Source organism: Drosophila simulans, chromosome 2R (genome assembly GCF_016746395.2).
Source record: "Drosophila simulans strain w501 chromosome 2R, Prin_Dsim_3.1, whole genome shotgun sequence".
Classification (NCBI taxonomy): domain Eukaryota; kingdom Metazoa; phylum Arthropoda; class Insecta; order Diptera; family Drosophilidae; genus Drosophila; species Drosophila simulans.
Window position 1 is genome coordinate 566,505 of NC_052521.2, and position 144,179 is coordinate 710,683.

Below are 144,179 nucleotides of genomic sequence, written 5' to 3' on the forward strand. Positions count from 1 at the left end.
CGTTCTTACTTATAAGCTAGCATTAAGAGATAAGAATGTATACCTAGCTCACTCACAAAAGCATACACACTTCAGAGAGCATAAGAAAAGAGGAATACGCGAGACGCGGCATTCGGTGGCGTGTGCTTAAAGGGAAAAGTCGAATAAAGGCATTGTGAAATTATTTAAAGGATTGAGTACATATATTAATTTTTCGGCGTCCACAACATCAGAAGTGGTCATTACCCACTATGCCTGACACTAAATGGAATCAATTCTCAGTGCTCCAACTAAAGAAGTGGTTGGAAGCTCTTGGACGTCAGACTTCCGGCACAAAAGCGGAACTAATAGTGCGTCTGCAGGCCATTTCCCCAGAAACGCGTGGCGATTCACCGCCAAATAACGGATCAGCAGCAGAAGAGGTGGAGGAATTGGATGGAGCTGCAGCCTGGCCAAAGCAGAGAGAGCCACAGGGTGGAGACACACGCACGATCCCGTTCGACGAGCAGTCATTGCAGTCAGAATCCCCGGAGAACCTCGATCTGGATCAGCTATCGTTGGTGGATGCAGATAGAGCCACTCTAAAAAAGCTTCGGGACGAGATAGAGGCAAACATGGCTGTGCTGCAGAGGATCCAAGCGGATGTCGACGACGCGAACAAGAGCAAGTCTGCTCATGCTCGCCAGATCAATGACGTCATCGAGAACAACAGCAACGGAAACCACGGCAATGTTAACATATGCGCTAACAGCACCGACGCCAATATTAACAGCACCGACGCCAATGTTAACAGCACCAAGGTGACAATTGCCGCCGATAACATCGATATGGGACATACCAGTGTTGGAAATGAAACCGCTGGTAGTGTTGTTCAGCACCAGAGTCGAAATGTAAACAAGCTTCTGGAATCTCCTGCAACATCGCTTGCCTTGGCAAAAGAGGTAACGATGGAGTTTGACGGCAGCTTATGTGCGCGCAATTGGGTCACGCAGTTTCAGAACATCGGAAAGATTTACAATTTGGACGACGGATGCATGCACATGCTGCTAATTGCCAAACTAAAAGGAAACGCACAGCGCTGGCTGCACGCAAGCGCCACACGCATCCTAGAATCGACCGACCAGCTGTGCGAACAGTTAATCTTGACATTCGAGGTCAAGATGTCAAAAGGGGAACTGAGGAACGCATTTCAAAAACGCGAATGGCATCCGGATGAGAAATTTGCTATTTACTTCGAGGACAAGGTGATGCTGGCCATCGACATCAACATCGATCTAGAGGAGCTCCTGGAAAACATCTTTGAAGGAATCCCAGCACCAGCGTTGCGCAACCAGGCGCGCATACAGTGTTTCTCCGAGCCGATGCAAATTCTGCGGGCTTTCTCGGAAGTCCGTCTGCCGAAGCACAAAACAGGGAGCAGTTCATCAAAGCGCCTTACTGGAGGAGGTGCAGCCAATAAGGACTTACGTTGTGCCAATTGCAACTCCAAAGGGCACTTCGCCAGGGAGTGTCTCAAGCCAAAGAGGGAGCCCGGATCCTGCTATGCCTGTGGGGCATTTGGACACTTCGTCGGACAATGCCCGGAGCGCAAGAGCGCCAATATCAACAATTATGTAAGACTTGTCAAGATTTTTTTTCACAATAGCTATAAAATCCCATTAATTACGGAATGCCTCATAGACACAGGGAGTCCAATATCATTTACAAAGTTAAGCAATGTATCCAAGGAAATTAATTTAGAATCCGCTTCAGAAACCTATTTCGGGCTGAATAAAAGCCAACTGACAATACATGGAAAAATCTTATGTTACATTATAAAAGAAAAAGTTAAATGTTATTTTTATTTGTACAAGGTCCCAGACGAGTCTATGAGTCATAATGTAGTTCTTGGACGAAATTTCATGGAAGCGTGCCAGTTGAAACTGGATCCAGACGCCTTGGGAAGGATAATGGTCAACCCAGTCGATAGTAAAAGATATAGAAAAGCAAATAGTAAAACAGTTAGTGAATTAGTTAGTGAAACAGTTAGTGAATTAGTTAGTGAAACAGTTAGTGAAACAGTTAGTGAAACAGTTAGTGAAACAGTTAGTGAAACAGTTAGTGAAACAGTTAGCGAAACAGTTAGTGAAACAGTTAGTGAGACAGTTAGCAAAAACAGTGAGACAGTTAACGAAGAGGTTGATGAAACAGTTAGTCAAATGGATAATGAAACAGTTAATAAGACAGTTAGTAAAACAGCCAACGAAGCGAGTAGTAAAGTTAGTCAAACTGTTAACGAAGCAGGTAGCAAAACGGTCATCGAAACAGTTATGCCTTTAGCCAACTTCACGACGGATTCCGGACTTTATGCTGCGGTTGTGCCCAGTTATAAAGAAGCTGTTCGAGAAATTTGTAGCATTGATCACTTAGAGGATGAGCAAATGAACTTCATATGCGGCGAAAACAATAACCAAGCCTTAAACAGTCAGTCAAAGGAGATTATTAAACGCAACTACTTAAGCGTTAATAAGCCTACCGAGCCTTTAGTCAAATGCGAAATAAAACTTTGCTTAGAAACGTCAAAACCATTTAGCTGCGCCCCAAGAAGACTTGCCTACTCAAAAAAAGAAAAATTACAAAAACTATTAGATGACTATTTAAAAGAGGGAATTATTCAACCTAGTGAATCAGAATATGCTTCACCAATTGTTTTAGTCAAAAAGAAAACAGGAGACATACGACTATGACTTTAGAAAACTGAACAAAGTTTTAATTAAAGACAATTATCCGATACCGCTTATCGATGACCTTTTAGACAAGCTGGTCAACAAAAAAGTTTTTTCGAAACTTGATTTAAAAAACGGTTATTTTCATGTATTCGTTAATAAGGAATCAGTTAAATACACCTCATTTGTTACACCGTTAGGGGAATTCGAATTTCTCAGAATGCCAATGGGCCTAAAAACTGCATCGGCGGTGTTCCAAAGGTTTGTAAACAAAATTTTCGAGGATCTTATAAGGGATAACAAAGTAATTGTATACATGGACGACATCATGATTGCTAGCAAGAACTCGGAGGAGCATTTAGAAACCTTAAATGAAGTGTTTATCAGATTAGCTCAAAATAAATTGGAATTACGAATGGATAAATGTGAGTTCCTTCAGACAAATATTAAATATTTAGGATTCATTATAAACGGTGAAGGCATTAGGGCTGATGACAAAGGAATAGATGCCATACAGCATTTTCCAGTTCCAGGCAAAATACAAGCCGTTCAAAGTTTTCCGGGCTTATGTTCATACTTCCGTAGATTTATAAAAGATTTTTCAACATTAGCGAAACCTTTATATGACCTTTTGAGAAAAGATGAAAAATTTAAATTTGGAGAAAAGGAAATGAGCTGTTTCTCAACTCTTAAGGAAAAGCTGGTGCAGGCACCGGTCTTAGCAATTTATAATTTCAAAGACGAAATAGAACTGCACTGTGATGCAAGCGCTCTTGGTTTCGGTGCGGTTCAGTGCGGGCACAGTCGCTGAGGCAAAATATCACAGTTTCGAATTGGAAACAATGGCAATTATTCACGCACTGCGAAGATTTAGAATATATTTATACGGAAAACGCTTTAAAATTATAACTGATTGTAATTCTCTTACTTTGACGCTTAACAAGATTGAACTTAATCCGCGAATAGCTAGATGGGCGTTAGAGCTCCAGAACTACGATTATGAGCTCATACATAGAGAGGGTAAAAGGATGCAGCATGTTGATGCTCTTAGTAGATGCACGAATATTTTGATAGTGGAATCAAATACGTTTGAAGACAATTTAGTAATCTGCCAAGGCAAGGATCAAAAAGTTCAAGAAATCAAGAAACTGCTGGAAAAAAAATGAACATAAGTTGTTCGAAATGAGAAACGGAATAATTTATAGAAAATGTAACGACGGCAGACTTTTATTTTATGTTCCCACAGACATGGAAGATCATATTCTATATAAATATCACAATGAGATCGGACACATAGTTAGAGACAAAATGTTAGATGTTATTTCTAAATCTTATTGGTTTCCCAATGCCAAAGACAAATGTTTGAGCCATATAGAAAATTGTTTAAAATGTGTTGCGTTCTCCCCTAAGACAGGCAAGGAAGGATTTCTGCACTGCATTCCGAAGGGCAGCAAACCGTTCGAACTAATACATATCGATCATTACGGCCCAGTCGACTCAGGCAGATCCAAAAAACACATTTTTGTTGTCATCGATGGTTTTACGAAGTTCGTACGTTTATACGCCACAAGGACCACTAATACAAAGGAAGTCATTACAGCCCTGAAGGACTATTTTAGCATACAGCAAGCCTAAATGCATCATTTCAGATAGGGTAAGTTGTTTTACATCCAAGGAATTTGATGACTTTATGTTAGAATTCGATGTTAAGCATATGAAGATTGCGACTGGTTCACCCCAAGCAAACGGACAGGTTGAAAGAGTCAATAGAAGCCTAGGTCCAATGATAGCGAAACTGGTACAACCAGAAAAAGGCATATATTGGGACACAGTAATAGATAAAGTTGAGCACGTCTTAAATAATACACAGCACCGCAGCATCAAACAAACTCCAAGCAGAGTTCTTTTTGGTTTAGAGCAAAGAGGAAAAATAGTAGACGAATTAAAAGAAAAACTAGAGGAATTAGAAAATACTGAAGAAGATAGGGATTTGGTAAAAATTAGAAATGAAGTTGAAAATAATCAAAAAAAGGCTCAAGCGTATAATAAAACACATTATGACAAGACCGCCAGACAGCCATCAGAATACAAAAAATGAGATTATGTGATGGTTAAAAATTTCGACAGTACAGCAGGTATCTTTAGAAAATTGATTCCAAAGTGTAAAGGCCCATGTGATATCTAAAGTATTAAGAAACGACAGATTCTTGTTAAAAGACGTAGAAGGTTTTCAGATATCTCGTAACCCATACCAAGGTGTCTGGAGCATCCAAAATATTAAGCATTGGATAGGCAACAAAAAAAAATAAACGAAGACACAATTAAACAATAATAATAATATAATAACAGATTAATATAGTATGTACATATGTATAAATAAGGTAAAAGAATTCATCATACAACTAAGCAATCAATGTAAACCATGATCAGGGGATCAGCTAGTCAGGACGTCCGAGTTGTGGTAGAGAGAGAGCATAAGAAAAGAGGAATACGCGAGACGCGGCATTCGGTGGCGTGTGCTTAAAGGGAAAAGTCGAATAAAGGCATTGTGAAATTATTTAAAGGATTGAGTACATATATTCATTTTTCGGCGTCCACAAAGTGTCCCAGTATTATTGGTTCGTTAAAATGAACAAGTATGTCCGGAAATTTGTTTCAAACTGTATAACTTGTCGGTCCGTGAAATCATCGTCTGGGAAGGTTGTTCATTATATATCAAACACAAGTATACCGTGACACACTATTCATATAGATATAACGGGAAAATTAAGTGGCAAGAGCGATATAAAGGAATATCTTATTGTTCAGATCGATGCCTAATGAGTTAAACGAGAATATAGAGAAATAGCTGAAATATAGAAATAGTTTAATGCAGAGAAAATCCCTCCAATGAGTTCTTTTGTGAACGAGAGATATTCGTCTAGATGACACGATGAATTGCGAGTTATCCGTCTAGGTGAGTCGATGAATTGTGAGTTATCCGTCGAGGTAAGACGATGAATAAGTAATAAAGAGTTATCCTTCTGTGTCACCTGTTGCTTGTAACAAGAGAGATCCGTCCAGGAGAGACGATGAGTTTGTATTAAATCAATAATCAAGTGTGTGTGATCTGGCGGAAGATCGAAACTAGCAATCGGTAAATGATAATGCTAAGATAAGTTGTAAGCTAATGTATTAATGATCGATGAAACTGAATTTGAAAATAGAATAAGGTATCTCAGCAACAATGAAATGTAAGTTGTTGTTTCTTCACTGAATTAACAATTAAAACTAAACCTAATAAAGTCAAATTAATGAAATAAAATAATATTGAGAAGTGATGAAAGAGAATAGACGTTTATAACTTTATTTCTTAAACTTCCCTAATAAGTTATCCCATTTTGCCTATATGAAAGCAAACATGTCTCCATAAAGTAGTTCAGTACTGAGTACGCTATCAATTGCGATTCGAAGTCCATTTTCCAACCTAGTGAAAATGCAAAGGCTTTAGTTCCTTCTTTATTGGAATTAATAAAAACGTTTAATAATACATAAAAAACTTAACTATGTTCTTTTTTTATTAAACTCTCGGTCTGAATTTACCGAATTCGGTACGATAATTAGGAAATATTGAGCGAGTTGTTTACAAATATCAATCTATTATCTAAATATCAATCCTTGTACGACCAAGGGTATCTTTTAAGATTGAACCACGCGAATTGGCGCTAAGGTGAACATAAAATCGTAATACAATTAACTCTTTTTATCCGCAAAAGAACTACGTATAATCGGTGGTTGACATGAAATAGTCAAACCTACTGCATACGTTCAATAAAAGTGTAAAAACAAATTGAAAAATAAAATCATCAACATGTTATCGGAATCTCATCTGAATCAAGCCTTAAGTCAAATTAGGCAAATACCAACATTCAGTGGTAATACCCAAGAACTCAGTGCCTTTATCAGAAGGATCGAGTTCATACTTCAACTCTACCCATCAACCGACACCAGGCAAAGACATGTATTCTTCAGCGCAATTGAGATGTAACTTACAGGAGATGCCCAACGAGTGTACCAGTTATCCGGAGCAGCAACCTATCCACTTCTAATGAATGCACTCATCAGCGAATATAAAACGAAAGCTCCATGTGAAGAACAGCTCCGTCGTCTTTACAACACACCCTTCAGCGGAAGTATCCGTAAGTTCGTCGAAGAGTTAGAAATGAAATCATTCACAATATCGAATAAACTTATGTTAGAAAATTATATCTATAATACCGTATAATACACAAATGCATTAAATAATACAATCAAAGATGTAATCATGAGAAAATTGCCCGATAGAATATTTGTGACTTTTGCTAGATTTGACAGTATCTAAACTCAAACAAATAGCACAACAAGAAGGTGTATGCGAAATAACTTTCAATGACAGAACAAGACCCCAAAATAATTCCAATCCTAACACAATCCAATCCCAAACCTCCAAGAATAAGGGAAACTAAATTCAGGTACAGTCCAGAACCCGTTAAATTTTCAACAAAGAAGTAATAGTCCCCCAAACCCAAAACTATTTAGCACCAACTAACACTCAAATTAATTATTCAACACAAACAGTCACTATGAATGGCTACACATTTGAAATGTGGTATGACCACATCCAAACAGATGAGTCCAAGGCTACCAATGAGTGCCCCCGGTCATCTAATTCAGAGGAAATCACTCTACATATGCAAAAAAAGGAGAAAAACATAATTAACCCTTAAAACAACCCCAGAAACCTTTAGTCCCAGAGACAAATATTTCATGGATTTTTACTTAGTAAACAATAAACAATTCCTATAATATATTGAAATTTATTCTAAATAGCCTCCCTGATAGAAGTAAACAGTAGAGATTGTCTTGAAACTAAAAGAGCTATTTTACGCATAGTCAACGATATGGGTAAACCCATAGAAATAAAAGCCGACAAAGACTCCGCCTTCATACAATCACAAAACAAAGCACAACACAACTGGTCGAACCCCAGCAGACATCTTCATTTCTGCAGGAACCCCTGCCTATGACCCTCAACAAAATAAAGTCACTGAAACTCACTGAAAACAGACACGACTTTAACATAGACACAAACTTCAAAGAATCCCCTCTAGTTAGATCAAAAACGACTAACCCATTCAAAAAGACAGGAAATTTAAGACAAATAGATGATAAACATTTCGAAGAAACAAATACAGGTAGAAAGATAATACACTATAAGTCCAAGTTTAAAAAGAAAAAGAAAATTAATAAAAGTAAATATAATAACGATAATTCCAGGCCTACTCCCGAGCATGATACATATGTTATGCCTCCTATCGACAATTAGCACACAATACCTAGAAGTAACCCCTATCCAGGCCGAAAACGGCTACCTAATCTTTCAAACCGGATCAATAGATTTACCGATAAGCCACGAATATCATTACTTATCTATTAACTTAACTAAAACAGAAAATACTTATGAAGAACTTATTAAACAAACTCAACATTTTAATAACTCACCACAAATACAGTATCTAGTAGAAAAAGTTAACAGAGAAATGAACGGTATACGAATTGTAAAACGTAGTAGACGCGATCCTGTTAACTTTATGGAAACAATTTACAAATACTGATTCAGTAGTTTAGATCAAGAAGATAAATAACTACAACAACAAATAGCCGACATCTCTAAAAATAATGTACAAATAGGCGAACTTAACCACGTAACAGGAGTCATTAACCAAGGAATCGAATTGACTTATCATTTAAAACATAACTTTAAAAGAGCACAAATGATAGATTTCATAATTTTCAACTTACAACAATTCACTGAATACATTGAAGACATAGAGCTTGGTTTGCTACTGACACACTTAGGTATCTTTAATCCAAAACTTTTAAAACACGATTGATTAATCCTCGTCAATTCTGCAAAACTTCTTAGTATCAAAACTTCAGCTTGGCTTATATCTGATAAGAACGAAATTTTAATAATATCCCACATTCCAAGAGAAAAAACCAAAACACCAGTTTTTAAAATAATACCCTACCCAGACGGAAAAAGTAACATACTAACCGAAACAATACATGACAAATATTTTTCACACAATATTCAAACTTACACGGCAAGTTCTCAAAGCTTGGTTGTAAATAAATGTATAACTGATATACTAAACCAGGTCTCAACACAATGTAGATACAGTAAAACACATTCTGATTTTGAAATAAGATATGTAGAGCCTAATATATTCATTATTATCTTTTATTATCATTACTATTATCTTTCAAATAATAACACTTACAACATTAATCATAATAGTTATTATTGTAGTAATGTACTTTATATATAAATATAAAACTATACCCCAAAAATGATTGAAAAATGAAAGTATTATAAGTCCTGAAACAGACAATATTGCATTGTGGTAAAATTCTGAAAAGTACTGCGGCAGTGGCACAGACAGCCTCTGCAGCTGAGTGAGGTCCTACCGGGTTGTCATAGAGAGAGATGACAATGTAGTGAACGATTGTGACATTAGAGAATATGAGGAAGAAGGAAAAAGTGAGAAAATCTCTTCACTTTGACTGGTTGAACTGATCGAAACTTGCTGTGCTGCTGCATCGCCTTTGCCACAAGAGCCCAGCTCTGATCAGTATATGACTGCGTTGGAAACACAAAACCGTAACCTCATGGAAATTATAAAAACCATGCACGCACCGAGAGCATCGGCGTTAGATGAAAAGTCTTTGCACGTCATACCGCCAAAATTCTGCGCTGACAGCGCTGGAGCAGATCCATCTGCATGGTGCATCACGATGGATTTAATCTTTGCAGATAATGCTCTTGTCGCAGATATGCTTCGCTGGCATCACATGGTCGGCTGCCATTCTCATGAACGTTTTGAACGGACGTCCAAAACGAGAGCTTTGCCCAGTATGGAAGTCGCATTGTCACCTTCTTGCTGTCTAAGTGGAAGGTCAAGGATTTGGAGGAGATTGCGGTATCGCTAGCGTACATCGAAGGTACATCTAACACAAAAGAAAATGTTTTAAATGCGACGAAATGGGACATGTGGCGACTGTGCCAAAGGCAACAACAAATACATCGAAAAGCGAGTTGACGTATGTAAATTAAGTTAACCAAGTGGATTATTCTTTCAATCGGGTGAGCTCTTTCCATTCTTTTTCGATTCGGGAGCCGAATGTTCCTTGGTAAAAGAAAAATTAAGTAATAAATTGGCTGGCAAGAGAATTAATAATCTAGTTATTTTAAGAGGAATTGGTAACAATAGTTAAGGGCAACTTGCAAATACTATCAACGGTCGAAATGTCACAATTAAAGCTTGGTTTTGGTGTATTGATTGAATCTGATAAATTTAGTATTTACAAATACAAAGTTATTAATGTTGTTCAAAATAATGCACCTGAGAACAGTTTGGAAATGCTTTTTGAAACCAATACAGAATTACGTGATGATGTTAAATGTAAATTAAGAAATGTAAAGGAAAAGTATCCGTTTCGTAATTAGGATACCAAATAAGCGTGTAACCACAAGTGCATTGGAAATTCGTTTAATTGATAAGAACTAAACTGTTCGACTCAGCGCAGATGAGAAGCTGTTAGTTAGAGAAAAGATAGAACAAATGCTTAAAGCTAATGTAATTCGTCCCAGCAGTTCTCCATTTGCAAGTAAAATGTTATCACGATTTTCGTGAGATAAACTTAAATACGATTTCTGATAAGTTTCAATTGCCACTGATTTCGGATGAAATAGATCGCAAATGTTTTTCCATTTTAGACATGGCCAGCGGATTTTATCAAATACCGATTCATCCAGATTCTATAGAAAGAACAGAATTTGTGTTTACGGGGGTCAGTGCGAATTTCTGCTATTGTTCAAGCTTTGGGTATCTTAGCCTATTCCTATGAAGTTGTTTACATAGACAATGTGCTGGTCGTTGCGAATACAAAGGAGGAAGAATATGAGAGGCTGTACAGGAATGGAGTACCTAGAATTCTCATCCTTAATGAAGAATGTAGAATGTAGAAATTAAACCAAATCCACGTAAGATAGAAGAAGTATTATCTCAGACAACCTCGGCAACGCAGTTTATAGGTCGTATTTCAGACAATTTGTTCCACGATTCTCAGAGAATATGAAGCCACTGTATCAGTTAACCTCTAAGCTGAATGCTTTTGTGTGGAAGGGGGAACACGAGAAGATACGGCAGAATATTATATATATATATATATTATATATATTATATATTTATTTATAACAAATTTGCAATATTACACAAGTGTGAGTGATTATGATACATGAGCATTAAGAGTAAGGGCCTTTTTCAACCTTTTCTACTTAGAAATATGTTTTATACAGAAGATAAATTGGGATTAATCATTGATTATAATGAGGGGAAAATTTTAGTACAAAAAACCCCCATAAAAAACATTAATATATAAACTTAAAACTAATAATTTCAAACTATCTTAAAAACTAGACTTATATCTTACAATAATATTAAATATTTTGAAGGTGTAAATAATTAGAATTAATGTTTCTATTTACAAAGTTGGTGTGTAATTTGGCCAATCTCTCTGAGGCCAGTTCAAACCCAGCTATGTTGTGCAACTCCACAGTAGAGTAATGCCACGGAAGATTAAATATCATTTTTAATATTTTGTTTTGTGCCACCTGGATTTTATAAATATGAACATTAGCAACATCGGCCCAAACCGGTGCCCCGTAAGATATTGTTGACTGAAAAATAGATCTAAATAAGAACATTTTATTTTTTATGCTTAGTCGAGAATTTCTATTTATAAAAGGGTACGAAATGCGAACTAATATATTTGTTTTCTTTATAATCGAATTGAATGTGATCTGAAAAATTAAGCTTTTTATCTAATATGACTCCTAAATATCGGGCATTGTTTTCCCAATTTATGTCCACTTGGTTGAGAAATATACTGTTCGTTGGGATATAAATATTTTTCCGTTTTCTTGTAAAAATTATAGCTTGAGTTTTGTCTGAATTTACAAGAATTTTCCATTTCTTGAAATATGACACAAGGGTATGAAGAGAATTTGTAATATTACTTGCAAGGGTTCCAGTGCAAAGAATTGCAGTATCATCTGCAAAAATTGATGCAGTACATCCATTTAAGACAGGGAAATCAGAGGTGAATATATTGTACAAAAGTGGGGAAAGACAAGATCCTTGCGGACAGCCTGCACTTAAGTTATATATTCGAGATTGATAATCACATATATATACAGCAAAAGAGCGGTTACTAAGGAAACTTCTTATTATTTTAATAGTTTTAGGCGGAAATGTAAAAGATTAAATTTGTAAACAAGACCTTCATGCCAAACAGAATCGAAGGCCGCTTTAATATCTAGTAAGACCATGCCTGTGGATTTGGATCTACTAAAGTTCGACTTAACAATTTTTTTAATTCTATAAAGAGGGTGTGCAGTATTGTGTTCAGGACGAAAACCAAACTGCTGGGAAGGAAGTATATCATTGTTTTCATTAAAGTCGAAAATCCTTTTTTTGATAACTTTCTCAAGAACTTGTTCGGCTTGTTCGTTTTTAAAATGGGGATAACCTTGGAGTGTTTACATTTCTGTGGAAAATAACCTAAGCGAAGGCAACCATTAATAATCAAGGTTAAATACTTTACCCCTTTTTTAGGGAGAGCTTTCAAACACATGTTGTCAATGTTGTCAAGACCAGGAGATTTTTTTAATTTAAGGTTATTAAGGACCGAAGAAATTTCTTGATAGTCCGACAAGTACAACTCCTCATTTACAGACGACGAGTCAAATGATGTCATAAAGTTAGTGACCTCAGATATGGTTATAGGATCACTTAGATTGTTTGAATGGCAATGATTTAAGGCGAATATTGATGGCAATAGTTCGGCTTTTCGTTCTGCTGTTGCAAAATTTTGTTGGTTTTGTCTTAAAATTGGAATGCTGGTATTTTTCTTCTTTATAACTTTTGATAGTTTCCAAAAGGAGGAAGAATTTTTTTCGAGCGAGGATAAAAGGTTATTCCAATGCTCATTTCTAAGTTTGGATAACTTGCAATTGATAAGTTGGCTGAGCCATCTAACTAGAACTAGATCAGCTCTGTTTCTGTACCTTAGCCAATTTCGACGGTGTCGATTTCTCCGCATAATTAGTGATAATATGTTGGGGGGAATACCTTTTCGGGCAAATCGAATTTCTTTTTTCGGAATGGAGCGTTCTTTTGCTGTAAGGATGACTGAGTTGAAATGTGTTATTAACCTGTCTATGTCAGCTTGTGTTTGAATGGAAATGGATTCGCATTCTGGAATTAATTGGTTGATAACTCTACCAAAAACAATCCAATTTGCGTTTGTAATATCAAAAAAATATTTTTTGATTCTGGTGAAGTTTGATTGAAGAGAAGTTTGGACTGGCAGGTGATCTGAGCCCATATCATTGACTATAGTATAGTATAGCATAGTTTAATGATTGGAAGCTATTTGTTATAAAAATATCAAGTGTAGAGGATTGGCTTCTACTACTCGCTGGCAAATAGGAGTGTTGGTCAGGAAAATCAACTGACAAGCCACGTGACATTAAAAACTCATTTAGTATTGAACCCCAAGCGTTGGCTCGGTTACAACCCCAAAGTCTATGCCTGCAATTAAAGTCGCCTCCTAACACAAAGTTTCCCGAATGTGTACACAATAGTGGAATATCATTTGAAAATATTTGCTTCTGCAAATAATCTGCTTTGCCTCCGGGGAAATAACAGCAATAGATTGGAGTACTTATTCCATTCTTATTAATAAAATTTATGCGAATTGATTCTATAGTTTAAGTGTTGGGAAGGCGTAGCAAGGTATGGCGGATAGATTTTTTAATGATTATAGCTACCCCTCCCCCTCTTCTACAAGATCTGTCATACCTGTAGCAATAGTAATTATTGTGTTTGATTGAAATTGAACTATTTAGCCAAGTTTCGGTTAATAAACAAATATCTGTGTTTTTTCTTTTAAGAAAATTAAAAAGCTCATCTTTTTTGTTCTTAACGCCTCGAGCGTTCCAAGTTAATATTGAAAGATTTTTTAACATTATGTTAGAAATTTGCAAGCCAGTGAGGTTATCACTTCAAATTGATCTGCCTTGGATTTGCAGTTTCTTAAACTTCTAATGAGATCAAATGTTAAGGACTTAATTTCCTCTAAAGAGAAAAGCTCTTCACCCGTATTTGACGTTACATTTGGTTTAACACAGGTGGCGTTTGGATTTAAAATAGATTGATTAAGAGTGTTTGGAAAACTTTTAGTATAGTCCAGCTGCGGAGGCTTAGAAATAAAGTTAGCTTTTGGTCTTACTCGATTTGACTGGAATTGGGATCTTACATTAACATAACTTAACCTGCTAGGGCAGCCGGGGTCGTTAGATTTGTGCGGGCCATTACAATTGGCACATTTGACAGCAGCTCCTTCCGGACATTCAGTAGTTTTGTGGTTTCCTGCACAGATTGAACAGTATGATTTGACTGCGCATTGGCTTGATCCATGTCCAAACATCTGACAATTGTAGCATTGGGTGATTTGGTTGCTATTTCTCCTTTGATATTCCCATTTTACTTTAACATAATTTATGACGGAGTATGATTTTCTGAGCTCATTAAGCGAAACTGATTTTTTTGTGAAATAGATCACATAAAAGATTACAACTGAGTTATTGGGTCGCGTTCGCTTTACGCGCTTAACATCGAGGCATTGTAGGCCTAAACCAATGATATCAGTTTTTAGAGAACTAGGGTTCATTTCATCAAGTCCAAAAAGTAGCACCTTGTAGGGTTTAACATTTTTATCAGCGTAGGAGAAGAATTTAAATTTCCCCTTTAATGAAGCACACGCGGATTCATAGTCTTTTATGTCCATACAGAAAAGTTTAATTAATTGGAGCAATTAATTGATTTGCAAAAGTTAGGCAGTTGCTCCACTGAGCATTTAAGCACAGCACACAGCACACTTTGTTTTTGGTGATGATTTGTTCACAGTCAATATCGTTCTTATCAGTGTTTTCATCTTCTTCTTTGCTCAACTAAGTTTAAAGCGGAGAATAATAGTTTGCATTGACATAGGACTGCTGCCCAGTGTCTTGTTTTTTCAACATCTTTCTGACTGCTTTAGGTGACATAACGGTGTCAACAGATAACGATCTCTTTATTCTTGTAATTTTGATTTTTGTTTTGTTTTGCTTTGTCCTTATTTTTCGTTGCTTAGAATTTGATGCGTACGTGGGTGCTTTCAGGCTGAGAGCTTACACAAGACTGGCAGAATATTATCAAAGTGCTTACATGGGACCCTGTACTGACCATATTCGAGCTTCCAATTGAATTGCATACTGATGCCAGTACAGATGACTACGGCGCTATGCTCATGCATAAAATAGAAGGGAAACATAGAGTAGTCAAATATTATAGCAAATGCACGTCAACATCAGTAGCGAAGTATCACTCGTATGAGTTAGAGACGCTAGCTGTCTATAATACAGTAAGACATTTTAGACATTATTTGCACGGTATAAAATTTGTTGTGTATATTGATTGCAATTCGTTTAAAGCTAGTCGTGCACAAGCTGAGTTGACCTCAAGAGTAAATTGCTGGTGGGCGTACTTACAGGCATTTGACTTTAGTGTAGAATATCGCAGGGGTACCCAAATGGCTCACGTGGATTTTCTATCACGAAATCCGATTCCCACAGATTCAAGTGCCATAAGCAAGTAGATGAACTTCATGTTGATCTTGCGACAAAAACAGGTAATTGGCTATTAGCCGAACAGCAAAGAGATGAGGGCATAAACAGAATATTGGCTCAATTGAATAACGAAGACACGGAGGCAAAGATCGATATGAGGTCCAAACTGGATAACTATATCGAAAAATACAGCGTAATGGCAAGACTCGTTGCCGACCAGTAATCCCTAAATCGTTTAGGTGGCCCGTTATAAATCATGTACACGAAACTGTAATGCATTTGGGCTGGCAGAAAACTTTAGACATGGTCTACGAGAAGGTTTTAATTTGCGCTTCAATCCCGTAGAGCGTCGCCTTCAGCGTAACCCAGAGCCACATCTACAATAGGCAAATTTTTTTAAGGAATATCTGAGATTCCGAGACATGCGCCAGCTAGGACTACAATGTATTCTACATGCCTTACCACCCAGTTTTGGGAGAGAACCTCTTTATATGCATAAGTTTGTGTTTTCAGCGGACATAGTAAAGATATTTCGTAAAATATGGGTGACGCCGGAGCATCGCAACTATCAACGAATTGTATAGAGAGATGACTCTACTGATCCTCTCCAACACTACCACCACTGTACAGTCACTTATGATCAAAGCTGTACACACTTTTTTTTGCAGTCAGAGTGTTGGAACAGCTTGCACTAAAACACCATGAAGTATTTCTGATCGCCTCCAAAATGCCGAATCAATCTCGACTATCAAGAATAGCATTCAATAAGCAAAGCGGTCAAGGTTTTAGGAATTCAATATCACCCAAATTCGACACATTTCCCAGCAAACTTTCGCTTTTTGCACAACCGGACAATACCAAACGTTTTACGAATATTTGATCCCTTGGGATCTTGAACTTGACTACAACAGGCCATAGTTCCTATTTCAAGAACTCTACTCTGGCTGGGACTCGAAACTGCCACCAAGGCTGGCTGAATGGTGGAAAACCTGCCGGTACGACATTAACAAAATCATCAACATCAAGATACCACGATACGTTACTAACGATTTCTGGAGAATCGAAGTACACGCGTTCTCAGATGCGTCTATAAAAGCTTATGTAGCTGTGGTGTACAGCCGTTTAAGCCATGCTGAAGGCACAGGTTCAGTGGCGCTTATCGCATCAAAAACACGAGTTGCACCTCTAAAGCACCTCTTCTTCTCAGCTGTAAAGTAGGGCTTACGTCACGAGGAAATAACTGTCCACGCTTGGTGCGACTCCACAATTGCCCTGACGTGGTGTCACACACCCCATCGAAGCTAAAAACATTCATCGCTAACCGTACGTCGGAGATTCTAGTTGTCATACCACGCTGCCCATGGCATCACATCGATTCGAAGGATAACCCAGCAGACGGTGCATCGAGGGGTATGCTAACCGCTAACCTTCAAGGGTTTGAGGTGTGGTGGAAGCGTACGAAACAATAACCTGTACGCGTCAAACCTACAGAGTATAAGCAATATCCACACCTTTTGGAACACACCCGTAACGGAAGGGCTCAAATCGTCTTCCCTAACCAGCAGCATTGAAACTAAGACTGAGCCATAACCGATTGAGAGCCACCGCACGCTCTCTGCCGTTCGTAAAGCCGGAACACTTGCATTTACGGAACACTGAATAAGCTAAAATTTAAGATAATAGGATAAAGTCTATTATAGACAGATATGCAACTCAAAGTTATATCTTAAGTTCTTTAAAATAAGGGTTTTTTTTTTAAATACTTGGAAAAAGATCAGCCGACTAACCAATTCGGGACTAGCATCTAGCATCATTCTACAGCTGGCTAGGGACGGTAAGTTTATTAACATAAGTGTACTAGAGTAAGGAGGTTTATAAAAGGTGTGTATCCCAATTTACACGCCTAAAGGCAAACAGTAAGAATTGTTTTTGAACAGATTCATTGCTTTAGTCGTGTAAGGATAATTAAATTCCTTTAAAATCCCTGGCTGAAGTAGAAGGGGCAGATAAATACAAACATTACGGCCGCTGGATTAGTGCCGTGGTCTGTTGCTCGCTGTGGCGGATGGATAATTGGCGGGTGGCTGCTGTTGCTGGTGCTATAAGTCCCGGAAAGAAGAAGACGTCGGGGTAGATTCACTTTACTTGAATTTTATTTAAACCTATTTAAAAGAGACATCGGACGAGGTGCAGCAGTGCAGTGTGAAGTAGGGTGTGGTGGTTCCACCAAACCTGCGTGCATACCTCTTGGCTGCGGCAGTCTCCTCCTGAGTGCTGATGGGCGAGGCAGTTTGAGTAGTACTTTTCAGCGCTTAGTTCGTGAAACCTCTTACACTTCCGAAGAGGATGGCTTCCCGGGCAGAATCGTCACCGGTAGGATTAAATACCTCGGGTTCGTCTCAGCTCTAAGGATTGGGTGGCACGAGGACGAGGAGCCATTCCAGGAAATTTTCCCTGTCAAGAAAAGAACCAAAACGGGGCTTAGTATGGGCAGACTACACCTTGGACCCCGGAATGGGGGAAGAGCACTAGTCCTTAGGAAAGGAGGACTCCTTGTTCTCCTCAGGTAGGTGGCCTTTTGGACAGGGCGCTCTTTTTTGATGCGAATGCTGCCATCGGCTCCAGGGAAGGCAGAAACGATTCTGCCGAGCCGTGATTCGTTCGATGTAAGATTGTCCTCCTTGGTAGTCGTTACTACATCGGCGACTTGGAGATTCCTAGTCGGAAATTACATTTATTGATTTTGTGGAGTTCTTTATATATACTCTTTTTTCTACCGTGCACTTAACTGTTGTTGAGCCTTATGATGTTGCCATCGATTTAATATCGACTTGGCTCCGCCTTTTATCTCGGGCTCAGCCGTGAAGCAACGGCCCTCCAATAAGGAAATGGCGGCCAGTCAAGATCTTTTGTCCTATCTCAACGCAGATGTAGATAGCCTCTCCATATGCATTCTGAGACGCGTCACAGAATCCGTGATTCTCTGTGGTAACTTCCGGCTGATACCAGACCAATCTCAGAACGCGAATCTTGTGAGGTCGGAATACCCATGTCAGAACGATTGCCACCTCTGATTCACTTCGGTGGGAAGTTTATCGTCCCAGCCTAAGTCCTGCAACCAAATATCCTGCATAAACATTTCTGAACGGATGATGAACGGAGCGAGCCACATTTGGATGAAATTCAAAGCGATTTGAGTGAGCGCTTGAATTCTTAGTTAATGGGGAGATTTCAAGGCGCGCCTCACAAATCCAAGCCCACTCAACTTTGGCTGAGGGTATTTCTTCGTGTGATTGGGGCCATCAGCAGCGTTCACAGGCTATGCTAACTGGCTGGACTTCTATTCTATGCTTACGACAATAATAGATAGCCATCCTGACTATGCTATAGCATTTGATTTGTTACAAAACATATTTGCTAATCGTCGTTTAGTGTTCCAGGCACACATAACAGAGATTCTAGGGCTAAGGGCAGTGGAGAGTGGTTCCGTTTCAATTCTTCGTCAGCTGTCGGATAAATTCAACGCTCATATTTGTGCGCTAAATGGAATGTGCTTGACGGAACAAATCGCTGGATTCATTATAGTCCAAGTACTTGTCCAAAAGTTGGATCCGCCGAGTCAGGCGAAATAAGAGGAGCATTTGGAGGACCCAGTGTTCAAAAATGCAATTCTGACATGGTAATCCATGGCATCGTTTTTGGAGCAGCAATGCAGGACGCTTGAGAACATGGAGTTTGCCATGGAAAGCTAAGCGCCATGCAGTCAGGTGGGATGTAATAGAACATCTGATTTGCGTAGGTCCGCCCTTCTTGCCACAAGCCTCAACCCTGCGAACTGTGTTTTCAGCAATGATTCTTGGCACTCAATTTATCACTGCCAAAGTTTTAAGAACCTGAACCGAGTCGATTGCGAGAAGAAACTGGCTCTTTGTTTAAATTGCCTCAAGACTGGGCATCAAATGAGTGCAACTCCAGCAATTGCCGTGTGTCTGGGTCTAAGCACCACGCCCTGCTTCATCTTGGAAACTTGTCCTCGCCTTCACAACATGAAACGCTTGCCTTTGACTCGCAACATGCCAAAGAACCCTCTGAATTGCCTGGAACGGCTTGTGCTCTTATTGCACAGGATCTTAGTAAGAATGTTGTGCCCCTAGCCACTGCCACCGTATTAGTGAGGAACCGTTCAGGAATCTTCGTGTCTGGCCGTGCCCTGCTCAACGATGGATCTCAACTGCTTCAACTTAAGAGGACAAGATCGGCAGGTTATGTCACCGGAATAGTCAATTCTAGTTTTGAGTCAGATGGTTCGTCAGCAAACATTTCAATGCGATCTCGAACGTTCCTGACAAATATAACTGCTGTTATTGCCTCCAATATAATTGAAATTGACATTCACATTTGCAGCTGGAACATACCCCAAAACCTTAAGCTCACGGACCCAGAGTTTTCTTGCTCTCAACGCTTTGATTTTCTGATTGGCGCCAGTCTCTTTTAGGAACTGCTGTGCATCGGTCAAATCAAGCTAATGCAAGAGACACGGTTGGGATACGTTGTTTCCGGGTGTTTCAGTCGCTCGGATTACACACACTCTATAACCTACAACATGAGCGGAGAAGACAGTGCTAGAATTTCGTCGAAGAGTCTCTTTTGAAAAATCTCCGCAATCTAAAGAATCAGGACAACCATCAACTGGAGAAGTCATCGTTGGATTCAGTGACCGAAACCCAATCAGCGTACCGAGGGATAATACGGCTGAAAATCGACGAAGCGATCAGTAAATGAGGTGTGTCTGCTGCCCCTTAGGAATTCTGTAGAAAGTCACGCTTCCAACGAGGGGAGTATGTTGGGCCTCGCAGCCGCCAGCAATTCCTAGTATTGTTATTTGGTTACATGCAAACTTTGAACATAAAGTTCAACTTTACTGTGCCTCAGCTTTGCAGCAATATCATCGTTCACTATGCTGATCGGCTGCGTGAGCATCTAAGCTCTCCCCTCTCTCGCTCTTTCTTTTGTACACTCGCACCTATACTTTTAGTTTCTACACCAATAAAATTGTTTGAAATGTCTATACAAAAACATCGTCTTTTAATTGTTCAAAAACAGCTAATAAAAAAGCTTATTCGCTCAACAGTCAATAATTGGAAATAATACTGAATCTTGCTATTAAAAACTGGCTATAAAAGCGGACAGCTCCAGAGGGAAATATTAAATAAATATCGGATTTTATCTTTAATAAGCGGACAAAAATTTAAGACCAAGTCTGAGAAAAAGCCGCCAGAACTGCCAGAAAATACTTAAGAATACCTTGAAAATTTCTTACAAATTTGGAGGTAATTATTAAATAATTATTTGGAAAGTTTTTAAAAATTTTTGTTCGGAATTGTTTTATTTATTTTATTTCGATTTTAGGGTATCGATCCCAGAAGGTATCGGTTACATGAAGTTGAAACACGTTATGCGAATTTTAATGACGGAGAGGGAGGTACACGCAGAAACTGAAATTATTACCAAGTCATTAAGACCTAAAAATACCCACTCCGCTTTTAAGTGAGTATAGCTTAACAGTTATTGAGAAAGATGCTGGACAAATTTTTTGTCAAGAAAAGAGGTAAAGTAAGCTTTGATCGTATAAAGATATCGACCGGCCACATTGAACAGAAAGGAGGAGGGAGTCTATTATTACAAAAATCAGTATTTGGCGACAAAAATAAGCTGAATATAAAACAAAAGATAATTCTATAGTCGAATTCCTCGACTGTGAGATACTCTTTACTCAGCTAATGGCATTGCGATAGATCTTGGGGAATAAAATGAGAAAAAAATTTAAAATGGTTTACAAAAGTGAGCGAGTCCGTTTTTAGCGTTTTTTAGGTGTAAGGAGGGGTATGTGTATACCAAAGTGTTTTTGGTAGACCGAAAGAAATTGGCAAGACATGCAATCAAACGAAGAAAAATCTAATAATTTTTTTAAATGTGTGGGCGTGTCAGTTTTTGGCAGTTTCTGACCGTCAGAGTGGGAGTGGCAAAAAGTTTTTTGGCAAGTCGATAGACCAATTATCAAAAGTGGGCGTGTTGTGGGCGTTAGAGTGGGCGTGGCAACATAAGTCAACAAGCTTGCGCTTCGTTTATGTCTATAAAAATATTTTACTCCACCACTGAGACTTTCTCATTCAGGATCTTGTCGAGTATACCAAAATAAAAATTCAAAGGCACGCTTCGTAAACAAGTACTATTTAAGTAATCTCGCGTTATTATATTCCAGATTTCGTACCATTCAAAACAATATGCAATCCGTTGCAGTAATTTTGTGAACAATCCATATATAGAGTGTCTCTTTACGCAGTTTTTAAATGTAAATGTAAATGTGTTAACGCAATTCCAGTGTCTTGCAAGTGAGCTACAAATTGTCCTGTCGTACAATCTCCCAGTATAGTTTCCATATCGAGTCACACGTGATTTTATATAATTATAATAATATAATTAACTTAAGAAGAAAGGCTAGCTGCCGAGAAAAACTTTTAACATTTTTATAGACATTTATTACTGCGCATGCGTTTGCGCATGTGAAAGGTGATACAAGAAAAAAACTAAAAAGTTCCCTGAACTAATGTAGTGTATGATGACTGAAAACTAAAATCATTAAAAATGAAAGTTTTTTTAACTTTTCGAATATTTCTTTGCATTTGTAAGTATACTTAAATGTCTAAAGGAACATACAAATAATAAGTTACTTAGTAATTTTAAGGGAAACGTGCCCACAAAATTTAAGAGGGAATGTTACTGTGACAGACCTGCATTTAATAAGTGAAAACATTGTTCCAATGAGAAGGGTTCTGGATAGAGGCCCTTACTTTGATACTTCAGCTACTAAAAACGTGACATCCTTAGTTGGGATAACAGGACACCTAAATTGTCGCATTAAAAATCTTGGAAACAAAACGGTGAGCTCATGTATTCTTCCTTTTTTCACGGATGTACTCTTATATATTTTAGATTATACCCTTCTAAAGGGTATGAAGGGTTTTCTATCGTAGGCGTTTTAAAGTAAAGAATAAGTCTTAAATTTATATATTCTACCATTTACTTTGTATGTTACGAATTGTCATTACTTTGATTCCACGTTAACCATTTCGGCCTCAGCGATGCTTCTGGGCAGTATGAACTGTTTAACGATTCACTGTGACCGTTGTATTTGTTTTTACCGGCTCATAATTAGTTATTACGGTACTTTTGTATGTATTCTTAAAATTGAATCAAGCAAATGCACTTCAACCGATCATTTAGCTTAGTTATTTCAAAGAGAATGGCTGTTCGTAGCGAATAGTTATAAAAGTTTTCATTAAAAAGTATGTAACAGGCAGAAGGAAGAGTTTCCGACTATATAAAGTATGTATATTCTTTATCAGGATCAATAGCCGAGTCGATCTATCCATGTCCGTCTGTCCGTATGAACGTCGAGATCTCAGGAAATATAAAAGCTAGAAGGTTTCGGCATACAGATTCTAGATACAAAGACGCAGCGGAAGTTTGTTGACCGATGTCCCCACGCCCACTCTGACAATTCTATTAGTCTTGTAAATTTCTATTTGCCAAAAAACTTTTTGCCACGCCCACACTAACGCCCTAAAGCCGCCCAAAACTACCACGCCCATACATTAGAAAAATGTTTAGATTTTTCTTTGTTTTACTGTTTGTCTTGTCAATTTATTTTGGCAATTCGATAGAAATTAACAATTAAAAAAATAAATAATAATAAATTAACTTATGAAAAAAATATCTAACAATTTTCCAAAAATGTGTTCGTGACAGTTTTGGGCGGCACCCTGACTTCAAAAATAACGAATTGGTTGCCATAGCAACTCTGTTTACTCGATAACTAACAATAATCCAGCGGATTTATTTTTCGACCGCTCGCGAGCGGTCAAGTCTTGACTTATTTCAGAACACAAGTCCTGGAGGACGTTAGAGGATTGATAGAATATAGGCAAGGCCTAGCAATTGCAGTTCATAACAAGAACAGAGCTTCTTACGAAGCTCTTACAGCCAGGGCGCCAAAGTGTTTGTCGCTAACAAGCTGTAACGAACTGTTTTTCTTAGTTCTGCTCGCTCGAGTTGCAGCGGCTAGCTCAGAGAGTTTGTGTGTTCGTCCCACCAACTTTATGATTTGTGTGATTGCCCGACCAAGGAAAATACAGTTTCAGATTAAGTTCGCTTTATTTACATCTATTTTAAATCTAACGTCTCGGGTGATCGCCGTCTGATGCGCGGCGTTGCTACTGCGACGCCTTCCCTATTTGTCTAGTGTGTCAACTGGGATTAGGTCGTTATGGGGCAGGGTGTATCGTCCACGGGTTAAGGAAACGCTCGGCCTGGGACCTCCTTTGCTCACCACTGACTCCACTGACTCTTTCAACCGCGCCAGGTCCTTGTTTCTCTACTCCAAAGATCAGCCTCCACTTGTACTGCTCGTCCTACTGTGTCCTGTGCGCCTCTCACTGCCCGACACTTCCACAGGTCGCTCTTCACTGATTTCTCCACGTTCTAACTCACTGTCTCCGCCTTCAGACTTCGTTCCGACTCTCCTCGAATATCCTTGCGTCTTGTTACTGACTGCCCCGAGCTGCACTTGCGCCGTTATTATAGGCCACGGGGATCCCGTTATTTCGCCTTTTGCGCCCGGCCCGCTCGCGTACAAGGTGCAACTAATTTCCCGTTAGTTTACGGTGTGCCCAAAGTCCGCACCGTTACCGTTCGACCTCCATGCCCTTGGCCGGTCTCTCCGCTTTGCCGGTGTCAAAGGTTCATTAATTACTGCTCGACCTGACCGCCCTTGACTCTTTTTGCATTCCAGCCGTCTTCGCTGTTGCTAGGCCGCTCCCCTGCACTAGGATTCGTGGGGAGATTTAAGAACTTTTCTTGTTAAGACTTTTGAAAACACCATAATACACTCACACTTTTTTCCGTTCCAAGAAAACACAGCACCAACATTACTTAATATTCGCACACACTTCCAATCTAGTATAAGTTCTTTCCTTTTAAAAAAATGTACTCATGAGGTTACATTCTTTAATCAATTTTGCATCTTTCTTGCCCATATGGTGGGACATCTTCAAGAATGAGGCTCCAGTTCTCCCTTTACAGAAAGGCATAGTCTGGCGTTTCAATGGCCATTTCAAACTGGCATACGTAATTGACATGTGAAAACTTGACACTACTTAGGAGCTTCACATCAGGAGGTGCAACGCGAGGCGGCGCTACTAACGGATCCCAGACTTGGGGCGCTTGTACCGCACTACCTAGAGGTTTCACAGGAGTTCGTCTCAAGATTTATGGGTAAGCCGCGCAGACGTCGTTCGTTTGATTGGATTGGGTCCTTAAGGAAGTGGATCGCGGGCTTCCCAGATGCTTCGGACTGGAACGCCATAATTCGTACGCCAGAGAAAGTTGTAAAATCGGCCGACCAACAAGTCAGGATAAACGCGGGATTATTGAAAGCCTCGCATGAATCCTTGAAGCAACTTAACGAGGTTACAGCGAGAGTCAATGCACAAGGATCTGATCATCAACAGTCAGGTCAGCAATTTGACCCAAGCTTGTTTGTTAGCTAAATCAGGGATCTCCCGTTTACTGGATCACGAGGAAGTACAGTCGATTTTAACCGAAGACAGGAACTTGCCGTGCGTGTTAGCAAATGGAACGGAGGTTCTATGTATATTTTTTTTTTTCAGCAACCCTTGATGGGAGCAAATCATAATGGGCGATTGTCTCTTCGTTGCTAACACGACTGTTTGCCCAAAGAAGAGAAACCTGAAGATGGACGAAAACAGTTGCATCCTAAGCTGTTAAAGGGCGGTCTGGAAAGATGTGCCTTCCTAAGGAACAACGAGACACGCATAGAGCTGGTCGAGGACGGAACAATGTTCTTGTCCAAATTTAACGGGACGTTGAAAGCTGGACTCATGACCCACAACTTGGCTGGAACTTATTTAGTCCAGTTTAGTAATGAGTCGGTCAGAGCAGACGCAGAACCTACACGAGTTATTTCCAAGCCACTGTAGAACACGGTTCCAATAGATGTGGCAAGGTCCCGCTCCAATCAATGTATATTTTGTAAGTGTTCTTAGGATCTACAGTATAAAGGGTTCTTAGCCTAAATCGAGGAGCAGCGCTGCCGGCATAGTCTGCAGCGGCGCTTATATATATTCGAATTGTCGCCGAGCGACGTCGCTGGAGTGGGGGAAGTGCTATACATATGGTATGCCGTCAGTGCTTTGGGCCAGAGTTTGCTGACTATGCAGTTATGTTTTGCTGTACTTCAAGTGGATGCTTGCATTACGCTTGCACATGGGCCGGACTGTTTATGTGCACATTGCAACAAAGTACCACAATGTGCTTGTAAGTTAAAAGGCTGTTGACATATGGGGAGAGTGGGTACCCGATATGTGTGCCTATCACATATCCCTCCTTTTTAAAAATAACGTATTTTTTTTGTTTCTTTTTTTATTTATTTTTAAATTATAAGGAAGAGATTCATTATAAACTTTTTTTTTGAGTATGTATGCATTTATACACATTTTTTTCTACGTATAATGAATAAAATATTTTTTGTTTTAACGTCATAGATTTGAAATTTTTTGATCTTCAAGCATATTCCTTGCTCTTTTATAGGCTACTTTTAATCTTAATTTACTTTCTTTAGCATAGTCATCAATATTATAAAATGGTTCTATGATATTGGTTGTAAGGAAATGTTTTGCTAAATTGTTAATTCTACCAAATACTAATTCGTATGGACAATAATTATGTGCCATTAAAGGCATCTTATATTCTGTAATGAACGTCTTCATTGAATCTTACTTAAAAATAAAATATTCAAATATCGCTTTGGCTACGGTTTTACGCCAAGGTTTTTGCAATGCGTCCTCCTTGTATTGGGTCATAATGTGGTGTGGACATTATAGCTTCTTTTTCTAATGTGGTCACCGGATTGAGTAGCGCTACTCTCAATTCGTTTAATTTCTTATTGCCCATATTTTTGAAAGTATCTTATGAAATATTTTCAAAGATATTTTCCCACGGTGCTTGGTAGATTTTGTGTAAAATGTCACCTATCTGAAGAAGATCATAGAGACACTATTTACCTGCCGGCAAGCAAAACAAATCCTGGTTTCTGGTTTTCTTACCATATTGATTGGAGAAGACCAAGAACGATTTGAATCCAAACAAAAAGACAACGGTCCATGAATTTCCTTATTAGGTGAAACAACCACGTCAATACCATAGATAATACTAAGTACGTGCCAATTGAGCAATTTCAACCTCCGAAGAAGCCTATTGCTTCCTTTAAATTATGGCCCTGAAACAACCAATCATATTGCTTCTTTTAAATTATGGCCCTGATGGAGCTTGCTCTGACCGACTTCCAGTAGTTCGTACAGGATATCGGCGCCAATCAATGCATTGCAATGGTGCAAACGGCAATTTTGAAGCTAGGCTGGCATTCTATAATGTCGGTCAAGTATTCAGACTCTCGAGATCTAATTGAAATTACTACTGACAAACCAGTCCGCAAACTAGAACCGCTTATTCCGGTAACAGAAGGACATGACTTCGACTTCTTAAGTTGAAGCTGATTTGCGTATCGGGATGTTATGGGATGCAGTTGAGAGCCCAAGTCGAGAAGAGCACGACAAGATTGAAAAAGTTCCTGATAATAAAATAATAATAATAAAAAAAGTGTGTCCAGGAGCAAGAATGTTTTTTATATACCGATAGAAATGGAAATGAAAATAATTTACTCAACGAGTAATGGGTATAAAAACGTGTAGAGTATTGGTTTATATTGAATATCATCAGGGACATCAAGCGCAATTGCTTTTATGCAAACTAGTCTTTCCATTAGGAATTATTAGTTTTAGTCCTTATATAAAACTTAAATTTAATTTCTTTTATGTCTTCTAAAGTTTCTATTAAATATTTCTTGAACTGCTTAGGGTATATCTAATATTGTATTAATAATTATATATTTTAAATTTGTACTTCTATTTGCCTCTATATTATTATATTGATTATATATTATATAATTGAGCAGCAGTTGTTTATAAAGCTACCTTTTATAGTAGTCAAGATTAACAACTTCAATTTTATAAAGAAAGTTTCACGAACTCCCTCTAGCCACCGCAATAGCGACCTGTCATTAAGATAGAGCAATCGTTTGATTAAAGTTATGGGACTTAATTTATAAGGTTAACTACCTTAATATAATAAATAAAATTTATTATATTAAATATTATAATTACAATAATTATTAAAATCTTAATGCTGCTGATGTAGTCTTTGTCGGGTAGTAGTTGTTGTATCTTGATGTCCTTGTGGTATGCAATTGTACTCTTCTTGTGTAAATTTATTTTTGCGGTTTTTTTTGATCGTTACCGTTTTTTAGAATTCCCTAATCAGATGGCATTAGATGGAAGAGAACAGCTTTATTCTCGTTTCATGCTTTTTGGAGCACCGTCGCTACAAAACAAAAATTAAGCTGTGCCTTCTGACACATGCACTTTTAAATTGATGCCCTTCCGCGCAACGCTTTCTTTGTTAAGAAAGCTCTCTTTCTCTCTGTTTAATTTGTCTTCATTTTATCTTTCGCCACCTTCGTCTAACAAACATTGCATCGTTGGACCGGCACCACCTTTGGCGCAGTCCTCTGCTGTCTACATCAAAAGCTCGTCAATCTCTTCGGTGTTGGCACTACTCATTGAATTCCCATATAAACCTCACTCACTCATCGGCATCTACATATGTCATAAACACAACCCAATCCAGCCAACAGGAGCACTAAAATTAATAGCTTTAAATTATATTTTCAAAGCATAGCTGGCAATCGTATAGCCAGACTGAATTTATTCGGGCTCGACCGAACATTTATGAACATTTACACATGTAAAACCTCAACTTGGAAAGAAAATCAAACACACATGCAAGTGGATTCCAACATATACGTTAATGGGAGGATCGAAAACTCACAAATTAGCCAATTGCGATAATGCTACTCCCAGTTGAATAGCAAGGATCCACGTGTATACATATCCTCGATCGTTCGCATCACTAGATACACTGCGATCATAATCTTCGCATACACTCTCGCAGCGTTAACCTCTGCAATCGTCTTTAATCGGCTAACGCCAACAAAAATATGGCAACATGGTTGGTTGCATGGTTGCATATATTTTGATTTTTGAATTGATGTAAATGTATGCAAAACGTGATGCAAAAAAAAAAAAAAAAAAAAAAAAAAACCGAACCTTTCACGCCCACACGTATAAACAATTTTTTAAAAGCCAGATAATATATGAAGTTTCGAGTTGCCATTAGCTCAGTAACAGGTATCGGGGAAATCGACTATTTCATTCTCTCTCGTTTTGGTTTGAGTTGTAAAATTTTCATTTACGTATTCAGGATCACTTATGATTTATGTTAGGTTAAACCTTTATTAATTCGCTGTTGCTACTGAATGCGTTGTTAAACAACAAATTGTGTTTGCAATATTCATATTTAGGGACTTCAATATTCAGGAAGTGAACAGCAAAACACACATAAAAGTTATATTTCTGCGCATTCATAGCCAATTAACAAAGTTAGCGCTAATTCTTCTTTGCGCTTAGCAACTATGCTGTCGCTTTGGAATTGTTATGCTAATGGGCGTTTAGTTTTTCAGGCGCATGTCACTGAGATTCGGGACTAAGGGCAGTCAGTCCTGAGTGGTTCTGTTTCAATGCTTCGTGAGCTGTCGAATAAATTCAACTGTAATGTTCGCGCTCTAAACGGATTGTCACAACGGAACAAATTGCTCGATGCGTTATTGTCCAAGTACTTGTCCAAAAGCTGAAAATGGGAGGAGCACTTGGAGAACCCAGCCTTCAAAAACGTAATTGTAAGTTGGGAATCCATTGCAGCATTTTTGGAGCTGGAGCGGTGCAGGACTTTGGTGACTATGGACTTCGCCTTCGAAAGCTATGCGTAGGTCAGTCTTTTCGCCACAAAACTTAACCCTCCGACATGTGATGCTTCTGGGCATCCTTGATAGATTCTTCCAGTGTATTTTGTGGAGAGATTATCCGTGCGTGTTTAAGAGGGATACTGTTACTTATGGCACGAAGCCTGTTTACTACCTATGTCTATGGTTGAGGAGGCGACAATTACAGTGGGTGCTGAGATTCTTCGCCGTGACTTTTATTGTTGATTTTTTGATATCAGCAGACCTCCGCAGTCTTGTCCATCTTGAAGTTTGATGGATGCGATTTTACAAAAACGCTAGGACTCGCCTGAGATCCGGTGTCTGATCAGATGTTGTTCTTATTTTCAACCCTTCAATCAACTTCAAGGTCTTGCAGGCATTCAGTTTTATCTGCAATCACTCGGTTTTACGATCCTCCTGGCTTGGTTAGCGCATTAATCACCTCTTTGGCGCAAGATTCAGAGTGGCAAGATATATGCTGTAGGTTTGTACAAATTCGATATGCCTCATTCCCACGATTCGCCCTGTCTCCATGCTCTGAACTAGAGATTCATGGTTTTTGCCATGACAGCATTGAAGCTTATGAAGACTGTGCTTATGGAGGAGCTCTCAAGATTCAACGTGTTGCAAACCGTGTGTCTGCAGGAGTTGACTGGGACAATGGAATGGCGCTTTCTTTCCCGAAGAGCTCTTCCCAGCTCATCCCATTTGTTGGCCCATGGACCGCCCTATCTGAGTAGTTAATTATGAGAAGAATAATATTGGGGAATAAAATGATCAAAAATTTAAAAGTTGCATACTTTTCAGCGAATCTAGTATACTCTTTTACTCTACGAGTAACAACACCCACAAACCGCCCTAAACTGCGAAGACAACTTTTGTAAAATGATTTGATATATTTTTTAATATTATTATTTTCCTGCCAATTTCTATCGGTATACCAAAAACATTTTGGCCACGCCCATTTTACCATTTTTGGTAACGCCCACAAGCTGCGAAGAACTGCCACACGCCCACACTTTTGAAAAATGTTTTGATATTTTTTCATTTATTTATTAGTTTTCTAAATTTTGATCGCCCGTTTTGTTGTATAACCGCCCAAAACTGCAACGCCCACACTTTTAATAAATGTTTCGATTTTTCTTCGTTTTATTGTTTGTCTTGCCAATTTTATCGGTATACCAAAAACACTATGACCATGCCCCTCCTTTCATCTACAAAACGCCCAAATGGTCACGACCATGCATTTGAACAATCAATCTCTTTGATCGTCGTTATTCTTGTTTATGAACCCAATGTGGCTTTCCCATCATAATCGTCGTTCATCATTCGTCTTCGTCGTTATTCTCTTGCATTTGTCCTTACGCATGTCTTTTTTAATAGCATTGTGTGCAGAAATGGTTCCTGTATAAGGTAAACTTTTTAGGAAGTTGGTTTCTGAACTTCTGAGCGCTGTCATAGTCATTGGTGGGCGCTAACCACAAAACGACTACATCTTTAAAAAATACCTGAATATATTTGAATATTATTTGGTCAAAAATTTGCATCGATATATCAGATAGATTTTACGATTTCTCCCTCGCACTTTCACTATCTAAAGGTATGCTTGTATGCTGTAGACTAAGAGATAATTTATTTTTTGTCGCAACCAATTGTAAATAAATAATAAACGCCCTCATACAAAATTTTCTTTTTAATAGGTGTCATGGATACGGCATAGGGATTTGCATCTGCTTACTGTATCTGAAAGCACTTACACTTCGGATCAGCGTTTTACTTCCATTTACAATAAGCAAACTGGAGATTGGTCCTTACAGGTACGACACTTAGTTTTAAGTAAAGATATATATACCCAATATTTATATGCATTGGGGGTGGTAATTAATGTTCAAGCTCGACATTATTTATATTCCTAATCGCGAGGACGAGTTCGTGTTGTCCCAGACACTAAACTAAATGACCGCAACATTATTCATTTCGATAGTCTGTCCGATTTTTGAGTATGGAACACCTATTTGCAGTCCACAATACGTTGTTCACTCGGACAGCATTGAATAGGTCCAAAAAACTTCTTACTGTTCGCCTAGCGGAGCCTGCGTTGGGATGCAACCCTTATATCAACTCCCTCCAGTTGTACACTTTTAATTAATTTACCTTCCCTAGCTAACCGTAGAACGATGGATTTGTTAGCTTATTCGTGGTGAAGTTGATAGTCCCGATTTGGTTAGTCGGCTAAACACATTTGTTCCAAGTAGATTCACTATAAACTACGTACCTCTAAATTTAAATCATCTTAAAGAGTAATATATTCTGACAATAATTGACATCATCATATTGTCTTTAATCTTGACTCTCTGCTGCTCTGAAAGCAATCAATTCTAAATATTTTAACTTATGATTGGATCTTACTATTAAATATAATTATTTTATTTAATATTTATTTCCTCGCATATATGCTTTTGTAGGCGTGGCAAAAAGTTAACACTACTTTGAAATTAAATTAAATTATGAAAAAATATCCAGTGGCAACACAGGTCAACAAACTTGCGGTGCGTCTATGTCTCTAGAATCTGTATGCTGAATCTCAACCTTCTAGCTATAATAGTTCCTGAGATCTTGACGTTCATACGGTCATACGGACATGGCCAGATCGACTCGGCTATTGATCCTGATCAATAATATATATACTTTATATAGTCAGAAACGCTTCCTTACTCTACAAGTTATGTGTATAATAACATCAATAGCTTTCATTATATTTTGCGGTAAAACTGATATTATTATTATTAGCTGTTTTAGATACATTAAAAGACGAGATTTTTGTAGCGAACGATATGTTTTTATTGGTTTTAGCGGACGAGATTTTGAGAGTATTAGAAAGAGCGCAAGAAAGAGGAACTTAGATAACGAAAAATAATAGCACAGCTGAGGTGCCGCAGAGCTAAAAGTTGCCATATTTACAAAGTATTAATTTTAGGAATTGCAGTGATATTTCTAAAAAAGCTTCAATAATATTTGCATATTTTCTAACCCCATGGTTATTTAACACCAGCAATGCCAAGCGACCGCTCAGGTCGAGAATCAGATTAAAAAAAATTATTTTCGATTAACCATGTGGTCCCTCTCTAAAGATGTACTACGGAAAGTTTTATAGCGTTAACGGAAATGCAAGTTCGCCTACAAAACTACAAAACATCACTGTCCGCTTTGGAAAGTCATATCACTCGACATTTGTTAAAAATTTCCGTAATGAACCTTGTTAGTGTTTTTTAGATTCCGGTTAGGTTTTCCTTTCGTAGAGTAAAAGGGTATGTTCGATTCGTTGAAAAGTATGTAACAAAGGGAAGGATGCGTTTCCGACCATATAAAGTATTTGTATTCATGATTAGGATCAACAGCCTTGTCGATCTGGACATTATCATTATAAAATATATAAATAATATCAATTATATTAATATATTTTGACACTCCCACTCTAACGCCCACAAACAGCACAAAACTGCCACGCTCACAATTTTAAACAATTTACGGATATTTTTTTCAAAATTTAATTAGTCTTGTAAATTTCTATCGATTTGCCTTTTTGCCACGCCCATTCTAACGTCCTTAATCCGCCGCAAACTGCCACGCCACCAATTATTATCTTTAGTTTAGCCAAAGACACTAAAATAGTGTAACGCCATACGATTTTTTGGCACGCGATTTTTGGCCGTGGCTCTAGAGGTGGCTCTAGGCTCTCTCGAGTTTTTGTTCAAGAGCGAGAGAGCGGAGAGCGCTACAGCAAACAGCTCTTTTCTACGCATACAGTGATATCAGACAACTGTATGTGTGCACACGTATGCTCATGCATTGTAAATTTGACAAAATATGCCCTTCACCTTAGAAGTTCGTTGACTTTAAATCTATATTATTTTTTATCAATTGGCACCATGCGAAAAATGATTGTTTTGCATTGCCTTAACGTTATTACTATTTAAATAAAGCTTAGAAATAGTAATAGCCGAATCTATGTATGTGAAATATAAAGTACATTACAGCTACTTTCAACTCAAAGCTATGGAACCGTCGAGAAGAAAGGCTCAACAATCTTAAGTCATAGCGACTTTCATCTTAAGGCTACACGAGTTTTGAATTTATGCCTTATAAAGTAACAAGTAATAATAAAGTTACAATCTTACTTATAAAGTATCAAGTATCAATTTCCTTAGCCCTGACTGCGGTAATCCGAAACAATTTCCTAACGAGAAATGTACTTTTATCTGGCCTCATTTTCATTACGCTAGTAGACCCCATAAAACCAAATTTTTATGATTCTTTGAACATATTATCGAGAAAGTCACGCGGCTATTTACCTGCATCCAAAACCATAGCTCATCCTCCTTTTCTGACTTCACCATTGCGGTCTGCAGTCTGTGAAGGCTCCTTAATTCGAGAACCAATCAGGTGGATTCCAAGAGTATACACCCCCTGTAGATGTCAAACTCGCTGTGTATAGAAATTGATCCCCTTATGTTGCTCTTATAATATAATATATATAATATAATTTCGTTCGATCTTGATCGGGGTATCACGACAACCGTTCCAATTTGTTGTGAGTACTCAAACCATTTACTGTGAAATATTTTAATAACGAACTAAAAACATATAACTTCAAATAAAACATACATAAATTTAAAATAATTATAAACAGTTAAAAATGGAATCATTAGTGGCTTGTGATTTGTGCAGCCAATGGCATCGAAATTATTGGTTTGATTCTCATGGAAGAGGATAAGGAAATATCTAACCCCCCACCCCCCAGAAAAAAAAATCGGCATTAATGAATTGTAATCCTCGCAATTATACATTAAATGAACTAAAAGCTCTGTGCGTGCAAAAAAAAACTTAAAAGTAGCGGCACAAAAATCGAATTGATTAAAAGACTTGAATATATTAAATTTGAGTATGGCCGCGTATTGAAAAAATAAAACAGCAATGAAAAAAATCAACGCCACAGAACAAACCAGTAAATTGGACAAGGATGCAAACAACTACAACGGATAAGAAGAAAGTAGCGAAAACGAGACAGCAAGAGGCAGCGACAACGACGGCGACCCGTTGACGGCGACGTTTGCACATACATACAAAGGAATGCAAGAAACAGAAGGTTCGCGAAAAGTAACGGGATCTTGTAAAATGAATGTCAACAACAAAAATGAGATCGAGCAATGTTCTGAGAGGCAGATGGTGAGCGCCAGCAACAATGAGTCCAACAAATGTTTCGCGATCCCGATGGCTAGCAACAATGATCCTGAGATGCAAATGGCTGGCAACAATAAGCAGGAACAATGTTTTGAAAACCAAATGATGCGCAACAAAGTAACTACGCAAGGCGGCGATGTTCAAAGACTGGAAAATGAGTTGAAAATATTGAAGCTGCAAAATGAGATCGACCAATCAAAAAATCAATCGACACAGACTCTTTCGAAATTTTAAAGGAGATCGTTAATGGCGGAAACAATTTCAATGTTTGGCTATCTCAACTTTTGAAGGTCCAGAAAAATTTTAAGGTCGGTGACAAAATGATGCGTGCGCTGATTCACTACAAAGTTAAGGGCGATTATGAAATATGGCTGTATTAAAGCACAAGCGCTACCATGGAGACAGCGGATAAAATGTTAAGCCACCTGGAGAAAAGGTTCGTAATGTCCAAAGAGTCAAAGTGTGGCAGAAGCTACAGAACTGCGTCTAGATCAAAGGTGAGGAGTTCTCCAAGTACTACAATGAGAAGTGGCAGCTGGCAGATAATTTAGAACTGGCAGAAGATGAATTTTTGGAATATGTCATTGACGACACGATGTCAATCTACGCAATCTGGCTAAGTCGCGTTCGTTCCAGACCGGATTGTAGCTTTTGGATGCATTCCGAAATGTTGAGTTGGGCTACGTTCGTAAGCCCAAGTTACCAGAAGACCGTAGAGCAGGAGATTATTAGAAGCCACGAGCTAATGCAGAGTGCTACAATTGCCACAGTCGGGACCACCTGGCCAGAGAGTGCCGCAAGCCTAAGAGACAATATGGGGCTTGTTACGCATGTGGCTTGCAAGGACATGTGGCTAAAAAGTCCGACCAATACAAGAAATCGAAGGACGGAGACAACGATTATGTAAGTTATATTGAATTAACATTTTGTACAAAGAATAATATGCTGAACCCCATTTTCATAGAATGTCTCATAGATTCTGGCAGCCCGATAAGTATTATTAAAAAACGTTTTATACCAAGTCAAATAAAAATGGAAATACCTCTTTAAGTTACGTTGGATTAAATTTAAGTAAATTATAAATACATGGAAGCGTAAAATGTTCAGTTAAGTTCTCAAATAAAGATACTCCTATGTTACTATATGTCGTGGATGATAAATCTATGGGATATGCTATGTTATTGGGAAGGGATTTTTTAACAAGAGTAAAGGTAAAAATTGTAATTGAAAATGAACATGAAAAAATATCTGAAATTAAAAAAGATTCGATAGTTGAAGAAAATCAAAATAAAAATAAAGAATTTAAAAGTCATTATGAGACAAACGCAGACGAACAAAATAATTTTAAAAAACAACTATTATTAATAGATTACTATGATAATGAAAAGGTATATGAGATAGGTTCACAATTAAATTTTAAACGAAGATGCGAATTTATAAATGTTATTGCAGAATATTACATTAAACCAAAAAGACCGAGTGAACCGAATATAAAATGTGAAATGAAGCCAAGGTTAGAAGAAGACGAGCCCTTTAGTTTTTCGCCAAGGCGCCAGGCATATGTAGAGAATGAAAAATTACAAGAAATCCTTGATGATTATTTAAAAGATGGTATTATACGACAAAGTGAGTCTGAGTATTGCTCGCCAATTGTATTGGTAAAAAAGAAATTGGGTGGCATTCGGATGCGCATAGATAGGAAACTAAATAGGATCACGGTGAAAGTTAGATACCCGATGCCATTATTTTCATTCATTAGATACCCTAGAAAACAAAGTTGTGTTCTCGAAGTTAGACCTGAAAAATTGATACTTCCATGTTTATATGGACGAAGAATCTATAAAGTATACATCATTTACCACGCCACTAGGAAAGTATGAGTTCACAAGAATGACTTTTGGGCCGACAAATGCTCCGTCTGTTTTTTAAAGGTTCGTCAACAAAGTATTTGACGACATGATTAGGGAAGAGAAAGTGATAGTTAGTGATTATAGTGATTATCTCGATGACATAATGGTAGCGATTATCATAGTATATGAGCGATTAGTTAAAAACAAATTAGAGCTGCGAATCGATAAATGAATGTTTTTCCAATGTGAGTTGATATATTTAGGATATATAATATCAGAAAAGTGTATTAAAGCAGATGACGACGGTGTGAAAGCAACTGAAACTTTTCCCGTGCCACAAAAAGTTCATGATGTTCAAAGTTTTTTGGGGATGTGCTGTTAAAAACGCCCACAGAATTGCATTGCGATGCTAGTTCGATGGGTTTCGGATCAATCCTTTTGCAAAGGAAAGCAGATGGTAAGCTACATCCAATTTTTTACTTCTCAAAAAGGACAACGGATACAGAATCAAGGTATCATAGTTTTGAACTGGAAACACAGGCAGTAATATATGCATTAAAAAGGTTCAGAGTGTACCTACAAGGAACTGAGTTCAAAATAGTAACAGACTGTAATTCCATCACAATGACGTTGAACAAAAAAGAGTTGAACCCAAGAATAGCAAGATGTGCCTTGGAATTACAGAATTATTTATATAAACTAGAACATAGATCAGGAACTAGAATGAAACACGTTGATGCTCTTAGTAGATGTAATGCGATTTTGGTAATAGAGGAAAATACGTTCGAGGAAAATTTAGTTATATGCCAAAACAGAGACGAGAAGTTGAGAAAGATTAAAGAAATGCTATGTAAAGAAGAAAGCGAATTATATGAAATGCGAAATGGTGTGATTTACAAAAAAGTAAAAGATAACTTATTGTTCCATGTCCCGGAAGCTATGGAAGAACACGTATTGTATAAATACCACAATGAGTTAGGCCATGTAGGGAAAGACAAAGTTACGGAAATGGTCGGTAAAAGTTATTGGTTTCCAAATGTTAGAAGTAAAGCAGATGAACATGTTAAGAACTGCCTAAAATGTATAGCATTTCAGGGAAGAAATGGTTAGCAAGAAGGAACTATTAATATTGTACCAAAGTGAAATACACCATTTGAAGTCATACATATAGATCACTATTGTCCGGTAAATCAAAAGAATTCTACCAAAAAACATGTATTAGTAATTGTTGATGGATGCACAAAGTTTGTGAGATTGTATCCAGCGAAATCCACAAACTCAAAAGAAGCAATGGAAGCCTTTAGTGATAATTTTAGAGAGTATTGTTTCACGACCTGTTCCAGACAGAGGGACATGTTTTACATCAGATATGTTCGAAGAATTTTTGGAATCAAGAAACATTAAGCACGTCAAAATGGCAACAGGCTCACCACAAGCAAATGGACAAGTTGAGCGAAAAAATAGAGTCCTAGGACCCATGATAAGTAAGCTCGTAGATGTAGAAAAGAACGTACAGTGGCACAAAGTTTTGGAAGAAGTAGAGTATGCAATGAATAATACAAAGTTCAGAAGCATAAATGAACACCCAAGTATAATGCTGTTTGGAGTGAATCAAAAAGGAAAAATGCTAGCTTGCTTAAAAGATAATGTATTGGAGTCAAGGATAGAAAGAAAAGAAATTAATTTAGAGAAAATTATAAAAAATGAAGAAGTTTCGCAGGAAAAAGTACAGAACTATAACAAGAAATATGTTGACGCTAAACGATTAAAAGCAAATAAATACAAATTAGGAGACTACGTTGTGGTCAAGCATTTTGATTCAACAGTTGGAGCGTCTAGGATATTAATATCCAAATATAAAGGCCCCTATGGAATCGCCAAAGTACTAGATAATGATAGGTATTGTATCAAAGATGTGGAATGTTTTCAGTTGACACAAAAACCAAACGATGGAATATGGGCGGCTCATAATATTAAACCATGGCTTCGAGAAAAGAATTCGGTGTCAAATAATAAAAATACAGATAAGTAAAATGATAAAGAAAAACAAAAGTCTAAAGTAAATGTAAAAAAGAAAACCAAACAAAATGTAACAAATACTGAAATAAGTAACGAAAATGAAACAAATGTAATGATTACAAGTAGAGCGGCGAGGACCGGGAGATCCTAATTATCAGGATGGCCGAGCTGTAGTAGTAGTAGTAGTAGTAGTAGTAATTGTATATAAGTATAGTAGTATAAGCCCCATTGCATTATTAGAATGTGAGAATTAATTATAAGAGTCGCGAATGTAAATAGTATATACACACGTGCTGAATAAATGTAGAGTCAGTCGTCGTTGAGCTGTCACGGAGAGCACACTAAAATTGATAATAATTTTACTTCGTTTATTATTGGATACTCTTTATTTTTTAATATTTTAAGATTAAATATTTCTATTCTTGTTAATTGTAAACTGATTTGAAAATCTTAAATATATTCAAGGAAGATACTTAAAGAATATCTAATAATAAAAAGCCGAATTTTATGTAATGATTGTTAAACGATGCTATATGTACAACTTAACGAAAGCGAAGGACAAAAAGGGGCTTCTTAATTGCAGAACGAAAAGCAGAATGCTAAGCCAAAGGTGATGGTAGCTTTTCACTGGGTGTTAGCGTGGCAAAACAATGTATTTTCGACGATTTGGAAGCCATAGTTAACTTCTCCGACTTTCAGATACCCGTTACTAATCTAGTAGAAATGCAAATGGTGAATAAAATTTGAAAAATTTAAAAGTTGTTTAGGTAGGTAGGCTTATAGACGTAAGAGTGGGCGGTTGTAGGGCGTTAGAGTGGGCTTGGCAAAAAGATTTTTTGCAAATCTGTATAAATTTACAAGACTAATAAAAATGTGAAAAAATATCAACACGTTTTTCAACAGTGTGGGCGTGGCAGTTTTGTGCGGTTTGTGGGCGTTAGAGTGGGCGTGGCAACATGGGCCAACAAGCGAGAGCTGCGTCTTTGGTATAGAAGATAAGAAGAAAACGAATTGCGTACAAATCACCAAACGACCAATTTTTTTTTTTTACTTTTTATAAAATAATTAATAGTAATATGACTGAACGTTTTTCTAGTATATAATAATATAATGATTACATGTGCACATAATGTCGCAATGTAAACAATGTAGAGCGGAACGCAAAAAATTGGCTTTGCCTTTCGTAAGACTCCGAAAGCTAAAAATATTCGCGTTTAATATTCAGTACACTATTATTTTATTGATCAATGTAAAAATTACAAAACTGGTAAAATGGAAAATATTTTTATTGAAATTACTACGATCAAAAATTGTATAGTTGATATAGAAAGATTCCATTTGCGAAAAACTGAGAATAAAGAACTGAGATAAAATAATGAATATTGAAAAAGTCACGTAAGTTTTTATAGTATGTCCAAAATAACAAATATTTGTTTCTTGTATACCAAAAAAAAAAAAAAAAAAAAAAAATAACATGACATAGATCAAATTAATAAAAAAAAATCAAATTAATAAAAATTAATTAAAAAAATAATGTTAAAAAGGAAATGAAAAGTAACGCGAATTTAGTAAATCCTTTTCAAAGGCAGGATAAAATTAATTCAATATTGACATAAACAAAAATAACGTTGACAACAGCTTCGAGTAACAGTTATTTGCTTCTGAACACAAGTCCTGTAAAAACTATTTTACAATATATCAAACCAAAAAGACAAGATTTTATAAAACACGAAAATCAATACAAAAACATTCTCGTTATTGTCTTAACACTACGACAATTAAAAATGTGAAATCAAGGAAATAACTTCGTCACAGAGACAAAAACGAAAGACCGGGTCTCGCAGCCGCCTAAAAATGTTTTTTGTAAATATGACAACTTTGGAGACACATGTGATGTGCCTCGCATTTCCTTGTTTCTCTCTTTTTTTTTTTTTTGGGTGTAGTTATTTAAAATTGTCCTTCGCGGACAATCATTAAATTTGAGGACTAAACTTAACGGTAGAGAATTAATGGATTACATAATTTGTTGCGAAAACTTTACAATAACTGTCGATATTGTATGTATCATCATGTATGTATATAATTTAATTTTAATGTGCGTGTCTAATCCCAGAGGGGTCCAAAGGGTGGGATCGGTGCAGCCTCCTGGTGCGTTGACTGGAGTCCAGCAGGTTTTGTGCCAGGTTGTTTGGGTGGTCTTGAAGCCTCTGCATGTACTGCCTGCTGCTTTTCTTAATCTCATCCTTCACCCAGGGGAAGCTGAGGACCTCGTGGATAGTGGCATTATCGTGGAAAGGGTGAGCGTTGGTGACGGTGCGGAGCGTTTTGTTTTCGAAGGTCTGGATAATGTTGATGTTACATTTCGATGCAGTGCCCCACAGTTGAAAGCCATACGTCCAGATTGGCCTTGATCGCTTTGTAGATAAGGAGCTTAGTTAGCTTAGCTTAGATCGTCTGCCCATCAGCCAGTAGAATTCACGGACTCGGTTCTCCGCCTGTTTCCGCTTCTTTAGCAGGTGTGGTCTCCATGTAAGTCTCCTGTCCAGTGTAAAGCCAAGATAATTTGGATTGGCTACCTCTGGGATTGGGGACCCGTTGAGACTGACTGGAGGGCAAGTGCCGCGCCGAGTTGCGAAGGTGGTGGCGGTTGACTTGTCGCTGTTTACCGATATATTCCATCTCTTGTGCCACGTGTTCAGTAGATCTAGTTGCTCCTGCATAGTCTGGGAGGCCTCTGCTGGGGTATCTGCTGTTGTTAGGAACGCAGTATCATCGGCGTAAGTGGCTGCCATAATGTACTGGCTCGGTATCACCGGCAGGTCGGCCGTATACGCATTGTAGAGGAGCGGACCGAGAACGCTTCCTTGGGGAACTCCTGCACGGGCTTCTTTGACGCCTGAGCGCGCTTCTCCACACCTGTCGGCGAACCTTCTGCCCTCCAAGAACGACTTCAAGAACTAGAAATATGGCTGGGGCAGGCCGTTTTTGAGCTTCAGGAGGAGGCCAGGGTGCCAAACACGATCAAAGGCTTGCTTAATGTCCAGCATTACTGCTAGACAGTATTTCTTATTCTCAAAGGCGTCCAGGATATATTGCGCTACTCGGTGGCCTTGCTCTGGTGTCCCGTGGCGGCGCCTAAAGCCAAACTGGTTATCAGGGATCAGACCAGCCTCCTCAATCACCGGCAATACTCTGCACAAAAATACTCTTTCGAGTATCTTGGAGAGTACTGGCAGTAAGCTGCTGTTTCTCTTAAGCAAGAACTTAACATACTTCTCGGAGCTATTCCCTGATTATCCTCGCTTCTTTCGGACGGAAGACCTTTGTGATGAATTTCCTTCAAAAATCACCTTGCCAATAAACTCGTTGAAAATGTCCGTCTCCGTGAGCTAATACACGATAAATATAGGAAATCCTTGCCATATATTTATTTTACGTGGGTCGTGAAGTTCGAATAGAGACCTGAAATTGCTATTGACCCCTATTTCCGCTCCTACGTGGATGTTGCTCGTTGAAATCGCGTCTTAACCCAGCCTACCTATGAGCCCTTCGGTGCGACTGTATATATATTAGAGATCCCAAACATGATTAGATTACCCTTTTGTATTGTGAAGGAGACTGTTATCCGTTACTGCTCCATAATTTCAAGGACACTAGGCAAATGTTCAAAACGTTATAAATTTATGTTTACTTAAACCTACACCTTCAGCAACACCTACTCCATGTGCATACGCTCAGAACGGGTACAACTAAGGTTGGGTCTCGTTATGGAGTCTGCGTGTTCCTGATCCTGTTCGAATTCCGACTTCTGGTTAACGTTATTAAATGACCCTTTTGGGCAGCTGCCAAAATTCCAGATGTATCCACTACCTAGCAACGTGGTTAAGATTAATGTAGCTCGAGCTTTGCTGTCATACGGTTAAGGTATCCGCCAGTTGGGCGCAAGCCTGTCGTATGAATACTATAAGCGAAATAATGCGCAACGCTCTTTGATCAGTGTTTTTGCAATGTTCACAATCGTAGACAATAGACCAGCATACTTGCATTACTTCCTAAGCTTTCACAAAGAATCGCACTCTTTTCGTAGCTAATTCTTGCTGATCGTGATTTCGCTGCGTTTTGTCGCATTCGCGGATTCGCCTACCGTCTGTTAACAAAGTACTAAAATTTTAACCAAGCCATTTTACTTTCAAAATCCGTTTGATTCCCACGGTCTCCTACAACCACTGTCTAATTAGTAGTTCTTAACGTCGCGAATTGGACAGAAAATAATTTGACGAATATCTTTCGTATGATACGTTCCAACTTGTTATCCTAGCATAACAGGAATCCTCCAACATATAACAGGAATTCCTCAACCTTTTTCGCACTCTAGACTTAAGAAAGGGGGGACAAAATTTCGCATTTATATTTTTCAGAAATTTACTTTGCGCTAAATTCCGGCGAAAAACATCCTGGTTAACTTTGTACTCAACGGGTCTAGACCGCAGATTAGAAGTGGCGGCATTCTGATCGTCAACTCTTTATTTATTACTTCTCAGTTTATCCCGAAATACCGCTAACTGGTCCGATTTATTTAAATTCCATGCAGGTTCTTTAAGTACTGATTAGTTTTTTAACGACCGAAACTGCGATCCGTGAACAACCATATTAAATCCGAACACGGGGGAACATTGCAAGAATTAATTTTTTAATTAATTGCCTGTATGTGGTGATCCCATTCGGTGTGTTCTGTTTTCAAATACGCTCGAATAGCTGCTATAATTGACCTATTAACGCGTTCTGCCACATTGGATTGCGGCGAATAAACGGACGAATTCATATGACATACCACATATGTAATTAAAAAAGGGTGAAGCTCACACGCTCTGAGCCTGTGAGCCATTATCACCATTATTCGGGAACTCCAAACATAAATCTCATTCATTCTGCAAAAAATCCTGCAACGCTTTTGAAGTAAACTTATTCAAAGGGCACAACCAATGATACTTTGAGAAAATATCTACTATTAATAATCCAACATGTCCTTGCTTAGTCCAAGTAAAAGGCCCTAATATGTCAACGTACATCCGTTAGAAAGGACGCTCCGATTCCGCTGCCTGACCCATCGTTTTACAGATCTCACAACTACTAATATATTCGCGTACTTGGCGAACCATTCTATTTATTATTATTTTGATTCCATAATTTGTATGGAAGAAGTTGATTCATTCAACTAAAAAACAAGAGAGAATGCGATAGTCGAGTTCCCGACTATCAGATACCCGATACTCAGCTAGTGGGAAAGCGAACGCCAAATTTCACAATTTTTCCGTGATATCGATAGATATTAGGGAATAAAATGAGAATAAATTTTAAATTGTTTGAAAGTGTGGGCGTGACTGGTTCGGGGCCTATAGGGCGTTATAGTGGCAAAAAGTTTTTTTGCAAGTCGATAGAAATTTACAATTAAAATGTGAAAAATGATCGAAAAATGATTAAAAAAATGGCAGTTTTCTGCGCTTTGTGTTCCTGCTTTTATAGTTCCTGAGATCTCTACGTTCATACGGACAGAAGGACTGTCGAACAGATGGAAATGGCAACTCGGCCATTGATGCTGATCCTGAATATATATACTTTATACAGTCGGAAACGCTTCCTTCTGAATGTTACATACTTGTCAACGAATCTAGTATACCCTTTAACTTTAATCTTACGGGTTTTACAGGCTCCTCAACGAATCTAGTATACCCTTCTAATCTACGGGTAACGGGTATAATTTGTCGTAACTATAGGATGATAAGAGATATATTTTACAAGATAATTATAACACACTAGCCCACAGTCATTAGTTCGTCTTCATAAAACAAACCTTGAATAGGATTACTCCGAGAAGAAAGTAAAATACAATAAAAAACTAGCCTCACATTCAAATCCTCTTGCAAGAAAACTTATTCGAGTATGCAGCCAAAGCCGCCTGCACCGGAACGACCAACCAGCCCAGCGTTAAATTTGTTAGGCCACACAGCACGAATCATTTCATAAAATGATATTTAGTTAGTTCAGAATAAGATTTGAAAACTTATTGTTAGTCTCTTAAGTATGAGGGAAGATTCAATAAATAAGCAAAACATGGAAAGGGTTACTCCTAGTCTTCTAGTTCATACATAATTGTAGGCCCTGTAGAGTTAACTTTAAAAATTTCTGTAGTCCATTTAAATTCATATCCCTTCATAAATACTCCCTTGTATTTACTTATTCTAATGAACAATTTACGAAAGAATCTACTGAAAATTTATGTTTTGGGAATATTTTATATTATATAATTATATATATTATATACTTATTTTAAAATTACATTTTCATTTTCAGCACACACATCCACAGGCTTCATTTTAATATTTCGATGATAAGAATTATTGTATTCATCTAGGAGAAATTTGAAATATTTCCACATACAATTTTTTAGAGTTCGACTAAAGGGTTCTCTAACGACCTAATACCGCCCAAAATAGCAACGCGCACATTTCTGAACCATTTTTCGCCATTTTTTCATAATATAATTAGTCTGGTAAATTTCTATCGATTTGCCAAAAACTTTTAGCCACGCCTACTCTAGCCCTAAAGCCGTCAAACCGGTCACGCCCACACTGTTGAACAATTTTTAAATTCTTTCTCATTCTATATATTCTCACTAATATCTATCGATATTTCAGAAAAATAATGAAATTTCGATTTCGCATTCACACTAGCTGTCTAACGGCAAACACACTAGAATTCTAGTGTCTTTGGTAACGGGTATCTGATAGTCGGGGATATCGACTATAGCATTCTCTCTTGTTTAGAGTTCAATTGAAGCGTTCATATATAGAAGCCTTTAGGTGTGTGTAAGTACGGTAATGATTTATATGACATTGTTTTCTGAATTCCCTAAAAGTAGAATTAAAAAATTCTTTTCCTTGATCTGACTACATTTACTCTTTCTAAAAACAGTTTCCATTGCCTGTACTACATCTGGGGCAGACTTTGTCTTAACCGCTTCGACGAACGCATACGTTGAAAACGGGCAATTACGGTCAGTAAATATCTATATCATTTATTTTCTTTACTAAATGGAATCATTTCAACTGAATTGCCATGTATCATTTATTCCCTTTTGAACGAATTCACAGCGTTTAAAGTTTTACCGAGCAGGCTTATGAATTTCATAGACAACTTGTTGTTTTCTCATCATCAGGATTTGATTTGTTTAAGTTAAATCTATTTGCACATCTTTGTCATGGAACCCATTAAATCAGACAGTTGAATATCTGACTTTTGTAAGGATGCACACTTAGGAATTATATGTTTGGGATAATGATAAATATCTTCTTGTCGTAATATGGAATACCAGCTCAAAAATGTTATATAAAAGATACCCAATCTTAATAAAGATCTCCAGGACTCACAATCGAACTCAATTTTGCTACAAAATTGTACAAAAACGTAGTTCTTATGTGACTTCCTAAATCTAAAATTACACTTTATTGAAGGCATGCAAGGATGCTTAATATTAGTATCTGACATAAGAAGTCATACTGGTCAAGCTTCAGCTGTATATATTCCTTATATGAGAGCAGTGCATCCATTCGTCTTCATCAAATCCAACGTAATTATTTTTACTTTGCTGCATGCAAATCATGGCCGAGTAGTATTTTACAGCTGACTCCTCCGGTGATCGCCGTCTGCTGCACGGCTAAAAGCCGTCGGCAAAACACACGACGATAAAATATAAGAAATTTGAGTAGGCATTTTGTCTTTATACGCCAATAAAACAAAAATGTATACAGAAAAATATATCTAAGAAATAAATAAATTTTTTTTTTTTTTTTTTTTGTAAAATTTATTAACCTGCTACCTATGTGGCAGCTTGACCAGAACAAATAATTATAATAGTCTCGATGGGAGATCATGTGGGTGGAATCTTCTTTTTTCGGGTGATGGATAAGCCTTCTCGCCAGGGTGTTGGGGTGGGAACCTTGTCGCCCCATATAACTTTCCGCGTGGGTCCTCAATACATCGCCCATCTCTGGAATATTAAGATCTCTTTCTATATCTATGGTTCTCATGTACCAGGGGGAGTTACATAGTGATCTAACTACTTTACTTTGAGCAACTCTTAAATAAATAAAATAAATACAGCATATGGAAATTTTAAAAAAAAATGTATTGAATTTTCAATAAATGCCAAACTAGTTTGATACCAAATTATTGTTGCGAAGTGTTCGTGAATAAAAATTTTTATCTCAGAAATAAATAAAAATAAATACAGCAAAAAAAAAGAGAACCAAAAGCTTTTATTGAATGCAAATTTAATTTAATATTAAGTTCTTGTTGTGAATAACCATAGATGCGGAAAACATAATTATCTACAGACTCTTGATTGAATTTGGCACCAACAATTTTTTTTTACACTGACTAATGTACAGAAATACCCGGAACATCTCCTCAGACGAAGAAGTCTTAGAACTCGCCCATAAAAGGGTGGCAGAAAATATCAGTTCGAAAATCCATCAACCAGTAAGGTAGCAACAATGCAGGCAGAACAAATTGCGAACTGCAATGCATTGTCGTTAGAATGGGCGTGGCAAAAAGGCAAATCGATAGAAATTTACAAGACTAATTAAATTTTGAAAAAAATATCCGTAAATTGTTTAAAATTGTGAGCGTGGCAGTTTTGTGCTGTTTGTGGGCGTTAGAGTGGGAGTGTCAAAATATATTAATATAATTGATATTATTTATATATTTTATAATGATAATGTCCAGATCGACAAGGCTGTTGATCCTAATCATGAATACAAATACTTTATATGGTCGGAAACGCATCCTTCCCTTTGTTACATACTTTTCAACGAATCGAACATACCCTTTTACTCTACGAATCCTATCTAGATATCCTATCCGGAATCTAAAAACACTAACAAGGTTCATTACGGAAATTTTTAACAAATGTCGAGTGATATGACTTTCCAAAGCAACTCAACTAATAACTGTTAAGACGTTCTAAGATGTTAGTAGTAGGTATAGTATAGTCGGTATGGTAGGCTTTCCGGATGGTTCTTTCTGATCAGCAGTTCAATGACAACGATGATGCTTTGGTTGGCACACCCAGAAAGAAGGAGCTTTCAGGATTTTAAACAATTAGAGTGTATTCTAGTGTGTATTAAACGAACTGAAATACGGGAAGATGACAAAAATTAAACTGTACAGACGTAACTATGACAAGTGATCCGGCGATCACCGGAAGAATCCGCTGTAAAATTCTCCAATAATGCTTCTTAAGTCGGAAACTGTGTCTTCTCTCTGAGCTAGTCGGTGCCTTTCGTAGCGAGCAGAACGAAGATATACAGTTCGTTACAAGTTACTTCTATTTCTGCAGGGGTTATTATGTCATCAACGTATGGTATAGCCACACATTTGCTGGTAAGATCCCAGAAGATATCGGTTACATAAAGTTGACTGACGGAAAGGTACACGCTGAAACTGAAATTGTCCTTGGCGAGTGACGAACGATGGACATTTACAACAATTCCGAATTTCTACGTGAAAGAAAGATGAAGTCGATGGAACTGAAAACCCTGCATTTTGTATTGTGTCGGGTTGATCCTCGATAAAGGTAGGGGATGGCTTATAATGGCTTTAACTACAGCCCTTCGCCTATATTCGATACCCAAGCGATTTGACTAGAAAAAGTGATTTGGTAGGTTCTGACTCGGATGTTTCGATGATAGATTTAAGCCAATAGTCGCTGTTTTTGTCTATAATGCAACGTTAGGAATATGAAAATCTGCGGGGCCGAGATTGTAGCGGCATATCTTTGTTCATAATTAAATGTATTTTACCGGATTGTAGGATATTACAATACTGTAGACTGTTTCTTTAGCTTTATTACTTGCTTTTGGTTTAATGTCTGCAGCTACGATTTCGTAATCCTTTATATTAATTTTGAGAATTAGGATATGTTTTCAGCTTCTGATCTAAGAGGTTTTGGAACTTTTACTCCTTTACTATTTCCTGTAACTTGATCTTGCTTGTAATACACTTTACCAAGCACCATTTCTTCGTCCAGTAGATTCTCTCACGAAAAACTTCGTTACAAATTCTGTACCGTCTATTGGGAGTTTATGCTTAAAAGATCTTGACGGTTTGATTTAGTTTTTGTCCCATTTACCAAGCTTATTAAGTTTCTTGTAAGTAGTGTAAAATTATTTAATTATATCCCGTATTAAAAAAAGCAATGTACTTTTTATACCCGTTACTAGGAGAGTAGAAGGGTGTACAAGATTCGTTGAAAAGTAAATAACAGGCAGAAGGAAGCTTTTCCGACCATGTATTCAAAAGCCGAGTTGATTTGACCCGGTCCGGCTGTCCGTATGAACGGCGAGATCTCATGAACTCTTAAAGCTAGAATGTTGAGATTAATCAGACATATTCTAGGGACATAAGCGCAGCGCAAGTTTGTTCACTCATGTTGCCACGCCCACTATGACGCCCACAAATTTTTGACACGCTCACACTTTTTGTATACATTATCATCATTTTATAAGTCTTGTAAATTTCTATCGATTTGCAACACCCACACTTTTGAGAAATGTTTATATTTTCCATCGTTTGCCTTGCCAATTTTTATCGGCCCACTTTAACGTCCTACAACCGCCCAAACCTTCCACACCCACATTTAAACCATTTCTCGAATTTTTTTCTTAATTGTTTTAGTCTTGTGAATTTCTATCGATTTGTCAAAAAACTTTTTGCCACACCAACTTTAACGCCCTAAAGCAACCGAAACGGTCACGCCCACACATTGAGCAATTTTTAAATTTTTTCTCATTTTATTCCCCAATATCTATTGAGATCCCAGAAAAATTATGAAATATCGCGTTCGCATTCACTTTGAGTAACGGGTATGTCTTGTTATCTCTATTGTTTGTTTGTATTGGCTCCTATCTTGTAACATTATTAGTGAAATAGATCATTTGCGTAAAATCTGCTAAGTTCTGGATTGTACAATTTGTAATTCTTATAATGTTATGTCCTGATATTACAATGAATTACATTTAATACAAGATTGGTTAATAACCATTTCTGGTAAATTCCAGGCAATCAGAATATTCGGTGCTATGTGACTGATTTCAAAGTTTTTGTGAGTTTTCGTGTATTTCAAAATTCAAAATTGCAATGTGTTGATTCTTGTTTGATTAATCCATCTATTGTATACTGAATTATTCAAAATATAGAACTTATCAAATATTTGCTCCGTTTGAATGTAATTATGTTCATCTAGGTAAGGAATAACTTGAAAAATCTGAACTTTAGTGACTTCGCTTGGAACATGGGAAATAGTAAAAATTTCATTCGTGTCTTTTTTAAGTTGTTCAAGTAATCATGTTTTTAATTAACTGCAATATCTTTTACATATTTTGTAAACTGCTCCAAATTTTGATATTTAATCGCCATTCGTTGGTTCTTATCTTTGTGGAAATCTTTCGGTTCTTCTAGTATGTTTTCGAACGTTAAATAGTGATATTCATATTTTGTCGGAATTTCCATTGTTCCTGTTTGGAATATAAAGTATCCGTTCCTTGCACTGAGTGGGTTTATTCAAAGACACTAGAATAACTAGATGCCTAATGGCCATACATTGGTTTGGCACTATGCAGCCACTTTTTTGGTGAAGGCCAAATTTGCTCTCTTTCCGCTCGCTTACGCTGGGAGCGTAAGAAATCTAAAAATAGAATTTTCTTGCTTGTGTGAGTAAAAACAAGAGACGAGAACGCGTATATGTGTGCGTGTCGTGCCGAAATCAATTCTGATCGAAGAAACGAATTTACATATTTGCAGTTGTGGCCAATTTCGTAGCAATATGATGATGGCGCGCTATTCTTCCCACCCAAAAGTGCGCGCTTTTTAAAAATATCAAATTGGAAAAGACCAAAAAAAAAAAAAATGTAACTGAAAGCTGAATATAATGCGCATTTTCATTAATAAAAATGGTTCATTTACATACATCATATTAAGTCAAATGACTTAATAAGTATACTAAATAATTAAAGCAAATACAATGAAAATTATTATAACTACTGTAATTTGAAACATAAATTTTCCAAAAAGAAGACATTACATTGAGAAATAAATATTTCATAAAAATAATAATTATTTTTTTAATTTCATAAAAAAATAATAATTTTATTAATAAATAATAAAAATAATAATATTTCATAATAATAATTCATAAAAAATAATAATACGTAGTAGAAAATAAAAATTTATAAAATAAATAAAAATATTAAAACTGTTTATTGCAAAAGTCATATCTGGAGGCACGAAGTGCGGACACAACCACTCAACAATCACTGCTATATTAATTTTTCTCACGTCGCAAGCTGAATACCCTAATGACAAGTATTCTAATATAAAGTCATTTTCGAAATTTATTTTGTGATATTATGATTCGGCTATTACTATTTCTAAGCTTTATTTAAATAGTTATAACGTTAAGGCAATGCAAAACAAGAATTTTTCGCATGGTGCCAATTGATAAAAAATAATATAGATTTAAAGTCAACGAACTTCTAAGGTGAAGTGCATATTTTGTCAAATTTACAATGCATGAGCATACGTGTGCACACATACAGTTGTCTGATATCACTGTATGCGTAGAAAAGAGCTGTTTGCTGTAGCGCTCTCCGCTCTTTCTCTCTCGAACAAAAACTCGAGAGAGCCTGGAGCCTCCTCCTCCACCTCTAGAGCCAAGGCCAAAAAATCGCGTGCCAAAAAATCGTATGGCGTTACGCATCTTGTTATTCTAGTGTCTTTGCTTTATTTCTATACTATTGCCTTGGACCATGGTGAGATGAGGTATCATACAGACAAGTAATATTGGAAGTATGTGATGTTGTTAAGCTTTCTTCCGTTGTTCTGGAATTATCGTATGTACTCTTACTAATTTTCTTTTGTTTTTGTAATTTGGATTTATTTTGCAGCCAACACGAAATATAGGCAAACTCCAGTTGTAAAGAGCGAACTAACCAATGTATTTAGGAAAACCGGAAGAATTAAAGAGCGAGACGATAAGCACTTTGCGAAAACGAACCGCGGTAGAAAGATCATAACCTTGGTTCGTTTTTTTTCAAAGTGCTTATCGTCTAACTCTTCAATTATTCCTGTTTTCGATATGTTTACGACCTCCGATCTTTACCAATTCTGCAAAGCTATGCACATTAAGGGTAAATCCTTACCAATCTTTACTTTTCTCCTCAACTAGTGATTCAGATTTCGAATAGATGACAATGCATGAAAGCCATGCATATTTGGTTTCCTGTGGGATAGAAATTTATCATATATATATATATATATATATATATATATATATATATTTTTTTTTTTATTTTTATATATATTTTTATATATATATTTTTCTCTTACTTTGAATAACTCCGGAGTTGTTTCGGATATCAATTTCGTATTTTTATGTTTCGTTTTCGGTATATTACAGATTTCACATTCTTTAATGATATTCTGGATTTGTTTTTGACTATCTGGTAAATAGTATTCTTCATGAAACCAGCTAATAGTTTTTTTCTACTCCTGGATGTAAAACTTCTTTATGCCTTTTTAGTAGCCTTTAGTCTTTAAATACGACATATCCGCTACATAATTTTCTTTGCCTGAAAGATATTTAATCAAATTTGTTCAATTTTTCACCTTTGTAATTTCATATTTGTTATCAAAACTTTTAACCCTTCAAAGGACTTAACATAACCTTTACATTTGGTATCAAGTACTGCGCCTTTTTTCAGTTTAAGGTTCATAGGTTTAACTACGTTGGCAAAGTTAGGAATGAACTTGAGATAGAGCGCACATAATCCCAAAATTGATTTAATTTGTTTTGGTGTCTTGGGTAACGGGAAATTTATGCCGGTTGTGGTTACAATATGTCCCGAAAATTCTGTTTCCTTCTTCATGAACTCACATTTGTCTAGCTGTAACTTTAAATTACCATCCTTGAGTTTGAAAAGAACATTCTTAGGGACAGAATATGTTCCTCGAATGAAGTGGAGCATATTATAATGTCGTTTAAGTACACTAGGCAATCTTTGTATATTAAATATTCCAAAATATTGTTCATACATCTTTGGAATGTGGCAGGGAAATTTTTTAAGACTAAAGGAATATATTCGTAATGCCCATGTTTAGTTGAAAAAGCTGTTTCGCTTTCGCTGTAATTTTGGTGAAAACTGAATTTGGTGAAAGGCTTTAGCTAAATCAATTGTTGTAAAATATTGGGCATTGTCCAGTTTATCCAATATTTCATCCATTCTAGGAATGGGGGAACTTGTCGTTAACTGTAATTTCATTGAGATTCCTACCATTCCAAGTTTTTTTTCCCAGACTGATCTGTCTTTTTGAGGATCACCCAAATAGGAGAACAATAAGATGACTTTGATTTACGAATTATACCTTGTTCTAACATTTCCTTAATTTGTTTTGGGGGCCTGATCTGATTCAGAGTACTCTCGCTCGGGACTATCCGGTCGATTGCCTTCGTTGTCATCTGGGTTGTTATTTCTTGATCGATCACCTTATACTGGTTCAATGTCGATATCGATTGAAAATTGCCAAAATCTTCATGCCCAAATAAATTTGTGAAAACGACGTCTCGGCTTTTAATTAAGGTTTGGGTTTCCGCATCATATAGCCTGTAAGCTTTGGCATCACTGCAGTATCCAACGAAAACACATTTCTTGGATTTCGAGCTAAACTTACTCTTGGATTGTTTGTTTAGCTAGTATACAAATTAACCAAATTTCTGCATATGCCTTACGATTGGGATGCGATTGTTCCATAGCTTGAAAGGAGATTCTCCGCATAGTCTTCTTGAGGGACATCTGTTTATTACGTAGATCGCGGTGCTGACTGCTTCCGCCCAATAACTCGCAGGAAGTGCAGCCTGTATCATCAGGCAGAGAGACATTTCTACAAGTGTCCGGTTCTTAGGTTCGGCTGTACCGCTTTGTTGAAGGGTATATTCTACAGAATACTCGTGCCTTATTCCTTGAGTTGAAGATAATTATACCCGTTACTCGTAGAATATAAGGGTATACTAGATTGGTTGAAAAGTATTTAACAGGCAGAAGCAAGCGTATATATATTCCTGATCAGGATCAATAGCCGAATCGATCTAGCCATGTCCGTCTGTCCGTATGAACATTGAGATTTCAGGACAAAGACGCAGTGTAAGTTTGTTGACCCATGTTGCCACGCCCACGCTAACGCCCAAAAACGGCCACGCCTACACTTTTAAAATTGTTTCAAATTTTTTCTAATTTTATTTCCCAATATCTATCGATATCCCAGAGAAATGATGAAATTTCGCGTTCACATTTACACTAGCTGAGTAACGGGTATCTGATAGTCGGGGAACTTGAATATAGCATTCTCTCTTGATTTTAAACTCATTATTAGTGTATTCCGTTATCTGGCCTGATTATTTTTAGCTTCTTTCCGCTTCGCCGTTCGACGTAGTTCTTGAATTACCTCTCTCTCTTAGGTTTACTCCAGCTCCTTGAACTTTGCCTTTTTTGAAAAGGTCTTTCAAATCCGACTCATTTCATAGGCAAAACGCTTATGCCATTCTCTGATGCTGTTTCGCTTACTTACAGCGTGCTGGCTGCTTTCGTGTGATTCTTTGATTTGGTAGAAGTCCAATTTACGGGTAGCCGTAAAAACAATTTCTCTTCCCTCCCCATCAGATTTATCCTTCTTGAAGATTACGTTGAAGCCGTGATCGCAAATTTTTGAGACCGATAACAGATTGGTCCTTAAATCCGGTACGTAGAGAGCGTTTTACAGGCTGGCGCTGAACTTGTTGCTTGTGGAGAACTGCACAGTTCCATATCCTTTTATTTCGGTGGCCTCGTCATTTGTCAGTCTGAGCTTTGAGCATTCCTCAGGCTCCAGGATATCAAACATATTCTGCTCTAAGCACATGTGTGACGTGGCTCCAAAGTTTAGACACCACTCAGCTGAACGGTGCCCGACTTTTCCGCAGCAACAGTTCGGTTTTTTTGGGATTGCACTTCTTATGCACCATTAATGCGTCAGGCGTTGACTCGTTTGGATTTCCGTTTCATGCTTCGCACTCGTCTAATAACTTTATTTTAAAAGCCTCCGTTGAGATTAAGTTTTCTTGAGTTTCAATTGCGATTCGAACATGATGGTTAACAAACCGTCAATATTCATGAGATCAACTTCCTTTATTTTGACTCTTAGATCGGAAAACTTATCTATGTGACTTCTCATATCACCGCCTGCATTCATTTTCAGTGGAATAAGGGATTACAACAGTGCATTTCAGTGGTATGTGCTATGCAGCTTTTCATTTCATCATTTGCTGTCTCGCAGTTTTTAGTATGCCTTGGTTCCGATGCTGACATGGCCCAAATGAGATCGGACTTAGCCCTGCGTCTCCGCTTAACCACTGTTGAAAGTTATCTGCGGGTTTTAAAAGAGTCCCGTTGACATATTTCGACGAATCGTTTTGTTTTATCAATAACGCATGCATTTGTATTTTCCATGTGTCAAACTTTTCTTTGCCCAAGGGCTCTATGCGTTTAGTAGCAATACTCGATTTCTTTGCAATTAGTTATGCCACATTAAAAAGATTCTACACAAGCAACGAAAAAGTTTCTTTTCTCTGCCTGTTTTTTCTGTGGCCAATAAGACACCTTATTTTGGTCCCCAGAAGTCTCAGACTAGTACATGCATATGTGTGTCGTCAATTTCGCCACAAATAGAAATCTTTCATGTAAACTCACAGGTGCTTACTATTCTTGTTCTAACTATTTTCTGGCGCTGTGGAAGCGTGCTGGGCCCATAACCTGTTGTGCATTTGCGCTGAGTAATAGTTTTATTTAAGGATTAAGGTGATTGCGGTTTAACACATATTCTTCGGTACTGAAAAAGAACTTATATCGGGTTATACCATATGTGGGTTAAAGACCGACGTAAATTATTATATTTGTCGGGAATTTACTTGGTCTATAAGATTTATTGTTAATTATAAGTCTCTCTGTGTATTCGCTATGGAAACAAATGATGATAAAAAGTAATGAGAAGAGAGAGAGCGCGTGTATGAGAGTTTCTGTATAAGAGCGCTGTGGGGAAAGATAGCGAACATCCCTGCTGAGCGTGGCGCAATGTGAGGTGAGGAGGAAGAAGAAACAAGAAGAGGAAAGACAGTTCGAATTCGCCTCCGAACAGAACAGAAGTGACCATTGCGACACGCTGCGCGACAGTGAAACAGATTATCAAACATGAACGACGCTATTGAAAATCTATCTCCGACATATTTAACAATTATTTAATAATAAATTCCCTTCTATCCCATTTTTTCTCATTAATGTTTTTACCCGTTACTCGTTTATAAATGATCTCTTTCCTAATGGTTAGCCGCCTATCTGAAGTCTTCCGTTCCGTTACTCCAGTGACGGTAGCTCGTTCTTCCTTATCTCTCCTACAGTTGATAGCGGCCCTTCAGCTGTAAACTCTGCCTTGAAATGAGTGGGTCCTCATGTGAAAATAGATTATGTTTACGACACAAGTCGGAGCTGTGATTTATTAGGCGTTTTATTTCGAGTGCGCTTGATTCAGAATTAAAACTAGGAGTTGACAATTTGTGAAATAAGCTTACTCTCCCAACAATGCATCGCGCCATCAAGGCAAGTCAACAAGCCGACACAGCATTCCTTACAGCGTGATGCGACTATCCAAATAAGAAGTGTAAGCTTTCCGCTGCCGAACATTCTTTGCGCGGAGCGCTGTACCCAATTCTGGCGCGACAGCATATCTATGTAATGTTACTTAGTTGCTATGGAGCCTCGGTTGTTAACTTATATATTCTTGATCAGGATCAAGAGCCGAGTAGATCTAGCCATGTCCATACGTCCGCATGAACGTCGAGATCTCAAATACTATAAAAGCTAGAAGATTGATATTCAGTATACAGATTCTAGAGATATGGATGCAGCGCCAGTTTATTGCCCCACTCTTACGCCTACAAACCGACCAAAACTGCCGAGCCCAAACGTTTCCCAAACGTTTTAATAATTGGTCATAGTCAAACTATTGTAAATTTCTATCGATTTACCAAAAAACTTTTAGCCAGGCACACTTTAACGTCAACAAGTTATTGAGCCATTTTGGCAGTAATACTAGGCAAAAGTTAGCAAAATAATTACAGAATTTCAAAATACTTGCTTCAAATATGATTATTATTATTAAGTGGGTTTGTAGGTGTCGGAACTATTGTACTACCCCTTCATGACCTAAAGATCCCCCTGAAGTCCAATGCACTGTATAAAAGCCAGAATTTTATTGGGGTTCAGGGCTGCAATTGTTTCCCGTGGGACTACATACATTCCTAGGAGTCTGTTCCTCCTGATGGAAAGCGCCGTGCAGTCACATATAATATGTGCAGAGCTCCCCTCCTCCATGCAACAGAAGCGACAGAGTTCACTGTCTGCAATGCCAATCTTATGCAAATGACTGCGAAGTCGGCAGTGCCTCGTAAGAAGGCCAGTCAAAATGCGCACGGTGTTTTTCCCGTGTGTCATTAAGGTCTTAAATCTTTTGTGGTTATAATCGCGAAGGAGAATCTTAGACTGCCTAAGTCCTGGTAGGTGTTCCCAGAAGGACAGACGTTTTCCTTCCTCTATTGGCTTAAGTAAGCCCAGTACTCTGTGGTGACCAACACCACAGAATGGTTCGGGCCCAATTAGAGGGTTCTCTGCCCCTTTCCTGGCTAGGTTGTCCGCTAGCTCATTTCCCTGGATGTTGTTGTGTCCCGGCACCCACCTTATTGTGAGTTTGTTGACAGGTCCCAGTTTGTCTAGGGCTGTCCTCACTTCATTTACTAGCTTAGATGTTATCTTTGCTTTGCTGAGCGCCTTTATGGCTGCTTGACTATCAGACAGTATAGCAATGTCCTTGCCACGATAGTTCCTTTGCAGATTGAACTCCGCACAGCGTCCAATAGCACAGACTTCAGCTTGAAAAATGCTGGTGTATCTGCCCATTGATTTGTGGTATTTTAACCTGGGGCCTACAACCCCCAGCCTACTTCCCTCGTCGGTGAGGGATCCTTCTGTATACCACTTTATTGTTTGTGGTTTCATAGGGTGTACTTTCCCCAGGGTTGTCCAACTGTTTTTATTACTGAGATGAGTGCTGAAGTTCTGAGCGAACCTGTGCTCAGCTGGCATCTCATCCCTTGGTTGCATCAGCAAAGGGATATCCCTTTTTAGGCTTTCAGCATCCTTTCTTGTAAGGTTGCAGTCATTTCCGGCTCCTTCAATTCTTATTAGGGTGGCTTTCCGTTTCATTTCAATGACGATATGAAGCGGCGTTACCTCCATTAGTACTTCTAGGGCTGCAGTGGGACAGGTGCGCATTGCTCCTGTCATGCATATGCAGGCCATTCTGTGGAGCTTATTAAGTTTCACCTTAGTGGTGCTAAGGCGTGCTCTATCACCCCAGGCTATTACCCCATAGGTTAGTATGGGTCTGAGTACCATGAGGTACAGCCATCTTATTATGCGTGGTGAGGTTCCCCACGAATTTGCAGCAATTTTCCTACACGTGAAAAGTGCTCTGGTGCACTTATCAATTGTGTTACCGACATGAGTTTTGAAGCAAAGTTTGGAGTCGATGGTTATCCCAAGATACGTAACTTCCTTGCTGGCCTCTATGCGACATTCTTACAGGGTTTTTGCCTTCATTCTCTGTAGCTTGAACCTATTTGTGAAAGGAACAATAACAATTTTGTTGGATTTAGGCTCAGGCCTACTTCCTTGCACCATTCGCTGGACATATTGAGGCCCAGTTGAATAATATCGTAGAGTGTTTCCTCATATTTACCTCTGACTATAATGACAATATCGTCAGTATAGCCTTGGCAAAGTGTACCTCTGCCGGTCAGTCTGTCCAGCAACTCGTGGCGAGAGGACACCAGGGATGCGTTGACAGCCTCATGGGAGGTATTGTCGAATGCACCCTGTATGTCTAAGAAGGCACATAACGCCACTTCCTTATTAGTAAGTGAATCCTCAATAAGGCTTTTCAGGTGATATAGGGCAGTATCAGTTGATCTGCCCGCCCTGTAGGCATGCTGCCCTCCGTTGGAGCGGATGCTCCACAAGCAGAGTCCTTTAATGCTGACATCCACTAGCTTTTCCAACGTTTTTATCAAAAACGATGTCAAGCTGATGGGTCTGAACGACTTCGGATCAGTGATGTCTTTCTTTCCAGCTTTTGGAATGAAGACCACTTTCGCTATACTCCAGACAGTAGGTATGTGTCCTAAAGCTAGGCTGCTGATCAGTATTTTCCTGATCGGCACTGCGAGCTGATTTAGCGCTCGTTGTAGCAGGATTGGCTGTATGCCATCTGGACCAGGAGATTTGTAGGGCTGGAATGTACCAATTGCCCATCATAATCTCTCCGTTGTTACTATTGATTTTGATGTGGCCCAATTAGTAGCACGCGGAAGCTGGATTCCGCAGTAAGGAGGCATTGAACCCTTCCCAGTTCGTATTCCTGGGATAGCGCCTACGCTCGCTACATTCTAGATTTAGCCCTATGTTAAAACGAATAATTCTGTGATCTGACATTGACTCCTCAGGAGATACGTGCCAGTCGCTTATATGCGAAGCCACTGATCTGCTGAAAAGTGTAATGTTCAGAACCTCAAATCTTACCCTGGTAACAAATGTCGGAACATTGACGACATTTAGGATTTCTAGATTGTTATTCAAGATAAATTCTAAGAGTGACTCACCTCTTTGATTCTCTTCGCTGCTGCCCCATATCACGTGATGTGCATTCGCATCACATCCGATGATGATGGGTGTGCCCTCTTTCAGTATTCTGCCAGTGCAGTGATTTCAGGCGGTGGGCACGCCTCGTCACCGGCAAATTATACCGATGCCACCACAGTCTTCTTAGCTGCTCTCACATCTTCTACCACGATCGGTACACAGTCCCGCGTTAGAAATTCTGTAAGTATATAATAATTAATACTTCTACATGACAGGATACAGGCTCTAGGGCTAGAGGCCCGTTGATCCCAAATTACCTTGGCGTTCTTCACGTACAGTCCTTTTATTCCCTGGTTATACCAGAGTTCCTGTACCAGGGCTAGCCCAAGATGTTGTTTAGTGAACATCCTTGCCAGCACAGCCGAGGCCGCCTTGGCGCGATGGATGTTCACCTGAGCTATCCCTGTACTTCCGACCATTAGATGATCGTTGCTGGAGATACCCAGATCACCATCCACCGGTATCGCTTCTTCCTTACTCAGCAGGTCTAGTTCCATGCCTAGCTCCTGAGAGGATATCGGAGTCTGATCCCCCATTTCGATGATGGTCGCATTGAGATCCTCATCATCCGCCATATCCTGGCTGGATTCGGAGAGCCTATTCTGCTTCTCCTTCTCCGCGGAGACTGGTGGATTTCGAGGAGTCTCGACCTGTCTTGTGCCGGATTTGATCGCTTTGGCCTTCTTTAAACCACAAACTGAGATGTCTCCAAACCTGAAGCTCAGCTTGTGGTCACTAGAAATAATCTTGGCGCATGAGTTGTCATCAAAGCCAAGGCTGAGGAGCGAGCCACCACCCTCGTTCTTCCTTGATATGAGACGCCAGTTCTCTGTGTCCAAGGCATTCTGTTTCTTGATCAATTCCATGATCCACTTTGTTGTTTTGTCCCCTGCTCTGAGGCAGGGACTCCACTTACTGAGGCTGGGGACTGCTAATTGCAGCCACTCAGCAGTGGTTGCGTTGCGGCAGTCCACCATCAGGTGACCCACCGTGAAGTGGATTCCTCCAAACTTGATTGGAGAATCCCAACCGGAGAGGAGTATCTCCTACAGTAGTGCGTCCTCGAGCTGTGAGAGGTTCTCACTGCTGAGGACGACTTTGGGGTACCCCTCTGGTACGACCGCAACCTTAATGGCCCCAGTTACGGTCGCATATGATGGCTTGCGTACTTGCCCAGTTGCCTTTGCAGCCCATGAGGTACTTGGGCCATCGAAGGGAGCAGTCAGAGGCCTGCTCTTCTCCACATTCGGCCTCTTAGGCGTTTCCGTCGGAGGTGTCAGGGTGGAGTTTGCCCGCTTCGAAGCAGAGTTGGGCCTTTGCTCTAGCGGCTGCGGTAACCAGCTTCCGCAGGTGACTTGCCTTGCTGAAGGTAACGAAGATACCACTTTGTACTGTCCCCGCTCAGCCCCTTACGGTTAGGGTCATCCCGGGCCACAGGCTGACCAAGTTGCGGTAACGGGTTGTTAGCCCGTCCCGCTTGGCCGGCTTGGACCACAGTCGAGTGAGCATTTTTTGGTGTTACCACCGAAGTAGGCCGCTCCCCGTCAAGGAGACGGTCCTCGAACTGTCTTGCGACATTTCTCGCAGTCAAAGCCTGCGGTATTTTAACATTTTTGGGTATATTTTTCATGGTTCCCACGAGTTGCAGAGAAATAAGCGGTCCACCCGGTCAGAGACCTGCAGTACCCGGGTAAGGCTAACTAGACCGGGCGGACGCCACTTGCCCGGACTCTCCGTTAGCGACTTCAAGTACGATATACATTTAAAGAAATATTGCCTCGAGCACGTCACCATATTCAGGCGAGAGGCCTTTGGTCAACTAATAAGAAACATCTATTAGCTGTATTAATTAATTTCCTAATTTCGCGATAGTTAAATCAATACTTTCTCGAACAATACAAAACGGAAATGTGCCGACTATTCTTAAGTCCAATACTTCTTTGCTCCATAGCAGTCGGGTAGAACGATTTCACAAAGTTAAAAGTCCAAGCAAAAGTAGAGTCTAATCGAGCATTCCGTAATTTTAAAATAATAGATTAAAAAAACGTTCGGACTTACAGAAAAATTTAAAAACATATAATATTATATATTATATTATATTATAATATCGAAATTATTTTGTTTTTTTTTTATCTGAAGTTATTTTTATAATACACATACTTTCAATTTAAATTTTTTTATTTCAAGATAAAGTTTCCTCAATTAAGAGATTCGGGAGTCTACGAATGTCAAGTATCCACAACACCACCAGTGGGATATACCATGGTATTTTCAGTTGTAGGTAAGTCCTTCTTCTTAAATGTTGTGCTTGGAATTAACAGCAAGCGGATATTATCAAACAAATCATACGACATTTAAAAAAGTAATCTATCTTCCCAAGAATTTAATACTCTTTAACTATGGTTAACGGTTGAGTCGTGCGTCAGATACTTTTTCTTTGCAACAAATTAGTCGGTTGCGAAATTTCATAATTTTTCTGGGATTTCGATAGATATCTATAAAATGAGAACAAATTTATAAATTGTTCGAAAGTGTGGGCGTGAAAAAAGTTTTTTTTGGCAGATCGATAGAAATATACAAGAAAATAAAAATGTTAAAATATTTCACAATTTTGCAAAAGTGTGGGCTCGGAAGGGTTGGGCGATTTTTGGGAGTAAGTGTTGGCATGGCAAAAAGTTTTTTGGCAAATCAACAAAATTACTTTGAAGACTAATCAAAATATGAAAAAATATCAAAATATTTTGAAAATGTGTGGGCGCGGCAGTTTCGGACGATTTGTGTGCGTTAGAGTGGGGGTGGCAACGTGAATCAACAAACTTGCCCTGCGCCTATGTCTCTCGAATCTGTATGTTTATTCTCAACCATCCAGCGTTTATAGTTTCATACGGACGGACAACGTTCATATGGAAGGACAGACAGACGAACCGAGGGACGGACATTGCCAGATCGACTCGACTATTGATCCTGATCAAGAATATATATAATTTATATGGTCGGAAACACCTTCTTCTACCTCTTACATACTTTTCAACGAATTTAGTATACTTTTACTCTACGAGTAAAAGGTATTATTAGTAGGGGTTCGCCATTCATCTCAGGGATGACATGACTTTTTCCAGTACCACAAGACACTGGAAACTATTACGGCCTTCGGAAATAGGGTCTATAAAGCTGATCCCAACCCGAAACTCCGCTCAACTCGGAACCCAACAACATCGACATCTCCGATTGGATTAAAAAAAAACAAAAACCTATTCTATTTGGCTATCTTTAGAATAGAGTTAACATAACCAGCGAAATATAAGCGCTGAAATTTATTCTAAAGACAGAAGAAGAAAGGCCAAAATCGTAATCGCTATACCAATGTATGTGAGAGAATGGTGTAGTAAATTATAATGTGAGTTATATAAAAAAAATAAGTAAACATAGATAAAACATAACAAAAAGTAAAATATAACAAAGAAAATCATGTGGGTCTGAGTTAATGGAAAATAGTTATTAAAGGGTAAAGTACAACAATGAAGTGAATCTGTAGTGGTGTAAACTATATAAATGATGATGATGCCTCTTCTTGGACATTCGAGAAGCGTTTGATCGAGTGTGGCACATTGGACTTTAACTAAAAATCAATCACAAGCTGCCTGCTCCATATTTTGGGTTGCTAAAATCGTACCTGGAAGGAAGGAGGTTCGCTGTGCGCTTTCATTCAGCAATATCCACCGAGCACAACGTGGCAGCTGGTGTTCCACAAGGTAGTGTCCTCGGCCCCCTGCTCTACTTCCTGTATAGCCACGACATGCCGCAGCCGGATGTAAGCCTTTACGGGAAATCAATGTTGGCCACATTTGCCGATGACGTGTGCGTCACCTACAGGTCCCGATGCGAGCACGACGAAGCCGATGGTATCCAGGACTTTGCAGATCGGTTCTCGGAATGGGCAAGACGTTGGAACATTGGCATCAATAGGAGTATATCCAACAACGTTTGCTATACTTTAAAGCGGAGAACGCCACCGCCCGTCTACATTGAGGAAGCCCCCTTACCACAGCCGAACGCAGCAAAGTACCTTGAAGTGCTTCTGGATCGCAGACTCACATTTGCCAAGCATGTGACCGACATCACAACGCGCCTACGTGCTAAGGTGGCGAAGCACTGCTGGCTACTTTGTTCACGCAGTAAATTGTCGCTATCCAACAAGCTGACAATTTACAAACAGATCTTAGCACCAAACTGGAAGTATGGGTGCCATATCTGGGGCTTGGCATGCAACAGCCAAATTAAAAGGATCCAGGCTATCCAAAATAAGGTCGCAAGACTTATCACCAGCTGCGAGTGGTTTGTGCGAAACACCACCCTGCACAGAGACCTGAAACTCGCAACGGTATTTGACGAGATAAACCAGCACTCGAGTAGATACCATGACAGGTTGGAGCGCCACAGAAATCGGCTGGCTAGCGCTCTAAACAGACCTCGCCCACCAAGGAGGCTCAATAGAAGGCAACCGAGAGACACGGCAATATGGCGCTACCGTGTATCGTACGGCTCGATTCGCGAGAAGATAGACGCGTTATAGAAAAGAGAACAGAGACGAGGAAATGAACATAATGTAATAAATAATATTAAATAATGTAAGTAAATAATAATATAACTCTACTAAATATTAGTGTTAGTAGGATATAATTATGTACTAACAAAATTAAAATTGATTGCTTTAAGAGCGGCAGAGAGTCAAGATTACAGATAATACGATAAAGTCTATTATAGTCAGAACATAATACTCTGTAAGGGTCATGCAACTCATAGTTAGATCTACAATGATTTAAGATAAGTGGTATATAGTTTCTAGTGAATCTACTTGGAACCGAGAAGTTAAGCCGACTAATCAAGTCGGGACTCTCAACATCTCCACGAATAAGCTTACAAATAAAGACTTTTTCAAGCATAGTTCCACGGTTAGCTAGGGAAGGCAAATTAATTAAAAGTAGTCTACTGGAATATGGTGGTAATATACGGTTTGCATCCCAATTAGGGCGCCGCAAGGCAAAAAGTAAAAAGTTTTTTTTTGACCGATTCAATGCGGTCCGAGTGGACTACGTATTGTGGACTCCAAACCATCCATACTCAAGAATCGGACGGACTAACGAAATAAATAAGGTTTCAGTTATTATGGTCCAGAAGAACACCAAGATCATCAACTCGTGTTATTCTGTCCAAAGGGCACCTACTTAGAGTGTAAGTCGTGCGTATTGGGTTGACACGACAAAAGGTCATAACTTTTCACTTGGAGCCATTTAAGTTTAAAACGTTATCACAGCACCATATTTGAAAGCTGTCTAGATCGGATTGTAAGTCTAAAAGGCGCGAAGTGTCCTTGTGCTGGAGGCATAATTTAACATCGTTTGCGTACATTAGTACACGCGAATGTTTTATTACTATGGGGAGGTCGTTAATGAATAAGGTAAAAAGAAGCGGACCAAGGTGGCTCCCTTTTGGGACACCGAATGTGACTCGGAGAATAAAAGACAGATAATTTTTAAAGAGGACTTTTTGCGTCCTGCCATTCAGATAACTTTTGAAGATCAACAGGGAAACCTAATAGATCAAGTTTCCTTACTAGAAGGTGATGATTAACAGAGTCAAATGCTTTACTAAAGTCAGTGTAGATGACATCTGTTTGAAGATTATTTTTGAAACCCTGAATTACGAATGAAGTTAGCTCCAAGAGGTTAGTGGTTGTAGATCTGCGTTTCATAAAACCGTGTTGACACGGTGATATGATTGATCTACAAAGCTGCTGCAAATAAGGAGTGATAACATTTTCAAAAAGTTTTGGGATAGCCGACAATTTAGAGATTCCTCTGTAATTGCTTGCATCCAGCTTGCTACCTTTTTGGTGAAGAGGAATCACAAAGGACTCCTTCCATATATGAGGGAATTGTGAAGATTCCAAAGATAAGGTAAACAGTTTCAGTAGAGGCTTGCACAAGGCTTCCGCACAGAATCTGAGCACACAGCCAGGGATTCCATCGGGACCTGGCGAATAGACCGGTTTAACACGCTGAAGATCGTTAAGCAGTGAGCTTTCGTTTATAGTGGGGCAAAATATTAGGTTCGACTTAGATACCGCATAAGAGTATGGCTGTTCGGAATGAGGTAAATTTGAATATGTTGTTTGAAAAAACTTGGCGAATAGATCGGCTATTGCCTGATCCGATGTAACCGTAGTGTTTTCAAAAAATAGCGAGGAAGGGTAAGAACTTGTTTTTCGCTTAGTGCTAACGAAATTATAAAACTGTTTCGGATCCTGTGCAAACTGGAACTTACAACGGTTTAAATAATTGTTGTAGCACTGAGCATTAAGCACGGTAAAGTTTAACCGAGCGCTTAAATATTTACAAAGGATGGACTGAGAGCCGGTATTTTTAAATTTCATATAGAGTCTGGACTTTACATTTCTTAGGTGTGTCAACTCTTTATTAAACCAAGGAGGTTTAGAGATTGACGGATAGTACATCGGAACACAAGAGTCAAAAAATGATTTAATTGCGGTATAAAACATATTATACCGTTATAAAACATATAAAACATATTAATCGCATCCTCCATTATGTTGCAGGAGTAAAGATCGGACCAATTAAAGCCAGCTATAAAATTGTTTAGCCTCCGAAAATTTGCCTTGCGAAAACAGGGAATTCGTTTTGTTGACTTCTCTGAAATTACTTTTAATACCGTACCTAAGTCGATTTCCACCTCGAAAGTAGGATGATATTGATCTTCAGGTTGAGTGAGAGGTACTACCCTGGACAGAAACACACTTTCAGGACTTGTTACAAAACATAGATCCAAAAGTCGACCAAGAGAATTTGGAATATAATTAACTTACGACAGCGATAAGTCGAGCTCGACTGGATCTATGTTTTGTAACAAGTCCTGAAAGTGTGTTTCTGTCAATAAAGTCATGTTGTGCTAAAGGGAGAAGGATATTCGATTGTTTTTCTGGGGACCACATTGTGCCAGGTATATTAAAATCACCTAGGACTACCCATTGGTCCCTGTCAGAAAGTTTATTCAAGATGGACTGGATAGCGGACAGATGATTCTGATATTCTGGGAATTCAGAAGATGGCGGAATATAGGAGCACGTAATATAAACTGATCTGTCGGAAAAAGACAGCTTTACACATACGAATTCCGAGTTACGGGAATCGTCCAAAAGTAACTCCTCCGACGCGAGGGTAGATCTAACCGCAATTAAGACTCCACCTTCCCGTCCGGAGGGACGGTCATACCTATATGTAGTGTACATACCTGGGAAGACTTCGGAGTTAAGTATCTCCGGCTTTAACCAAGTCTCTGTGAACACTATAATATGGGATGCAAAGGAAAGGCTATCACAATACAAAGTTTGCTACGCAAGCCTCTAGCATTTGATAGGAAATAGTAAGATTCGTTGTTAGTTTTTTTAAGAAGAGAAAGAAGATGAAGAGGCGGAAGGTGCACGAAACAAAATTCGAGGCGCAGCTGGAGCCTTTCTCGTATCTCACAATACTGTGTTGAATTTCGATGCCATTTTCTCTAGGTTAGACTGCACGTACTCGGACAAGACATTCGCCTACTGAGGCAAGTATTAGAGATGGTCAGGCAGATGGTGGTCAGATGGTGGCCAGATGGTGGCCTGCCATTGATGGAATACTACGACGAAGTCGAGAAAAAATTGACGCTCGTCACCAACAAGATTGTAATGACACACGAGCAAGAGGGCGCTGACTTACTCAACGCTGATGTAAGAGCCGACGCACTGCATGCTTTCAGGGCCTCAAAAAGTCCCTTGGAGCTGTGGTTTTCCCGGCTCAACCTATAGATTTGCCGTCTGCCCTGGCTCTGGCCAAAGAGGCGGAAGCAAACAATGAAAGGTGCAATGTTCGCAAATTCCTACGCCAAGGCCAAGGAACGAGCGCAAACGTCTGGAAACCTCAACCTATGGAGGTCGATTCGTCGTCCACGTTCAGCCAGCGCACTGAGTTCAATAAGAACAACCCTAATGAGTCCAACCTCTCAATATTGTTGTCCCATAAACCCCTAAAGAAAAAGGCCCCAAGCAGGAGTATGAGAAGGCAGCAAAGGCAACAGTCGAAGATATTAATTAAATTACATAAATGAGCTTAATAAGTGTAATGCCGGTCGCCAGACCGTTCTCGGTGAGCTCAATACATGGCTCAACCGAAAGGATTTAAGGAGGGTAAAATGGGGGCTTGGAAGGCAGGATTTTAGTTTGTGGAGGAGTCCAGGATGCCAAAGTTCAACAATACTTCTTCTGCGCAATTGCCTCGAGGATGCGTTCGACTAGCCGTTGAAATTCTTAAGACTTAAGAGATTACATATATGTAGATGGGTCGGAGTATTATAAGATATTGGTGTGGGAGATCTAGGGGATGTTTCCTCCGCAGGCGTCTGAGGGTTTGAGGCTGTTGTCCAGAAGGTTTATGGTAAGATGGTTTGGGTGGTTGTTCAGTCTTTTTGTGCATCTCCGACTGAGGCGGAAGATCTCCTCTTTGTAAGGCGGTGAAGCTTTCCTTGTCATGGGTCATCATGCGAACGTTGTTGTTGCTTGTCGTCTTCAAGGTGACCTCCACGCCTTTGAATTAGAAAGCGATACAAGAATAGAAAAATACTCACAAATAAAGGAAATTCAGTTTTAAATAATAAAGATCGGGAGATCTTGTAATGTCAGGACGGCCGAATTGTAGGAGTTATACTGTGTGATGGTCATTTTGTTATTGTTGTACTCCTATTAAACCTTATAATAGGTAATAGGATATTTTAATTATTTCGTGTGCTATATATAAGTAATACTGATATACTGTAATATAACTGAAAGCTCAGTGCAGTTCTTTCTTCGCTTGCAGTTGCATTTAAGACCATATAAGTGAATGCAGATAGCATACAGATATCGAGTGAGTCGAATGCCAACGGTAATGATGGCTGGACTGACTACCATACAATAAGCCCAAACACATACAAATACATACTAGATAATGTCGTTTATAGCTACAGCTTTGTTTGGTATAAACATTTTCCATCGCCTCGCAATGGTAGGAATTCCAGCTCAACAGAGGAAACAAGTTTCCTGTACCGTGGGTATTCCGTTCCGACTAGGGGGGACTCCAGTCAGAATTTAATCAGCGTAGAATTTAGGCGGAGCCGCTTTAGGACGGGGAGCGCGGAGAAGCTTTTGCATATTCTGACGGCTTCTGTATGCGTTTCATTGCCATGGTCAAGCGAGCTTCCAACCATCTACCAGTTGGAATCATTGGTTACATCATTGGCAGTTAATAAACAGAGGTTAAATGTTATGGATGATGCTTATGACCATATATGAGGACTGATAATATAGGATTACATGAACAAGGACTATTAAGATTTTTGCCAGTGGCCATCTGAAAGGCAAGGGAATCACTTGGAGTCGTTTGTACCCCTCGGAGAGAAAATCATTTTTTCGGTTCCCCTTCGGATGGCGCCAATTAGTTCTGTCTGCGCCTGACATGAGTGCTTCGCATTGGAAATTTCGTTAATGGCGCCCTTCAGATACTCTCCTTTATAGAGAAAATAATTCTGTTGCTGACGAACATTAAGACGCTGCCACCGGTTTATTGAATTATCCATTTCTTTATTTTAGGCCTTAACTTTCTTTCTTTGGTCATTCGAGTTATAGGGTTCGAGTTCCGACAGGTCTTAATTCTGCTAGTAGGGTAACGAGTTCTTCAAATGTGTATTTTTTGGTAGCCTGCTGCTAGTAGAAGCGAGACTTAAAGCCCTGCGCCGTAAGGGCCAAGGTGCACAGAAGCCTCGTGGGTTCTATGAAGTCCTTGGATATGGATACTAAAGCCCCAATAAACGTTTTGCCATTATCCGATTATGTGTGGTGAAGCCAACAGAAGTGGGAGAACTTTGACGATTAATTGGATAGGTCTGGTACTAAAACATACCAAAATTTCCCTACTACTTTTAACACCTTGTCCGCCTTATGTTTTCATGCCAAATGATCCTGGTCAATAGCCTCGTAAATAAACTAGCGGCAAAATCAGAATTATAGATAATAGGATTAAGTTTATTATATTGCGTTTGCACCAAAGGAAAGTATGTGAGTCTGTCGATTCGAGTAGTATTTTGGTGCCGCAATCTTTTTGGAAACGGGGAGGCAGAAATTTTCAGACTGGGTTAGAGTATCAGGGGCAAATGGCAGGAATTTCACCTCTGTCTTGGCTACCTAAAAACTGGCGGCGATATTTTAATTTTTGACCCCTAAACTATAAGGATGCAAGAAGTTATTATATAAAGTGTCCGAAAAAGATTATTAATATAGGTCTCATCTTTGCTTATATATTTTTAGTCACTGCACTGTGATTTAGAATTCGATTTTTTTGGCATAAAGTCTAAAAATTAAGCTACAGAGCGTACATTTTGTTGTTAAATCACAAATAGTTTGCACACAAAATCCGTGCGACCACGCCCTCTCTTACGTCCCATATTAACTACTGGTATGACTCAGGAGTCAACGAAATTTTATTGTTTTTTTTTAAATATAATAAATATGTATAGATAAATATGTATAAATATGTATAGATAGTCTTCCTCCTAGTTATAAAATATAAATTTCCGAATCTGAACTCAAATCAGAATCAGAATGTGAATCCAATATTTTGTCTGATGGATCAGGTTTAAAATTAGACTGTATTTTTAAAAGACTTATACTGCCTTCGGAATTGGTTTTTTCCTATTTTTTCACCCTCATTCTTTGAACAAATTGTTATTAAAAGTGGGTCCGAGGAATCAATTGCTCTGTGGAAAATATAACTCGTCGCGCACTTAGTACGCGTCTCGCCCTGCCCTCAGCGTAATCGGAAGGCGGTTATTGCCTTGATAGTGAAAAAAGTTGACGAAAAATCATCGACTCATTTGCTACTGTGAGGAGTCTTAAAACTCCACACAAATCTGGGTGCAGTGGAGCGGCCTAGCTACAGCGAAGACGGCTGCGATGCACAAAGAATCAAGAGCGGTCAGGTCAAACGGTACCGCACTGGACCTTGGACCCCGGAACGAGCCGGCCAAGGGCACGGAGGTCGAACGGTAACGGTGCAGACTTTGGACATGCACAAAGAGGACGCACTTTGAACTAACGGTACATGTGTTGGATCTTGTATCCGAGCGGGACGTGCGCAAAAGGGGAAATAACGGGATCCCTGTGGCCTATAAAGGGACGGGGCAAGTGCTGCCCGGGCAGTCAGTCACAACACTCTAGGAGTCGTACGTACGTGGGAATAGTCGAGGAGACTATACGCTACCGGTGCTAGTCGCGAGGTCAGAAGGCGAAGTCTGAAGGCGGAAGAGTAGGAGTTAGTCAACCAGACTGCGCGTGGAAAGAGGTAGTGAGACGGAACGTTAAAAGAAGGAGTTTGCGAGTAAGAATGAGCAAAGAAGTCGGTAAAGAACAAACATTGGAAGCGTCGGACAGCAAGAGGCCCGTGGGAGTGGGGGAGCAAGGACCTGGCGTGTCTGAAAGGATCAGTGGAGTCAGTGGTCGGTAAAGGTGGTCCCAGGCCGAGCGTTGCCTCGCCCGTGGACGATACACCCTGCCCCATAACATTCTAATCCCGGTCGGGCCAGCACGTCGTCTGATGTCAAGAAAGCACAGGACAACGATGGCAAGGCGTTGCAGGAGAAGCGCGACCAACGGAGGAGTCAGCCGTAAAAACAGTACAATAAATGGACTATAATTAGAACCATCTGCTTTTCCTTGGTCGGGCAATCACAAAAATCGTAAATTTGGTGGGACGAACGCACAAACTCTCTGACCTAGTCGTTGCAATTCGTAGCAAGCATTATATAGCAAAAACAGTTCATAACACTTTTTAAAGATAAGCGGGACTTTGAGGAGTTGAGGAAAATTCGTGGCACAAGTCCTGGAACAACACGGTCCTTTCCCAAACTAGTCAGTAGAAAAAAGTCCACAAATATGCCCTCCAAGCCTCCAGCTATGTGAGGGTCTGAACTTATGCGCTGGTTAGAATAACTATAGTATTCGCACCACTAGATTTGGTGTATCACGGAAATACACAGCCATTTCTGATGCCTTTCGTGCTGTTTTAAGTCATTTATCAATGGTAAATTGCAGTTTTGGCATCATCAGCTTGAGCAGGACAAGCCAGAGAAATGCACGCAAACCAAGGTCTTCTTTTATCTTGGATTCCGAAATGATACAATCGTAAATATCGGATTGTGGCACGCACGGGGACTAGCGAGAAACTGTGAAGACCAACATTATACATGCGTGAAGGTCAGCGCTCCTATTTATCAGGATACACCTCTTACCATGCCTACCATCCCAAAGGAAAGTACAGCAGCGAGCCAGCGTTAGGCTGACGTCAGGGTGCGCGAGTTATCGAATCGCCTATACAGAGCATATACAATTCGGTACCACCCACCAAGCCACCTAGGAGCAGTTCATCGCTCCACTAATTCCAACACTGTTGCAATGCTGACGCAGCAGTGGACAGGATGTCGATTGCGACAGTTCTGGTAAACAAAACTAGAACTGCCGCAGCAGCATTTCGGACAATGAGAACACAGCACATTCTTGTAAACCTTTTAGCTTAAGTTTTTCTCGACTAATAAACGAGAGATCAGTTCATTTTGAGACACAAACCAGAGCAGTCGCTTGTTTTATTACTTAAACCACTTGGATTCCAATATATAAGGACACACACTCACACACCAGCTGCAGGAGACACTGATAACTCGCGCGAGAAGCGATGAGCAAAGCGAGAAGATGGCAGAGTAACCGTGATGGATTAGGGCGAGGAATTTTTTGCATCAAGCGCAACTACTAACTTTCTTCAAAAAACTGGCGTCCACCCCCGCAACTGGAGTAGAATTAAGAAACGCGAATTCAATAACTTATATAATGATTTACAAAACTATCCAGAAAAGTTCTTTAACTATGCGCGGATGTCTATTTCGACTTTTGATTATATTAAAATAAAATTAAAAGTCGTTTGACAAAGAATTGACAAAATTATGTTAAACACCCTAATAACATTGTGGTAAGTTTTTAATATATTTCAATTGTATAATTTTAGTAAGATTGGTATCGGAAATACTGTCAAAAGAAAAATTAAAAATGGTTTTCTATATCTCCATTCAGCATAATAATTTTTTCTTCGGATCCATTTTCCGCATATATGTATGGTATTAGGCTGTCTAAAAATGCCTCGTCGTCGTCTTTCTCTTTTTGTTATTAGTTTTCTTTTTAAGCAACAGTAATTTTTGTTGCTCAATAGCTACTAATTCTTCCGATACAGTCATCTCTTTTTGCTTTTTTTTTCGGTTCATCTTCACATAGATCGCGAATGCCTCTTTGCAAAATTGTGATGAAGTGTCAAATCTTCCAACCAATTTACGTGGTTTCATTTGGTATTTTAAAAAACGAAGACTATTAAAATAAGGCCAAGAAGTATAATGGCTGTAAGCCTTCCTTAAACTGTGAAACGTGGTCTGGCTTGTACAGATACCTTTTCGCTACAGGCATTAATGAATAAGATTAAGAATTGAGCGTGCTCGCAGCAAAAGAATAGAGCAGCTAGTATACAAAATCGAAGGACGCAAATTAATATTTTCGGAAGGAGACAGTTCTAGAAGAAGAGGAACAGCTTGAGAATTTGTTGCCTGCGAAACACCGGTGTAATCGTGTTCGCCGATTGCCCTACCCTACCTATGACCACTTCCCGTAGAGCATGGCTCCAGTGGCCCCTTTGGTACCCTATGTCCAGCCGAGTTCAGCATTTAAGTTTTTAGAAATTCCTTTTTGTTGTATTCATGGTGGTATATACTTTTTTTATGACTTGTTGAAATAAGGGTCTAATAATGGTAGGTTCTTTGGAACCTTACAATCACTGAGGATCACCGCTTGATCAGGGTGGTAACCGGAGATCGATTTCAAATCCAAATAAATCAACATTGAATTCAAAATTTTTGTAATGTATACTTACTATCTATGACAGAGAACCATAAATCGACGAAACAGCAACAGGGTTTTACAGTAGTAGTAAGGTTTTTTATGGAGAATGCGGACTGATGCGGCACTCTCGGAAGACGAAACAATGTTGAAATATTATTCGTAAAGATTAAACATTCGTTATCATAAATCTTCTTAAACTAGTCAGTGCCTTTTCCTAGTAGCTCTCGGTGACTTGGTTAACTTTAATTGTTCTTAAAGCTTCACCAGAGAGACAAGAAATTAAGTGCTTATATTTTTCGATAACTGGAAGGCTGCCGTCTTTTTGAACCAAAGTTTCGAAAGGGAATGGCCCAGCGTAAACTTTAGCTAGCTCAGTTCCTACACGTGAATCATATATGTAGTACTTCTTTCGGAAACTCAAATGAGAGACTACTACTTATATTGTACAAATCTTGACGATGGTAAATCACACGGTGTGGCCGGCATATGAATGAAGCACCACTTTTAAAGAGAGTTGGCTGAGAATCACTGGAGGACATCAGTCACCTCACACTAGCGGTCGTATACTGCCCTCCCCGACTCACAGTATTGGAAAATCAATACCTAATCACTCGCCTGTACTAATTCACTATAAAATTTACAAGATAAATAAAAATATACAAAAATTAAACAACATTTTGCAAAAGTTTGGACGTTGTAGTTTTGGGTGGTTTGTTGTAGTGGCAAACGGCCTATAATCTTTTTAAAATTTTTAAATTTTTAATTTTTATTATGATTTTGGCCATTCCCATTCTAACGCCCACAAACCGTTTCAAGCTTCCACGCCCACACTTTTGATGTTATTCTTTTTTATTATTTCTATCGAAATGCCAAAAAATAATGTTGAGCTCTCTCGTTCGCAATCTCACTATGTGAGTGAGGTTATCTGACAGTCGAGCAACGCTAATCTCTCTTGTTTGTAGAAAAGTTAGCATTGTAATCCTTGACCATGCCGATCTGAAATCACTTATTAAACAAGACACTCAAATAGTTAGCTTATTAGAAGAAATAGGGTTCTCCAGTCCGATGACATAATCCAAATACTAATATCGTATCCTAGATTGAAAGTAAGGAGGTCTTCGTCTACCCGGTATTACACCATCAAGTAATCCTACGGCTTGACGAAGAAGAAGACACGTTGGCAGAATGTGAAGAAGACACCTTTGCGGTCACCGAGTGCACGGAAGACGCGCACAACACCATCAGCGAGCGATATCGTCGCGTAACCTGTGCTCGTTCGTTCCGTGCGAAAAACATGGCCCAATGTCATACTCAACCCAGCCACCTGAGGGCAGTAATGGCTGTAGATGACGGTATCGTTATCATCAACGAGGCAACAGCCCGCATCAGCACGGGCGGTGGCCCAGAGGTGTTCGTCACCATCAACGGAACGGACTTTGTAAATTTGCGAAGAACATTGAACAAGCACCCTGGCATAGTAAAATCACCACTATTGAAGATTGTCGGCCATGACCCGGTGCTTAGCATACCTTTTCTACACCGACAACCTGCGGTTCGACCAAGATTTCAAGGACGAGGTTGACGCAGGCTTCCCCAAACATCGGTTCGCGGCTGGAGTGATCCCGAACGTTGGTCTGATTGGTTTATTCATAATTTTTTTTGGTTAAGTAGAAAACGAACCTTCAATAAGAATCAGCGAATCATTACAAGTTTAATTTAACCGAAGACGCTCATAAATATGAGGAGGGGGGTAGTTAATAACTGAAAAGAGCACTCGATGTATATGATTCAGCAAGAACGTACCCTAGCATACCATGCGGTGCATGCAGAGTCGGCGTTCCGACCATGACTTTATGGCGCCATGCATTGGAGCTGGTATAGACTTATGCTTAATATTTTTGTACTTTAGTTCTGTCCAAGATCGAAAAGATTACGCTTCGAGAATACAACATTGGTCCGGCTTTAGCCGTAATAAGGCCAGCGATTAGGGAGTAAACGTAAACATCATAAGAAGATTGGTTATAACCAAATTGCATTTTCACTGCAACAGTGCGTCCACGAACAACAGCTAGCGCCGCTGGACAACGTACTCTGACACGCCTCCTATATCGACACGGGACAGGAAGGACTTCATTTAAATATACTTTATATGGTCGGAATCGCTTCCTTCATTTTACATACTTTCCAACGAATCTAGTATACCCTTTTACTCTACGAGTATTGGATATAATTAATCTAGTTTAATTAATTTAATTTTAATTAGTTTAATTTTAATTAATCTTAGTTTAATAATTATTTTTCATGGAAAATTTAAATATAAATGATGACGAAGAAGATGTCGATAAGTATTGCCTAAAAGAAACTAAAAGAAACTATGAGCCACTATAATGCACGCCCATATATATATACGGAAGCTGGACCATACCGAGTTTCGACCGGAATTTCCCAGGGATCCGATCCTGTGGAACATCATGTTCGATGGGATCTCGGCCATCAACAGCTCCTTGGGAATAGATCTGCACTGTTTTGCTGACGATGTGTCAATTACAGCAATCGCCAAAACAATTGCAGAGTTGCAAGATAAATGTAACGCCATGATGGGATCTTCCATCCTTAAGAAAGCCGGGATAGCAAGCACGGCGCACTAGACTTAGGCAGTTCTACTAAGTAGCAGGAAAAAGGTGGAGACTATGCTAGTCTCTGTCAATGGGACATAGGTGACCACTCAATAGTCCCCAAAGTACCTGTGTGTTATGATAGACCACAGACTTTCGTTCAAGAACCACACGAGTTACGTGAGCAATAAGGCAGCGATCACAGCTTCTTCATTGGCAAGACTCATGTCCAACTTTCGCTTCTATAAGCTGCACCAAAAAAGGAGTGCGCTCGGTGCTACGATCCATGGCCCTCAGGCTCATTAGAGGATTCAGGACGATATCCGAAGTTGCGGCACTAGCTCTGGCATGCTGGAGATCAATGCTCTCAGCCCACGAGTGGCTGCTGAGTGGCAGAACAGATGGCAAACGTTGCGATGGGGAAGGTGGTCTTGTCGGTATGGGCAGAGTGCCAACACAAATGCTTCGACTACCACTAGTCCACTAGACTACTAGCCACTAGACTACTGGCTGAAACCAAGCAGGTGTCATGTGTTATGGCAGGAGAAGAATACTACCTCAGCGTACACGGCATGTCGTAAGAGGCTACTTAAGGGTGTTAGGAGAAGCCCCCAAGGCCATATACTTGACGTTGCGCGAACGGAGTTGCCTTAAACGGCTACTCCACCTTGGATCCCGAAAAAAAGGGGCAGGCTAATTCGTGGTAGTGGGCGTTTTATTCTGTAAGAATTTATGGTTATAACAGTTACAACTAACTTAACGCTAGATCACCGCAGTGTGTCCTCCAGACTTTCACACGACAATCAAAAATTCAAGTTTTCCGGCTAATTTCCAACATGGCTATGGCGAAAAAGCATTGTGCCTGCAAACAATAAGCTAACAAATCCCCTCAGATTTAAACTGGTTCACAGCATAAGTTCACTTAACCTCCCCGACCACCCTAACCACATGAAGAACCGCTTCACTGAAATACAAGAAGTGCAAGTTTAGAGACTGGTCGAATCATTGTCCTCGATAGGCCATTGTCTATTACGCGAACCTTAGCGCGTCTGACGAATCGCTGATGGACCCGCTGTAGACCTACTCCACGATGCCCTTGAATCACTCTCGTCGGGGCGAGGCAGACAAAGACCATATAACCCTGGTGGACGGGCTCCGTTATTCGGTACCACTTCTCGCGTCGATCAAGCGTAGGCAGATACTCCAGGCCCCACCTCCTCCGGAAAGGGTCTCGTAGCAGGCGAGAAATCCTCCACTGCTTTCTCGTAGAACCCTCCTTGGGCAGCTCCACATCCAATCCAGGACTATCCCGAAAATAGGAGTGGCCAATTTGAGTAGGTCATTTGGCGTTAACGGTGCCTCCTGGTCCGTGTCCACAGGCAAATGGGTAAGCGGATGCGAATTCAAGATATGCTTCGCCTCGATCAGGAGACTCTCCAATACGTGGTCTCTTGGCGAAACTTCCTTCAGGATATGACGCGGTACTCACTGCACCATGCGCTCCCTTAGACGGGTTGACTGGTTAGCTTCTGCTTGACAACTGAATATTTTCCATCTTGAACACGTCACAAAGCGACTGGTTTTCCTGTCAGCTCCCACGAACTTCTGGCTGTTGTCGCTGCGCAGTCTATTTGCTGGCCTTCTACAGCATACGAAGTTCCTGATCGCAATTATGCAGGAATACGTTTACAGGTTATGCGCCATCTACCGCCCTTGCTGTCAAGCACGTGGACAAGGCGACCCAAAGCTTTTCCTTGTGCCGGGTCACAGTCATCAACAGTTTCCCAAAGTAGTCCAGTCAAGTATATTTGAATGGCCACCCGCATCCAGTCCGTCTTCCGGATAGGGTCCCATTATCGGCGGCAACGGCCGCGCTGGCTGCAACTTGCACACGTTGCACGATGAGATAACTCTCCGAATCACACGCCTCATCTTTGTAACCCAGAATTTCGTCCGGATCTCAGCAATTGTAGCATTCACATTTTGATGCTTCATCCTGGCGTGGAAATGTCGGACAATCAGTTCTGTGACTGTGAAAAACAACTCCTACCTCTCATTCACCCACATATCAAACTACACAAACAATTATCAAAGCCTACACCCTCAAAGTGATGGAAGAGCGCGATCTTGCTCTCCAGCGGGCCAAATTCATCTGCACGTACACCAACAACAACTTCCACTATACCAATAAACACACACTCAACTCTCCCGCTCACAGCAGTTACGCTCTCAGCTCTCCCACTCTCAACTCTTCCGCTCTCAGCAACTTCAGAAACCAACACCACCACTGCAGCAACTATAGCAACAACAACTACAGTTTGCTATGCTTCAAAGCCGATATGCTCTTCTTCAGCGAATATTATATCACCCACAACCTCAATACCCGCTCCAACAACAATAAACAAAACTCAATCCAAACTCTCTCCCAAACCAACAAAACTTAAAACGTCACGGAGACAATCAGTCTGCAAACGGTTCCAAAGATCTCTTAAATAACAACAAGAAACAGAGGAATAAAGCTCAAACCCGCTACCCAAAAAACACTCAAAGAGTACTGGCTAGCCGAGCCACACTCAAGCAACCGTTTTGAGCTATTAGCACAAGATGACGAAGACGAAAACCAAACTGATAATGGGGAAAATGCAACTATAAATACGCAAATGCAAATTGAGCATAAATAATCAAAATGTTGAAAACATATACGCACTAACTATTGCTTTAAATAAAAAACTACTACTCACTATCACAACATATTAAGCCTATTAAAAGATAAATCGACCAAATACTACACCTTTCAGACCAAAAGACCAGAGAGGGTTTAAGGTAACGTCCATCATGCTACAGACAAATCGATATTATTAATGAACTAGCTCAGCAAGGGCATGAAGTTATAAATTTACACAACATGCAGCAAAAAACATCTCAAAATGAAAGACAATAATAAAGACATTTATAAAATTGAGCACCTACATCATTGCAAAGTAATCTTTGAGCCACCGCGACCAAAGCGAACACTTCCTCAATGTACAAACTGCCAAAAATATGGACATACAAAAAATTACTGCACCAAAGACCCTACTTGCGTAAAGTGATCTGGAAAACACAGCTTATCATTCTGTACTATTAACACAAGATCGGACAGAACAACCATTAAATGTGCACTATGCAGTGAAAACCCTACTGCGAACTATAAAGGTTGTATGGTTTACAAAAGCACTGCAAATTCAAAAATACCCAACTCTTCGGAAAAAAGAAACGACACACATCAAACGACACAACACAGTACAAAAAATAACGTAGTAAGCTTAAAGACGCCAGCTTTATCCTATGCCGAAGTCTAAATAAAAACCAAGTAACTAGCCATCAAACCAACTCAACAACTCAACCTACTATTGTACCTGATATACAGCCTGCTTCAACTCAATTAAGCCAAACTAAGCCATAATGATTTTGACGAACTTAAACAAATTATGAAACAATTAATAGCCCAAATGACAAATATGATGAACATTTTCACGCTTTTATTATCTAAACTTAACAAATAAACACATAACAATCGCCATCTGGAATGCTAACGGACTTTCACGCCATTTACTTCAACTAAAAACATTCAATGAAAAGCTAATTGACGTCATGCTCACTTCTGAATCATACTCATCTGAGGAAACCTATATAAACATACCTATCTATAATATTTTCTCTACTAATCACCCAGACGGTAAGGCCCGTGGTGATAATAATTTAAAAAAAACATCATGTGCATAGAGCTGGATGGATTCAAAACGGACTACATACAGGCTACTAGTATATCCACCTCAGACACAACGGGTCCAATAAATATATCTGCAGTTTATTGCCCACCTAAATTTACTAATACAAAAGACCAATACCTCTAATTTCTAAAATCACTGGGTAATCGGTACTTGGGAGGAGGTGACTATAATGCCAAACACATAACTTGGGGGTCCAGACTTACCACCGCAAAGGACGTCAACTGTATGAAGCAATGATAAACAATAATAGCCGTTCTCTAAGCACAGGAGAGCCGACTTACTGACCAACTGACACAAATAAGCTACCGGATTTAATTGACTTCTGCATTACAAGAAATATAACAAGCGATAACTTAACAATAAAATCATGACCATTCCCCAATATTAATGACATTACATGGTGGGCCAGAAAAAAACAACAATGACTCCCCTTTATTTAACCACAAAACAAATTGGAACATGTTTCGCGACATTTTGGAACAGAACATGGAAATAAATATCTCTCTAAAGACAAACAACGAATTGGACTCTGCAATATCATATTTAAATGATATCATCATATATACAGCAACGCAATCGACACCATCTATAAAAATGATTACATTAAAGAAAACTCCCGCTTTTATTATATATAAAATCAGGCAACAGACGGGATCAAGAGAATTCTCAGGGAAGACAAAGATAAGCGGCTTCAATACTACCTTAGCAAACTTGGAACTTCCTTATCTACAAATTATTCCCTGTAGAAAGCATCCAAAAAATGGACTAACTCAACTATACACGAGTAATTAACAAAATAACAGTCGATTTTGACAAAAAGAAGTTCTCCTATGCTGTGTACTTGGACATTGCTAAAGCATTTGACAAAGTATGGCACAAAGGACTGCTGCATAAGCTAAGAATTATACCACAATATAACCTATATACCATCCTTCAACGCTATATAACGGACAGATATTTCTATATTAAATACGACAATGAATGATCAGATAATATGCCAGTGTCTGCGGGTGTTCCCCAAGGTAGTGTGCTTGGGCCCATAATATACCTGATTTATACCTTCGATATCCCAGCGCCAACTACCCCTGGATCAATGATTGCGACGTTCGCAGACGATACTGTGTTAATGTCGTCAAGCGCGTGCGAAAAAACAGCTGCAAGTATACTACAACAAATCATGACACAAACAGTATCCTGGTTTGAGAGATAGGGTATAGGGATAAATAATGACAAAACTCAACAAGTAATATGCACAAAACGACAACCCAAAAACTTCGCAATTAAAATCAATGACAATAAAATATTATTACACCCATATGCCAAGTACCTTGGACTAACTATTGACTCAAAACTAACATGGAAACAGCACATTCTAATTAAACGAAATGAAATGAAAAACAAATTTCGACAACTTAACTGGCTAAACGTAAAAAGCTCAAAACTAGAATTTCATAATAAAATAGCAATATACAAGGCGATAATAAAACCAATATGGACGTATGGAATAGAACTCTGGGGAACCGCCAGTAAATCCCACTTACAGCTAATTCAGCGAACGCAATCAAAAATGCTCAGAATAATCACAAAAGCCGAATGGTACATTAGAAACGAAGATATACATATTGATTTAAACTTAGAAAAAGTCAACGAAACTATTAAAAAAGCAGCAAAAACACACAAATAAACTATTTAGCCAGATGACAGAGTTGAAACCAAGAAGATTAAAACGCAGAACTCCAACAGAATTAAACTATTAAATTATTAATGTTTTAGCGTATCCTTGCACTGGGAAGGGCCGCTTCTTTTATTCTTCACATCTAGTCAATTAATTACTTATTGTTACTTTTAAAAAAAAAACAGATTGTAATTTAAGGAAATATAATAAAAAAAAGTTCTGTGACACTGTGCCTGTGTGACAGTATTACGGGACTCCTCGCACTGTACGGCATGCACAGTGCAGCATTAATTCTGCCGTAAACTCACGGAATTCAGTTATCTCGAATGTCGCTCAAGCTATGATCCTCACCAGGCGATTGAACAACAAAGTCGTTTGTCGAATCTAACACAACTTCACTGGCCATCTCTTCTTCATCAGGAACCCGGTCAGCTAGCTGCTGGCTGGAGGACGCCGTCGTCCTCATACGTAACCCTTCAACAAGCCAAAGACCTTGCCTAGCTCCTCCGGTAGCGTTTCGTCCCACTGGGTCTTCTGTCTCCAAATCTATCACAACAGCAGCTTCGCAGTAAACGTTGACTTTACCAAGCTCAGGCTCAAATATTCCCTCTTTGTAGGGACTCGATCTCAACTCATGACGCTGCTTGGCACTACTCCACGTAGAACCTGAAGTCATCCGTTGCTACCTGCCAACACATTTCGAGAATCTTTTGCTCAGCCTAAGCCCATCGGGCGCTCTTGATCTCTCGCGCTCACCAGTGCCATAACTGGCATAACTTGAATCCAGCATCCGCGTGTGTCTCCATCAACCGGGTAGATACGCTGATTGCCTCGATCTCTGTAATGGTAGTCGGTGATGGCCTTGACAGCTGTCGGACCGAATACTGAAGCCGGGCTTGTTGGGGTTTTCGACACCAGAGCCGGTCGCTCTTCACCGCGACCTCATCCGGCTGCAACCGCTTTCAGTAGCAAGTAGCAAGTTGCATGTAGCAAGTTTTAGAAGCGTACCCGCTTCGTAGGCATGTGCCTCCTCACAGTGCCTCCTCACAGTGCTCCACCTTCCCGGCGGCGAAGCTCCAACGAATTCTCGGCAATTCGTGAGTGCGTGTTGTCTTCCGCAGATGGGACAACCTCCATGCCTATTATCCTGTTCGCCTTCGTAATGGTCGACACTTGCATGTAGAACTCGACTCCCCGGCATCCTAGACAGTGCAAACCACGTCTGCGTACTCCTGTAGCTGCGCGCTACAGCATTCCTGGCCCAGTCCTCTCGCTTGCTTGTAGGAAGATTTGCCACTAGCTCCTCCATGAGGGTTGGCCTTCTCAGGTGCTGCACCGCCTTCGCTGACTGCCGCGAGTTTGTTCACTCGAGTCGCGAAGGGAATGATCTTTGCCAAATTCTGCTTAGAGATCAGTTGCACCTCTCGCACGTTGTTTAACTGTCTACGTATAAGCTGCTCTGGTCGGCCGAATCTAAAGCGTAGCTGCTCCATGACGGTGCTGACATTCCCTGGATGAATTAATAGCGCCTTCACTGCCTCACGGGCTTCATCCTTCAGCGTCTTCAACAACCTCTATACACCGCTTTTTTTGCTGCTGAAAACGCCACATATTCTGCCTCCGTAGTACTCAGTGCCACGATCGCACACTGGTTGCGTCCATAGGCCACCAATCAAAAAATGCCTCACAACAAATTTTTGAAACTGTCTCTAAAACGTGAACGCGTGTTCATCGGCGCGTCGCAGTTGCAGTCTGTCAGCTATTTTGAAAATAAAATTTTACTTTGTAGGGGTCAACTTTTGCTATTGTGCACCGATTAAATTGATTTAAAATGGATTTTAAAGTTAAAGGTATTGTTTTTTTATGTTGTTATTTATAATAAACTTACATGTCATTTTGTCCTCTGAAAATATTTTGATAGGCGCTGTGTTTTCACATATGCATATTTTTGAGCTTAGGTGCACAGAAGAGGGCTCGTATGCAGAAAAAGCTCAGGCTGTGCTGAATTCAGTAATAATAAGCATTCAAAATAAGGGATTTGCAGCCGAGTAGACCGAGGCTAAAAAATATATTGGTTACATTTGCAAAAAAATTGCTACTTATCGCATATTCACGAACACTGATTTAATTAAAATACTTCTTTTGAGATCAGACATAACAGGTCAAAGAAACATTTTTTTTGTAATTATTATTTATTAAGTGAAGAATCCGTACATCATAATATTGTATCTTAACATCACAGGGTGGAGAAATATTCTTAGGAATTACCAAACACTATATTGAAATAAGTGAAGTAGGAACATGAGTGAAGAGTTTTTACCGTTGCCCAATTGTTTTGGCGAAGCCTTGCCGTTTGAGTCGTCTCAGAGGTCGAGCGGGGATAAGACGTCTTGCAAGAAGACTGCTACGGCTCAGTAATCTGTCACTATATCGACTTTTATGTCTCCCAATTTGTGTCTCAACTGTGTGAATATTGAGGTCTTTATGGAGTGCGGAGTTACGTAAATACGAGGGACAGTTGGTTATTTGTCGTAGTGCGCGATTTTGCATCACCTGGATACGTTTATAATTAGATTTGGTGGCAATTCCCCAAGTCTGGATCCCGTATAACCACATCGGTACGATTCAGTGCGCATAAACAGCTCTTTTTCACCTCAGCGAACGAGTGCTCCTTCTATACATGAGCCATCTCAGCTGTTGTGATTTGTGAAATCATTTCTTTACTGTGTTTTTGAGATGCGGCCCAAAGGTGAGCCGTTTATCCAGGTTGATACCTAGATATGATGCTGGCAGGGGCTGATTCAGGGTAACTCCTTCTAGCCGAATTTGAGAGGTGTTCGGGATAAGAGTTTTTAATGTGAAGCATGGACTTGTTGTTTTCAGTGGGTTTATTTTTAGGTTCCACCGTTTACACCAGGCTGCCAGAGCATTAATATATTCTTTTGGTCCGTTAACTGCCTCTCCTGTCCCTAGAGTTATATACAACTGCGATGTCAATTGCATAGGTTGCAATAAGAGTCCTGTTCGGTGCTTCCATGTGTTCGAAACTCGGGCAAGGGATATCAGCAGTGTACAAGGAATATAGTAGCGGTCCGAGAACACTGCCCTGTGGGACTCCAGCTCTCATTGGGTATATAAAGGAGTAGCTATTTCTCACCGTGATTTTAAATTTTCGTTCTTCCAGATATGACTTTAAAGTACAGAAGTAGGGCGCAGGTAGAAGGGTCTTTATCTTGCATAATAATCCAACATGCCATACTTTGTCGAAGGCTTGTTGCATATCTATAAAGACAGCGTTGGAGTACTCGCAGTCGTCAAAAGCCTGTAATATGTGTTTTACCAGTCTGTGGACCTGTTCAATAGTTCCGTGTTCCTTTCGAAATCCAAATTGATGATCCGGCAAGATATTGACTTGTTCATGAGCTACTATATGGGGACATGTTTGGGTTTACATAGGCATATTGGGATAGCTTAAGAGCAAAGTTTAAGAGAATAAAGTTATCAACGTCTATTCTCCCGAAAAGAGAGGTGTCCATTTTCCCGAAAAGAGAGGTGTCTGTTGGGTCATGCAGCCGCCTAATGCAGTAGACTAATCTCATATTCTTTAATATTATAAGTCAAATTAATCAGTGGTAGCAGTTGCGATGCCCATAGTGCAAACCGCTGGTCTCGCTCGCATTTATCTGTACGGCGCTCATTCCTTGTTTGTTGTTGTTAGCCACCTACGTTAAGCTTGGGCGCTGCATTTCGGCTGCCTGCCCGCCAGTTGCCAATTCTTCGTGTTTCGGAAAAGACTAAACTTACGCATTCGATTATCGCTATCGTAAAATAATAACATTTCGCAAAATAAAAACTGTCGTTATAAAAGCAAACTTTCTTCGGTTTTATTATTCGCAACAGCTATTGAAAAAGCTCAATAGCTAAACATTTGGTGACCCCGACGTGATTTTGTTAATTTGCATGCATTAATTAATGCACTTATCCCGTTAATAAATAAATATAAATATATTAAATCGCAATCGGTTGGACAAGTGAGTGGAGATTTCGGTGATAGTGGCTGTGTTTAAGCGAGCTACAATTGCATATATACATACATTGCTACATATATCGTTGCGTGCATTGACCCCACTTGCATTTTCGGCATCTATTTTGTGCTCATCTTCCCGCTGAACCGAATCAAAGGCGATTTGTTGCTATGCCCGCTGAAGGTGTAAAAAACAGGGTGACCTTTTTAAAGCGCAAAGCCAATGCGCTGTTCAGCAGGTTGCAGAGGCTACAAACGTCGCTGTCTAATGAGACGCTTAGCGGATACGACGAACCCACTCTTACGGTGAGGCTGGAGCAGATTGATGAGCTGCAAAGTGCCTTCAATGTTCTGCATACAGAACTGGAGGAATTGGATTTCGACGAAATTGGCAGTGAAATGAGCGAGTCTTTTGATGAATTCATCGTTGAATTCAAGGCTAGTGTGCGCGCGGAAATAGCCAAACGCAATGTGCATTTCGCGCCGCACTCAACGCTTGCGGAAGGTGTTGTGCCCCACCAGTGTAGCGGTCCTCAAACGCAGCCGCGGCCGAGGCCGATGCCGTTGCCGCCTGTGCAGCTGCCAACGTTTGGCGGAGGCTACGCAAACTGGGCGGATTTTTACTCCGTGTTCACGAGCATAATCGACAGCCATCCGGACCTCTCCAACATTGAGAAATTTCAACATCTGCGGTCATGTTTGAGGGATTCAGCGCTGGAAACTATCCGATCATTGGAGATTTCAAACAGCAATTACGAAGCGGCTTTAGAGTTGCTTCAAAAAAGGTTTGATAATCGGCGTCTCGTTTTTCAGGCGCACATTACCGAGATTCTGGGTTGATGTTTATTTTGGTGCTGTTAACTTTAACATTGGTGCTTCTAGCGTACGTCAACATGTTCAAGAGTCTTCAATGTTATTTTCGAAGACGTCTGTGGCGAACACGCAAAGAGTTGTTCGATTCGTTGGTTCCTGCGTAAATTTTCTGCAATACGGCCACGCTTGCGTTTATCTCGTCCAGAACAAGAACCACCTGCAGGGCGGCTCCTGTGATAACTGATCCCGATAAAGCTCACCTAGGGTTTCTAAACTATGCTACTGCATGGTACAGTGGGCCTTTAGAGTATCCATCATATCACAATATGGAATTCAAATGGTATTGCTGCATATGCAACACACATTTCCAAGTTTATAGTACCTAAAGACTGAACAGTCCCTTGCCCTTTTCCTGATATACTAGTTGTGTTCAGTGAATTTAAATCATTTAGGTTACTTGTTCTACATTTAAGCAGGAAATTTCTGCTCCTGTATCTATTAAAAGAGTTACCAATTAAGTTTTACTTACATTCTTTAATTGGATGAAAATGCTAAAATTGAGATTAATTTTATACAGCCTTACTGTTGGTTGTTGCTCAAGGGGGAATGTTCGATTTCCGTCTGTATGTTCTTTACATTACTATAATAAACTCCTCGGCTCTATAATTATTATTATTATAGTTATTATAGTTATTATAATAACCTCAGCCATTACTTCTGTGTTCGTAGTTTCCTCGGTTATTATTTCCTCGAACGTGTCCTCTATTATAGAAGAATAATACACTATTCAAGTGGCCGGTCAATTCGGTAAAGAAGTGCTTCCAGTATGGTCTTAAGCTTATCGTGCTCGCAATTCTTTGTCATTGCAGAGATCGCTTCCTTTTTAGCGAATTTATCTGCATTGTCAAAATCTAGACCATCATCTATATAGGCTGCTTCAAGCGAAATACGTAGGTTTTTGCGCTGCAGTTTTGCCGCGCTGCTGTGTAGTAAGCAGCTTAGCCTTAATGACATTAAGCGATTCTCCTTCAACTAGTGCCTTTAATACACGTATTTTACCGATAATTGTCCATTGATTTATAACGCTGTATGACAAATGACCAATTATATTTGCCTTGATTTCCTCTACTGTTCCAAACTGAGTTTTTGTGGACGAAATTTGTCGCACATTCCCTTGAGGTCTAGCTGATTCGGTCAATGTGTTTCTATTTTCTACTGTATTAGAATCTGAGCTGTTACGCTTTAACAATTTTGGTAAAGTTATTACCGCTGGGATATAAAGATCGTAAAGATCTTCTTTTTGATGTCTAAATCAGAGTCCGTTATGCTTTTAATATCATCACTTACTTCAACAAATACAGGTGTGTTGAGTATCGCAGGGATTTTTAATTCAAATTTTGCCGTGTTTTTATATTCAGCAAGTTCTCACGGAACCTGTTTAAAAATTTCACGGCTCGCGTTAGATGTCTTTTTGTTAGTCTTTCCCTTGCTATGTGATTTCATCTTTCGTGTGCTTCGTTAAAGAATTCGACCAATATTTGAGCATGTTTATGCAGAGTCCCTTGTTGCACTTCCTGATTCTGGCCTATGCACTTGGACGACTTATCGAAAGTCGTTTTTATTTCTCCAAGTTTGTTTAGTATATTTTGCCAGTCCATTTCTTTATTAACATAGATGTATCTATGCAGGAGAACATTAAATCTCATTCTTTCTCCTAGATAGCTATTTTATTCAACTACTTGTTCATTATTACATAAGGTAAAATTGATTATACCTTAGCATTACCGAGTTTCGAGTAATTAGTCAACGACTAAGTCAAACTTGTATATATTTTTGCAATTTTGCAATTTTATTTTTAAATTTTATCCAAATGATTCGCTCTTCTTATATAACCTAATTTTAATAGTTTATTGTGCTTAACATATAGCGTTAATATGACCGAGCGACTGTTACAATTGTTAATATGTATTAAAAGAAGCAACCACAGTGGCTGAATTTTTTGGTTTTTTTATACATATGTATATATGCATATAAAATTTTTGATTTATATCCATTTAGTTTTATTTCCTGTTTTTCTTGTTGTAACTATTTAACTTGTTTTATTTTTCGTTTTTCGAACCCCCTATTTCGGTTCATTGATTTAGTTATCGATTTTACACATTAAAAGTAACTTTTTGTTTCCATATTATTTTTCGTGTTGCAGTGTCGGCACGTGGAATATCAACGCACACTGTCCATCGGTTCAGGGCAATCAGCTGGACAGTCTTTTTTTCAGTTGTGGTATCACCTTTGGAGATTGAGGTATTATTATTTATTCTTGTCTTAAGACATGTATATCAATTTGTGGGCTTTATTTCGCTTGGAGTATTGTTAAAATTGTCCAGCTCTGCTTGTAGTTTGCAGGCGGTTGACCAATTTTGTGGATTTTCTTGTGAATACAGTAGCCTCTACAAATGAGCTATTCTTTTTTGTATTCATTTTGCCAATTTTACAATTTTCTAACTCTACTTATTTAGATTTTTCCTTAGGCTTTCCATCCTTTCTTCCTGCTCTTTTTTTCTTAATTTTTCTTGTCTGCCTTCTGGTTATTGTTGCTTTTACACACCACGCATCCTGTTATAATCGATGGCTGCTGCTAATATCTCTCATCACACAGGTGGAGTGATGTTGGTGCTAAGGCCGTTCTATGTTTTTTTTTGGGCTACTGAAGGTAGCTGGTGTTGTCGGGTAGTTATCGTTAAAGTTTCCTCTGATGATACAAACACAAAAAATTCGCTGAGCAGCTGTCAAAATCCATTCTCTCTTCCCAGCTTCCGATCCATTTTCAATGTTTGAATGTGAATTCATAAACATTTCCAAGTAATAATCAGATAGTCCTTTTTTTTTTAACTGCGCACCACCTGCTCCAGGAACTCGAGAAGTTTTTCTTCTCCGTTAGTGGAAGGACCATTCCCTGACTTGTTTTGCGACTTTCGGACATGGCCTTCTCTCCCTGCTCGACTCTTTTCTTTTTTCGAGGCCGACGATTCAATAACTGCTGTTGCCAGTAGGCCGACTACTGCATATAAAGACTCAGATGCAGTCACGCCCCAAAAGATGAAGTTCTGATGTTCATAGTCTGTGATGACTCTACAATCATTTCTACATTTCGGCTTAAAATACAAATTTGAATATCCGCCACGTTGAATACCACACGGTACCTTTGTAGTCATGCACACGCTCTTGAAAACTGCGTGGTGCGGGAGATAGAAATTTACTGTGTCCGTATTTGGATGTGTTGATGTGCTTAGAATCCTTGAAGGGTAGGGATACTACATACTTCCCGTCAAGAGATCTGGTGGTCGTTCGAAAGAAGTTTCAAAACTATCTTGCAAACAATGGATTGAGCTTCGCCGCTGGGTTTTGCGTTTAAGTAAAATATTTTTTCCACTGGAGTTAGCAGGGAATTGTTAACTTAGATAGCTGTAAATGGGTCACGAAAGGTGGGCTCTCGAAGATGTCCGTGTAGCATATCGGAAGACTGTAGCACTTTGAGAACGTCTCAACGGATGGATTTGCCCTTGCCTGAGAACTGGAGGCGGACAGACGGTCAATATCTTGATTTAACTGGGTAGCACATCTTTTGTAAACCGATTAACTTATACGATTAACTTTCTTAGATAAACTTATGCTTATACTTATCTGAAGCAGCGGAAGGCTTCCGCTTATCTTGAAACTGTTTCCAAAGAAAATGAAATGTCGAATGGAAATGAAAATAGATATGGCACTCGGGTACCGGGTTACACTAGGGAAATGTCGTCCAATATGTGTATGTACTTAGCTGTCGTGAACTATTCCTCGAAGATCCGGCTCAAGGAAAGACAAAATGTAGCCTTGGACTCCGAATGTGATTTGGTGGTGCCGAGTGATTGCCCCAAGTGAACAGTGAACAATGAACAGTAAAAACGACGGAGGTTCTGCGGGGCAAATGAAAATCCGATAATGCAGTTTATGGGGAAAGGTACAGTTTGTAGTGTATTTGGTTGCTTATTTTATAACCACTTTACTCCAGTACGGTTATAAAGAATAGCAGCCAAATCATTGTAACACTTTTGGAATGCGCATATAAACGCTGGACTTCAATTCAAGTGTTATATGATCCTTGATTTCCTTATGGTAACATGAATATGCCTGCCTTAGCATACTCAACAACATATTTGTAAGTAATATACACCGCAGCCGTTTTTCTGCTGTCCTCAGCAGTAGCTCAGCCCTTCGATTTATGGCTATGTTTTAAGCATTCAATAAAAATCGAATGCAGTGACCAGTAAGTCGCTATCTAATAATAAAGAACCAACAAGTAATCTTTGGATTATTATGAAACTGGTAAAACAATACAAGGCAACACAAAAGAGAATTTGAGTTCCTGAATAAGTTATATAATCAGTGTATGTTGAAAACGGGCTTAAGACGAACCCGTACGCATTCTGCTGCTTATTAATTAAAAAAATCATCATCAATACCTACAGCCTTGACATATGGGAACATTTCAGCCAACTCTGTAACATCCTAACTTTGAGTCGACTTTTTCCCGGAGTGCCCAACTATTTTAGGCTAGATTTCTGAAATTTTCAATAATAGGACATTAGATAGAATGCTTCAATTGGGTATAATAATATAAGAGTCAGAGTCGTAGTAGTAACTATGTCTGGGAAAGTTAGGATTTGTTCGGATTATCGAAAAGTGCAAAGTTTTGCCGCTAAGGATGCTGCGCTCTTCCTCAAATAAATATAATTTGAGTCGCTTGCCAAAAGCTGAATATATATCTAGCGTTGATCTGAAGGACGCGTATTGGCAGGGCCTTTGGAGGTCTCCCCTCGAGAAGATGGCCTTCACAGTCCTTTTGAACCTATTTAAGGTAATGCCATTGCCATGGCTGTGCAATGGTACAAGCACGACGACTTAGTAAATGGACAAAGCGTGCCTTCTCATTTCAGAAATGAGAGGTTCAATTACTTAGATGATTTGCTAGTGATTTCTGTGAGCTTGGAGGGCGATTTTGACGTAGTTATTATATAACTTAACTCCAAAGGAGTTTCAATTAAATAAAAAAATATTTTTTTTATAAGGTCTATATTAATTGATTGCAAAAACAGAACTGATTTTAGTTTGACAAATTTGTCCCTACCTAACTTCGCCTACCCACCCATTCTCCGGCGTCGGTGCTGCGCTGATTTGATTTTTGCTGCACTCGCTGTCTCGCTGATTCTCACGGAAATTGGAAAGACGCTACGTCTGCACTTTTATGTTATGCAGGTGCAACGTATGTTTCGCAACCGGACGCTCGTGCGACCCCAAGTACCTTTGTTGACGAGTGTTGAGCAAGCGGATACGCGTGCAGCTTCAAATGTTCTTATCAAAACATTTGTGGTGTTAACTTATATAGTAGCATAATATGCTTCACATATTACGCTTACATAAGCAATGTACATACAATCTTGCACATGCATAAACACATAAAACCAATTCACATTTTTGCTTAGTTAGTCTTAAGCTGACTTTTCTTAAATATAGACGTTCACCGAAATTGTTCGTGTTTCGATTTAAAGTTGTTTCAGCGTTGATCCTTGTCTTTGTTATTGACGGATCATTTATTCGACTGACAAATTAATAACTAATACTTACGTAGTTATATAACTACGTAAGTATATATCATATATATTTTTAAATGCTCCAAACTTTAAATACGATTTTGTTTTCTCTTTTACTTTACAAATAACGTGACGCAATTTCCAATTTATTTTATTATTTTTAGAGCCTATTACTAGTATCCTTGGCGGTCCAGAGATTTACATTGATTTGGGATCAACGGTTAATTTAACATGCGTGATAAAACATTTACCGGACCCGCCAATTTCAGTGCAGTGGAATCATAACAATCAGGTAAACTTAAATATCCTAAAAGAAAAATTTCTTTTGATGACAATAATATTTATGGAAGATATACCAGGATGGAAAGAAAGTTCGGATTAAAGAGAAATCATTTATTTATACATATTTAAGTCTGTTAAAATTAGCCTTTACCATGTGACTATACTATAAACCGGTTAATGTACTGTAAGGAGTCTTAAAACTCCCTACAAGTCTGTGTACAGCAGAGCTGCTTTGCGAAAAAGGCTAGAGTGCGAGAGGAGTCAAAGGCAGCCAGGTCAAACGGGAAATAGTGGACTCGAGCCGGCCAAGGGCACAGAGGTATGGCTCAAAGCGGACGCACCGTTAACTAACGGGACATTAGTTGGGCCTTGTACCCGAGGGGGCCGAGCGCAATAGGGGAAATACAGGCATTCCGGCGGTCTATAAAGGGACCGCGCAAGCCCAGCTCGGGGCAGCCAGCTAGAACACGTGGAGAGCTATACCACCGAGTCGACGAGAGATCCGCGAGTGTGAACGGACAGTGAGAAAGCAAGAGGAACGCCGCGATAATGATCAGCGCGCACCCGTCGATAAGGTAAGGGAATCAGTTAGTGAGCGTCAAAGCTGATACTTAAGGACGATCACTGCAAGTGCAGAACAGAAAAATCCACATATCCACGGTACAGGAGAATAAAAGGACCTGAAATGGTCACAAGGGACAGCAAAGGTGGTCTTGGGAGGAGCGCTGGCTTGACCTAACGGATACACACCCCATAGCAACCTAACCACCGTTCGAGCCGGCAGATGGTACGTTGGCAGCGACGACCAGGGCCTGGCGTGGTCAGAAGGGACAGTGTCGGAAAAGGGAAGTTTAATTCCCACGGGCCCCTTTATCCTATTTTTAATCTTAGTTTCGAACTGTTGTACCACCATATTATCCGGCCAAAAATCACAAAAACATATGGTCGAAAAGAGCTCATTAAGGAAAGTCATCTTAAAAGATGAAATGTCCCAAGCGCAAAAAAATTTTTCCACTTTTACATTATCGGTTTTTTACACTCGTTACAAGTGGAGCAAAAGGGTATACTAGATTCGTTGAAAAGTATGTAACAGGAAGAACGAAGCGTTTCTGACTATATAAAGTACATAAGTTAACACAAGCCAACGAACTAGAACTGACAGTGCTGACCCATCATTGGGCCGGAAACCCGTGCGCAGCCGGCAAACACAGCATATTTGCGTTGCCGCTGCGAGTCTTTATTAGCTTTAAGAATCATTTTAAGTTTCAGTTTGAATTTGCATTTACCAGAATAAAGAGCGGCAGCTCGTCAACTCCGACTAAACTTAGTAAAACACATTTATATTACTTACTCTGCCAGACCACAAGGCTGGCAGTTGAAAGAGGAAAGTTCCTCTCAACGTAAATAATAATCTTCTCCTGCTCCCCGGACCACCCGGAGCAGCCAGCCAAGGAAGCCCTTCACCTCTGGAGGAAACCTGACGGATGGCAACATCGCAATACGTCGCGATTAATCGTTAAATAATTGGCGCTCAACTAGTGGTAAAAACCACCACCCACCACCACAAATATGCGGCAAAGCAAAGCTTCTAAATTTGCGGCAAAGCAAAAGAAAGCGGTGCGGGAAAAATTAAGGGAATAAGTGACGAAATAACACACAAAAAATATATTGTTAACAGAAATCAATGTGAATAGAAACAAAAATCATATAATAATTTTTTGTAACAGCGCGACATTCGACGCTGCATCCTTTGTCTATATTTATTGTTGGTCTGTCTTTGGTCAACTGCCACCCACACAGGCAGGTTTTGCATACCTAAGCGAGTTGGACTGCTCATGCAGCCCGGATTCTCAGAGTGTAGGAATAATAAACCACACTCCACATACTCCGATAGCGAACATCAAGCTCCCCCTCTAAGATGTGTAATTGCGAATCCCCCTGCAATGGCGATAGATCCAGAACAGCTCAAAGCTGTAATACAGGCAATTGTGGCCAATACTTTAGCGGAGGAGGCCGCCAAAAAGGAACTCGCACAAAATGAAATGCGTCAGAAAATTCAGGAGCTGGCCAGCTGGTTGGCAGCAGCACATGTCGCCCCACCTCAGCCGTGGCCCCGTAATCAGAACCTACGAACCCATAGATATAACTAATAATTCTCCATGTGGGCAACGGCACCTCGCGCCATTACGAGGCAATGACAATTATTAGAAACAAAGTTAGGGGCGCGGCCGATAACGTTTTATCCTCGTTTGGGACTGTACTGAATTTCGATGCCATTATAAATCCGTCGATTTCACTTACAGTGACAACGTCTAATGTATGTCATTGAACAAGACAAGAGCACTTTAAGACAGAGAAACAACATGACCCTCTTACAATATTATGATGAGGTCGAAAAAAAACTCACCTTACTCACAAATAAAGCTCATATGTCTCACGAGCCATCGACGGCAAAAATATTGTGCAAGAAATTCCGAGAGGACGCCTTGCGTATTTTCATCTCGGGACTTAAACGCAACCTCACTGACGTGCTTTTCGCGGCAAAGCCGAAAGACATGCCGTCAGCTCTGTCTTTAGCGCAAGAAGTGGAATCTAATCACGTCAATTTTTAGTCGAACATCCCTGTTACCCGTCATCAGACGAAGACCAGCAGGAGTACCAATGAATTTCTTTCCAGACAAAAAATGCTTCGTCTCGATTTTTAATTCGAAAGCGACTTTTTTTATTCTAGCAGATATTACAATATTCGACGGGATAATCGGGGCCAATCTGTTAACACAGGCCCGCGCGTCACATTACCTCGCGTCCGCCCAACTCAAATGGGGTAACGAGGTTGAGAAGATTTCATTCCTTAAATGCACTGACGTCAACTTCACTAACGTGGAGTGCGCAGACGCACCACCTTTGGTGAAAAGGGCATTTCTGGGGATGATCAGAAGCCGAAAAAACGCCTTCGCAGATCCCAACGAGGCCCTGCCATATAACACATCGGAGGTGGCCACGATTAGAACGACTAGCAAAGAGCCCATTTACGCCAAATAATATCAATACTCCATGTCGGCAGCAGATTTCGTCAACAACGATGTCCAAGACCTGCTTAAAAATGGTATAATTCAGAAGTCAGTGTCTCCTTTTAAATACCCAATATGGGTGGCTGATAAAAAAGGAACCGACGAGGCCGGTAATCAAAATAGACGATTAGCGATAGACTTTCGTAAGCTTAACGAAAGGACTATCCCGGACAAATACCCGATGCCAGATATTTCTATGATACTGGGCAAGGCCAAATTTTATACGACACTGGACCTCAAGTCCGCGTATCACCAGATCGTCTTAGCGGAAAATGACCGCGAAAAAACTTTCCTCTTCGTAAACGGAGGGAAGTACGAATTCAAGAGGCTTCCCTTTGGCTTGAAAAATGCTGCCAGCATCTTCCAGAGAGCTATGGATGATATTCTCAGAGAGCAAGTCGGCAAGACTTGCTATGTCTACGTCGATGATGTAATAATCTTCTCAGAAAATGAGAAAAACCATAAGCGATGCAAATATGAGAGTCTCAGTAAAAAAGTCAAGTTGTGGAAAAAAAAAGCGTAAACTTTCTTGGCTTTATAGTCACCAGTGATGGCACCACTACCGACCCAGAAAAGATCAGAGCCATAAAAGAGTTCCCCGAACCAAAAACTGTATTTGAGGTTAGATCATTCCTAGGTCTCGCTAGCTATTACAGATGCTTTATTAAGGACTTTGCAGCCGTAGCAAGGCCTATTTCGGACATCTTAAAGGACGAAAATGGAAGTGTAAGCAGACATAGATCGCGACACATCCAAGTACAATTCAATGAGGCACAAAAAAAATCTTTCGAAAAACTGCGCAACATTTTGGCTTCCGAAGATTTTATGCTCAGATACCCGGATTACAATAAGCCATTCCATCTAACGACGGATGCTTCAGTCTACTGTATTGGAGCAGTTCTTTCACAAGAGAACCGTCCTATTACAATGATCTCGAGGACATTAAAGGATAGGGAAATGTACTACGCCACAAATGAAAGAGAATTATTAGCCATTGTCGTTCTCGGTATCAGATTCTAACCCTAACGCGAAAATTAAAAGGTGGAAGGGTCACATCGAGGAAACGGGTGCGAAAGTAGTATATAAACCGTGAAAAGAAAATTTGGTTGCCCTGTCTATGCAGCAAATTAATGCCATAGAAGAACAGGACTCAGAATCATGCGCTGCGACCATTCACAGTGAGATTTCCCTCGCCCACGCCATAGAATCAACCGATAAGCCCCGAAACTGCTTCCAGAAACAACTAATTCTAGAAGAGGTCCGCTAAGACGCTCTTTCGTTCTCTTCAAAGATAAGAATCGACACGCAATCAACTTCACCGACAAGGAGTCATTACTCCTGACCTTGCGGATTCAATAGTCCCCAAGGGCGTCCTCCATTGCGATTTGCACACGTTAGCAACGGTGCAGGACGATTTAGTGCGGAGATTCCCGACTACAAGATTCTGGCACTGCATAAACCGTGTTACAGATATTTTTGGGGTCGAGGAAAGGAAGAAAGTGATATTAGCACAACACAATATTGCCCACCGGTCGGCCAAAGAAAATGTGAAGCAGGATCTCACAGAGTTCTACTTCCCAAAAATGGCCAAACTGGCCAATGAAATTGTCCAAAACTGCAAAGCATGCGCGAAAGGTAAATATGATAGGCATCCGAAGAAACAAGAGATTGGCGAGTCACCGATTCTTTCTCATGTAGGAGAAATGCGACACATAGACATTTTCTCAACTGATAGTAAATATTTTCTCACTTGCATTAAGAAATTTTTAAATTCGCCGTCGTACAGCGTGTGCCGTCAAGAACAATTGAGGACTTAAAACCGGCCGTGTTGCAGGTCAAAAATGTCTTCCCAAACGCCAAAGTGATTTACTGCGACTACGAGCTATCGTTAAAATCGCACACCATCACGGCCATGCTAGACAACCATTTTGGCGTCAGCATCACAAATGCGCCACCCCTTCACAGAGTCTCAAACGGGCAAGTGGAACGTTTTCACAGCACTCTACTAGAGCTCGCCAGGTGGAGATAATCTTCTTAGCCATTACCAGATATAACAAATCAATCTATTCGCTCATCGATAAGAGGCCAGTCGACGCAATACAAGAATCCACGGACGACACACAAGAACGGATTGCTGACAAAATTAAGAGTGCCCAAGACGCGCTATGGTCTAGAGAGAATGCATTTCGACAAAACAGAGTCTTCGAAGTGGGCGAAAAGGTTTTGGTCAAAACTAATAGAAGGCTTGGCAATAAACTTACTCCCTTGTGTGAGGAAAAATCCATACAAGCAGACCTGGGACCACGTTCCTCATTGAAGGGAGGGTGGTCTACAAAGAAAACTTTAAATGACTCTTTCAATTAATTTTAAACTTTTTATTATTACTACCTATCATCAGCCGTTTGGCAAACTTCCATTTAAAAGACATTAAGTCCGTTGCCAAAGGCACGATGTTTTAGTATTAGTATAATTGGTGATGGGATAAATCTCAGCGAACAAGAAGAAGCGACTTAAAAAAATACATTTCCACAGGCGCAGAATTTTCATCCTTCTCTCACTGTCATTGGTGTCAGCGCACATGCTCGTAATAGAAAAAACAAGCAGCATGAACGAGATGTTTCCACAGTCTCCAATGAGGAAGTTGCTATAAGTGGACACCTCGCACCTTCGGATTCGTTAGAGTCCACCACAGAATCGCAACGAGCTTAGATTTTCTTGGCACAATTCTAAAGGTAGTAGCGGGGACGCCGGATGATCTAGAAAGAGTTAGGTTCACAGAGTGGCAGTTGACACAGTCAAATAATAGGCAAATCAAAATTAATACTAGAATACAAAGTCGAATCAACCAATTAACAACCACTGTAAATCAAATCTTGCAAACACATAAAAATACCCGAATTGACACCGGCCATTTATATGAGACACTGCTGGCTAGGAATAGAATACTAATGATGGATTTACAAAATTTAATGTTGGCTGTAACACTGACGAAAAATAATATTGTGAGTCCAAATATCCTAGATCATGCAGACTTAAAATCAGTTTGGCTGAAAGAACCCACAGATACCCCCATATTGGATTTTATGTCCGCATCGTCTGTAAAAATACTACAATCCTCTAACAAAATATACTTCATTATAAAATTCCCCAAAATAAAATTATCTTGTAAGAAGGTCACTATTTTCCCAGTCACTTGCAACATAGTAGCAAAGTGTTGAGAAGAAGTCCATACAATAAAAAACTGCACCCCAACACCGGGGGCTACCTTTTGCCAACAATCAGCGTTCTAGCGCATTGCGAGTCGCAATCAAGCGACCTACTCCCGCGTGGATGAGAGAATCATCATCATCAATGACCGGCCAGCCAGGGTCACGGTGGACAACGGAACAGAAGTCTATCAACTTGGCACACATCTCATCACCTTCAACGAACGCATCGTGATAAATGACACCACCTTTATAAATCACGGCAAGGCCCAAATACGAGCTCCAGAGGTAGCTAGTTCCCCATCATTGAATATCAACGCCAACAGAGATATTCTAAATCTCCCCTATCTTCACCAGATGAGTGAACGTAACTTGGAGTTCATCAAAGAGTTTGGAAGAGAAATTGATACTAATCATTCACATCATTCACTTGTTGTGCATTGATTTGTACCGGCATCACTTGTCTACGGTTCATCGGAGCGCGGAGATCTGCGATGCAAATAAACGGGATATCTTGATATCGTAATCTTGAAGGGGGAGTAGTTAACACAAGCCAACGAACTAGAACAGTTGGCTCAGTGTATGAAACATAATCATTCACATAATATCAAAGTGCTGACTCAGCATTTGGCCGGAAAACCGTGTGCAGCCCGCAAACACAGCATATTTGCGTGGCCGCTGCGAGTCTTTGTTAGCTTTAAGAATCATTTTATGTTTCAGTTTGAATTTGCATTTACCAGAATAAAGAGCGGCAGCTCGTCAACTCCGACTAAACTTAGTAACACACATTTATATTACTTACTCTGCCAGACCACAAGGCTGGCAGTTGAGAGAGGAAAGTTCCTCTCAACGTAAATAATAATCTTCTCCTGCTCCCCGGACCACCCGGAGCAGCCAGCGATGGAAGCCCTTCATCCAAACCTGAAGGATGACAATATCGCAAGACGGTTCGATTAATCTTTAAATAATTTATATATTCTTCGTCAGGATCAATAGCCAAGTCGATCTAGCCAAGTCCGTTTGTTCGTCCGTCCCTCTATCCGTATGAACGTCGAGATCTCAGGAACTAAAAAAGCAAGAAGGTTGAGATGAGGTTCTAGAGACAAAGACGCAGCGCGTCACGATGGCACGCCCACTTTAACACCCACTACACGCAGAAAACTTTTTGCCACGCCCACCCTATCGCCCTTTAACAGCGCAAAACTGCCACGCCCACATTTTTACGACGACCATGCTATAAACGCTTGCAGTACAATGACCGTAGCTGCAGTGGTGGTAGCGAGCGGGGTTGGGAGGAGAAGCTTTATTTGCTTTCGGGTTTTTTGCGTTTATAGCATGGTCGTCGGATATATCAGAGTTCCATCTCACAGCAAGGGCTCTTTAGTAGAGACACGATTTCACGAGTTTGTGGATGTTTTAAGTACGCATTGTTTAAGTTTTGAACTTTAAACCATTAAATCAAAAGCCTGGAGATGTTTTCAAAAACAGTTCGTACTTCTAATGTTATTCGAGTGACTTGTTCAATGGTTCCATGTTATCTCGAAAATCAAACTGATACGCTGCCATACGTGTCCTAAGTAGGGGGTGAGATAAGGAAAATATTCTTATGAGTCGGTAGAATGCAGAAACTGAATAGTCATTTCTTGCCTTTCCCGCCATGTGCTTCTCCGTCTGGATGATTTGTTCCGAAGAACAAAAATCTGCTTATTTGGATGTGGCATTTATCAGTAAGACGTTTTCAAAAAAGGATGATGTCAATATGATTTTCGTGAATATATTTAGATTTCTCTAGTTTAAGCCGTGAAACGCCTTTGGGGATTCTAGATAATTCACCTGATAAATGCACACATTTATCCATCCCTCCGATTCATCTTCACCTGTCGATATCCGAAAGAGGGACTACATTTTTTTTATTCATCCAAGAACACCAACTAAATTTATTTAATGATCGAATTGATACCTGCTCTATTGAACAGCCGGGGACCTGCAAGTTAGTGGTGCTTAGCAGCCTCTCTCTTCGAATCTTTACACTAATGCCGTCAATGATTTTATACCCACGTTTCGTGTATCAGAAATTCCAACATTACGAGATCAGTTATTGATGACAAGGTATTTTACCCAAATTCGGGAAGTTTCAGCACTTGCCCTCATTTTTAAATAGTCTGTCTTCAAGAATCTTGAATCGCCGATATTGAAACTAAGTAGGAGGAACGTTTACCGCCGAATCTTTTGCCGATGGAACAGACCATTTCGAAATTCGTGGAACAGCACCTTTGTGACCTTTGTAAACTATTTTTTTTTTTTTTTTAAATTATTTTTCTTTAAATTACAATCTATTTTTTTTTTTTTAAATAATAATAAGTAATTTTTAATTAGATGTGAAGAATAAAAGAAGCGGCCCTTCCCAGTGCAAGGATACGCTTATAAATTAATAATTTAATAGTTTAATTCTGATGGAGTTCTGCGTTTTAATCTTCTTGGTTCCAACCCCGTCATCGGTATTTGTTTGAGTTTTGGTTTTGTGTATATTAAAACGACAACCCAAAAACTTCGCAATTAAAATCAATGACAATCAAATATTATTACACCCATATGCCAAGTACCTTGTACTAACTAAATATTATATATTACACAATAGTTTTTTTTTTATTATTATTTATTAAGTAAAGTATCCGTACATCATAATATTGTATCTTAACATCACAGGGTGGATAAATATTCTTAGGTATTACAAAACACTATATTAAAATAAGTGAAGTATATATAGATATTAAAATTGGTTGTAATATTTTTTATTTGAGTCCAATAAATGTCCCGTCAGTTGACTAAGGACAACGCCGAAAAGAATTTTTTAACGAAGGTTTTTGTTGAACTTCTTTATTCAGATATCAGCTTATGACTTAAAATCAAATGCAAATTGGATTGAGGAGAATCCTCAGTATTTAACAATATTTGTATTTCGGGAGAGCCTCGCTCTTGGGTTCTTAAGATGTGTGTTCAAAGAGAGCAGTCAAATCTGCTTAGGTCAGGCTTTAGGATGTTTACAAGAACGGCTGAGTGCCGCTGCCAAAAATTCTTTATTAGAAACGGATGCTGCGCAGCTGGGATACATTGTGGAAAATCACTAAAGTGCATTACTGTTTTCTTTGAAATAATTGAAGTGGCCGGTTTGGACCACCCAAATACGTCACTATATATATATATATATATGTCGGAGAAGGCGAGCGCGATTTTTCATTCACTTCACCGTACATATTGTGATTTGATCATCCTTACTTGGTTTCCACGAAACTCTACCAAAACAACAACAGGCGCCATTCTCATTTGATACACACACAAATGATGCTCACTCAATGACGGAACACTTACCGTGAATTTTAGTATTCGCTGCTCCTTCTTAACATAACGGATCAACCACATAATTTCGGTTACATTCAAATAATACGTTAGACCTACTCAATCTCCGACACGGCCTTCCTGACATGGACACGACCTCGTGTGTTGTATTGCATTACAAAGTTCTTTACATTTTACATATCACTTTCTTTCTTCATACATTTTCTTTTAATTTTTAACTCAACATAATATTACGTCAATATTGAATCAATTTTTATCAAGCAAAAAAAAAAAAAAAACAATAACAACATATCGGCACCCCTTACCTTGCTCAAGCATTTTTTCCCCAATTTACATTTTCTGACTTCATTTCTTTTGATCAAACAGTAATCGTTGTTCTTTTCACGCCTCTTTCTCTTTTTCATTCTTAAGTGTAAAATTCTCTCTCTTTTGTCTACATTATGTCACACTCTCAGGCTCTTGCTGCACTCCTTGCACTGATCTCACGCATCTTCATGCGTCACTGTCTCTCCGGACCCTCATTGCCCCCGCCACATGGTCACTGCGCTGATACCCATATGGTGTAGCTTTAGCCTTGTGAATAATTTAACCAGAGTCTACGGTCTACGAGTCAAAGTCTACGAGTGCCTCAGTCGGCGATCTCTCGCATTGGTCTCCGTCTACCTCAACAGGCATCGACCATAACTGTTTGTGGGCCTACTATACGTTCTCTTGCTTGTCAAAGATCTCAACACATATCGGTCGCCATCAAGCTTTTCCGTTATCACAAATGGACCCTTAAACTTTGGGTCTAGCTTTGTTTGATGCCGTTCTTCACTCTTGATCAAGACATGGTCGCCTACATTGAATTGAATTTCGAATATTTGTCTATCACTACATGGAACAGGATTTCTAGGGAAAAATTACAAATCTTTACGGTAGCTAGCATTTGCCTTGTGCATGTCACGGAGCCTATATATATAGGTGACTATACCACTAATATGCCATGAACTTATCTGCTAATTTTTCTTTCAATAAGGAACACTTAGCTCCGGAATCAAACAAAGTATGGAAAGTGCTCACCCATTTGGTACTAATTTCCTCTTGGATCGACAACGGCGCACACATTCACTCGTTTCTCAGCCTGGCTTGATGATGTTGTGCACCTTGTTGCAATATGCCCCAGCTCTCCACACTTGTAGCACTTTATGGTAGACATGTCCCTCTTTAGAGTAGAGTAGAGCCATTCTGGTTCGGCACTCTGCGAACTTATGGCCAGGTTCGTCACAATAGTGACACTTCATGCGCGATGATAATTTTTGCTTCTTATGTTTTGGAGTACTAGTACAATCTGGTGACTTTTGGTCATTGCGTTTACCAAAAGCAACTGCGTGCCTTTGCAGTTGTTTTTCCAATTCCCATTGTGTCTGGATATTGAATAATATACGCTGCAGTCGGTGGTCTATTTAAGCTGCATGTGCGATCACGAACGATACAGCAATTTCTTCATTGCTCATTTCTTTCCACTTCGAAAGCAATGCCGATACTTGCCTGCTGGCATATACAGAAAAACCATAATTATGCCATAATTATATCGACAGTTTTGCGCCATGCAGCTGCATCTGCACTTGCAGTGTCTGGGTTAATCTTTGGTACCGTCACTTTGCTGGGTTGCGTCTTAATTTTGGAAGTCTGCATAGATTTAATCAACTCCATGAAATTTTTACTTTGCGATTCAAATAATGCACGCCACTGATCACTTGAAATGTCTTGGGAGTAGGCCGATCCCACTTCTGATGTCGGAGAAGGCGAGCGCTATTTTTCATTCACTTCAGCGTCCATATTGTCCTGCACAGCAAGTCGCCTGCTAGACTAATTCACTCAAGCGTCGCCCACTCGATGCTTTTCTTATATTCATCAACTTCACTCAATTATTTCATCATCCTTACTTCGTTTCCACGAAACTCTACCAAATCAACAACAGGCGCCATTCTCATTTGATACACACACAAATGATGCTCACTCAATAACGAAACGCTTTCCGTGAATTTTATTATTCGCTGCTCCTTCTTAACATAACGGATCAACCACATAATTTCGGTTACATTAAAATAATTATTAAAATAATACGTTAGATCTACTCAATCTCCGACATAATATATATAGTGACATATCCATAAGTCCCTAAGACTTAAGCACATGCCTACACACTAATACACATACAACATGTACACCCTACACTACTCCGGATGTACCTAACAGATACCAGATATGAATAAGATTATCATATGATCCTCAAGACTGGGTTGAGTGGAAAAAATTACAAGTCCAAATAAGTCACCCACTGGTAGACTAAACATCCGTCCCCTAATTTAAACATTCCTTGCCTAGGCCCTCACGCCATCGTCATGTTCCCACGTTCAAAGCTCGGACTCGCAATCCCGAAAAAAAAAATATTAGATTTCAATAAACAAAACTATAAGAATCTAAGAGCACTGTATCCAAGAGCGAATGCACTTGAATCCAAGAGAAATCCAAAGAAAATTAAAGTCAGCAATTCCAAAGCTCTTTCTCTTCACTTGATCAGAGCCCTTAAGTCTAAAGTCCATATCAGAAAAGCTCGATACCCAGGCTTGAACGTCAATCAAATCAGAATAATTAGATGAGTTCAGTTAGAGACCTAATTGTAATCGGTTGGTGTTCTTCAACAAATAAAATATTGTAATCATTCAGTGAAATAAAATTATATTTTTTCACATATGAGTATTGCAAACATTTAATTATATACATATATATAGCCATATATATATGTAGCCATAGCCAATGGGGGACTTTTAAAATTTTAATAAAATAATTTAAAAATTTAGGATTAACCTTCATTTAGTGTTTTGTGTAAAGAGTTTCTTGACAGTGCCAAAGCTGTGTAAACTAGGATTTTGTTGTTTATTTTCTTGTATGTTTAATATTTTTGATTTGTTTTTTTTATTTATAAGTAAAATAAGTATTGTTTAATTATATTTCATAAACAATTTGCGTTTAATTAAGCAAAGAACCCTTTATCTTTACCTTTAAAGTCAAAAATTCAACTTTTTTCACAGTGTGTAAACAGTTTCTAGACATACTGTATATATCTTTACTCTTCGAGTAAAGGGTATAAAACTTTACAAGTAACAAGAGAACACAACTACATAAACACGCAAAAACACTATGAAATCTATATAACAAAAAAAACTCATAAATCTACCCCTGTTAATACAATACAGCATAGGAATGACTTGTATAGCCCTTTTGTGTAAGCTTTGTTCTCACACGCATAGTGGTAGCCGTCCAGACCTACAAGAACAAAGGCTCGATAGTCCCGCTTCATCACGGCGATATCTGGAGGATCAATCACGTCTTCAAGCTGGCTCACGTCGTGGACCTGGAATAAATAAGACAAGTGTAGGAAATCGGTCAAGAAGACAGAAGGTCTCAAAACCGTAACTAATGGTATTAAACCTCACTCGACCTGGCCTCGCAGAATAGCGACCAACAACTGAGGATGGACTCAAGATTTTTTGAAGCCACGCACGATTCAATTACGAGAATAAAAGAGGTTATCGTAAGAGTAAATGTTATCGATAGAGACGTCTACGCGGCGACTGGTATCCTAAGCAAGGCTAACATCTTTGCCAGCAAAGTCGCTGAAATCACAAGAGCTTGCGAGCTTGCTTAGACGGGAATCATAAAGTCTAAGAGATTGGACCTTGTGGAAGTCGAATAAATATTAGAAGAGGTTAATACGGTTGACGCCATCGAATTATTACGTCCCTCGTTCATGACGAATGGAACCTTACTCTTGTACATACTGTTGTTCCCCAAGGTAAAGAAGAAAGCGTAGCGCCTTATGAAGATGTATCAAACGATCCAGGAAGAGAAACAGGTAACGCTGCATCAGCGCAAGTTGGCGATAAGCCCCAGCGAGAACTACGATTGACGACAATTGACCCTCCGACCCACTAACTTCTATGATCGGACAACCTCCCTCGACGACTTCTTTTACTACTCGTCAACTTGACTCTATCTTTACGATCCCAATTTTCTGGTCTTCGTACGCCTTGCACTGGCTAGATTTTATTCGACGCTAGTCCCTCTTCTTCATTCGTTCTGGTGATGTTATTTCCTTAATATCGTTGTGTACTTGCGGGTATATAGTTATAGGTAAAAGGCTACAACAAATCGCCTTGAATCTATTAAATGATCCGTTTCGTATACAAACTTAGTCCAACGCTGAAATCAAAGTGTTTTCCAAATAAAAAAGACGATTTAAGTATGGAGACCGATTTTTGTTCTATATTGTCTAATGCTCAGCTTAAGATTTTAAATTAAATGCAAGTGAAATTGAGGAGAAGCCTCTGTACTTCAGAAATATGCTTGTGCATTTTGGGAAAGCATTGCTCTTGGATTCTTATGTTGAGGAGAATCCTCAGAGAGGGCAGGCAAAACTGCTTAGGTTAGGCTTTGGAATTTGGTTACATAAATGGCTAAGTGCCGTTGCCAAAAAATTCGTTTATCGTTGCCAAAGAATTTGTTTATCAAAACACATTCTGAGCAGATTGCATACGGTACGGGAACCAATTAAGTGCTTTATTGTTCATGGAATTAATTAAATTGGCCGGCTTGGGTGGCGCAAATACACCACTATGTAAATGACAAGGAAATTGATGTGGGTAATCTACTAGATACGCCCAGTGTTATCAATACAGAAGCGACCGCCTAGTGGATTGTGTGGTACCTTAGTAGGTTCAGATACCAAAAGGCAATAATACGGCCCACCTGCGTTACGCCGGATAGAAAAAGATACTCATCAATGATAAATACGAGGTTCTCGACGCTACGCATGACTCCCTGCGGAGGGTTGACGAAATGATGGCCAGGGTATACTCAATCGACGGCGACGTCCATGTGGCCACAATTTTACTTCAAAGGGCATTGATACTGCTGAAGCAAGTGGACGAAATCAGAAACGTGTCCTTTTGTCTGGTACATACTGGGCAACGAATCCTTTTATTCTACGAGTAACGGGAATATATATAAATTTTCTCACGAATAGCTGACACACCTCAAGCTATGCACTAATTGGTTTGGTCTAATTTAGTAACCGTAGATTTTATCTTCCCAAATGCCACGATACTAAAAAATTTTGTTTTGAAAATATCTTTCCTATTCGATAATTCTAATTGATAACTCTTTAACCAACAAAAAGCATTACTTTTTTCGCAGGAAATTAACTATGATTCACCAAGGGGAGGAGTTTCAGTAATAACTGAAAAAGGAGACATAACAACATCGTATCTGTTGATTCAACGAGCAAGCATTGCTGACTCAGGGCAATATTCTTGCTTACCGTCAAATGCAAACTCCAAGTCCGTAAATGTTCATATTTTAAAGGGTAAATACATTTAAATGACTTTTATATTTTTCATAATTTTCTTTTCAACATAACCAGGTGATCACCCAGCAGCAGTTCAAAAATCCCACTTACTGGTATCGGAACTTTTAAGTCTGTGTTTTCTTCAGATTTGTTTAAAATTATCAGCTCAATAAGTACTTCTTAATTGCGAATAAAACTATATTTCCAAATAAAAATTTCAAAATTCGAATTAAAAATTTATATTTTTTGAGAATATATTTGTGATATGTATATATGTAAATTTATTTTTTTTTTTGTTCGTGCCTTTTTAATTATATACCCAAACAAAAGAGAATTCTATAGTCGAGTTTCCCGTTACTCGGCTGGAAGTGTGAACAAGGAATTTCAATATTTTTTGGCATTTCGGTACAAGTGCGGCTTTGGGTCGTTAGAGTGGAAGCGGTATTCATTTCTATCAATTTGCCAAAAAACTTTTTTCCACGCCCACTCTAACGCCCTAAAATCGGCAAAAACTGCCACGCCCACACGTTCAATAATGTTTAGATGTTTGATCTAAACTGAAAACGCACTATTGAACAATTCTAAATTTTTGACTTATTCTATTCCACAATATCTATTGATATTCCAGAATTATAAAATTTTCGGGTTCGCATTCACACTAGCTGAGTAACGGCTATTTGATAGTCGGGGAACTCGTTTATAGCATTCTCTGTTGTTTTAAAGTGCATACTAGTTAACACAGCTGATAACACAAAACAACATTTAACAATAAATGCCTAAAATAATAAATAACAAAATATTGCAACATTGCTCAGTTCAATAAACTAAACATCCGCCGACCCAACTGAAGAACTGCATCATTGTAATACACTGTTCAGTTCAATAAACTAATCATCCGTTCAAAACGTCGCAAATGTCATTAACAGCGTCCGCAGTTTGTCTTGCGTGCGCATTTTCGGCCCTTGACGAAAAATTGCTGACATTGCAGATCATGGTTAGTTCAAACCAGATGTGCAGAGCTCTGCCGCGTCGCTTCCTAACACCCACAGCTAGCTTAGGGTACCATAAGATCTTTTCTGTTCAGTCACAATTTAGAGTTGAATAACACCACAACGACCTAAAGTTTCTAAGCTTTTAATTAAACGGAAATTAATTTACATAATCACTTTGCCTATATCGGACCTTGCTACGTTTCACTGTGATCCGCTAGTGCCCAAGCATTTATATATATATTTATATATATTACCCCCACAACTCCGCAATTCATTTATATCGTCCGTCCCTAAATTGCTGTTAAAAATGTCCTCAAAAATATATACCACAATAGAATACACATTTATATTATACAACTAATACAAATAAAGATATAAAAATATAACCTAAACATCCAAATTGAGAAAAGAAAAACCCTTCGTTCCAAACATAAATAAAAAATTGTACGACTTTCTTATGTATATCTTATATATCTAGGCTTATCGAGAGAGCGAGCTATGTACTTATGTATTATGCATTTGGTCGGCGTGGGAATGCTGACCATGCACTTATACTTTGTAGCCTTCAAGTGTACGATCATGTTACATCCGCCTTGGGCCTTATTGGTTGCATAAACATAAACATAAGCATAGCAACAAAGTGCTGCTATATTGTAGTATGCTATTATACTTAAATGTTATTAATATTACATAGGCACCAGCTACCAGCTATTTATATTTATGTATTTTTAAAGTGATTTGCTTCAAATTGTCCAATTACAATATTTATTCGAATTCCGCCGGGACTTTGTCCATTCAGATCCGTTCTTTTTCTCTTCCACTTTTTCTCGGCGTGCCTCCTTGCCTTCTTCTTTTCTCCGCTCATAACTGAGTATGCCTATAGAGGGAGACAAATGCACCCCAAACTAAACACACACTCTCCGCTACCCGCTCGCCATATTCCAGCACCGAAGTCCGCTAGTCAAAAAGGCAGAACCGCGATTTCCACTCCCAATGGGAAAGGAAGGGCAACTCCAAGAATTGTCATTTCCCCATTGCCCTTGAACATTGACGACAGCGTATATCGAGGGTTTACTAGCGGAAACCCCGGAAAATCCCTCTGCAGTTAGTCGATCTAGTGAAAAAAAGCAATCCTCAGTACAGCCATCGGGCGCAACCGCAGCCTTGCAAAAATTCATTGCTGTCAGCGAAAGAGAGTACTAAACATGCTCGGATATCGTTCCCCAGGAGGATCCAGGCCAAATATCACTACTGCTACTCAGTATATTTCCTGGACCTATTCACGACAGTTTATATTAATAACCCGAGGCTGACACTGGTCGAGAAGATGTTTCATATCCTCACCAAAACAACCGGCGAGGCAAAAGGCATCGTATCCAAATACCTTACGAATGTGGGGTTCGCTTCGGCGTGTGAAGCGCTTCAAGATCGGTTCCAAAACAAACGACTTTTAGTCAAAAGCCACCTCAAGCTCCTTTTGAATTTGAATTCGATATCCCAAGAATCTGGTCATGATCTTAAGGAACTGCAGTCCACGATTCAGCGCGAGTGCATTCTCACATATCCACTGACAACTGGGATTGGCTGCTGGTTTTCCTGTGCGCGAGCAAATTGCCAAAGCTGACCCTCTCCTTTTGGGAATAGCCTCTTTTTTAACGTAAAAATCCGAAATCCAAGCTTGGGAAGAAATAAATTCTTTAGTGAGCCAAAGGTTGTAACGAACTGTGTATGGGGCAGGGTGTAACAACCACGGGTTGAGGCAACGCTCGGCCTGAGACCACCTTTGCCGACCACTGAGTCCAGTGTCCCTTTTCAATACGCGAAGTCCTTGTCGTCTCCTCCGAAGGACCACCTCCCGGCTGGAACGGGTTTAGGATGTTATGGGGCAAGGTGTATCCTACACGGGTTGAGGAAACGCTCGGCCTGGGACCACCTTTGCCGACCACTGACTCCACTGACCCTCCACTCCAAGGATCACTCTCCACGTGCACTGCTCGTCCTTCCGTGTTAGGTTAACTTAAATGGCTATTTCCATTCTAAATATATTTAAGTTTGTTCCTACTTTGTTGTGCCGTACTTCAGTATTTACTTAACAAAATTAATAGTTCGGATATTTAGATCAATAAACTCTAATCTGGATAACCGTCTCATTGTTACTTATGAGGTTCAAATTTAAGAGATTCATGGTCTTGCACTTATGGGGAACCAAAATCAGACTAACATATTATGCAATCCCCCAGTCGTTGTAACTGTGATGAATGCCTTACTTACCTACTGTAGGAGATTATGTAAAGCATGAATGTATCACAATCAAGTTTCACCACGCAGTTTAACTCCCGTATGAGCCGTTTACAAAATTTAGATTTTTGCAGTTTGGGTTGTTGGTTATCGATCTTTCATCTATCCTTGCTAAGATAAGATTGTGGCCTAATATTGCAGTTAGGCCTTCTCACACTCCTAACTCCTGCTGCTGAAATGATATAAGCCCCCCACCCCACCACGGAAAGGAACGCTGAAAACGGGTACAACTGAGGTTAGTTTTCGTTATGGAGTCTGCGTGTTCCTGATCCTGCTCGAATTCCGACTTCTGGTTAACGTTATTAAATGACCCTTTCGGGCAGCTGCCACGCTCCTACGTGGATGTTGTTCGTTGAAATCGCGTCTTGACCCAGCCTACCTATGAGCCCTTCGGTGCGACTGTATATATATTAGAGATCCCAAACATGATTAGATTACCCTTTTGTATTGTGAAGGAGATTGTTATCCGTTACTGCTCCATAATTTCAAGGACATTAGGCTAATGTTCAAAACGTTATAAATTTATGTTTACTTAAACCTACACCTTCAGCAACACCTACTCCATGTGCATACGCTCAGAACGGGTACAAGTAAGGTTGGGTCTCGTTATGGAGTCTGCGTGTTCTTGATCCTGGTCGAATTCCGACTTCTGGTTAACGTTATTAAATGACCCTTTCGGGCAGCTGCCAAAATTACAGATATATCCACTACCTAGCAACGCGGTTAAGATTATTATAGCTCGAGCTTTGCTGTCATACGATTGCCAGTTGGGCGCAAGCCAGTTTTCTAGTTTACAATAATAACATAACAATCACATATAACAAATAGAAATTACGATAAGCGTCAGCTTCTGCTGACCCTTGTTAAAGGAGATCGGGAAATGAGATCCCTCGGTTGCCTTCTATTGAGCCTCCTTGGTGGGCGAGATCTGTTTACCACTCGCAGCCGGTTATGAGTCTTGCGACCTTATTTTGGATAGATTCTTTTGATTTGGCTTTCGCATGCCAAGCCCCAGATTTGGCACCCATACTTCCAGTTTGGTGCTAAGATCTGTTTGTAAATTGTCAGCTTCTTGGATAGCGACAATTTACTGCGCGAACAAAGTAGCCAGTAGTGCTTCGCCACCTTAGCACGTAGGCGCGTTCTGATGTCGGTCACATGCTTGGCAAATGTGAGTCTGCGATCCAGAAGCACTCCAAGGTACTTTGCTGCGTTCGGCTGTGGTACGGGGGCTTCCTCAATGTAGACGGGCGGTGGCGTTCTCCGCTTTAAAGTATAGCAGACGTTGTTGAATTTACAGCTATTGATGCCAATGTTCCAACGTCCCATTCCGAGAACCGGTATGCAAAGTCCTGGATACCATCGGCTGCGTCGTGATCGCATCGGGACCTGTAGGTGACGCACACGTCATCGGCAAATGTGGCCAACATTGATTTCCTGTAAAGGGAAAGGGAATTACATCCGGCTGCGGCATGTCGTGGCTATACAGGCAGTAGAGCAGGGGGCCGAGGACACTACCTTGTGGAACACCAGCTGCCACGTTGTGCTCGGTGGATATTGCTGAATGAAAGCGCACAGCGAACCTCCTTCCTTCCAAGTACGATTTTAGCAACCCAAAATATGGGGCAGGCGTCTGCTTGATTTTTAGTTGAAGACCAATGTGCCACACTCGATCAAACGCTTCTCGAATGTCCAAGAAGAGGCTGTTACAATATTCCTTACTGTCGTAGGCAGTCAGAATTTGCTCGACGACAGGATGGAGCTGCTCGACAGTACAGTGGCCAGCACGAAAACCGAACTGGTGCTCAGGGGTAATCCCCTGTAATCCCCTGGGCTTCCATTATCCTTACAATCCAGACAGCAATCAAACTTTCAAACAATTTCGAAATTGAAGGGAGGAGACTGATCGGCCGGTAGGGGGCGGGCTCCCTTTCCTGCTTGCCAGGTTTGTGGATCATGGAGATTATCCCGAGCTTCCACTGATAAGGGAAGTATTGCATTCTCACAATAGCTTTGAAATCCAACGTTATGTAGATGATCGCTTGCCTGGGCAGGACCTTCAATGTGTCGTTGCAGATGACGTCATGTCCTGGTGCTTTGTTGCTACTCTAGCGCACAATGACTTCGGCTACCTCGCAGGTTTCAAACGGCGTGATTGGCAGATCCATTTGAAGCGCTTGGTTCAACTGGTCCTGAGTTTCTTCAACCTGTTGCAGGCTGGCAAGCTTGAACGGTTGAAATCGCTCGGCGAGGTGCGCAGCGAATACCTCCGCTTGTCCCAAGTCGGTCCGACACCATGTCCCGTTGCTATCGACTAAAGGCGCCTTCCTCGTGCAACGCCTTTAGATTGCGCGCGTGGCCTTCCACGGAGAATGCGTCGCTTCGCTTTCGACTCCAGTATTGGCAAGCCTTTCGTCGAACCATGCGGATTAGTGCAGCACCAACGCGCATCGTAGCCTACTCAGCGCTCGATTCCATTCCGTCTTGTACAACGGCTGACGAGACCTCATCCACCTAGTACGTAAGCGCTTCTTCTCAGCTATAAACAGCAGGATCTCCCTGGTTATTGGGATTCGATCTGCCGCGGGCTGCCGAGATGCCAATCTAGCTGCTTACTTGATATTGTTGGTGAGCAGTTCAATAGGGGCAGTGTGGACTCCAGTTGCGATTGGAATACCTCCAGGTTAGTACGCCTAAGTACGATAAGTATGGTTAGTACGATAAGCCGCTCCATTTAGGGTAGCATATTGCCCCCGCATCCAGCGTAATTACCAGAGTCAGGTGGTCGGAGCTAAGCTCAACAACCGCACTTATGTTAGCGTGGATGCCCAGCACAGTGCAAAATCAATGTACCCTGGTGAGCCTCTACTGCCGTACGGGTATCTTGTTGGTCCTCCTGTTGCTAGCGAGTCCACCTCCGAATTTAGGACGAGATTCGCTAATGCAATGCCTCTTTGGTTGCTCCTTCCCGCACCCCAGAGCCAGTGGGACGCGTTCCAATCGACTGAAACAATGAACTTCGTCTGGAACTCTTCCAAAATGTCCTTAAACTCGTCCGTAGTCCATGCAAATCTCGGTGGGCAGTAGACCGCTCCAAAGCTTATAGGACCAAGTGCCGTTTCAATAACCGCCGGCGCAAGTTGCACCTTGGCAGTGGCTATTGGTGTTAGCGGAAAGTGGGCAAGGCTAGATCTGATCAAGATAGCTGCCCCGCCTTTGGCGTTGACAGCACTCGGATCATTGGCAGTGTAAGCTACAAAGCCCAATAGCCTAGGTGTCTCTGTCCCCGTGCAGTGTGTCTCGCTGAGCAGTAACACATCGATTTCGTGACGTCGCACAAAGCACTCCACTTCCACACTAGGATGCGCAGCGGCATCATTATGGGTCTTGATGCGCATGGAGGGCAGTGAGCAGATTAAGAATCTGCCCCTGCTGTTGTGTCTGTTGTTGCTGCTGCTTTAGCATCATCATCATGAGCTCCATCTGCTTTTCTTGGAGCGCCCGAAGGGAGTTAATGCTATCACTCAGTGACTTTAGGATGCATAGGAAGCGTCGACAATCGTAGACAATAGACCAGCATGCTTGCATTACATCCTAAGCTTTCACAAAGAATCGCACTCTTTTCGTACCTAATTCTTGCTGATCGTGATTTCGCTACGTTTTGTCGCAAATAAAAATAGGTCGCGTCCCGCGTGTTTCGCATTTTTATACCCGGGAAACAGCTTCAAGAAGAGGATTGCCATTCACCTGCAAAATGCCATTCTCTTTCCCGTTTTACGAATACTGGTTTTAGGACAGAGCCGGATTCGCCTACCGTCTGTTAACAAAATACTAAAATTTTAGCCAAGCCATTTTACTTTCATTTTTTTTTTTCATTACCATTTTACTTAGTTTGATTCCCACGGTCTCCTACAACCACTGTCTAATTAGTAGTTCTTAACGTCGCGAATTAGACATAAAATAATTTGACGAATATCTTTCGTATGATACGTTCCAACTTGTTATCCTAGCATAACAGGAATCCTCCAACATATAACAGGAATTTCTCAACCTTTTTCGCACTCTAGACTTAAGAAAGGGGGGACAAAATTTCGCATTTATATTTTTCAGAAATTTACTTTGCGCTAAATTCCGGCGAAAAACATCCTGGTTAACTTTTATACTCAACGGGTCTAGACTGATCGTTCTGATCGTCAACTCTTTATTTATTACTTCTCAGTTTATCCCGAAATACCGCTAACTGGTCCGATTTATTAAAATTCCATGCACGTTCTTTAAGTACTGATACATTTTTTAACGACCGAAACTGCGATCCGTGAACAACCATATTAAATCCGAACAGAGCACGGGGAACATTGCAAGAATTAATTTACTGAGTTTTAAAACGAGCAGCTTATTGAATGTATGTGGTGATCCCATTCGGTGTGTACTGTTTTCAAGTACGCTCGAATAGCTACTATAATTGACCTATTAACGCGATCTGCCACATTGGATTGCGGCGAATAAATGGACGAATTCATATGCCATACCACATATGAAGTCAAAAAAGCGTGAAGCTCTGAACTTGTGAGCTATTATCGCCATGATTCGGGAACTCCAAACATAAAGAATATTTCATTCTGCAAAAATGCAACACTTTTGAAGTAAACTTTATCAAAGGGCACAATCAATGATATATTTGAGAAAAGATCTACCACTATAAATAATCCAACATGTCCTTGCTTAGTCCAGGCAAAAGGCCCTAATATGTCAACGTACATCCGCTAGAAAGGACGCTTCGATTCCGCTGCCTGACCCATCGTTTTACAGATCTCACATCTACTAATATATTCGCGCACTTGGCGAACCATTCCGAGCCAATAAAAATGTCTGCGTATAAGATCCAGTGTTTTCGCAATAACTACATGCACTGATACAACTACATTATTCGGTCAGAGTTCTTGGAACCCATAGCTTCCACGATTTCACGTTCAGAACTTTTCTCGTCCGAATATATACAAACTTTCTTGGTTTTCTGTAATTTTTTATTCAGATCTGCATATTCCTTTTCCTGAAAACATTCTAAGGATTCTAAGTCAATATCCGGTCCATATGATTCAATCACCGCGATTTCTTTACAATAGATACGCGATAACGCGTCTGGCACCACATGGTCCTTACCCTTCCGATGACGAAATGTAAACGTATATCCCTGTAATTGCATAGCCCACCTAGCTAACCATCCTTTAAGATTACTCAATTTCATGAGCCAAGCTAAACTTGCATGAGCGGTTACAACTTAGAATTCCTGGAATTCCAGATAACATGAATCTGTCAATACCTAAAATCACTACCAAGCACTCTCTTTCTCTAACACTATAGTTACGCTGCGCTGAATTAAGTTTTTTCGACATATAAGCCACGGGTCTCTCTTCCCCCTGCTGATTTAGTTGAACCAAAACCGCATTAAGCTCCTCAAACGCTTTCTCGGCTTCCGTCCACATAAATTTGGTCTTCAATCTTAGTAAGTCCGTTATAGGTGACGCAAAAACAGAAAAATTTGCGATAAACCTCCTGTACCACCCTGCGAGTCCCAAAAATCCCATAGTCTTATTCAAAGATCTCGGAGCTGGCCAATTTACAATCGATCAGATTTTGTTTGGATTCGTGGATATTTCCTTAAGCCTATTACAAAACCTAAGTATTTGACCGCGGTCACTGTAAACTGACTTTTCTTTATATTCAATGTTAAATCCGCCTCTTGCAATCGGATAGCCAATTTCCTAAGAACTTTGATGTGCGACACAAAGTGTTCAGAAACACAAGTCATCCAGATACCCCAACCATATTCTTGCTTCAATTCTGGAGGAAAAACTCCGTCCATGAGCCGACACATAGTCCGAACGACATAACTTTGAACTGATATAATGGACGTCCCGGAACTGTAAACGCTGTAACTGCCCGAGTTACCGAATCGACCATACACCATACTATACACCTTGAAGCAGTTCATCGCCCAGTGATCTCAAGTGATCACTACACTTTGTTGCAATGCCGACTCAGCATTGCGACAGTTCGAATGAACAACTGGAACTGCAGTAACAGCATTTTCGCGGACACAATTTAGACAACATAAGCATTCTTGTAAACACTTGTAGCTTAAGCTTTTATTCGAGAAATAAAGTAAGTTCAGTTTAGTTTGGAACACAAAAGAGAAAAGGCCGAATGTCTTAAATCAAAATACTATACGGAAGTACATCACTCCCAGGAGACTGGTACCTGGCGCAGTCGATTAACGGACAGCACACAACCTAAAGGGACAACGCAACCAGGATGAAAAGTATAATAAGTCTTGTATTGTGAGTAGCTGTGTAGTAATGTGAAAGATGGTGTAAAAAAATGGAGAAAAACAAACAACAACGTATAAATAAGTAAATAATAAACTCAATAAATTAAATGAATTAAAAAAAGAATAAATAAAATAAAATAAAATAAAATATTAATAATCATAATTATTTAAACTAAACCTTAGAAAATGCGGTTCTTCTCGGCCTTTACAACGTGTTCGGTGTGACGTGCAAACAGTGTCGGGGCAAACGGCTGATACATAACCAACAACATGGCTTTGTGGCAGCCGCGGGTCACTGAGGCGTATGATACAACGGCGGATCTTCGCAGAAATTATGAGACTAACAATAAGTTTACAAATCTATATTATGTACTGTTTTGAACAATCTTTTGAACTGTATTCTTGAAGAACGGACCTAATAATCAGCGATGAGTCGGAAGGTCGTTGCGGCGAAGACGGGATTGGGCACAAGCCCGCGAGAAACTTCTCGCAAGATGGTTAGGATGTGAAGTTAATTTGCTCATGTAATTCTGTTATTATTGAGTAATTTCCTCTCTGACAGATATGATGTTAAGGTCTCTTTGGATATTTTCGTTTCCGATATACCATGGTGCCCCAGTGATTGTTCTCAGTATCTTGGACTGAGCCCTTTGCATGATATCTATGTTGCTACTGCTGGCACTTCACCATAGTTGGGAGCCGTATGTCCAAATTGGTTTTAATACGGAATTGTAGAGTAAGACCCTGTGGTCAAGACAGAGGAATGACCGTGAGTTGATAAGCCAATGGACACTACTAGCCTTAAGCTTCAGATGTGTTCTTTTGGCTTCAATATCGGCATCAGAGTTAAGCTTTGGATTTAGCGCGCTATGTGAGCTTATATATTTTCTGTACTTGATCCAGGTTGTTCTTTTTGATGTTAACCTGCTAGTCTGTTTTCTAGTCTCAAGGCATTTGAGGGCGTTCAGTATTAAGAGGACTGGCGAGTGGTCAGATGACGGATCCGGTAGGGATTCGGCACTAATGAGGTTTCGTTTGATGTTTTAGTCATTGCAAAATCGATAAAATCAGGAATTTCGTTCGGGTCGGTCGGCCAGTATGATGGTCTGCCTGAAGAGACGTAGTCAAGTTCTATTTACATTTATGATGGCGTTATACAACTGTTTTCGTTTAGGGGTGACGAGGCGTGATCCCCAGTGGGTGTGTTTGGCGTTGTAGTCACCTGCAGCAATGAAATGGTCCCATAGAGTGTTGAAGAAGTCTAGAATTTGTTGTTACAATACACTATAACGTGGGGAACAGTATACCGCTGCGAGGCTGAGATTGCCGCTTCCTTGTTGTACGTTTATACATGTGCCCTGCATGTAATTAGTTGCAAACTCGCTATAATGGTGGTGTTTGATGCGATTTCTAATCAGGATACCGGTTCCGCCATGTGCCTTTCCGTCTGAATGATTTGTTCCGTAAAACAAAAAGCCGCTTATTTGGAAGATATATTTAGCAGTGAGATGTTGTTCCGACAGTAGCATGACGTCAATTTGATTGTCATGAAGAAATTGAGCTATTTCAAGTTTATGCCGTGAAACGCCGTTGGCGTTCCACAATGATATTCGTAGGGCAACCATTGATTATGTGGAACGTTGTGATATTAGCATCTCCATGAGGTGATTTTGGTTGCGCATGAGGTATTGCATGGTAGTCCGCATGAAGGACATGAATTCAATCATATTCTGCTGCAAAGTATGGTTTCATGGTTTCAATATTGCTTTGTTGTTGCGTCAGCAATTCGGATTTGGTGTCGGATCAATTTGGGCAGTATGTAGAGTTGTTGTCGTAGTGCTAGGTTTAGTAAGTCCCGATTTCAGTACGTTTGCGAAAGTCACATTTTGTGAAGAGATCCCCGGGCCAAATGAGGATCACTTTGCGGTTGAGGCGTTATGGAGGCGTACAGGCGTTACTCGGGGCTGAAGCCGGCTTTTGAGGTCTTTGTATATTGGACAGCCTCTATAGTTTGCTGTGTGGTTACCGCCACAGTTTCCGCACTTTTTAGTATTGGGATAACTTTTATTTGTCTTGCAATGAGCAGAGTCTTGAAGCTCTCCACAGATAACACAAACAGTGCAGTATGCTCTTGTCGCATTACGAATGTATTTGACCACTGTACGTGTCTGTCACATTATTAACATGGTTTGATCACTGTGCTTGCAAGACGCAGCTGCGCAATGAGTTTGGTATATTGTGAGGTCATTCCTAGAATTTGACTACAACGTAGAATATGACTGGCGCCAAAGTACCGTTACGAGTGAGTCGACGGCGTTGTCGCGCTGTCGCCTAGTGTAGTCCAGCTAGCGTGTGTAAAGGATAGATCGATGCGTAGAAAATACGATCAGTTGCATACAGACGATCGCGCACGCCGGTTGGAATTCGCTTCACTCGAAAAGTTTATTTGCCAATATGGAAGATCAGGCGCAAGAAAATGCCAACGCTGCGATATACACATAATATTATGCACAAAATATTATACACAAGGACGAAACGTACAAAGTACCAATAAAGATAATGGTTCACTATCAAATATTAAACTAGTGACAAGCCTTAACCTATCTAACGCTGGACGCGAATCGGTTCATTGTTGAACAGGTCACTGAAAAAAGTCAAGCAAACGCTTCAACATACTAGACGCCACACGAACCGATTCGAACGGGTCACTGAAGCTTTAAACAAAATAAGAAAAATAAACAAATAATAATAATAATAATAATAATAATAATAATAATAAAAAGAAAAATGTATTTATAAAAACAAACAACTCTATACCCATTTGTACTACCGCTGAAACAAAACTATTTATATTGCACAAAAATATTAGAAACCAAAACATACCGCTACATTACAGATATTAAACATTCTAGCAACAAGGAAAGAAGTTTACCACTACACAACACGAATAACATAAGCAACGTAGAAGAAATTCTCTTGTTAATCAGAGGAACCGATAAGACACCCTACGGTCAAATGCTTCTAAGGGCAATTAGGCAGAAAATCGAAGGTAAGGCCGACGATGCTCTTCACTCATCCGGAGCCAGCCTTAACTGGGATGAAATCAAAGACGCATTAATTTTGCATTATTCCGACAAGCGAGACGAACAAACTCTCTTATCCGAACTACATAACCTAGCTGATTCTAAACGTCCAATTCCAACTTTATTCGAAAAATGTATTATTAAAATTTTCTACCAAGTGCCTCGAAAAACAAACAGGGTACTTAATTAAACGAGAGACCGGGTCCCCCTTGCCATACATTATAATCCACTCAAAATCCGAATACCCTCTAAAATTCCTAATAGACACAGGGGCGACTATGTCAATCATTAACCCTGAATTAATCCTAAACCCGGGCCGAATTACTCTAACAAACCCAATTTCAATTAAAACCTCACTTAACGTGCACGAAGTCTACTAAGAAACCAGAGTACCGTTATTAAAAGAATTCTCAGATACTAAATCTTACAAACTAATTCTGTTCAGATTCCACCAATTATTCAATGGATTAATCGGTATGGACATCTTACAAAGAGTGAAGGCAATAGTCAATATTAAAACATCTGTACTAGAAACTGAACACTTCAAAATCGTAATACAGCCTCAGAACTCCAAGTTCTAGAGGAAACTTCCAAGAACCCGATAGCCTTTTCGTGTAAAACAACACAAATTTCCGAAGACATCCTCATATCAGGAGGATTGTACCAGGCTAGCCACAACCTTAGTTTCATGGAAGTGGTCAATAAATCACAAACAGACAAACATAAACTTTATCTGGACTCAGCATTAAAAGTTGAGAAGTACGCCGAGAACGATTTTATCGAAATAAATGCAATTTTTGAGGTCAGTGACAACATACCCTAAGACAAGACCGACCTTCTTACCCAACTGAGGAATGAACACTTAAACGTCGAGGAATTTACAGCATTAAAAAACCTTTGCAAGAAATTTCCAAAACTTTTTCACCATGAGGGAGATAACCTTCACGAACCTGGTTAAACATAGAATACAGACTACAGACGAAGCAAGCACTATTTGACTTCTAAATCACCCCTAGTTCTAACATTCTATCGATTTCTCCATAAATAAATTTTTCTACGGCCGGTGAAACTGGATAAAATCGCTGTTTGATCGGTGTAGATGTTCCCATGTTCCCGCGATAGATATTATTACAAAAAATTAGATAAAATTTAAAAATTGTTCAAAAGGATGGGAGTGATCGGTTCGGCGGCTTTAGAGCGGTAGAGTGGGAGTGGCAAAAAGATTTTTGCAAATCGATAGAAATTTAAGCGACTAATAAAATTCTAAGAAATGTCCAACAATATTTTAATAATGTGGGCGTGGCAGTTTTAGGGCTTTACAGTGGGCGTGGCAAACTTGTTGTTCTTGCAAATCGATAGAAATTTACAAGACTTATAATTGCAGAAATACATCCTAAGACAACAAAATTGAAGAAGTAATTAAATGAAGAGGGTATAAAAGATAAGAAGAAGACGAATTACAAATAGGTCGCAGTATGTTAAATCGTTTGTCATCATGCTTTTGTCCAGTTTGCATGATTCTTGAGAAAATTTTGAAGTCGCAGAAGAAACACAAGACGAGTATAAAATAGAAAACAATTTGACGATTTTTTGAAAAAGTTCGAAATTAAAAGGCAATTGACGGCTACTCACACGCCGCAGAAAAATTGTATTGCTGAGCGAGCAAATCGCACATTAATAGAAATGGCAAAAAGTCTCCTAATTCACGCAAATTTACTGGAATTTCTGTGTGCTGAAGCTGCGCAAACCGCTTATTTGCGTAATAGATTTTCAACTAAAGATCTCAATGGAGGGACTCCCTTTGAGTTATGGAATGGGCAAAGGCCATCTGTAAAGCATCTTTGCACCTTTGGATCACGTGTTTTTGCACTGTATAAACCAAAGAAGAGGCAGTTTCAGGCAAAAGGAATCGAGTATGTGTTTGATGGATATTCACACGAGAAAAAAACGTATCGTCTCTACGATCCCGAAAAACGGTTGTTTGGGAACGAGCCACCCTGTATACGCGAACAAGTCACCCTTTATCTTTGTTTACATTATCATTTGTCTGCAGCTTCAGCGGAGCTTATCAGCGGAATCAATGTAAGCATCGCACCGCTGTAATTGTCCGCGAGCTTGCCCAGTACTTTTCCAAACTTCTAACTCCCTTCTAACTGTAACTTGTTTACGTCTTATGCTAGTTCAATCGTATGGCGTGAGTACAGCCAAAGCTTAAGTTAGTCACATTTTTGATCTGCGAGAAAACGTACGCATCGGTGTCGAACTAATTAATATTAAGTGTCTGAAATTAACCAATAAATCAAACTAAACAGTAAAAAAAAAAAAAAAAAAATTGGTCCTTCGAGCCGGATAACCGGAACTGCGTTTCTTTCGGGCATTTGATTTTGATTATTGGCCTTTTGGCAAACGATGATCTATAGATTCCTACATCGTATAGAATCGTTCCCTTCTTTCGACCTTCCTTTGGGAGACCCAACGTTCTGCACACCTGCAGCAAACCTGCAGCAAAATTGTTGGATCGTATCAACTTTGGTCTCTATACACAGGAGATCGGAAACACTTTGGTAACGACTTTCCTATCGCTCTCAATACTGTATTTGGTTGGATTCTTGCAGGCTCTTACTCTGCATTCGATGATCACCCTACTTCTGCGGTTACTCATCAGGCGGACCTAGACACGATGGTTTGTTCATTCATGGAGATGGACAGCATTCAGCCTAACCAGGCTCTCCTCGACGCCAGCGATCCCACAGAGCGTCATTTTGCTGCCACACACAAGCGCTCGACGGACGGGGTGTACGTCGTCGAGTATCACTTCAAGGAGAAGGCAACGCCTATTGATTCGACCTTGCCACAGGCCATCAATCGCTTCTTCTCGCTGGAACGCAAATTTCGTCGGTATCCAGAATTGAAGCAGCAGTACGAAGCTTTCCTGGACGACTACTTGCAACGTGGACATATGGAACAACTGACCTCGGCTCAGGTTGAGGAGTCCCCAGACACCTGCATCTATTTGCCGCACCACGCTGTCATCAAACTGGACAGTCTGACTAACAAATGTCGTGTAGTTTTTGATGGATCAGGAAAGGACAGCTCTGGAGTATCGCTCAATGACAGACTACATATTGGTCCACCGATTCAACGCGATCTTCTTGGCGTTTGTCTACGCTTCCGGCAGCACCAATATGTTTTATGCGCAGATGTCGAAAAAATGTTTCGAGGCATTAAAATCTTTAAGCCACACACCAATTTTTAGCGCATTGTTTGGCGCACGACTGAGAATGAACCTCTGCTTCATTTTCGCCTGCTGCCGGTTACCTACGGATTGGCACCGTCACCATTTCTGGCTGTTCGAGTTCTAAAGCAACTTGATGACGATCATGGCCATGAATACCCTGCAGCAGCTCACGCTCTTCTGCACGATGCCTATGTGGACGATATCCCTACAGGCGCCAACACATTTGAGGAGCTTATGATTCTCGAGGACGAGCTTATAGCCCTCTTGGATAAGGGAAAATTCAAGCTACGCAAATGGAGTTCTAATAGTTGGCGTCTTCTAAAATCATAACCAGATAAAGATAGATGTTTTGAACCTATCCAGCTCCTCAACAAATCAGCTGCGGATTCACCTGTCAAAGTTCTTGGTATCCAATGGAACCCTGGGAAGGACGTTCTGTATCTCAAACTAAAGGGATGCGATGCGAGCATTTCTCCGACGAAAAGAGAACTCTTGTCTCAGCTATCAAGAATTTATGATCCGTTTGGACTGGTAGCGCCGGTCACAGTTCTACTCAAGCTAATCTTCAAAAAAAGCTGGACAAGTGTCCTGCAGTGGGACGACCCCATTCCTGAAAGTCTACGTACGCGCTGGAGAGCCTTAGTAGAGGATTTGCCAGCACTTACGCAATTTTATTTTATTTTTGTTTTTTATTTACGCACGGGTCCCACGGCCACACCTCCCGCCCAACCGACCGAGGGGCGCTGCCGTGTATCGTACGGCTCGATTCGCGAGAAGATATAGACGCGATATAAAAAATAGAATAGGAACGAGGAAATTAATATAATGCGGAAAAACTATGTTAAATATTAGTGTTAGTAGGATCTAATTATTTAATAGAAAAGATAATATCGATTGCTTTAATAGCGGCAGAGAGTCAAGATTACAGATAATAGGATAAAGTCTATTATAGTCAGAACATAAAACTCTGAAAGGGTCATGCAACTCTTAATTAGATCTACAATGATTTAAGATAAGGGGTATATAGTTTCTAGTGAATCTACTTGGAACCGAGAAGTTAAGCCGACTAATCAAGTCGGGACTCTCAACATCCCCACGAATAAGCTTACAAATAAAAACTGTTCCAAGCATAGTTCTACGGTTATACAATGCCAAGTACCACGGTATATTGCGTCGCCATTTCGAGATGTTCAACTACACGGATTCGCCGACGCATCCTCGCACGCCTACGGTGCAGTAGTTTACGCTCGAGTTGCAGTTGGATGCAGCTTTCAAGTAACTCTGGTTGCCGCCAAAACACGGGTGGCCCCGATCAAGCCCGTATCAATTCCACGTTTGGAGCTAAACGCTGCGTTACTTCTATCTCGATTGCTTTCTATTGTCAAAACGTCGCTAACAATTCCTCTTTTCAGCACGAGCTGCTGGACAGATTCAGAAATTGTGCTACACTGGCTTTCAGCTCCCCCTCGACGGTGGAACACCTACGTCTGCAACCGAACTTCTGAGATATTTAGCGACTTTCCCCGTAGCTGCTGGAACCATGTTCGCACGGAAGACAATTCTGCTGATTGTGCTTCCCGAGGACTTCATCCGTCAAAGCTTCTGGAGCATCGACTGTGGTGGAAAGGTCCGTCCTGCCTAGCCACACCCACCTCTGAGTGGTCACCTTCTACAAGCAAGTTCAGCGTATCTTCAAGTTTCGATGTCAACACCGAAGAACGAGCCATAAAGCCCACGACTCTACATAACTTTCCTGATGAAAGTATACACGAGTTACTCATCCACAAATTCTCAACCTGGACGCGTCTTATAAGGGTATCTAGCTACTGTCATCGCTTTATTCACACTCTGCGATCCCATCATAGGAATTCGGCACCATTCCTTACGTCTGAAGAGTTGCTGGACGCACAGCGCCGACTTATTCGACATGTGCAACAAAAATCCTTTGCCAGAGAATATGCGCAGCTAGAGAATCGACGCCAGCTTAAATCGCATCTTATCCGGTTTTCTCCGTTTCTGGATGATTATGGAGTAATGCGAGTCGGTGGGAGAATCGAGCAATCTACATTCAACTACAACGCCAAGCATACCTAAAGATACACCACTAGCTGGACTGCTGGTTCGACATTTTCACGTCTCCTATCTGCACACTGGAGTTGATGCAACGTTCACCAATCTTCGTCAGCAGTACTGGATTCTGGGAGCCCGCAATCTCGTCAGAAAGGCAGTCTTCCAATGCAAATCCTGTTTTCTTCAACGAAAGGGCACAAGCAACCAGATCATGGGAGAGCTACCAATTCCTCGAGTTCAAGCTAGCCGCTGCTTTCAACACACAGGGCTGGACTACGCTGGACCGATCGCAATCAAGGAATCAAAGGGAAGAACTCCACGCATCGGAAAGGCATGGTTTTCTATTTTCGTGTGCCTCACTACAAAGGCACTTCACATCGAGGTTGTTAGTGAGCTAACTACACAGGCTTTCATCGCAGCCTTTCAAAGATTCATTGCCCGCCGAGCGAAGCCTACTGACCTGTATTCGGACAATGGAACTACATTTCATGGAGGCAAGCAAACTTTGGATGACATGAGACGTCTGGCCATTCAACAAGCCAAAGATGAGGAACTAGCAGGATTCTTTGCCAATGAAGGGATTTCTTGGCACTTTATACCCCCGTCTGCTCCCCATTTTGGAGGGATGTGGGAAGCTGGAATTCGCTCAATTAAACTCCATATGAAACGGATACTTGGATCAAAGGCTTTAACGTTTGAGGAGCTCTCTACTGTCCTGACCCAAATTGAAGCTATCCTGAATTCACGCCCGCTGTGCCCAACTGGGGATAATTCTTTGGATCCACTGACGCCTGCTCATTTTTTGACTGGATCTCCGTATACTGCATTGCCTGAACCCTGTCGTCTGGATATGCAAGTCAATCGATTGGAGAGGTGGAATCAGCTGCAAGCCATGGTTCAAGGCTTTTGGAAAAGGTGGCATATGGAATACCTGACATCTCTTCATGAGCGGACAAAGTGGCATCTGGAAACCGAGAATCTGAAGATCGACACACTGGTAGTACTCAAGGAGCCCAATCTACCGCCCTCTAAATGGATTCTTGGCCGCATCACCGCAGTGCACGCAGGAATCGACAACAAGGTCCGAGTCGTTACAGTGAAGACTGCTCACGGATTATACAAACGCCCAATTGCCAAAAAAGCTGTACTGCCTCTCTGCTGAACAACCGTTCAGGGGGGCCGGTATGTTTGGGAACGAGACACCCTGTATACGCGAACAAGTCACCCTTTATCTTTGTTTACATTATCATTTGTCTGCAGCTTCAGCGGAGCTTATCAGCGGAATCAATGTAAGCATCGCACCGCTGTAATTGTCCGCGAGCTTGCCCAGTACTTTTCCAAACTTCTAACTCCCTTCTAACTGTAACTTGTTTACGTCTTATGCTAGTTTAATCGTATGGCGTGAGTACAGCCAAAGCTTAAGCTAGTCACATTTTTGATCTGCGAGAAAACGTACGCATCGGTGTCGAACTAATTAATATTAAGTGTCTGAAATTAACCAATAAATCAAACTAAACAGTAACACTGGCGGCTTTATTTATGAACAACGGTCAATAATGGTACGTCATGACGTAAAACTTTTAGATGGTGAGTTTAAGTCAGCTGCACAGAACTCAATAATTGATTTAGCGGCCATCTATGGCTTAGAACAATATGGAGTATCCTGGAATAATACACTGGATGAGGTTTTAAAAGGTCTAGATATCAAAAGATGTGCCTTTACGTACATCTCACAGAGCAAAAGGACATTGCTGTTTACGTAGACGACTTAATTATCATTTATCCTACCGAGAGAGACATAAAAAGAAAGATTGCTGAAAAGTTGGAGACACATGATAGCGGACCCTAAAAAACTTTCTTGGAATTGAAGTTAAGCGAGCTGGTGAACGAGGACATGTAACAATGTCCTTATTAGCCAACTATGGGATGCAGAACTGTCGATCTGCGCCCACGCTGGTTGCGCCTTGATTTCAAGTTTCTGCAAATTTCTGCAAATACCGATGTCAATGCTTTTAAAAGTTATCTGGAAACAGCTATCAGCCTGGATATCTCGCTAAAATCAGGAGAGGAGATAGACCATGCTGTGGAGCTACTCACAAACAAGATCCATAAAGCAAGCTATATATGTACGAAGCTTCCAGCCAGAAACTCACAATCAAATCAGCTCTATCTCTCAGTTGAAATCTGACAGCAAATACAACACAAGAGAAATTTGCGTAAAAGATGGCAAGAAACTCTCTACCCTGCCGATAAAAGATCGTCAACTTTAAGAAATGAATCTCTCGCTGAATATCTTAGAAATCTAGATCCACATTCTTGTAACCACGAACATAATTTATGGAGAGCAACCAAATATCTTAAGCGACCTGCAAAAAGAAACACAGTAGTCCGAAACTGTAATGGCGAATGGTTTAGATCTGATGATGAACAAGCCAAAGCATTTGCTCAACACCTAAACTCTGTATTTCAGCCAAATGATATTGATAACCCGCAAACAGAAAGAGAAGTAGATAACTTTCTCGTGTCACCCTGCCAAATGAGCTTACCCATTCGTAATATCAGTATTAATGAAGTTTCATCAGAAATTAAATGGCTGAATAGTAGAAAGGCTCCAGGTTCGGACAAAATAGATGGCATAACCTTGAAAAATCTACCATCAAAGTGTATACGGTTTCTTACGTTTATATTTAATGCGATCTTAAGAGTTGACCACTTCCCAAGCCAATGGAAATCTGCGGAAATTATAATGATCTTTTAACCAATCAAGGCAGAAAATGAAGTGACATCGTACCGTCCCATTAGTTTGTTGTCAATATTTTCTAAAGTATTTGAAAAAATACTTTTAAAGAGAATGTTGCCAATCTTGGACGAATTCGCTATCATACCCGAACACGAGTTTGGATTCAATAGGGGCCACGGAACCCCTGAGCAATGTCACAGAATTATAAATAAAATTTTGTCAGCATTTGAGAGCAAAAAATACTGCACTGCAACATTTCTTGACGTTCAACAAGAGTTTGATCGAGTCTGGCATGACGGATTATTATATAAAATCAAAAAGTGGTTACCTGCACCATATTTTTTATTATTAAAGTCATACCTAACCAATAGACACTTTTATGTGCAACAAAAAAATGAATACTCTCCCTTGCATTTTATAAAAGCAGGAGTCCCACAAGGAAGCGTCTTAGGACCTGTCTTATACACCCTGTACACGGCCGATATGCCCTTAACAAATACCTGCACTGTGGCAACATACGCGGATGATACAGCTATATTAGCTACCAGCTCATCTAAAGAGGAAGCCTCACAGCTCCTGCAAGCAGAGCTACGTCTTATTGAAAGCTGGTTCCTTCTTTGGAAAATTAAAGTCAACGCCCTGAAACCTGCGCAAATAACGTTTGCAATAAGAAGAGGTGACTGCCCAGAAGTGTCATTTATTGGATCAGCAATCCCACAAAGTAATTGCATAAAGTTGGCTTGCACCTCGATCGCAGACTAACGTGGAAAAACCACATAAAAGCAAAGCGCCAGCAACTAAATTTAAAAAGTTTGAAGATGACCTGGTTGCTTGAAAGAAAATCTGCAACCACTCTGGAAAATAAAGTCCGTTTATACAAAGCTATACTAAAGCCCGTGTGGACTTATGGCATACAGCTCTGGGGTACTGCCAGCAACTCAAATATTGAGATTCTACAACGCTACCAATCAAAAATATTAAGACAAATTGTTAATGCTCCATTTTATATTTCAAATGCAAGTATCCATAAAGACTTAGGAATCCCTTATGTTAAAGAAGAAATAGCAAAACATAGTAAAAAATATATAGACAGACTAAGAACACATGAAAATAACTTAGCCCTAAGTTTGGCAAATAATAATAACAACGTCAGAGGACTTAAAAGATTTCACGTGCTAGATCTCCCTGACAGGTATTAAGTGTTAAAACATGTTATGCATAGAGTATGTAGTAGGGATTAATGGATAACTACTGCCTCTGTTACTTTAAGATTAATTATAAAATTTACTTATTGTCATACTTTTTAAGACAAATTGTAAATAAAAAGAGAGAGAAAAAAAAAAAATTTAAGAACACACAAAAAAAAATGGAATTATGAGATACCAAGATAAATGATGTTATGTTATTTAATTTTATATTATGGCATAAACGATAACTATGAACATTTACTAAATAATGAAAATAATATATTTCATTTGGAGAACTCATCAGCAAACATATTATATCAAACATTTTTAATCACTGGTCAATGCATCTCTCAAATCCATTTGCAATAAAACAGCCGAAACACATTTGTATTTGAAAATAAATCTTTAAGACACAAATAGTTAAAGTAAAACCAAATTAAAAGAGATTGCGAAATGTTCCACAAATCAATGCAGGGCCACAATATAATGAAATTAAGCCAATGCACTTTAAAAGTCCATATGCCCACAGTTGAATAAAGAAGTTATTCAAATGAATAAGACATAAACATTAAAACCCCTCAAGCATAAATCTTTCCTAGCTTTTGATCGACGGCACCACAGTTGCAGAGATTTTTTGAACGTAAATTTATTTTCAAATTGGTTTACGAAGTGACCGGTGTGTCTGATAGTTACAGCCAATTTAGTATAAACGAAATTTTTCGTATTAATAGTATAATAGTATTGACAAAAAGTTCAGTAGTTATCGATTTTCTCTTGTTTCCTTATTTTAAAATGTCTATAAAAAATTATCGCTGTGGTGTCGTCCAATTGATGCCAATAATGGCATTCACTGTTAATGTCCGGTGTGATTTCAGATCGATAACGTTACCAAATGGGGAAATAAGCATGGAGGAGATAAGCACTGCAAGAGATCTTAGTCATCAGCTTTGGGACCAAGGTTGGAGCAGCAGTCTTTCGCTTGGACTTGGCCCCACAACCAGTGAAGTGTTAAGCTAAGCTGGCCTCTGCTAATGTTTTTATTGCGCAGAAACAACTAGAGCCTGCAAAGGAAAATGTGTTAAATCAACAAAGAATAGACACTGAAAAGCAAACACAAGCTTTAATATTGAAACAAAAGTCTCAAGCAGCGTCTGCTATATACAACTCTGAGGCTATTGAACGACGTCTTGCAGCATCCAAGTCAGCGGTGGCACGTGCAGCTGGTAATTTTGCTGCGGCTAAAACTAAAAAAATTAAAAGTGAAGCTGCCAAGCTTGGCCACATTACTCGAAATGGTCAGAACGTTTTATCTTTATCGCCAGCAAGCAATCATTTGTCTACATAGTATCTAGAACCGGTTCACTTCAGTTCATGGCTTAATGGTCAGAGTCATTTTCCTTAAAAGCTATAAAATAATCAAAACATCCATTGAAATAATCAATATATCTCATTTTGTTATTTAATGTAAAGGATATTCATCCATCATCCATATAAATCCATCGGCAACTGAAGCGTACCGTATACCTTTGCAGTAAATATATATAAACAATGAGACTATCAGATACCCTTTACCCCTGCTCGTAGTTCCTTAATTTGGGTCATTTTGTATTTCTCGTTTCGGTGATTTTTATTTATCTCGTGTTACACTTTGAATGATTTGTCAGTTGTGGAATTCTCCACCGCTTGCCAGTCGAGATTTCACATTTTCACAGACTAGTGTAAAGAGGCGCTGGGCTCTCAAAGCGAATGCCGAATGCCCAACGAACTGCTGACCCTTGCTCTGTCCCGGCTGGTCCCTCCAGACGCATGTTCGGCTTTCACAAGCCCTTCGTGATATCGCCCGGTTTACGCCGTAGTCCCTTCTGCAAGACGCCTAGTAAAAGTCGAACGTTCCACCCTAGCCTTTTATCAACTTGAAACTAACGTACCTTGATGGGATTGCTCGGCGGCCTCGTTTTCGTTGTCCCCCTCTCTCATCGTCCTGGACGTCCTAGACGCGTTAAGCCCACGTCTGCTCTAATTGGTCAAGCTGGTACCATGCCTCCTCGGCTGTTACGAACGCTTCGGGCAATTGCTCAGCTTACGTAACGCAATCTCCGAACTTCCCAATCCCGCTAAGCACTTTCGCGGCTGTAGGTCCCTTGTTGCTCTCGGCCTGGAGGTCACCTTTGACCGTTATTACTTGATCGATGCTATATGTACATCTTAACGAGAGCGAAGATGAAAAAGGGACCTCGTAATTGCAGAGCGAACAGCGGAATGCTAAGCCAAAGGTGAAGGTGCGAGAGTACTAGAGAGAGCGCGAGAGAGGAGAGCTTTTTTCTGGATGTTAGTGTGGGCGTGGCAAATCAATTTATTTTTTTTGACGATTTGGAAATTGGCAAGGCATACAATAATATTAAGTGGTTTAAGCCTTTCTTAAAATTTTGGCCGAGACATTTTTGGGTTGTTTGGGGCGGTGGAGTGGGCGTAGCTACATCAGGAAATAAACTAATAAATAAATAAAGAAACATTTTTACAAAAAAAGGTTCAAATCACTATGACATTATATAGGAATAACAAGAGAGAATGCTATAGTCGACTTTTCCGATTTTCAGATACCCGTTACTCAGCTAGTGTGAGTGCGAACGCGAAATTTCATACTTTTTCTGGGATATCGATATATATTTATAGTTGGCGTAGCAAAAAGTTATTTAGCAAATCGTTAGAAATTTACAAGACTAATAAAATTATAAAAAAGTATCCAAAAAAATTTTCAAATATGTGGGCGTGGCAGTTTTATGCGGTTTGTGGCAGTTATAGTGGGCGTGGTAATATCGGTCAAGAAACTTGCGCTGCTTAATCTTAACCTTCTAGCTATGGTTCCTGAGATCTCGACGTTCATTGGGACAGGAAAAATCTTCGCTTCGCGCAGCCATCGTTTAGCAGCGCCACCGCCTATACCCCAAGATTAGACTGTGGAAGCCACAAAGTGATCTGTTAGTTGAGTCGAAGGCTCTAACTTTTTACACGGGCAGAAAGAGAGGAAAGAACCGAGTCGACCGTCTAGTGGAGCGCCGTACCCGTCGAGTAACCGAAGAAGAGAAGCAGCCGCAGCGGGACCGCAGCCGCCGATAAATCGAGACCCTGGGATGTGTATTTAAATTAATTGCCAGAAAAGTGTATAATTAAAAGAGAACCCCAAAGTGAGGTTGAAAGCGCGGGAAAAATTAGCGGGGTAGGAGTCAAAAATACACAGTGAAAAGTTCTTGATAAAGTGAACAAATAAAAATCTGAAATATATATATATAAAAAGGCTTGAACTCTGTCTGACCTGACCCTACATCGGAAATATTAAAAAAGGAGAAGTTATAATTTTAAAATATACATTACAATCAGTTTTTTTACAATTAGTCCTTTTAGTATTTAATATTTCTTATATTATATAAGCTATCCTAATCTAATTATTTTTCTAAGAAATTCTCATTTAAGAATTTTTCTATTTATTTTGGAACTTAGCTTTCCATATGATTTAAAAGAAAAGGAATAAACCGGGTGAATACACTACGAACAATTTATTGGTCCCTATTGTTGTTGCGGAAGTAGACAATTAAGCGGACAGATCTAAAAATATAACCGAATTTTCTCTCAACCCACTCTCTAACAGTTTTTATTTTTCCTTTTTTCGATTAAAGAAACTGATTTTAAAAAAATAATAATTCATGAAACAAGAATATATAGAAGAGAACTACACTGAAAAACTGAGTTATGGGAGAATTTAAATAAATAATTTGTTCCTCCTCTAAAACATATTTAGCAGCCTGTGCCCTTTTCATCAATTTAATTATAACCTTCTTGAATAACTTTTATACATTTTTTTTTTTAATTCACGACAAAAACAAAAACCCTTTGCCATATATTTCCTCAACTTACTTTAGCTTGTATTTATTTATATACTTATTTAATTTTTAATGTACTTATTATAAGTTATAAATATTGTTATTAATTATTAGTCACCACCATGAATACAAACAAATAATGAATTTCCAAAAACTGAAATACTGAATTCGGCTGATGTTTCTCCGGACATAGGGTACCAAAGGGGCCACTGGAGCCATGCTCTTACGGAAAGTGGTTATAGGTAGGGTACGGCAATCCGCGAACACGATTACGATTACACTGGTGTTTCCCAGCCAACAAAGCTTTTCCTCCCCTTCTAGAACTGTCTCCTTCCGAAAATATTAATTTGTTTCCTCCGATTTTGCATACTAAATCCTCTATTAGGTTGATGCAAGCATGCTCAATTCTTGATATTAATCATTAATGTCTGTAGCGAAAATGTATCTGTACAAGCAAGACCACCACACCCAACGCCATGAGCTAGATCTGGACTCTGAAGCGTGCACCCGCATTACAAGTTCCCTTGCCGACCATCAATTTATTTCGTCACAATTTGCATTTCCAAATTCGCTGGAGGCTATCGTAACTTGGTCGACATGGCTCCACCCTCCATCACGCTGGCGCAATTCCAAATGCTTTATTGTGGCCAAGGTTAGGGACAGGGTGCCAGTTGCGCCCCGAAAAAAAACGGTAGACTGGAGCATATATCGCTGAAAGTCGGAATTAGCTTCTCGGGAACAGTCCAGCAGAATAGGAGGACCGACATGCCGGCAATACGAGGAGCAGTCCACACTGCTAGCGGAAGATGCATATGACGACGCAGTCAGTGGCACTGAGATGTGCGAAAAGCTGCGGACCAGCGGGCAGCAAGCTCTATGTGAGCGCAGCATCAGTAGTTACAACCGAATCCGGCATTATGAAAAGATGGAGTAGAGTTGCTGTGATGAGGACACCAACAGGATTGACGAAGCGGGCAGTGAATAAGCTGGCAGGTCACGGAGCCGCCAGTAATTCACAAATTTCTACTAACCAAAGACATTAGAATAACAAGATGCGTAACGGCCATACATTGGTTTTGCACTCTGAAGACGATTTTCGGGCCGAAATCCATTCTGATCCAAGAAACGAATTTACATATTTACATAAATAATTACAGCAAAACAAAAGAAAATATTAATTTAACTACTGTATTTTAAAGCATAAATTTTCCAAAAGAAAATTAATATTTCATAAGAATAATACGTAGTAGAAAATAAAACTTTATAAAATAAATAAAAAAAATGAAAACTGTTTATTGCAAAAGGCACGAAGTGCAAATATTCTATTATAAAGTATTTTTTTTAATTTATTATGTGATATTGTGTACATAGATTCGGCTAATACTATTTCTAAGCTATATTTTAATAATAATAACGTCCAGGCAATGCAAAGCAATTATTTTTTAAATGGTACCTGCGGGAACCGGTTCAACTCCCGGATGGCAATGACGCTGATCGCCAGTAGGAAGCGAATCACCATACGGAGTGGATGTTCAACATATAGGTCATATAATAAATTGAAATAAAGTATCGATGAAAATCACCACTGTTTTGTATACCTACCTTCTAGCGGGTTAATACATTGGAGGCGAGGTAAATTGTAATAAAAAAAAATAATACTGTTGGAAAAAATAAGAGATCTAAGTGGTGCAAACAAATGCAGCTTTGCACATGAAAACAGATTTTTCGCACACCAGTTCCGTTATTCTCCTTACCCTTATCTTTGTTTGATCGGTTAAAGAATAAACAAGAACAACAACTGCATCAGTGAGTTAACCAAATTTGAAAAGAGCGTATGAAGAATTCGGATCCGCAGAGAAATAATGTGTGTGGAAGAGCGTTAGAAAATAACATGAATTAGGAGAATTTGGCAGTACCAACGAGCACCAAATTTGAAAAGAGCGTAAGAAGATATTCGAATTCGATTGGCTTAAGAGAATTTGTTAGTACAAATAGCACCAAATTTGAGATAAATATAGCTGACTTTTAGTCAGAGGCAGTACCAAGAGAACATACCGAAACAAAGTATACACACACGTATATGCGAAAATATATATATTGTAGCATATGTGCCATAGTATAACACTTGACTACATTTACTTACACACACACACATACATTACTAAATAGCAACAGCCATACACCAAATCATAGAATGCCTTAGGATATAAGTCATAAATTCAAGTATTCCATAAGAACGCTAAATACATAATGAAGTAAATAAGTGTCAGCCAAGGGTTTGCTAAGCGTTCGCCTCGCAATATACACTTAGATTTAATTCTTTCGCTCTACGAATAAGAATTGAATAAAGATTATATTTTTTTCTTAATAAATTACCGTGGAAATTCCATATTTTTTTTTGTTACTGTGATCTGACTAAGGCAGTGTCAGTCTACTAAATAACAATCATATTTTGTCCAATTCCAGCTATATCAACGACCATGACGGAGAGTGTAATACAGCCTTTTCTTTATGATACTATCGACAAGTCTCTTTTGCTTTTGAAATTTATCTCATAGTCGAGGAAATCCCCACAGTGGTAAAGAAGTAAACTTCTTCATCTTGTGGAACCATAGTTTCAAACTGCGGCATTCTCATTACCTGACGCTGTAATAGAAGATATCACTTATAAAAAATATATATTTACACTTTACGTACTTGTTGATAGGCTAAATGGATATTTCTCGCCAAAGCAAAATTCCAGTTTTGAGAGGCATTTGTTTAGGAGTTTTGGCCCCACAGAAGGTGAGACGTTCGCAAAGTTTGTCTTAAGGCTGCGGCATCAATTACCGAAATGTGATTTTGGAGTTATTAAAGCAGAAATCGAAGATATCTATTATATTATATTATTAGAAAAAGAATACACCCTTTCACAAATGATATAATTGACAGGCATAAAGTCGATGAGGAAATTAATAAACCGTCGGAAATGATGCGATCTGAAACGATAAAGGACCCAGAAACCGAAGGAGTAAGGACAATCTCAACAGGGCATATGAATTCAAATAGATCTTTGGAGCAATAGTTCGGCATGTCCAGCCAAAAACCAAAAATGCAGCAAGTACTCTCAAGTGCAGAACAACATAGTTTTAGAGGCTATGCTACACAAGAATTGCTGCACGTAATTTGCGTTTTTGAAGCTCCCATATCAATTGGTTTAAATTGGTGCTTGCTTCATTTTTTGTAATAAAAAAACGGAACACAATCACTATTGGAAAAAATTAACGGCAGTCAAATTAAATGTCTTACGTTTAGGACTCGAAGTAAAGAAAATGAAAAATGTGACGCCGTTTCCAAAGTGGAAGGGACAGGCGGTAAAATTATCAATCGATGCAACCAACAAACCGATTCAGCAAGCAATATAACAGTTGCATTTGAGGACAAAGTAAGCAAATTTGGAAGAAGCTGTGGGTCTTGAATTTATTGAGCCAGTAATAGGTCATATACCGTGGATATCACCTATGATTATAGTATTCAAATAGACTGGCGACATCAGAATTTGCATAGACATGAGGCTTGCGTCAAAGATGTTCTTTAAGTAAACAATGTAACCTTGAATGACGAAAAATGTGTTTGGAAAACACAGCAAGTTAAATTCTTGGTGCACATTTTTCAGACAAAGGCATTAAAGTAGATCGAAAAGGTGGCAACGATTCCTTCATTCAGAGACTCAAAAAACAAGGAGGTTACCCGACCTAAAGCTCCATTTGGCGAAAATTCCGACCTTATCATACTTCGATCCAAACAATAGAACACGCCTAATAGCAGACGACACTCCAGTTGCGTTAGGAAATTCTATACCACCGGCGATCAAAAGATTGTTTGCAAGACGCTGCCAATCAGACGTAGAAAAACGGTACTCTCAGACCGAGAAAGAAAGCCTGTGAGCAGTTGAAAAGTTTAGTTTTTATTTAGCCGGACTAGAATTCAAATTGGTGACTGACCACAAGTCGTTGGAAACCATTTTTAAAACTTCAAAACCTCCAGCTCGAAATGAACGATGGCTGTTACGCCTACAAGCTCTTAAATACAAGGTCATCTACAAAGCGGGTAAGGAAAACATCTCTTTCCATAAACAAATTCTAGCTGGCAGATAACTGCACTTAATGTATTTCGGGATATTGAGTACACTGTCCCTACATCATTGAACATATCGGAAATCGCACGCTGCAGATGATGAAATCATGGACGAAATGACCTGTTTGGATGAAAATTACTGGCAAGCTGGCACATCTTTCAGCTTCTACCCATTTCGTTTCGAACTTTCAATGCATGGTTAAATTTTATTGAGTGGCACACGGTTAATCATCCCAAAAGGACTGCGCAATAGAGTTTTAGAATTAGCTCATGAAGTGCACTGCACCCGGGTGAGTCGCCACATCGATCGAGATGCTAAAAATGTTGTGAAAACATGCAAGATTTGCATGTTCGTTTCTCAACCGCCACGTCCAGCCCCAATGCTAAGAACAGTTTTTCCAACAAGCCCTTGGAATTCCATAGATAGTTATCTATTAGGTCCACTTCCAAACGGAAAATACCTCCTTGTGTTTATCGACTATTTTTTCAGGTATATGGAGATAACATTTTTACAGACAATATCATCGAAATCAATAATCGGGGCGATGAAAGAAATATTTTCCCGCTTAGGTTTCCCAAAATATCTGCGGACTGATAACGGGACACAATATATATATATATAAGTAAGATTTTCGAACAATACTGTAACACGAATGGCATTCCTCCATATTGGCCTCAGGCGAATGGTGAGGCTAAAAATATCAATCAATCGTTAGTTAAGAGACTAAAAATTTCCCATTTCAACGAAACCAATTTGCAGCAAGCAATCCAGGATTTTATGTTTATGCACAATGTCACTCAACATAGCACAAACAGTCACATTGTATTATTCTTGTGAGTTTCTATAGATTTGCCAAAAAACTTTTTGCACCCCAACTCTAACTCCCTAAAACCGCCAATCCTGCCACTCCCACATTTTTGAAAAATTGTTGGTCATTTTTCCATATTTTTATTTTTTGCTTAAATTTCTATCGACCGCCGAAACTGCCACGACCACATTTTTGAAAAATTGTTGGATATGTTTTCATAATTTAATTACTTTTGTAAATTTCTATCGATTTTCCAAAAAACTTTTTGCCACGCCCACTCTAACGCCCTAAAATCGCCAAAACTAACACGCCCACATTTTTGAAAAATTGTCGTTACTCGTAGAGTAAAAGGGTGTACTAGATTCGTTTAAGGGTATGTAACAGGGAGAAGGAAGTGTTTCCGACCATATAAAGTACAGATATTCTTGATCAGGATCAATAGCCGAGTCTATCTAGCCATGTCCGTCTGTCCTTATGAACGCCATGTTGCAGCACCCAAACTAAGTCCCACGCCCACACTTTTGAAAAAATTGGTAATATTTTTTCACATTTTTATTAGTCTTGTAAAATTTTATTGATAAAAATTTTTGCCACGCTCACTCTAACGCCTAATACCGCCCAAAACTGCTACGTCCACATGTTTGAAAAATGTATGGATATTTTTTCATAATTTTATTAGTTTTGTAAATTTCAAAAAACGTTTCCAAAAAACGGTATGCCACGTGCTCCCTAACGCCCATAAACCACATAAAGCCACGCCCACATTTTTGAAAAATTGTTGTATATTTTTCCAAAATTTTATTAGACGTGTAAATTTTTAAATTTGTTCTCATTTCATTCCCCAATATCTATCGATATCCCAGAGAATTTATGAAATTTCGCGTTCCCACTATCTGAGTAACCGGTTTCTGAAAGTCAGAGAAGTCGACTATTCCATTCTAAACCATTCGCTAATAAAAAAGCTTATTAGGTCAACAGAGAGTTTTGTAAAATTGAAAGGAGAATTTGGAGAGCGATGGTGAGACGTAGCGAATATAGCAAGTCAACAGAAGAACAGATAGTGTCTGCTTGTTGTTGAGAACAAGGGTACTTAGCTGGACTTCGGACCATGTGACTAGACCCATCATAGAATAACGTTCTAAGGTAAACTACAGGCCGAGGGCAACAAGGGACCTACAGCCGCGAAAGTGCTTAGCGGGATTGGGAAGTTCGGAGATTGCGTTACGTAAGCTGAGCAATTGCCCGAAGCGTTCGTAACAGCCGAGGAGGCATGGTACCAGCTTGACCAATTAGAGCAGACGTGGGCTTAACGCGTCTAGGACGTCCAGGACGATGAGAGAGGGGGACAACGAAAACGAGGCCGCCGAGCAATCCCATCAAGGTACGTTAGTTTCAAGTTGATAAAAGGCTAGGGTGGAACGTTCGACTTTTACTAGGCGTCTTGCAGAAGGGACTACGGCGTAAACCGGGCGATATCACGAAGCGCTTGTGAAAACCGAACATGCGTCTGGAGGGACCAGCCGGGACAGAGCAAGGGTCAGCAGTTCGTACGGCATTCGGCATTCGCTTTCAGAGCCCAGCGCCTCTTTACCCTAGTCTGCGATAAGGGGCCAGTCGACGCAATACAAGAATCCACGGACGACACACAAGAAGAACGGATTGCTGACAAAATTAAGAGTGCCCAAGACGCGCTAAGGTCTAGAGAGAATGCATTTCGACAAAACAGAGTCTTCGAAGTGGGCGAAAAGGTATTGGTCAAAACTAGTAGAAGGCTTGGCAATAAACTCACTCCCTTGTGTGTGGAAAAGCAGACCTGGGGACCGGTTCTTCGGAGCGCGGAGATCTGCGATGCAAATAAACTAGTAGCTAGGACCAGCCGAGGACGGCCGCAATCTTGAAGGGGGAGTAGTTAACACAAGCCAACGAACTAGAACAGTTGGCTCAGTGTATGACACATAATATCAAAGTGCTGACCCAGCATTGGTCCGGAAGCCCGTGCGCAGCCCGCAAACACAGCATATTTGCGTGGCCGCTGCGAGTCTTTGTTAGCTTTAAGAATCATTTTAAGTTTCAGTTTGAATTTGCATTTTCCAGAATAAAGAGCGGCAGCTCGTCAACTCCGACTAGGCGTCGTAAAACATATTTTTATTAATTCCTCTGCCAGACCACAAGGCTGGCAGTTACAAGAGAAATAAACGTAAATAATAATATTCTGATAACCGGACTCCCCGGAGCAGCCAGCGAAGGAAGACCTTCGCAATGACAGTCCAAAAGAATATTTAGAGGAGTCGGGAGGACATGCTTCTGAAGGCACTGCACGAGACGGAGGTGCAACCCAATACAAAAAAGACGAATAGCTTAGGTGCAATCCGGAAACTGGAGGCACAGACTTTGGTTACAGTTTAATGCCGCAGGCAAGAGCGCCACAATCCAGTATCACAGCTACTATAAGAAACATAGAACAAGAAGCGTTACCCAAACAACTGTCAGACGGGATATCCCTTGGAAGGGAACTCTCATCGGTAGAAAGCGATTAAACCTTAAGGTTAGTCCAAAGAGGTCGACAGCCCAACAAAGGCAACGCAGGAGCATGGCAATCCCATGGAAATCAGTCGACTTGAAACAGTCGAACAAATGGAGAATTTAAAGTTACCAGAAGAAGTAATGGAGGCTAAAGCTACAGATTTTAGGTAGGTACAGAATATATATGCAGACTCCGGTAATAGTCACCCAAATATCTTTATGGGAGTTTCTAATGAAAGTAGAAATAGTTGAGCAAATTTAGACCGAACACTACAGATGAACCAGAGTAGGTTGAATCCCGAACGGCTTTCCCAACTCATCTATAGCTGGAATGTAAAATTTGATGGATCATGTAAAGGAGTAACTGTTGAGGAGATTATTTATCGTATAAATATTCTCAATGTTGATTGCTTAAATTCGGCTTTTGACGTTTTATGTAGGAACTTACACATCCTGTTAGTAGGTAAAGCTTACGAATGGAAAGACGTCAAGACAATTAAATGTACGGCCTTTTGTAATGCCTTACAGTATCAGTATAAAGATTACCAAAACGATTCTGATATTTTAGAAATCATCAGGGAGAGAAAGCAGAAACATGGCGAATCCTTTGAAGCTTTGTACGACGAAATCATGGGTCTTGCGTCAAAGATGGTAAGACCGGTGGAAGAGAACCAGTTATAAGATATTCTGATAAGGAACCTTCTACCTGAGATTCGACATGAACTTTTAAATGTTCCAATCTCTTCAATAACACACCTCATTAAGTTCAAATAAGAGAGCATCTGAAAGGCGATGCAGTCAACAGGCGGTCTACAAGTGGTCCACAAGCGGTCTACAAAAACATTTTGGGAACTACAGGAGGTCGACGGAATATTATAGCGATAGACGCTGAAGACCCTGAGAGCAACGGAGATCCGCAGACGAGAATGGTTGACGCCATAAGCTCAAGTTAAAGTTTTCCAATGCTGGTCTTGTGATAAGCAATGACTCAGTTGGGATATATGTGTAGAAGAAGGGAAGACTTTCTTTTGTTACAGGTGTGAAGCCAACAATAAAGAAAAATAATATTTTCGGGAGAGAACTGCACTCGCAGGAAGGGGAGATCTAGAAAGCGTTTGAAACTATTCTGGGAATTGTCCATGATACCTGTAAACAATTAGTGTCTACCTGGTAAACTAAGGAACAGACTACAGGTTTTACGAGTAGGTATCGTTTTAAGAATTTTGTGAATTGGGCTTATTACAGACGGGAGTCAGCATAAGTGGCCTACGGTATTCATTAGCGTTAGAATGAGCACAAGTTGACAAGTCGCTTCACGAGTGAGAACAGCAGACGGAAAGGCGCATCCTGTTCTAGGGTACATGAAAAGTTAAAGTTATTTGTTATTCCATCACTGAATAAACGACTAATATTGGGAGTAGACTTTTGGAAAGAATTCAAATAAGCCCCAGGTCTTATTTCGACCCAGAAAAACCCAGAGGAATTAGTAGAGTCGGATAAGCATCGCTAGACATTAACGGAAACACAAAAGATGCAGTTGCAGAAAGCTATAGAACAATTTCCGTAATTTGACCGCCAAGGCCTAGGTCGAACTAATTTAATTTTAAGGTGTGATTTAGAAGTCAAATAGTGCTTGGAGTTTTTAAATGAGGTGAAGCCAGGAAAGGTTCGTATTCGAAGTTGTAACCGATCTTGCACGTTTAGCTTGGCTCATGAAGCAGAGTAATCTTAAAGGATGGTTAGCTAGGTGGGCTATGCAATTACAGGGATATACGTTTACAATTCGTCATCGGAAGGGTAAGGACCATGATACGCGTTATCGCGTATCTATTGTAAAGAAATCGCGGTGATTGAATCATATGGACCGGATATTGACTTAGAATCCTTAGAATGTTTTCAGGAAAAGGAATATGCAGATCTGAATCAAAAATTACAGAAAACCAAGAAAGTTTGTATATATTCGGACGAGAAAAGTTCTGAACGTGAAATCGTGGAAGCTATGGGTTCCAAGAACTCTGACCGAATAATGTAGTTGTATCAGTGCATGTAGTTATTGCGAAAACACTGGATCTTATACGCAGACATTTTTATTGGCTCGGAATGGTTCGCCAAGTGCGCGAATATATTAGTAGATGTGAGATCTGTAAAACGATGGGTCAGGCAGCGGAATCGAAGCGTCCTTTCTAACGGATGTACGTTGACATATTAGGGCCTTTTGCCTGGACTAAGCAAGGACATGTTGGATTATTTATAGTGGTAGATCTTTTCTCAAATATATCATTGATTGTGCCCTTTGATAAAGTTTACTTCAAAAGTGTTGCATTTTTGCAGAATGAAATATTCTTTATGTTTGGAGTTCCCGAATCATGGCGATAATAGCTCACAAGTTCAGAGCTTCACGCTTTTTTGACTTCATATGTGGTATGGCATATGAATTCGTCCATTTATTCGCCGCAATCCAATGTGGCAGATCGCGTTAATAGGTCAATTATAGTAGCTATTCGAGCGTACTTGAAAACAGTACACACAGAATGGGATCACCACATACATTCAATAAGCTGCTCGTTTTAAAACTCAGTAAATTAATTCTTGCAATGTTCCCCGTGCTCTGTTTGGATTTAATATGGTTGTTCACGGATCGCAGTTTCGGTCGTTAAAAAACGAATCAGTACTTAAAGAACCTGCATGGAATTTAAATAAATCGGACCAGTTAGCGGTGTTTCGCGATAAACTGAGAAGTAATAAATAAAGAGTTGACGATCAGAATGCCGCCACTTCTAATCTGCGGTATAGACCCGTTGAGTACAAAGTTAACCAGGATGTTTTTCGCCGGAATTTAGCGCAAAGTAAATTTCTGAAAAATATAAATGCAAAATTTTGTCCCCCCTTTCTTAAGTCTAGAGTGCGAAAAAGGTTGAGAAATTCCTGTTATGTGTTGGAGGATTCCTGTTATGCTAGGATAACAAGTTGGAACGTATCATACGAAAGATATTCGTCAAATTATTTTCTGTCCAATTCGCGACGTTAAGAACTACTAATTAGACAGTGGTTGTAGGAGACCGTGGGAATCAAACGGATTTTGAAAGTAAAATGGCTTGGTTAAAATTTTAGTACTTTGTTAACAGACGGTAGGCGAATCCGCGAATGCGACAAAACGCAGCGAAATCACGATCAGCAAGAATTAGCTACGAAAAGAGTGCGATTCTTTGTGAAAGCTTAGGAAGTAATGCAAGTATGCTGGTCTATTGTCTACGATTGTGAACATTGCAAAAACACTGATCAAAGAGCGTTGCGCATTATTTCGCTTATAGTATTCATACGACAGGCTTGCGCCCAACTGGCGGATACCTTAACCGTATGACAGCAAAGCTCGAGCTACATTAATCTTAACCGCGTTGCTAGGTAGTGGATACATCTGGAATTTTGGCAGCTGCCCAAAAGGGTCATTTAATAACGTTAACCAGAAGTCGGAATTCGACCAGGATCAGGAACACGCAGACTCCATTACGAGACCCAACCTTAGTTGTACCCGTTCTAACCATGTTTGGGATCTCTAATATATATACAGTCGCACCGAAGGGCTCATAGGTAGGCTGGGTTAAGACGCGA

General features: G+C 39.8%; 3 protein-coding genes, 2 long non-coding RNA genes and 1 pseudogene across 14 annotated transcripts; all 6 read left to right on the top strand.

The window, feature by feature from the left end:
• The first annotated feature begins 18,326 nt into the window (after positions 1-18,326).
• Positions 18,327-19,718, top strand: LOC123327155 (annotated as a pseudogene).
• Positions 19,719-21,945: 2,227 nt separating this feature from the next.
• LOC27206935 (neurotrimin) lies at positions 21,946-107,565 on the top strand. 7 transcript variants are annotated; one of them, XM_039292764.2, is made up of 8 exons: positions 21,946-22,123; positions 22,174-22,379; positions 31,153-31,269; positions 59,502-59,636; positions 61,644-61,737; positions 92,165-92,292; positions 107,158-107,326; positions 107,384-107,565. In XM_039292764.2, exons 1-8 carry the CDS (start codon positions 22,084-22,086, stop codon positions 107,479-107,481), a joined length of 987 nt encoding a protein of 328 aa, XP_039148698.1. In that variant the 5' UTR covers positions 21,946-22,083; the 3' UTR covers positions 107,482-107,565. The 7 variants fall into 7 exon arrangements, 6 of the variants coding, with proteins under 6 accessions (XP_039148698.1, XP_039148699.1, XP_039148700.1 ...); XR_005543746.2 differs by having other exon boundaries at positions 107,141-107,326; XM_039292765.2 differs by lacking the exon at positions 59,502-59,636.
• LOC120284471 lies at positions 33,348-40,832 on the top strand. The gene is made up of 2 exons (XR_005543747.2): positions 33,348-35,596; positions 35,658-40,832. It is a non-coding gene; the product is annotated as an uncharacterized LOC120284471 (long non-coding RNA).
• Positions 107,566-122,689: 15,124 nt separating the features above from the next.
• On the top strand, positions 122,690-123,577 carry LOC123327156. The gene is made up of 2 exons (XM_044922757.1): positions 122,690-123,166; positions 123,266-123,577. The coding sequence occupies exons 1-2, from the start codon at positions 122,690-122,692 to the stop codon at positions 123,575-123,577; spliced, it is 789 nt and encodes a 262-aa protein (XP_044778692.1).
• Positions 123,578-124,320: 743 nt separating this feature from the next.
• On the top strand, positions 124,321-129,026 carry LOC123327082. The gene is made up of 2 exons (XM_044922453.1): positions 124,321-126,241; positions 126,291-129,026. The coding sequence occupies exons 1-2, from the start codon at positions 125,529-125,531 to the stop codon at positions 126,298-126,300; spliced, it is 723 nt and encodes a 240-aa protein (XP_044778388.1). The 5' UTR covers positions 124,321-125,528; the 3' UTR covers positions 126,301-129,026.
• Positions 129,027-134,363: 5,337 nt separating this feature from the next.
• LOC120284414 lies at positions 134,364-138,174 on the top strand. Of its 4 annotated transcripts, XR_005543654.2 has the most exons (4): positions 134,370-134,754; positions 135,589-135,770; positions 135,830-135,906; positions 136,054-138,172. It is a non-coding gene; the product is annotated as an uncharacterized LOC120284414 (long non-coding RNA). The 4 variants fall into 4 exon arrangements; XR_006541573.1 differs by having other exon boundaries at positions 134,364-134,928; positions 135,830-138,174; XR_005543655.2 differs by having other exon boundaries at positions 134,365-135,377; positions 135,830-138,174.
• Positions 138,175-144,179: the final 6,005 nt, after the last annotated feature.

Excerpts from the sequence above, each read along its gene's own strand:
- LOC27206935 (XM_039292764.2), top strand. The coding sequence starts at position 22,084 with ATGAAAGTTTTTTTAACTTTTCGAATATTTCTTTGCATTT. Across the intron at positions 22,124-22,173 it reads TCGAATATTTCTTTGCATTT|TAATTTTAAGGGAAACGTGC; the intron begins GTAAGTATACTT and ends TAAGTTACTTAG. Across the intron at positions 61,738-92,164 it reads CATGGTATTTTCAGTTGTAG|AGCCTATTACTAGTATCCTT; the intron begins GTAAGTCCTTCT and ends TATTATTTTTAG.
- LOC123327156 (XM_044922757.1), top strand. The coding sequence starts at position 122,690 with ATGGTTTGTTCATTCATGGAGATGGACAGCATTCAGCCTAACCAGGCT. Across the intron at positions 123,167-123,265 it reads TTCAACGCGATCTTCTTGGC|CGCATTGTTTGGCGCACGAC; the intron begins GTTTGTCTACGC and ends ACCAATTTTTAG.
- LOC123327082 (XM_044922453.1), top strand. The coding sequence starts at position 125,529 with ATGGGAGAGCTACCAATTCCTCGAGTTCAAGCTAGCCGCTGCTTTCAA.